The 144,179-nt window shown below is 38.6% G+C and overlaps 3 protein-coding genes across 3 annotated transcripts; 2 read left to right on the top strand and 1 right to left on the bottom strand.

Moving 5' to 3' along the window:
- Window positions 1-16,085: 16,085 nt before the first annotated feature.
- Window positions 16,086-16,463, top strand: nhlh2 (nescient helix loop helix 2). The gene has a single exon (XM_066685883.1). It carries the CDS (start codon window positions 16,086-16,088, stop codon window positions 16,461-16,463), a length of 378 nt encoding a protein of 125 aa, XP_066541980.1.
- Window positions 16,464-28,820: 12,357 nt separating this feature from the next.
- vangl1 (VANGL planar cell polarity protein 1) lies at window positions 28,821-112,289 on the top strand. Its single transcript, XM_066686700.1, has 9 exons — window positions 28,821-28,919; window positions 67,176-67,358; window positions 71,488-71,620; window positions 86,555-86,989; window positions 90,319-90,494; window positions 91,457-91,599; window positions 104,222-104,357; window positions 106,208-106,442; window positions 107,726-112,289. Exons 2-9 carry the CDS (start codon window positions 67,297-67,299, stop codon window positions 107,984-107,986), a joined length of 1,581 nt encoding a protein of 526 aa, XP_066542797.1. The 5' UTR covers window positions 28,821-28,919; window positions 67,176-67,296; the 3' UTR covers window positions 107,987-112,289.
- A 2,893-nt stretch (window positions 112,290-115,182) lies between these two features.
- Window positions 115,183-125,269, bottom strand: casq2 (calsequestrin 2). The gene is made up of 11 exons (XM_066641028.1): window positions 125,033-125,269; window positions 123,730-123,814; window positions 123,069-123,169; window positions 122,867-122,978; window positions 122,519-122,592; window positions 121,168-121,298; window positions 118,212-118,257; window positions 117,514-117,568; window positions 117,338-117,438; window positions 117,162-117,236; window positions 115,183-115,424 (listed from the first exon to the last, which is right to left on the bottom strand). The coding sequence occupies exons 1-11, from the start codon at window positions 125,267-125,269 to the stop codon at window positions 115,221-115,223; spliced, it is 1,221 nt and encodes a 406-aa protein (XP_066497125.1). The 3' UTR covers window positions 115,183-115,220.
- Between the last annotated feature and the right edge of the window lie 18,910 nt (window positions 125,270-144,179).

The following is a 144,179-nucleotide window of genomic DNA, read 5'->3' as shown; positions in this document are numbered from 1 at the left end:
GATGCAACAATTTTTAGTAACAGATTTACCGTTAACTTAATTCTTACGGTCGTTTTATTCCTGTATGTGTTTACACTGGATATAAAGACATACAGAGACAATAAAGAAAGGACTGGGGGAGAAAGAGAGGAAGAGAAAAACTCATTTAAAAGAAGAATCATTCATTATGGTCCTGTCACTTTTCATTAGGAAGGGACTGTGGGGGTCTGCAAGAGACCTGGGGGAGGGTTTTTTTCCTAGAAAAGAGAGAAAGAGCGAGGTAACAGCAGTAAGAGTTAGAAACACCTAGGTTAAGAATGAAATAGTGAGAATTGCAGACAGAGAAGATGGAGACACATCAAAAGAGATAGAGGGCGAGAGATACAGAGAATGATAAGGAGAGGACACAAGACAGTAGGCAGAAAGAGAGAGGGACAATAAGAATAAAAAAGGGGAGGAGTGAGAAATAATATATAGGAATTAAAAGAAAAATAAAGAGAAAACTGGAGAAAAGACAGATAAGAGCAAGGGGGATCATGAAAGAGACATAGGGGAAGAGAGTAAAAGACAGAGAAAGAAGGTAATGGAGAGAGAGAGAGAGAGAGAGAGAGAGAGAGAGAGAGAGAGAGAGAGATTGGTGTTATTGTCAGGTGTAACCGTCAGTCCTCTTCAGGCCAAACACCAGACCCACATACTCGTGTCTACTTTACTCATGTCAAACACATGCACATGGACACACACACACGGGGGTGACAGACACGATGAAAATGATATATGATGTGAATTATAGTTAGGGAGTAGCACTGATAGAGTGGGTACTATGGTTACACTCACAGCACCACAGCCACCAGTAGCGAGTGATAACTGTACAATCACTGGTTTTAAATCATTTTCACTTGGTTCTGTTTCTTCTCTCTGCTTGTTTTGAAAGTTTGCAGATTTAGTTCATGGTTAATGATGGTTATTGATTGATTTATCAGGACTCCTGCAGCCACCAGATTCAGTACAATCTCTTTATTCCCCAAACTCCATCTGAGAGGAGAACTTTGGCCAAAGAGCTCATTCCAGATACACACACACACACACACACATTAAGCATTAGAAATTGAGAGGACCACCAAAATGTCATCACAATACCAAATGTGAGAGTTATATCCTTCTTATTCGCTCAAATGTATAACACACTGACAGAGAGAGATATACAGCACTCTAGAAATCCCAGATTTTATATTGTTAGGGTTTCAGAATTAGTCTGTAATATAATGACTTATATAATGTAACTTACATCTGAGTACATTAGAACTGCACTTTATGATTATACTTATTACTCTGATTGATTTCGATGTCAATTAAAATGACTGATTTTCCACGTTATGGTGTCGTGTTGTATGTGTTAAATTTTATTGGGATGTGCGCAATGTGGCACCAACAGTCCTACTGAGGATATTTTTCACGTGTGCAAGATTACTCTTTAAAATGGTTCTGGAGGCACCAGTGGCAGAAGCTGAAAGAATATAAATGGTCACCAGCCAAACCGTAGGGATGAATGTGACTGTATAAAATGGATTGGGTGGAGGTACTAAGGCAAGTACTAAGACAAAGTGGAGTGACACCATTGCTGGCTCTGAGGAAGCAGAGCATTATTGTATGTCATTCTGCAGCTTCAAAAATCAAGTGTGTAAAATGTACATCTTTACAATCTGCCTCAGTTATAACTCAAATAATGAAACAGAACTAAGCATACATTTAATTGCCCATATATTTCTTTCAACGTCATTCCTGGCAGAGCTTAACTGTATCATGGTGTAGTATTTGAAAATCTCAGCCCAATGCATTTTAACCAATCACATTAATACTCACCTTTTGGCTGGTAGCCAGGTGCATTCTTTCTGCCTCTAAGGCAGTGCTGCCTCCAGAAACATTGTGAGGAGTGATTTTGCATATGTGTATATTTTTCACCAGCTGTCACTGTAAATGCATGCCAAACCCTGTTATTGGAGAGACTCAGGCGAGGGGTTGGGATATTCCAAATTGCCTGCACTTCATGTATTTGTAAGAAGCAGCACAAAATCAAAACATTTTATTTTGTCCCATGTTTTCTGAAATTGGTAGTCAACGATAACTGACTGAATTGTCTTATTTCATAGATAAGGGTTTGGTAAGAACTCGAGCAAACACGTGCAAGTCAATTGAAATGTATTCTAAACATTATCACTCACACAAAACTACAACTTTTTATCATACAAAACTAAATAAAGTGAAAAATCGCATGCATTATGTATGTGTTCATGCTTCTAGGGGAGCACCGGCCAGCATTCAGACCAGCAGCCAGATTTCTGTATGCAAACACGGATCAGCGCTTTCCTGCTGTTCCTCTGAATAATGTGATAGCAATTTTTATCATCACAATTATGAACATTTTAAGTCATATGCCAAAGCTAGACCATCTAGAACCCCTCCTCAAAAAATGAGACAGCAGATTTAGAATGGCAGAGGAGAGAAAAACAAAGGAGCAAAGCATGTTAGAGCAAAACAGATGGTCTTTAAACTCAATGGAGACCCCAAGGGAAAGAAAGAGACCATATAGAGCCACCTCTGATGTGTGTGTGTGTGTGAGAGAGAGAGAGCGAGAGAGAGAGAGAGAGAGAGAGAGAGAGAGAGAGAGGGAGAATGAGTGCTTGGTCCATATATATCTTTTTTGCCACATACTATTACTTACAGTATTTTAAGAGAGAGGGGGTGTTATTTACACCTCAGGTGTTGTTTAAGAGAAATCACTGACCAGTAGGTCCCCGTTCTGTCCAGGGTGTGTTCATGCCTTTCTATCAATGATTGTCCCTCTAAAATTACAATATAACACTCCACAACAATAACACCTTCACACACATGATCACTGTCTGAGAGAAAACTTTACTCCATCATTTCAACATAGCTTCACATTGTGTAAAAATTCATGATGAATGAGCCAATAGAAAATGCTCTAAAATCAGTTTACATTGACTTTAGGGCTGTCCCAAATTAGATTTGTAGGGCTTCTGTGCTTTGGCTGCAACATTCTGCGACTATATGAATAAGTGTGGGTTTGCCCTTTATCCTTGCTCGCTAAGTCGTTAATACATGGGTGAACCAGAGCTTTGCAGTGGTGGTCTATTTACAAAACTTTGGCATTGCATGTATATTTTTTCCTTTGTAAAAATAGACAGCCTGCATTTGAATGGACAAGAAATTCATCAATAGCCTACATTTATTTAAAAAAAAAAAACAAACAAAAAAAAACAACAACAAACAGAATCTCAAAATTTAAAAGCAAAAAATTCTCAACCAACAAATGTATGAGTGCAGCTCTAATTGACATCTACTTTTTCTTATAAATTTACTATATTATATTTCATGTTAAACATGAGAGTTGCTATCATGTTTTTCTTTAGATAGCGACAATCCGCAAGACACCCTTTCGTAGACACTGATGCCCCTCTTACTATGACATACATTGGCTTTTGCAGCTGAAAACTGTTTGGATGTCTCTTTTGATTTTGGCAGAGAGCTTTTTTTCTTAGAGGGGCAGCACGGTGGCACAGCAGTTTAGTGTCGCAGTCACACACCTCCAGGATCCTTGGGTTGGATTCAAGTCCTACTCTACGTGAATGTCTGTGAGGAGTTTGGTGTGTTCTCCCTGCGTCTGCATGGATTTTCTCCAGGTGCTCTGGTGTTTTTCCAGGGTCCAAAAACACACATTGATAGGTGGATTGGCGAATCAGTTGTAAGTGTTCCACTGTGAAGGATTGGTGACCCATTCCAGGGTGTGTTCCTGCCTTGCGCCCAGTGATTCCTGGACAAGGGTTTACAGACCATGAATGAGTTATTTTATATCATCATTATATTCTGTTTTTGTTGACATTTTGCACAGGATTTTTTTCTTCAAGAAATGGAGTTCGTACCTTGTTCTTATAAATACACACACACACAGAGAGAGAGAGAGAGAGAGAGAGAGAGAGAGAGAGAGAGAGAGAGAAAGAGAAAGAGAGAGAAAGAGATATCGTATCCTCAAAATTGAAGTGAAAATTGCTGTTCTTCCTGTTTTCTATGTACAATATTTAGTACATTTCATATAGAATTCCTTTCATATATATTTCATCACAGTTGAAATTGCAAGTAGTTTAATGAGTCTCTCTCTCTCTCTCTCTCTCTCTCTCTCTCTCTCTCACACACACACACACACACACACACACCACACACACACACACACACACATCTTTCTCTAGGGGTCTCTCACAGGTGCAACATCGGTTCATGGCATGGAACCTTATACTGACTCTCATCATCAGTATGACACACACACACACACACACACACACACACAATGTGCTGGGCTCAGGTGGAGACAAGCTGAGCCGAAGGGTTGTGTGTGTGTGTGTGTGTGTGTGTCTGAAACTATCTGCTCTCTCTCACTCCCTCTCTCTCATTTTCTCCATTTATCTATCTATCCTTTCTCTCATTGTCTCTGCTTCTCCCAATATCACTCTCTGTTATTATTTGTCCATTATACTGTCTGTCCCTCTTGTAGTATTTCTTTTAATATTCATGCATATGGTGTTTTGCCAGATGTGGTTGTACACTGCAGATTATTTAAGAACATTATTAAAAATAAAATCTAGTCTATCCACAAAACGTTCTCTGCTCTTTTTTCCTCTGCAGATTTCAAACTGCTTTCCTTGGGAGCTCATTCCTATCCATTTATATAAGTTCCTGTAAAAAGTTACCATGCTAGAAATCTCTGCTATTTGTACAGAAGTGAAAGGAGAAAATGTTCTAAATTTCACAACATGCAGGATTTCAACTGAAAAATGTATCAGTTAAAGTGACCATGAAATTGATTAGGTTTAAACTCCACCACATCTCACTGTCTGTAAGGAATTTAGTGTGTTCTTCCTGTGTCTATATGGTTGCCTCTGTTTACGAGGCACCAGTGTCAGTAAATGACTAGAAAAAAACAAAATATCTCAGTCTGATATGCTAGGCTTTTTCTCTCTCTCTCCCTGCTCACAGTTGTTTAGATGGTTAAGAACTCCAAATGTTGAAAAGCACGAATCAAGATGAGGATATTGCTCTATTACTGCTCCATAGGTGGGTATCCTTGACTGATTTTTGCGGGCCAATTTTCCAAATGTGCACATTTCAGTCTTAGAAATTCCTTGCACTTTCCATCTCACATACAAAGTAGTTCAAAACACATTCACATATTTTGAAATGAGGTCTCATGTGGTCAGTTAATTATGCAGAGAAACCCAGTACTTTGTTTGATTTGCATATTTTAAAATTTATTCTCTTTCCCCAGGAATGGCTCCTTGAAAGCTACACATACTTTCAGATTGAGCAGGGACTTTTTTGGACAGTTCAGCTGGTCTACCACATCTTTCGTGGTTGTTTTAAGCTCATGGTTGTTTTAAGTTTTTCACAATAAATGTTTGAATCTTGAAATTTTTACTTTTTTGGAAATATATTAAGGGTGGTCTCCTACTATTGTAAAATATTGTATACATTCCCTCTATGTGTGTGCGCGCATCTGCCAGTGTGTGTGTCCAGCAGGACTGAGCTCAGGTGTGTTTAGCTGATGAGCTGCAGCTGGCTTTCTCCGGGGCAGGGGATGGTGCTCCTGTCCAGTGCAGGGGTCACAGTGATCCAGCTGCGGCCAAAGTATCTGGCTTCACCACCACACCAGGCAGAGAGAGCAAAACACTTTCAAACTGGACGCAAAAGGCTAATGCGTTTGTGCCACATGCGTGTTTTCTGTGGTCATAGTTGTAAACTGTCTGATTTATGACTGGATACAAATCACATAACACTCAAAGGTAAGAGAACATCATTTCCTAAAATATATTTTATATACAATGAATATTTAGCATGTATAATGAAATACTCTAAATAAATGAAGTGAACTAGCTTTTGCAACAGGTAGTGTCACTGTCACACAGCTTTTGGGCCCTGGGGTTGTGACTTTGAGCCCTGTGTCAGGCGCTCTGGTTTTCTCCAACAGTCCAAAAACACATATTGGTAGATGGATCGGTTACTCAAAAGTGTCCGTAAGTATGCATGTGTGTCGCCCTGAAAAGGACAGGTGCTCCCTTGCACCCAGTGATTCCGGGTAGGCTCTGAACCCACAGCGATCCTGAACTGGATAAGCGTTTAGAGACTATTAATGTATGAATGATTGAACAAATGAATAAATGAACTTTACTCCCTCACTCATATTTAACAAAAATTAGCTTAACTCTGACCAGCACACAATATATACACATACCGTTATCAAAATATATCTACTTATGTATACACTTGCCTTTCTTTACCTGATTTGTTCTTAAATATGATGTTTCTACAAAGGTTCTTTAATACTGGAAGTAGATCTATATAGAACCCTGAACACTTTTGCATGATTAATGCTTTCTTTGTGTCATGAAGGGGTTCTTCAAATTGATGGAGTAAGTTCTATAGATGGTTCTATATACCTTTCAGAGAAGGGCACCAAACAGTGTTCACCTATTGTTACAATGTCAAGCACCCTTTTCTGAAAGGAAAAAAAACTGTGCAAAAACATGCACATCTATTTGTTCTGTTCTTAGGGATAATATGGTATCGAAAAGTAGATTTGGTTTAGACAATTTTGTGATGGTACTTTCCCCTTACTTGTCACTTCTTCTGATGAAGAAGCAAACTTTTGAGTCATGAATATATTGTGGTTGTGGTGAGTCAGATGCCAGAATTTCCAAGTAGTTCCACAGTTCCAATTAGGATATTTCAACTGGGACACCCCCACAAGTTGGATTTCCTACTCAGAAAGTTGGCTGGCTGCCCACATATCATTCATTCATTCATTATCTGTAACCGCTTATCCAGTGCAGGATTTCGGTGCGTCCGGAGCCTACTCAGAATCACTGTGCGCAAGGTGGGAACACATCCTGGACAGGGCGCCAGTCCTTCACAGGGCGACCCATTAACTCACATCTATGGACACTTTAGAGTCACCAGTCCACCTACCAATGTATGTTTTTTGGACTGTGAGAGGCAACCGGAGCACCCGGGGAAACCCACACGGACACAGGGAGAACACACCAACTCCTCACAGACAGTTACCAGGAGCAGGACTCCCAAGAGCAGGACTTGCTATATGTGAATGTTTGGATGTGTAAAATATCCCATAATATCCCATAAGTATCCTAAGCAATGTTAACCAGGGACAAGCTAACAATGATAATCTATGCTGTATTCCATTTGAATACAGATGTCGGATTTTCCACATTCCAAGTAGGAACGTAGGAACAACTCATGAGTCAGATTCCCTACTGAGACTTTCGAGAGGCCTCACCAACCTGAGTTCAGAGAGAGATGCCTGAATATCAACAGTGTTTAAAAGCAATAATACAGTTTATTAGAACTTATATCAAACTTATATCAAGTACAGTCCAACCGCTATATGTGGACGTGTTTCCTTGTTTTTAGATCCGTAAAATATTGCATAATGTGCTGTTATTAGCTGCAATGCTAACCAGGGATAGGCTAAAAATGATAATTTGGGTCATATAGGTTTCTGAATGTTTAAATGGAATGTGGACAGCTCGGGTGTGGTGTATTTCCCTGCTTCAGACTTTTGACTTTAGAGGTAAATGGAACACTGCATAAATCTGGCTCTTCAGCCTAGGGCAAAAATGTCTGTCCTTCAGTTGTTTGGAATAGAACAACCCTGGAGGTGGGGGAAGTTATTCTTCCAACTATAAACAATTAAAAAGTGTGCCTCTAATAAGTACAGCTGGAAGAGCCAAACTATTAAATATTCATGTTAAATCTGGACTCTGAGAAGGCCACATACACACCATGTTGTTTGTGCCATATGTTAAACATCTGTGCATGTGTGTGTGTGTGTAGAGGGGAGGGGGAGTTGCACGTGTGCATTTGTATTTGTTAAAAGGCCATGTGTCATGCTCTACTGTGGCAGGAGAAATTTCCATTGATTTGGTACTTAAGGTGAATTAAGCCGCGAAAGGGTCGTCCATCAATCAATCTGACACTGATCAATAAACATGATCCAAACAGCATTTTAAAGCACAGTTGAAGATAACCCACATGGACCAGCAAACACTCACAGTAGAAAAAAACACACACATGGTTTTATGTACCACCCATACTGTATTAAGACAATATATATTCTCTCACAATATGTTGCCTTATATATGCAGTCATAGATTAGGGAACCATTTTTACAATCAATTTGAACATTGGGACAATGTTGTGGGCCACACACACAGAAACAGGGAGGTTTTCATAGGGAACAGTGAGTAAGGCTCAAATGCAGTTTCATCTCTCTCTCTCTCTCTCTCTCTCTCTCTCTCTGTGTATGTGCATTGGTTTTTGTGGGGTGGGGTGGGGGGTGCTGGACACCATCTGCCCCTTTCTCACGTCTGGCTTCCACATGTGTGTGTTCTACATATTAGGCTGCAGGAGGGGGGAGTGTGTGTGGGTGTAGGTGTATGACTGGGACTTTGGGGGGTGGTGGTGTGAGACAGAATGTTAAAGTGAAGAAAATTTTGCTGGATCATTTCTATAAAACATCCATTCAATTTTCCTCTCATTCTCTTATTATATATATTTTAATACTTATATTTTAATACCAAATAATATTTGAATGCTTTGTTTCTGGTTTAAAAAGGCCATTAAGGAATAAATATCTTATAATCCATAAATCCAAGAGAGAACAACAATATGAAACCATGATCAGAACAGCTTTGGTCTTTAGAATCGGTACTGACACTCCATGTAAGCTTTTTAAAATTGCCTTTTTAAAAGGCATTAAAAATTCCTACAAATAATTTATTTTATTATACAATAATTTCACTTCAATTTTGAGGATATGATTTCTCTCTCTCTCTCTCTCTCTCTCTCTCTCTCACTCTCTCCATGGTTGTGTTGTGTTGTGCTTGTTAAACTGAAGGTAACAGCAGATCTTCCTCTTTGTGGCTTTTTTACGAGAGACTCTGAAACAGAGGGACATGCTCTCTCTCTTCTTTATGACCCCTCTTTCATTCTCATCCCTCGCTCTTTACAAGGACGAGCTCTATTAAAGTTCAACTTCTAATCAGGAACGTCCAGGGCCACTATAGCTTTACTATACACACAATGCTAATGAGAAATTTAAAAAGACTGTAAGTTTTAATGTATATGATCTAAAAGTAATATAGGACAGCATGTGAAATACAGATGAAACTCTAACAGAAAAAAAAGTAATTTGTAAATCCAGTTGTCGCTGTATGAACACAAAACAAATACAATATATTTAATAATGACTTGGTTGATCTGTTTTGTTTGTTTTGTTAATGCATTCACTCATGCTCACATTCAAACTTATGGCCACTTTTGAGTAGCCAATTCAAACAGGTGTTTTTGGACCGTGGAATGAAACCAGAGGCCTTGAAAGAAAACCAACAGGACCCATGGGAAACACACTTAACTCAGTCACAGACAGTCACCCAGAGCGGGGCTCAAACCTAAAATCTCTGGACCCTGGAGCTGTGTGAAAGCAACATTACCTGTTGCACCATTCACACTAATTCTAAAATGGATGGCTGCACAAGCAAGGACTGTTGGTTTTCTAGTGTAGGAACATTGTGTAATGCTCCAACAATGCCTTCAACAAGCGCTGTGCAGGGAATCAGGCTTGAATGAAACATCAGGGGCTGAATTCACAAAGAAAATCTTTAAAGTGAATGTATACAATTTGGGGGAAAGACTTTTCTTGTTTGTTTATGTTCAGAATATCTGCGTCTTTTACAGGGTGCGCTTGGTCTGTGCTTTTCAATGTTTGGAGTTGTTTGGATGTTGACTAAAACAACCCCATATGCCTTTTCTGTGCCTCAGCAGAGAGAGAAAGCCTAAAATACCGGTTAGAGACATGCAAGACCAGTTTTAAGCATGCAATCAGACATTTTTATTTCTTATAAAAATGTTTTTTGAATAAAATTGTGAATGTCATCTTTAAGCATCGACTTAAGAATGCTCTTAAATGCAATTCTCCAAAACGTTTATGTTCTCAAATATTGTCTTATATATTGTCAATATTGTCAATATTCTTAATAAAGCAAATGGCAAAATGGATGAAAAGAGTCAACCTAAGCTTTCAGGAATTTATTGTCTGAACAGGGCTCTAGGTGGTTTGGAATAGCAGTGGTTTAGAGTGCAGTTAAAAGAAATTAATACATAATAGATATTCATTATCAGTTTTTGACTGGACTTATAAAATTAAGGGACAGTGAGATTAAGAGCAGATCTTGATCAAGGTCAAGCTTTCTCTATCTGACCTCAGATGATGATGAGGCTGATGATGATGTTGTCTGATGGAGCTCAGGTGTGTATCTATATGATAAGTGAGTAGTAGGGATACTAGAAAGTAAGGAATATGAGGTTCTGAACGCTGGCCGTGGTGCTGAAATTTAACAGCATGTTAAAATGAAAATGGCTAATCCATGTTAGTGCGGATCATAACATTGCCAAACATAACTATCATCAGGAGATTGCTATAATTCAATCCATGGTGATGTCTCAGTCATCACCTTCTGCATCCTTCAGTGCAGTTAGCATTCACCTCCAAGCGTATTGTGCTGTCCATTAGCATTTAGTTTGCAGCAGCGGGAATAGAACATGGGCTGGGGATACATGTGCTTGCCTCACCCTTTCACGTTAAAGTCATATAGATAGATAGATAGATAGATAGATAGATAGATAGATAGATAGATAGATATATAGATAGATAGATAGATAGATAGATAGATAGATAGATAGATAGATAGATAGATAGATAGTTTAATGACAAACACAGATTCATAAGTGCTCACTTATCACAGCAACAGAATGACTGCCTTTTCCTTAAATGTCAAAAGCACAGTGGTCACTGCAAGGACAAAAGAATGTTAAAACAATTCATATGTATGTGTGTTTTTATGTGTATAAAGTTTTTCCATGATTTTCTATATCATCAAGAGAAACATCCTCTTCACCTCTATTTTTTAAATGGAAATACAGTGTTTTTGTTTTTCTTTAGATTGGTGCTTGAAAGTTTGTGAACCCTTTAGAAGTTTCTACATTTCTGCATCATTTTTACATAAACCTTCATCAGGTAGAAGTCTTAAAAGTACACAAAATTAACCATAAGAGATCAAACAAAATAGACAGCAATATTAGACTTGGACATTAATGTACTGAGAAAAAATAGGTTTGTAACTCATCTTCATTTAATCATTTGATTAAAAATATAATCAACTCTAAACTCTATTTTTTATATTAATTTATATATTTATTTGTTGGTATATATTTCTTGTGTCCTCTATGTTCTCTAGAACCTAATCCGATGGGACAGGGAGAGGAGGGAGGAGGGGGTGGGAGAGAGGAGGAGACATGTTGAGAGAGAGAGAGAGAGAGAGAGAGAGAGAGAGAGAGAGAGAGAGAGAGAGAGAGAGAGAGTACGCCTAGAATGTAATCTACACTCCCGTCATTTCTTCACCCTCGTGTATGTGCATCGGTCTCGAGTCGAGAGAGAGGGGAAGATGAGGAGCATTCTTCGATGAAACATCGCTCATCTGCTCGCGGAGAGAGAGAGAAGAGAGAAAGGAATTTAGAGAGTGGAATAGATCGATGGGAAATGACACTGAATGAAAAGGTCCCGAGGAAAATGGAGAAAAAACTGAGGAGGAAACTTCAGTGAAACACACTCATATCCAACTCAGTCACAGCAGTGTGAACCGGAAAACAAGGTGAGCTCAAACACTTTACGCGTCTACAGAAAAATGGTTCTCATCATTTGAAAAAAAGTGTGTGTGTGTGTGTGTGTGTGTGTGTGTTACCGTGTGTTACGCATAAAGGTAACATGGAATCTGACATCTGACTTAGCCACTTATAGTACCTTACTCTGTCACGCTAATAACTTACAAACTTGTACGGACTTTCCTCACATATATAAGACTGAAATACCTCCCTTATACCTCATGTTTTCCAGAAAGGACATGAAGGGAACGCGTCATTTTTGACATTTTTATTTTTTATTTTTTATTAGATTACATTATGTCATATTAACGGGAAATGTTTTCATTATTAAAACTTAGCACATCCGCTATTTTAATTTCGGATAGAAGTTCCCAAACATCGTATACATTCCCGAAGCAGCCTCTTATCCTCAACTTACTCCACACTGATAAACATGATGGATTGTTATGTAGTTATATAGTGTTCATGAATTTCAAAGAAATCAGTTCAATTATTATGTATTGTTTCAGAGTGAACTGGCTCAAAAGCAGACGAGTCCCCTTCGCTTATTGAGGTAAAGGTGTAAATCTCTGGTGAGTTTGAACAACGAGGTGTGACCAGAACTCAGTGGGGATTAAGACACCTGTAATTAATATTAACAACACATTTTAGGTAACGTTCCCAATGCTCATACACAAAGCTCTAAACTGGACACGGTTTTTAATTTATTATAATTTTAAAGCCTAAAAAAGGTGTAAATGTAAGCCTAAAAATAGTTAAATTGACATAATCACAAGTCATTTTCGGTCTACTAATTATTATTATTATGAGTGCTAACTGTAAAGTGGTCAAGTTAAAACCACAATTTAATCAAAACATACCTTTTTATTCAACTTAAATTTTAATTTCAACTGCAGCAAGTATTATTGATACTAATATATAAAAACAGATCTTATTCTCGATGACCACAGTGTGCTATGTAATATAAAATAATTTAAAAATCGATTAAACTGTTAATGATGTCCATTATATTAAATGTTTAATTATAAGAGAGAGAGAGACAGCATGTAGTTAGTTGCACTCTGAATAAAGTCAGTTATTAGAATTTATACACACACACACACACACACACACACACAGAGAGAGAGAGAGAGAGAGAGAGAGAGAGAGAGAGATTTTAAAAAAGGAGCAAAACCAATTACTGTTAAGGAAAAATTAAAAGGTTAATAAAAAAAATGCGCAATTGTTAGAAAGGCTTAAATAAACAAATCATATATTAATAGCAAGACTGATTTGTTTAAGTGCTTCCTTTTGTTTACATCAATTTCGGGAGAAGATTTGACATTTTGTAAAATGCATTAAAATCTAGAATTTGTGATTTTTTAATCCTCTTGAACATTTATTTAACTTACAAAAGCACAAAATGCACTAAAATGTCCAGCGATCTACTTATTTCATAAACAAATTTAGAATTTGATTCATTCAACACACCCAATAAAAACTTCCCTGTAAAAGATTCCATTTAAATTACAGCAGATGCCTCTCTAAAATCCCAATTTTCAGCTCTTCATCAATGATAAATTCACACATATATGAGTTTGTCATGCAGTGGGCCGTGATGCACCTCAGTTTGGATGATCCAGTTTGTCTTTGGCATATTGATCTCAACATACATTTTCCTGTGAACAAGCTGAAACTTGGACTCATCTTTTCATAACACAGATGAAACCAAAGTATTTGGGACATCTGCATGAGCTTTTTCTTTTCTTAACTTTTTCTTGTTTTCTGTCTCTCTTTTTTCTTTGTTTCTTTCATTCTCTTTCATTTTCCTCCCTGTATTTCATCTTCAAAAAAGGTAATTTAAATTTTAGATTCAGTTTAAGTCAGATTATTGCAATTTAACAAATCCAGTAACTTTAGTTTTTTTATTTGCTATTATTTATCTTTTTTTTTTTTTTTTTGCAAGACCAAGCTGACCAATAAAAAAGGCCTTTTCTCTTACTGACTGAATGACTGACTGCCTCCTAATGTTGAAAGGTGCAAGTAGGAACATTATTTCACCTTCTGATGTTAGATGATGCCACTACACCATCTGTTGTTATTTCAATTATATTTCACATAGCACCAACCAGGAACCAGAATGGTTCAAGTTTTTTAACTCAATTTGGAACCATCTGCCGCATTTCCACCGACATAAAACCAGAACCATAAAATTTTGTTCCCAGCTGGAACCAAAGAAGAGTAGGTTCTTCAATGTGAACTGTGGCTTCATCCATGGGCATGTCAAGGTTGGGCAGCACGCTGGATTAGTGGTTAGCACGTTCGCCTCTCAGCGCTGGGATCTTGGATTCAAGTCCCATCTGGGTGAAGTTTCCATGTTCTCCCTGTGTCTGCATGGGTTTCCTCCGAGGTCTCCGATTTCCTCCCACAGTCCAAAAGCATGGAGAGTAGGTGAATTGGCTCCTCTAATAACTGTCCTGGTGTGTATGTGAATGAATGTCTCTATGTGCCCAGATATGGATTGGCGCTCTATCCTGGGTGAAATTCTAGTGACCGATGCAGTCCTCCAGGTGGACGGTTGTTCCTGGATGAGAGTAGGCTGTGTGCGTTTGGCTGCCCCTTCATGCCAGTGTGTGTGTAGATTTAATGTGGAGCACTGATTGTAAAGCATCCTTGGGTTTTTAGAAAGGCACTATATACGTGTAACGTTAAATAAAAACAAAAGGTTCAGTAACTCAAGAAAGAACTCAGAGCCTCACGCACAGTGTTATCGCCCAGTGGAGCTGGACGGGGTCATTTACAAAGTTTCATATTAATAAATAGGAAGTAAGACAGGAACACTCCATTTGTGTGTGTTTCTGGGGCTGTGCTTGGCCATAAGTGTTGGCCAGAGCCTCGGCTCAGCATTGGTTATGTTTCTCCAATTTTCACAAGCTCAGCAGTACGGCTTGAAACTCTGTAACATTTACTTATGTATTATATCTCACAGACAGAGGAGGATTTTTGAATTTGTCTTATTTCACGTGAGTGTGTCTTTGCTAGAAATATTGTAAAGGGAAGTGATGGGGAGACATTTTGTGGCGTTTTGTGTTTCTAAAACTCCATATAGCTGCGCACATCCTCCTTAACCTTCATGTGCTTTGCTCTAACCCAAGTGTCACCAATCTTATCCACAAAGGGCCAGTGTGGCTGCAGATTTTCATTTCAACTAGTCTCCTTCTCTAAACAGTTATACAGGGTGTGCTCCTGTTTGGTTGGAATGAAAACCAACAAACACACCAGCTCTTTGTGGACAAGATTGGTGACCCCTGCTCTAACCTGTTACATTGAATACATAAGTGATTATAATTCTTAAAATCAACAAAATATTCTTGGTCTTCATTTTCCTTTGGAGGTAAATCAGCTAGTATTTATTTTTAAATAAAACGAACAAGAAAAAAATACTGATGCTAGTGTTAAATATTATGAAAAAAACTGTGGTCCTTTTTTTCCATTTCTGCATTTATTAATCCTGCCCTCTATAGTTTCTGTACACAATCACATAATAAACATGTAAAACATGTAATAAAACATGTAAACAAAGACATTGATATGAAGCACCAAAGCTTCTCCAGACCTCCCAATGACAAGGGTATGTGTTTTGGCCTTTCCTGTTTCTGAAATGCCACAAACACCTCTGTGACTATGGCTATGGCGTGCCAGCAAAACTAGGTTTGCGTCATTTTTTTTTTCTTGCTTTCTTCCTCTCTGTGTGAAGTATTTATTGAACTTTGGTTGAAAAGTAAAGTGGTTAAATCGATTCAGTTTGTTTTATTTATTTATTTATTTATTTATTTATTTATTTTTGTATCTCTGGTTCAATGTGTGGCACAACTATTTATATGCAAATATTTAACCAAAAAATTTCAACTCAAAATACTACAGCAAATGGCTTACTTTCTTCAGAGATTTGTAGTTAGGAATACTTAAATAAAACAGTGAAATATCCTTGTTAAGGATCCATGTTAAGCTGACCTGATTTTCTTACATTTAAATTCCCCTGTAGTTTCTTTTCTTTTTCTTCCTTTCTTTCAATTTATTCATTCCTTCCCCACATGCTGTTTCTCAGTCTCTCACTCTGCTTCAGAAATTTACTTTCCCCACTATCATCTCTAATTCTGTTCCTCACCCATTCTCTCTTTCTTCCCGTTTTCTCTCTGACGCTCCACTCTTCTTTTTCTTTCTATTTGTCTTTGCTCATAGACTATTCTCTAATATTTTTCTTTCCCCAGGAACATTAATACCCCCAACTCTCTGTTTAAGCCCCCCGCCCCCACTGTTTGAAGATGATGCTGAGTCCGGATCACTCTGATTCTGACCTGCTGTGGCCTCAGTCTGATCCTGAAAACCTGCTGAATGTTATTAAGTCTGAACACCTGGTGAACGAGGCTGTGGAGTTGGAGGTGGACAGTAAGTCTCGCTCTCGCTCTGTAGCGCCTCCTCTGACCCGTGAGGAGAAGCGCAGACGGCGGCGAGCCACGGCTAAATATCGGCTCGCCCACGCCACACGAGAGCGCATCCGCGTTGAGGCCTTCAACGTGGCCTTCGCCGAGCTCCGCAAATTGCTGCCCACACTGCCACCTGACAAGAAGCTCTCCAAGATCGAGATACTACGCCTTGCCATATGCTACATCTCGTACCTGAACCATGTTCTTGACGTTTAAAAATGTTCACAGCAGCTGGAGAGCTAACTGCATTAACAAAGACCTTAAATATTGACCCAGAGCTCTGAGGTGAAGCTTTTCTTTGGACACATGAATAGTCTAATCTAAACGAAAGATACAAGAAAAGCTAGGTTCAAGTTGGGAGGAGAAGACCTGCATTAAAATAAGCTCTGAGCACATGAAATGGCAGCTGGATAAGCAAAGCTTTGCATTAATGACGGTTATATTAATCCAGTCAGGTAAAGGTTACAGCAGTCTCTTTAGAGGAAAGCCAGACATACAGTGAGCAACATTAGAACAGTTAATCTCTGGGACTCATTATGGATGACCAAAACCTGCAGTTTACAGCTGTAAAGTAAGTTTGGGAGCCTGTGATCAAATGTTTTAATAATTTTTAAAAGTAAAAATACAGAGAACACACTTCTACACATTTTATATTACTAAATAATTATTTTTATTCTTTGTTAAATTAAACGTAATCAAAAATATAATGTGGTGTGTAAAACATCAGTGCACATTCCCTTAATACGTTAAACTCGATAAATAGACTAGTTTAGTTCATAGAATAGTTCAATAAATTGAGCAGAAAACAGGACATAATATTTATAATATTCCTGTAGAGACCATCTTAACTTATTTTCACTTAGTCTATTGTACTATAACATTTGGCTTGATTACTGTAATGATTCATACTCACTGCATGTCAGTCGGCTTAACTTGGTGCTTCATGTCTGAATATAAAATAGAAAGTTTGAAATGGCTCCCTACTCATTAATCCCTACATTGTTCACTTTATAGTGCATTATTATTGGGAACTGAAATCAGGAGTGTAGTAAACAATTTTAGGATTGTTTGTGTACACTTAAATTTGGTCACCGCGTTTTTCTAACATCACTATAAAACGGCAGAACCTCAAAGACGTGCACTATATAGTGTCTGCCTGTTTACATTTTAGGCCACTGTTTGAGCTCCTATATGGACCAGGATCAGGCCCACTAGCTCTTAAATGTGGACCAGGATGCAGTGGGAGTTTCTTTGTTACTAAGCAACAAATATTGGAAGTGTTTGAAATCACTTATTTGTAGGACTATTTAGTGATCAATTGTGCCTCACTATATAGCGCAATATTAATGTGGGATTAGGGAGCCATTTCGGTGACAGCAATTGAGGCTCCCACATTCCAGGATGACAATTGTAGGTTGTTAGGATGTGGCTCGTTCCACAAACATAATTGAAGAATGAAACAGTAGGCTATATCAAACATTCTGTACAGACTGTGGTAATACTTAACTGACAGGATTAAGACTGTTATTAATTGGTATGAATGTAAAATGAAACTTAAACAACTGTTGATAAAGAAATGTAGAATTGTAAAGAATTATGTTATTTATTTATATATTTATTGGCCCAGTGATCTTCCAGCTTTGTGAAAAAAAATCACATTCAGACGCATGTACAGGGCATTTCTTTAGGAATCTTTGAGTCATAGAAAAGTAGCATACACTGAAGAAGGTGATGAATTGAATTTACTTGATTCATATTTGTACCTAATTTGCAAAAATATCTTCTAATAAATTAAGGTGGATGGTAAAAGGTGAGAACTTAATCAGACCACTGCTGAGTCTGGGGAAAAGAAAAAACAAAAAACAGTCGATAACATGGCCTGTTGTTTTTTAAACCACTGTACTATGTTTGAAAGAGGAGATGACCCCTATTTTAATTTTGGACTAATGAGGTTGGTGGTTTCTAATTTATGATGTGATTCTTAACTATACCAACAAAAGATTATTGTAACTAGTAGATATGATTTTGGTGCCACGTAGAATCGTTTTGAAAAGTTCTTCAAAAACAATTACAATAGTTTTTCCATCTTAACACTTCTTCAGATGATTTTTTTGGGGATTCATGGCTCTTTAAACAAATATTATCTATACCAAAACACTCATAAAACCTAGTTTTAAAGGTGTCAATAGCAATGATTTTAAGTTTATTCATTTTGAGTCACTGTCACACAGCTCCAGGGTCCTGGGGATGAATGGATGAATTCATTTCTTGGTGTAATATGGTTTATTACTGTACCATATCTTACATATCTGAATCAATAAATTGAGTACAGCACCTAAAGTAGCATCAGCTGTTTAAATGTATTAAGTTTTAATATGAATTATTGTATTTATTTATTTTTTTTATTTTTTACTGCTATATTTATTTAAATAATATTTATGGAACAATTTATGTCTTATTTATATGTAATACTTTACGATTTTGTATATAGTATATGGGTGTTAATTAACTGTAAATATGTACTAATACTATATACAATTGTTTATATCTTAAATCTACTTTTTAGATCGATCAAGTCTTGAACATTTCATAAGTAGATGTGTTGATGTAATCATTAATGAATACTGAAGAACTGTCTTTTGTCACTATGTAGCATATGGCTTAAACCCAACCGATTTCTGTTTGATTATAGACAATTAAATATATTTTTTATAGCTATGTATGCTGTATATAGTGTTGCTATACACTGCTAAAATACACTCTTAAATGTAAAGATGCTACATAGGGTTCTTTGAGAGATGCAAAAAAAAAACAACTTTGGTTCCATAAGATCCATGTTTATTTAAGAGATGTGAAGTATTTAGAACCTTTCAAAGATTTTAAAATATTTTTTAAATAATCTTTACAAATTTAAACCTTATTAGCAAATATGTTTTTAACGGAACCAAAATGGTTCTTCTACAGCATTACATAAAGGGTTGTCTACAATGATGGAGAAGCACTGTTCTCTCTGATTTGTTGATGTTCAGAAGCTCCATGTCTTTTGTACATGGCTGAAGTTTGTAAGTTTTTATTCACTGTTTGAATTTGTTCAAATTGTTTAGTTTTGTAGCATTTTTGGTAATGATGTTAGCCGATTCACGAATTTGGAGACATTTCCACCTCAAGTGATCGGAAACAGCAAAAATAGGTCAAAATTACCCACCTATGTAGCAGGAATAGAGCAATATCCCCATTTTACTTTGCGCTTTTCAACATTTGTAGTGAGAAAAACCTAGCATACCAGACATTGTGGGTTTATTTTACTGGCTTTTGACTTTTACTGGCTGCATAAAAACATTAGACCAGTTCCCAACATGCAAACAGACTGGGGAGCAGCAAATGATGAGAAAACATCTTCTAAATTAAAAAATAAAAAGTTTTTTTGATTAAAACGCCACCTTTAAAGGACCTTGTATAGTACCTTTATTTTTAAGAGTGTATGTGCAACATGTATGTTATAATCTTTTTGCACACAAACTATGTTCTATGGATTATTTCTTAACATCTTTATTGTGAGTCTCTAAATTGTTCAGTGATTCTGTTTGCTTACTGCTTCATATCCAAAGATGCCCTGATAAATCAGGGCTTTGTGTCTTTTCGCATTATGAAAATTTAGGATTTCATACCTTAATGGGGAAAAGATGGATTAAATATGTAGGTGTTTTGATATGTGGTTTTGTTGCATGTGATGCACATTTCTCTTAACTGAAATGATATTTGATATGTAAAACTTTAACTTTTATTTAATTTTATTTATTTAATGTTATATTATTTTTTGTAGCAATTTGCTAGCAACTACCTGGATCACCACAACAGACACACACACACACACACACAAAATTGACATACGTCCAAAGGACTAGAAGGGATAAAGCCCCCAGTATTGGAGATCCAGAAGGAATAATCCAACATTAATCATTGACTCCTCTATGTTTTCATGAATGAATGCTATCAAATCCTTACAGAAATATTTTAACCTATAAAGGCTTCCTTGAAAACCACAAGCTGTTACTACAGGCAAAGGTGAGGAAACTATGTAAAGGAACACCTTTACCTTTTAACACCTATTTTTACCTTAAAATTACAGCTTCACTTACAGTCTTCTAATAGAGAGAATAGAGCATCTGTAGTTTCTTTCCCAGCTCAGCAATACAGAAACTGCACTATGTAAGTTTTGGAGGAGGGAAGAAATCCCCAACCCACCCCCTGTTGATTTCAGCACAGTGATGTAAAATTTCATTACACAATGGGGAGCCCCAGGAGAGAAAAAATATAACCTAGTGATTTTTAATGAGAAAATTTTCATTTTGTTTCATTTGATATGAAATGAGAATGCACCAACCATCCTTTGACCATACAGTGTAGCCACAGCCTAGCAACCATATGGGAAACAGTAACCACCAAACAGCAATTTAGCAAACAATCCGAAAACCATAGCAGGGGTCTAGCAACAGCCTGGCTGGAAAAACAGAGGCCTAAGAGACAGATTCAAATCATTATTATTTATAGACCTATACAAGTTCCATTAAAAAACAAGAAAGGCACTTTGAACTCAGGAACATTTACAGAGAGTTAAGTCACAGGGCATGGTCAGCTGTTAGGCCTCACAAGTGAGCTTTTTCTGTGTGTGTGTGTGTTTACCTCTCACTCAATCCCTGAAGACTGGACAGGTGTTTCTTCAGACAAGTTGAGGCAAGTAAATCACAGTCTACTGCCTCCCGTGGGACACAAGACGAGCTGAGGGGCGGTGGATGGCCATCAAATCACAGAATGCACACTACGACATCATTTACAGCCCTGAGGGTGGATGGATATATGTGTGTGTGTGTGTGTGTGTGTGTGTAGATGTGATCATTATGTCGCAATAACTTAGATTTAAACATTGGCTGAAATGTTAGGGATGGAGCAATAAGAAAAAGAGATTGCCATAGTCTAGTTCTGTTTGTATGTCTAACTGAATACATACACACACACACACACGCACACACACACACACACACACACATGGAAAGGAGAAGGGACAGGAGTAAAGTATGTTATGATATTTTTTGTGACCTGCTCAAGGTCTTCTCAGGCTGCTCTCTTCTGTCTATTTATCATTCTGTCTGAAGATTACCCCCCTCCCACTCTCCACTAGTTCTTTTGCACCTCCACCCCATCTCCCTCTCTTTGCGTTTCTCCCTCTCTCTCTCTCTCTCTCTCTCTCTCTCTCTCTCTCTCTCTCTGCATTGTAATTCCATGGAATAGGAGACATCTATAGGCAAAAATGCAGAAAACCTTAAAGATGTATAATGAGGGCAAGAATCCTGTAAATATGGCATAGATATTTAACATGTTGTGAAGACCATAATCTGTTTACTTCCTCACATAGAGACATTTCCTTCCATTTTAAGATGTGTTAGGGCTATGTGAGGGTTAGTGAAAGGGTTAAGGTCATAGTCGTTTTGGTTATTCAGGGAAAGTTTCCATGAAATGAAAGGAAGTCCATGTAATGTCCCCTTAAACCATGGAGACAAGACCATGTGTGTGTGTATGTGTTACATAAAGAATTTCTAAGTGATCTTAAATAATTGCTTAGTGATTCTAAATATACAATCTATATGTCTTGAGTTAATTTTAGTAACTGAGATTATGTTGTATGTTCGATTAAAAAAATGACAAAAAAAGTGATAACAAACCAACTACAAAGCAAAAAAAATACAATGTTTCTATACTCGTTGTCAATTTTCTTAGCTCAACTGACCATATATGCATGTTGTAGTTCTTAAATTACAGACTTTAGTCCATACTCTGCATACCTTGGTAGACCCCTTTCATCCTGGTCTCCAATGTTCAGGAAGCCTAAAAGAACACCACCACATAAGCGGTTTGATTTGGCTTATTGTCAGTTCCACAGTGATGATGGTATGTTGGTGTGTGTTGTGCAGTTACAAGTGGATCAGACACAGCAGAGCTACTGGAGTTATAAACACCTCTGTGTCACTAATGGATTGAGAATAAAAACACCAACCAAAAATATCTAACCAGCACCGTCCTGTGGGTAGCATCAAGTGTCCACTGATTAAGGACTAGAGGACTTGCAACAACAGATGAGCAACAGATGAACAGAAACTGGGCACAGTGTTCACCATTGAAGAACAGGGTGAAAGAGGGCAAAGGAAGTGTACAGAGTAACAGCTGGACTACAGTTTGTAAAATTGTAGAATTATAAGGCACTGATAACATGGACGATGAATGTAGAAACACGAAGTTGGTTTAAATTTTAAGATTGAGTCATATATACCGCACATGCAGTGTGTAGTATTTACTATACAGATGTTCTCAGAAAAGTGGATTGGCAGCCCAGAGCCAAGACCTCAACATCATTGAATGTGCTTGGCATTACTTGGGTTAGACATCTCTTCAAAAATATGTTCATTTTTAATTTTATTTTTAAAAACAATATTTTAACCTTAATATCAAGGCTTTGTTTCAACACTGAAATAAAAAAGTGCTCTCTCTCTTATTCTCGCTCGCTCTCTAGTGTGTTTGTGTGTGTGTAGATTCCATTAGCACTTTGCTATTTTAACATAACAGTATGCCGATCTGTATTCTCAGCTTGTTACCCAATGATTATTAGATCTAAATTATAAGTGTCTATTTAAACACATATGTTCAATGACACACACAATATAAGCCCTTTATATGTGTGTGTGTGTGTGTGTGTGTGTGTGTGTGTGTGTGTGTGTGTGTGTGTGTTTTTGTTTCACCCCATTTCCCTGAGTATGGAGCCAGGTTAAAAAGACCTGGCTTAAGAAAAAATTATGCTAATTAAAATGATAAAACCAGAGTCAGTGCTTAAATCTAAAATTATTCCCTATTATCCTATAGACTGGATTAAGAGCTACCAAGGGCTAGATGACACATTAAAGGAAATAGCAGTTTTTTTTTCCACCCTCAAACAGTAGCAAACAATATATATTTAAATAATATTTATGTATTTATATAAAATGTCTATTTATTTGTTTGTGTTTGTTGTGTTTGCCCCCGAAAGAGACAAATATCAAACACACATTGCAGTCCTTAAATGAAGCTGTTTATTATGCTCCATAGAGTGGGTTTATCATGTGGGGGTAGCCATGTTTACAATAAGTGTAGTACAAAATCTCTAGTACAGAATTTCTGATCCGCGTCTCAACCTCAGACTCCAGCTTTCTCTCACTTGCAGACAAGACCCCTAGATACTTGAGGCAGGAGCTCATTTCCAAACTGGAGAGAGCACACCACCCTTGTCCGACAGAGTACCATGGTCTCATGTTTAGAAGTGCTGAACATCCCTATCGCTTCACACTCTGCAGGAAACTGGTCCAGCATGAGCTGGAGGTCCTGACATGATAAAGTCAACAGGACCACATCATCTGCAAAAAGGAGACATGGGATCCTGAGGCCTCCAAACCTTCCACCTCTTGGCTACACCAAAAAATACGACCAGGACGGAATCTGCATTGTTCCTCCTCGATCTGAAATTTAACCATCAGCAGCACTCTCTTCTCCTGTACGCCTACATAGACCTTACCAGGAAGGCTGAGGAGTGTGACCCCCGGTAGTTGGAACACACCCTCTGTTCTCCCTTCTTAAAAAGATCCTAAGAGTAATTTTATTTAGAGTCACCCCGTAGTGCACAATGAATGTAATGTTCTGTTTAGTTCAGTATATAAAGCCATTTCTTCCTCAAACAGTATGTTGTGTTATACTCTTGTACATACAGTGTACATGTACTTTACATGGAGTTTCTTTTAATTAATGCTTTTAATTTAATTTAATTTAATTTAATTTAATTTAATTTAATTTAATTTAATTTAATTTAATTTAATTTAATTAATGTTTTTTTGGGTGGTAAACTTTTAAAAGAAGAAGATTCAACAATTTATGGTTGTTCTATTAAGTTTGAGGTCAAGCACTGAGTGTATTTCACCCCACTAGCCAGAGGATAAATAGCATTTTGATGATTGTAGCTTTCTATTAAGGGGGGCACGCCCCTCGCTGCCGTTGTATGCTTAGCTGAACCTATGTGTGCTTTTAAACCTTTATTTGCTACACATGGGAAAACATGGGAATTTCTTTTTTAATTCATCCAAGAGCTTACATTTATGTTTCGGCATAGCTGCCGAAGATGGGGGTGGGTACATGAGCTTTGCCTGATGTAAACAAGGACTACTGACGTGCAGACTGACCAATTAAATGTTTACAGAGAAGGTTATCGACCAATAACGGTAGCTCTAGAAAAACAAAATCCCGTACGTTTGTGAAATTCCACCTTTTTTAAGTCTAAAGAAGAGGACATGTCCGGGAAAAAGAGGACGTCTGGTCACCCTATATATATTGCTTTTTTGTTGAGCCAAAATGCTAAGCTGCATTGAAGCTACAAGGCTAATGTAGTTAATAATGAACACACGGCAACTTCACGTATCAGCTCATAGAAAGTTATTAAATACCTTAGGGCAATGCTATAATATTTGTCAACTTAGCCTCATAGAATGGAGTGTCTGTGGATTAAGATCACGCCTAATATTCTGGCAGGTTGAGAGAGTCCAGTAAATTATAGCATTCCACACACTTAGCACTACTGAGTAACTTGCTGGTTTTGAGAGAAATTTTTAAAGACTGTGAAACATCTATAATAATACATTATTTAATTGTATATAAAAGATTACAAAATGCCAGCTGAGTATAAGAACACGTTGACCAGTGAAACTTCAAATAGATCCAGTGCAAAACTAAGCAAAATTTATAAACCAAATGTCTGATGGTTTATATTGTGGTGGGTGATTTTTTGTCCATGTTATAAGTCGAATGGGCATTTAGCCAAGTGCTAGAAAGTTGAAGATGTTGATCTTGAGACACAATGCTGGGTTATGGCGCCCTCTGTTGGTCCTGAAGAAGAATACGAGTTTCAATACACTGCCTTCTTGTGGTGTTTCTTGGCCATTTCTCTTGATAATATCGTTATCATCATCTTTTCCGCTTAATCCATTTCAGCATCGCAGTGTCTCTTGATAATACCCCTAAAAATGTGTAAGTTCATCTAATTTAACGTGTTATTTACCAGAGCATGTAGGTCTACAGCAGAAATTCCACTGTTCATGTAATGTTTTCATTCTGCTGATCTATCATTAACAGCGTAGATGTGGTTATTAAAATGTCTTAGTGAGCACCACTAAAAGTACAGTGGCCAGTATATGTCCCGCAGAACACAAGGAATAAACCTTGAGGATAACAAAGGCTTAAAGGGGAACCCATCCTCGTCTGTCTGAAATTGGTGAATTATAACAACACAACATAAGCAGTCTGAATAAAGACAGATGAGTGAGTGTACAGTAGTGAGACCCTGACTGGACAATTAATCCAATGCCAAATCAGTGACCATTCTTAGAAATGTATTATAATATATCAAATGTTTGTTAAGAATCATGAGAAAATATTGTACGACACAGGTGAACAAAATATGCAGAGCTACAGCTGGACTACACAGTGCTCCTGTATGGTAAGGGGAGCTGCGAGAATGAACAGAGAGTGTTAAAATAAGGAGGTGGTCATAATTTAATGGTGATTGGTGTATATTAAATATTCAAATTATTTAACAGGGACTTTGATAAGTCTGGTGTGTTATCCCTTAGTGAATACAATTCTGGCTCTTTTTAGAAAACTGGTCCTTTTGGCTCGGCTCACTAAATACAGTCAGCTTTTTCAGTTCCCAAGTTGCCCCTCAGATGTTTTGTTGCTTGAATTAATTTAATTACTAATTTGAAAACATACACTATATGTAATGTTTATTATTTATTCAACTTTATTTATATACTCAACATTCTACAAAAATTAAAGTATAAAATAATAAAACAAAGACCTTTCTCATTCATTCATTGTCTGTAACTGCTTATGCAAATCATGGTCACGGTGGGTCCGGAATCACTGGGTGAAATGCAGGATTACACCCTGGAGGGGGCGCCAGTCTTTCATGGGCAATACACACTCACACATTCACACCTATGGATACTTTTGAGTCGCCAATACACCGACCAACGTGTGTTTTTGGACCATGGAAGGAAACCGGAGCACCCGGTGGAAACCCACGCAGACACGGGGAGAACACACCACACTCCTCACAGACAGTCACCTGGAGCGAGACTTGAGCCCACAACCTCCAGGTAACCCGCAGGTAGTGTCTCAGTCACACAGTTCCAGGGAAATGGAGGTTGTGGGTTCGATTCCCGCTCCGGGTGACTATCTGTGAGGAGTTGGTGTGTTCTCCCCGTGTCCGCGTGGGTTTGCTCTGGGTGCTCGGGTTTCCTCCCACAGTCCAAAACCACACGTTGGTAGGTGGATTGGCGACTCAAAAGTGTCCGTAGGTGTGAGTGTGTGAGTGAATGTGTGTGTGTCTGTGTTGCCCTGTGAAGGACTGGTGCCCCCTCCAGGGTGTATTCCCACCTTGCGCCCAATGATTCCAGGTAGGCTCTGGACCCACCGCGACCCTGAATTGGATAAGCAGTTACAGATAATGAATGAATGAATGAATGAATAATTACTAATAACAATTGTTATTATTTATTAATTCACTCATTAATGTATTTCAGAAGTGAAAGTACTTTAAGAAAACCAAGAGTAGAGCTGCCATATTCTAGGATTTGAGAGGATTGGAGCAAGATTGTGAATAACAAAGTCTTTTTTCATGTGGTTAAACCACTGCTAAGAGTTGGTCAGATGCAGGAATGGGTGTGTATTCAAGGTCAACACAGATCATCAGAGAAGAACAGGAGCACCTGCCCAATGAGTCATTCACTGATTATTATAATTACACTGTGTGATTGGGATTGTGTGCCTTCTTACAGTCTGAATATACATGAATGCATATGCATGTTAATATTCATGTACATCCTTTTGGGAAACTGTTCATTGGAGTGATTCAGTTGTGGCTGAATGGGGTTTGTGGAGTATAAGCCTTTGTTGTATGCAGCAGTAGGTAGTGCTTCCAAACAATTCAGCCTCGATTCAGCCACTGCTCCGGCTGATTGTCTGTAAGGAATTTGAGGAGCGTTCTCCCCGTGTCCACATGGGTTTCCTCCAGGTGCTCTGGTTTCCTCCCACTGTCCAAAAACACACATTGGTAGGTGGATTGGCGACTCAAATGTTTCCATATGTGTGAGTGAACGTGTGTGTTGCCCTGTGAAGGGCTGGTGCCCCCTCCAGGGTGTATTCCTACCATCGTGTGGTTTTTGGACTGTTGGAGGAAACCAGAGCCGATTGCTCTAAGACTGCAAGGGAAGCTCAGCTTCCCCTAAAATGTCAAAAAATAAGTGATCAAATATATACTGTTGTGTACATGTCATTGAATAAATATGCACTACAATGCGCTCAACCTTTGTTCAGAATCAGCTTCTTATCACTGGTAAAGACGAAGCTTTCCTCTCAATCATTTCCGCAGATTCACAGTGATTTAAACAGCGCGAAACAGAGTTCAATAGCGAAGCAGCGAAGTGCAGCGAAACGAGACGAGTCATTGGATAAATGCTGGGCTTTGTCCCGCCCGTCGGACGCTCAGTGTCTCTGGGGGTCTATCGGGCAGTGGGCTGGCCTCGGCTGGCCCGGACGCTCATCTTCTGCATGATGATTGGATGATCTGTCTGAGGTTGAATTCCTTTTTGATTGACAGCGAAATGAGCGAATCAGCGATCCTATGCTGTAAAGATCCATGGGAGCGTTCAATTTTCAATCTGTTCTGAGTTAAACCGGAGACTTTCTTAAACCACTTAGCGGCATTTTCTTTGTTAAAAACGACTAGCGACAAATTGAGCTTCTATTTCTGGTGGGTTTTTGTAGCTGCTTGTGTTTGGAGACTGACTTCTATCGCAGTTTCTGTCCAGCGGGTGTTGCTGAGCCCCTCCACCGTCACAAAGCACTCACAGGCGGACACACTTCACATGGGCCAAGACCGTTTAAGCAGCCTAGCTCTGCTGGCCATTGAGAGGACACTATTGAAGTCCTTGGAAAAGACGCCTTGTTGGTCCGACAGGGTCACAGATCATTTTCTTAAAAATGAACAGAGGGTAGTATTTACGTATAAATAAACCGACACGTTTTATGATGTAGGCCGAAATTGAGCTTCCCCTCCTTGAAAGACCAGCATCCGCCACTGGAGGAAACCCATGCAGCCACAGATAGAACACACCAACTCCTCATAGACAGTGAACTAAACTGAGGATGCCAAGACCCTGCAGCAATTTGTCAGTACTGCAGTACCTGCCACTCCATCTCTAATGTATGCTTTTATTTGGATTTCTTGTTATTTTTTGGTCTAATCGTTTTCTGATGTGATGTTTTAATCGATTTGACGTTTACGTACGTTTGCGGTTTACTCGAGGGAGAAAATCCCATTTCATGTATGAGCAGTCATTAGCTGTGGTTAGTTATTTTCGCCCCCTATTGGCGGAGAGGCTCAATACACCGCCCATTGATGAGGCATGAGTCCCGCCGCCGCTGGAGGAGGTGAAAGGAGAAGGGTGTTATCCCTGAATGTGGATGAGTAGAACAGAGGAGGATTTCTGAGCTCGGAACACATTCCTGAAGCACTGTGGGGATGTTTACGAGGTGAAAAAGGTACGTTTATTATTATTATTATTTAACTAAAAGCGTTGCTATTCTGTTGTGCTCTGTATGCTGCCTTGGGGGCTGGTTGAAGAAAAGGCTGTAACGTTACGTTAACGTAAATCACCTCTGGCACTCAGACGCAATAGGTTAGCTGTGTGTACCGTATCCCTGTTGTGTACATGTTTATATATGTATTCTTTTATCGGCTAATACAGCTAATGAAGTTCGTATCAGTCTTACTATACGGTGAAATACAAGCCACTGGCGTCTTAGAGCTTTTTGGGGCTTTAATTTATATGTAATTTGGTGTGAATGGCAAGTTCAATCTCACGAACAGGAGCTGGAATTTATTTTGTACACAATGTATTAGCTCGGCTAACAGTAGGCTTTCTTTCTCCCCTTCGTTCAGTTCCGTTCGGTTTCTGTCATCACCAGCAGACGGCAGGGCGCAGTAAGAGCTCTCTCCCGCTGTTGTATCGGGTTTTGTGGCTTATACGTGAGAAATTGATATGTCTGAGGCGGCAGAATGCCCCAGCGAGCCGCGTGTTTATCATTCCTGCCTCCTGTCCCTCAGTAAAGCAATGCGGATCCTCGGAAGACATATTCATACACAGCTTTATGTATATTTCATCCATCTCCAGAGAGAAAGGAAGTTTTTTCATGCCCAACTTGACACCAGAGCTTCGTTCACCAGTGGTTAAACAAGTTGGATAGATATATAGAAAAATAACAATGTGGACATACACTGTCAGACAAAACAATGTACAATTACAAACACTGAAACCCTGATAGAATCAACCGTAGTCTTAAAGTCCATAGGGAAGTTTTGTGGTTTCAGGTGGGCTGCTAATATTGACCCAAGGTTTAACTCATCCATAAGCATCCTAGCATTTTACCCTTCAACATGACATGCTGGACCCCAACTGGAATGCCCATTTCGATATGTTGGGTGGGACAAATACTTGAGGACAAGTCATATGGTTAATTTCCACTGTGGTACTCTGAAAGGGACAACATATATTATTATTATTGCAAGAAGACCTGCTATAAAGTGAATTTTATTATGTGTTCTGAAATGCAATTAACACTGAAATCAATGTTTCTTCCAAATCAAAAACAAATCTAGGAAGGGTAATTTTAAGTAGTTTATTATCCTCTGCTGCAGTAACAGCTTCTCCACTGAAAAGGCTTTATATCATATACTGGAACATTGCTCTGATTATTTCTGGATCACAGTCACCACTCTAAATCATACAAAAGGTATTGGATGGAGCATCATTTCTCCACAGAAGGCAGTTTCACTGCTCCTCAGCCTAGTGCTTTATACCTCTCTAGCCCACACTTAGCCACACTTGGTGACCTTATGCGTTTGTGCAGCTGTTCCAGAGCATTCAATTTCATTTCATTTCATTTCATTTCATTTCATTTCATACACTTTACACATATTACACATGTTTGAGGATGTAAACAAAATAATATCATGATGATTATTTTCTTTGTGGTAATCTAAAAGGGAAACCATCTCCTTACTATAAATGGGAAACTTCTTTTTCATCGTCATTATCATCATCATTATATTGTTCATGACTTCATTCATTCATTATCTATAAGCGCTTATCCAGTTCAGGGTCACGAAGGGTCCGTGATTCCTACCCGGAATCATTGGGCACAAGGCAGGAACATACGCTGGAGTGGGTGCCAGTCCTTCCTAGGGCAACACACACACACTCACACATTCACTCACACACATGGACACCTTTTGAGCAGGCAATCCACCTACCAATGTGTGGGAGGAAACCCACACGGACACGGGGAGAACACAACAAACTCCTCACAGTCACCTGGAGCGGGACTCCAGGTCCCTGGAGCTGTGTGACTGCGACACTACCTGCTGCACCACTGTGTTGCCCATTGTTCCTGACATTTATTCATGAATATAATTATATTAATATTATTATAAGTAATATTATTATTACGTATTGCTGAGTTCCATTTTAAAAGCATAGTGATTATTAGGATTCAGCTTCTTTAAGGTGCACCCATTCCTGCTGAACCTATAGTGGGATTGTTGTATTTATATTCATAGATTTGTAACTAATTTCTAGATATTTAGATTTCTATTAAATACATTTATCTACAGACATTCTGTTTGAAGGGGATATTTACTATTTACTTTTACTGCAGTTCACATTTGCATTGCAATGCTATAATTAAAAATACAGTTTACTAATAGCTTTTTGAATTTGTTTTACAAGATTGATTTTACAGTACAAAGCTCTATACAAATTCATTCTTTAATTTCCTGTGACAGCTTATCCAGTCCAGGACCCAAAGCCTACCCGGAATCACTGGGGGCAAGGCAGGAACACACCCTAGACAGGGCGCCAGTCCATTACAGCCTGTATACACAGTGCACTAAAATTGAATGATGTGTTGGAAATCTGGCATTTCAACATATTGAGCATAGAACTCGATCTTCCAACATTCTGCTTAGAAATATGCTGTATTTGTTGGATAAATAGAATATATTAAATATAGATTACAACTGGATTTTCGCTGTAATTTATACAGCAGTTCATTACAGTGTATTTTTTCACAGTGAGAAACTCTAGTGTGTGTGTATATATATATATATATATATATATATATATGTGTGTGTGTGTGTGTGTGTGTGTGTGTGTGTGTGTGTGTGTGTGTGTGAAGTGCCTACTCAATATTGTAAATAGACATTACATATGATTTAGAACAATAGATTGCTTGTATCCATTTAGCTCGGTAGCTGTAACAATGGAACACGCGTGAATGATTTTTTAAATTTGTCTGAACTAAATGAGCCTTGCACTTGAAAGATTGCCAAGCCATCATTTTCCATTAATGCAGCTGTGTTAATAATTCAGCGTAGATCCGAGAGAGAGATAGAGAGAGAGACTGATTGATTGCTGTAAGCTGCTTCCCTGTGCTTGATGCCAGCCAGTGAGTTCTGCAGTCACACCTAGACTCAGCACAAGTTCACTTTCAAATCAAGTGGCGTGTAATCTGATTGCTTCCACAGTCCGCCTACAGATGAAAAATATCCTGTGCTTATACTCTCCCCTCTGCTGTCACACCTGAACACTTCTATGGTTTGTTGGAAGCAAATAACCCTTCTGCTTGAAATGGGCTCCCACTTGAGAGGGATGAGTCTGGCAATAGTCTGGCTCTAGAGTCTGTGGAGGGCATTTGGAGGACAACTGACCTTATGTCACTGCATTGCTGGACTAATCACTTTTCCCCACACGCACACACAAACATACACACACACACACAGCTGTGCATAACCATATGCCATATGCGGAATGAAGTGTGAGGATGAGTTTAAACCTTAATCTCTACTGATTGGTGATGGGTTTTTTGTTTTGTGGGGTCCACTTATTTTATCAGAAACTGTGTAGGCCTCTCTGCCCATTGACAGTTAACTGAGCAACTGTTGAGTAAAACCATGTTGGATGGATCAGTACTATTATCACAGTTGAGGGAGGATGCGGAGGCAGACGTACATGTAAGGAATATTTATTTAAACTAAATCAAGGCAAACACAACAAACAGAAAACAAACACAAGCAGGGAGGCAAGAAAACAAACTAGAACTCAGTGGAACATAACTAGGACAAGAACATAACAACTGTGAACTTGTGGTAATGTGTAAGACACCAGACTAAGAAACATCTACACCCACCAGACCAGGGAGCACTGAAACAAAGGGACTATATATACAACGAGCATAGACAAGGATCACCTGAGACTGATAACGACAGGGCAGGACTACAAAGGAGATATTAACAAGAGGGTGGAACCAAGGCAAGACTAGGGAGGAGACATGAACACTAACAAACAGAGCCTTGTGCTACATGAGCACATGGTGGGAATAACAGGACCAGGGCTGACAACTATCAATACTCTGTGAGAGGAGATGTATTTTGTATTTTGCACACACACACACACACACACACACACACACACACATATACATATATTTGCCATTGTTAAAATGCAAGTAGTTTTGTCCATGTGGCATCAACGTGTTCTTAATTTGGGTTGATACAACATCATTCCAGTATTGATATGAACAATATAAAAGCCACAGTAAAATTGCCGAGAATAAACAAGAAACATAAAATTCTTGGCTTTGTCAATGTTAATATGTTTATACTAACTTCAAAACTAAAAGCAATGAAATCATAGCAATTCCCTTTAAAATAATACTACATAATATTATTTCCTTAATATTACAGCTTTAAAAATCATTGTGACGTTTCGCAAACCTGTAATAGGAAGAATAGAGCCTCTGTCACTGCTACTCTGGGTACAGCACTGCAGAAACTGTCCCTTATAACTTTTGGAAGAGGGCAGGACACTACCTCCAGGTTCATCTTCCTCCCCAGTGATTTCCCCTCCCCAAATCTCATGTAGTGTTCTTTTAATGAATGTCATACAATGACACATGCTGTAAATAATGTATGGTGAAATCTTGAAAATGAATATTATATTATTGTTTTGGAAACATTTTATATTGTTTTATATATGTATTGATATTTGATGATTGTCCAGACCTATCTTTAAGTTTACACAGTTCAAATGTGTTACATTAACATTTTTATGTGTCTGCTGCAGTAAACTAAAAGACTAATAAGAGTCAAACATCTGTTTAATGATAAATGTGGCTTTTATTCTGCTGATATGTATCAGTTTAGATTTTCTGATTATTGTGCATTTGGTTTGAGATATTTAAATAATGTAAATTCCAAATACCACTACAATCACTAGATGATATTCTGTGCTTCCCTTTAACAAAGGCTTTACATTTTCCTTCAGCTGCAGTTGTTTATGTTTTGCATCAGTGATGTATGCATAGAGTGCTTGGAGATGATGAGATTTTCATCCTTCACTGTGTATGGTCTCCATCCTGAAAATGATGGTGAAGCAAACTAATTGGCAGTAATACCTCATGCTCAGGCATCCTGAGACTAGAGAAAAGAACAGAACGCCACACAGCTGACCTAAATACCCATCCCCAGGGAAAAGGCATTCACTCCAGCATCTCAGGAGCTATGAATAAGGTTTCTGGACTGTCCCCACTGACTGACTGTGATCTAATATGGGCCACAGGATTCCCTCAGCTATCTGATAGCTGCTGTTAGAACTTCTGAGTCAATGTGAAGCGTGGAGGTATGTAGAGCAGAGATAATCCAGGAGTTTTCATACAGACACACGTCTTATCCTTAGCCTGTAGTCATTATTGTTTTGTGCTGAGTTGCCCTGAATCAGACTGTGCCTCATACTAGAGCTGCATTCTTTAAAAGAAGGATGACAAGGTTTCAGGGGTCTTTGGCGTGATGTCATTAACAAAACACTTTTGGTTCTGAAATCTTTCAGTGGGTGGCAGTGCTAAGAACTTATATAATGTAACCTACATATAAATACAAATGTCCAAGATCTAATACAATAATACAATTATTAATATTAATATAATATTAATATAATTCTAATATATTCATATAAATTTAGTTTCAAAACCCTGTATGCATTTGAAGCCTTTCTGGAAGTTTCTAATTTTGGAAAGAACATGTTACCTATTCTATCTCTCTTATTGTTGTGATGCAAATCACACTACAGCATTGCTATATTGGTGTAAAGCCCATTGCCAGTTATTTATTTAGTGTAAACATAATAAGTTGGTTTTGTATAATGTATATTTGTAATACAAAATTCAACCATTCTCTCGCTCATTCTATTGTCATTCTATTCAACAAAAATAACTTAAATATTAAGCTGTGTGAAAATGACAAGGAAGAAAAATGAGTTATGAGTTCCAGCACGGGAAAAAGGGCTGAAAAAGTAATATATGTGTAATATATAGTTATTACAAATATATGTTACACAAAAATGCTTTAAAAATCTTGAGTGTGGTCTACAATGTGTTTTGAAATTAATGCTTTGATATAGGTGTACTCATGTTTGGTCACCTGAATCATGGGGAGGAGGTTCATAGGAATGACCAAACACTTATCAGCATTGGAACAATTCTTCAGTTTAGCCTGGTTTAAAAAAAAATCATACCTTTGAACCACTGCCATATAGGGGCAAACAGATAAACAGTCTAAAAGTACAGGTGCCAAAGTTACAGTTTTACTTAAGAATACCAGTCAAAAAAAAGGGCATGGATAAAATTAAACCTTTAAAGAATATCTTGATATATATTTTGATGTTGCTCTCACTGAGGTTTGTTAATAAAACAAAACAAAACCCTCAAATCGTACTTATAGGCACAAACAGATAGCCTAAGAGTACAGGCACTGATGAGAGTAATAAAACATTATCCTCCAAGAATCTCTTGCACTCTCAGAGTGCAGGGACAGCAGGATCAAATTATTTACCATGTAAACAGGGGGAAAAGAATGAGACAAAAGAATATGTGGCCTTTTTCTGTAGTCTCCTACTCTGTATAACAACCCACAACTGAAATAAGAAGTTTACAGAATATGATTTGTATATAAATAAGTCACTCCGATTCAGAAGAGCAGAGAAATGCATTGATGACTAATTATTTTCCATTAGATCCTATGATGACAATGCTAATGTGGCTAACCTTTTTCTCCTCATGCTACACAATGCAATATATTACCTGCCCTGACTCAAAGAGGTGTTGGGCTTTTGTGTTTCTGGGGTTTGTAAGACTTTTCATTTAAACTTTACTTATCTATCTTTACCATTCATTCACAATTGGTCCGCAATATGGCGCCCAGGCGCAAAAAAAATAAAATAAAATAAAATAAATAAATAAATAAATAAATAAATAAAAAATGTCACCCATGGATTTGCACAAGCAGATAGGCAGTCTAAGAGTACATGTACTTGTAATTGAAGTTACAACAAGTTGACTTAAGACACTGCCAGCTAATGGGAGGGGGATGTCTCAGGTTAGGGTTAGGGTTATTGTTAGGTCCTGCAGGAGAATAAGTGTTAATATATGTGCATGTTATTTTGGTATAACGTTTATGTTTTATTAAGGCCTTGTGTTGTGTTTTGTTTTGTTCACTTGTTTTCTAGCATTGTGGTAACCCATTCTTGCAGGATGGCCACACCCCCAAAGCGTAAAATATTCGGGGCGGGAGCTATCCTATAAGATTGGAAGAGACTTTAATGCTGGGGAAACTGTCTGGGAGTACTCGCCTTAGGCTGAGAGAGCTGAGGATTTAGAGTGGTGTTAGTTTGAAAGTTTATACGGACCTGCCCTGATTTAAGTCAGGCTTTTTGATTTTTAGTGTTTGTTTTGGTTTATAGATTGTTTGTATATTTTTGCATAATTGTTTCTAATAAATTTTCATCACTGTTTGTATTGAATCCTCTGGAGTCCTCCTTTTTTCCACCTGCATCCCCCCTCTTTTTCTTTAGCTATAACTTACCCAGTGACTTTATGTATGGTCGGCAAAGCATCGTCACAATGAATGAAAATCAAACTGGCTTAGTCCGGTATGCCAGTTTTTCTTCTCTCTCTGGAGTTGTCTTATACAACAGAGAAAACTCTAAATGTTGAAAAGCTCAAATTATAGGTGAGTAATATTTATATTATAGACTTTGTGGAGGTGGAAATGTTGGAAATTTTAAGGTGGAAAGATCTCTGAACTCTGCAGATGGCTTCATTCCTGTATGTGCTACAAATCTAAATAACTGAAGTTATAAATTAGTTTCAGTGATAATTCAAACAATGAGTTAACTATAAATTTCATTTTAGCCACGTACAAACTACAGTCATTATTATCCCTCATACCTACTGTTCCACATTAAAAGATGCAGACCTTAGAGCTTTAAGTGCAATATGGGCCATATCCTCTCCACTCTTCTTCTAAACTACACTAAAAAAGGACATTTTTATTTACAAATCTTTTATACATCTAATGGTTGCATGAAATTAAATAAGTAGGTCTAAATCTAGGTATGTTATCTGAGGATGAATGTTACTGAAATATATCTGTATGTAGACACTTTGATGTAAAAAAATTAAATACATTCAAAATGTCTTTGTTTGTGTACTCATGGCTGGATGTCTCACCGTTTAAATGCCATATTGGCTGTATATTAGAATTTTTGTGTGTCCCATTCATGATTATTTCTGTTACTGGCCTGATTTTCACATGTATTTGCTCATTTTCACTTTTCTTTATGTCATAATACTTCAGTGGTATCTTGTAATGTTTCGTTATGACAACTTTAGATTTTATCCAAAGTATGTCTTATTCATTTATTAAAATAGGTCAGTTTTCTCTGCAGTAATGGATTTTTAAAAGTTTTTATACATTATGAACATATCTTTATGGTTTTTTATGTTTAGACCATTTACATGATTGTATAAAGCAGATTGCTTGGTTACATGAGAGAGACATACCTGTCAGATAGTGAGTTAGTGGGCTGTGTGACTACTGGACTAATAATGTGATTTGCTTTGTACTTCAGTAATGAGCTGCAACTGCTCCGCAGAACACATCCGCAATGGAGTGTGAAGCTGTCAGATACACAGACTACGGAGCTCCTGTCTGTCAGAGAGCATGAATAATTTACTCCTATTTTCTTCCTGCTCTCTAACACAGTGCTGACATAACACTTGTCATTCTTTAAAAATAAAAGTAAATAAATAATGCCAAAGAGTGGTTGGATAACAGTTCTCTAAAAAAGAGAAGCACTACAATTCTTCTACTCCACATACAGTTGTGACCTGCACTGCCTTGGAAAAAAGAATTAATGATTGTAGCTTTCACAGCTGTCCATTTTTTGTGTTATGTGTTAAAACACAGTGATACACACTACCCACATCAAGGGCTGTGGTGTTCTTCACCCAGACACACCCTTGCAGAAAACCGCATTCACATCTGCTTTGTTCCTCTAAAATTTGGCCAACAGCTGAGATGCTTGGCCTAACTACATGTGTGTGTGTACTGGCTATATTTAATGTAACAGCAAAATGTATTTATAATATTTATCTGTATATTTTATGTATATTAATAATACTATATATAATAATAAATAGCTATTTAAGGTATTTTAAATTAATTGTTACCATATGTGTGAAGAGGTAAATCCAAGTTTCAACTGTTTAAAACACCATTAAAGACAATGAAGAAAATTCTGTTTGAGAACAGTAGTTCTCTAGCATCTTTAAAGGTGGAATGGTATGTTTGAGTAAAAAGCTGACTGTAGCTTGTTCAGAACCTCACTTGTAACTTGAGCTGTTTAGATTTGTAGCACTTTTGGTATGCATTTATTTCATGCAGTTAGTGGTCTCCTGGAGTCAGTTCCACCTTAAAAAATGAATCTGAAACTGCAAAAATAAGTTAATATTACCCACGTGTGACGCAAAAGTAGCACAGCATCCTCATCTCTTTTCATGATTTTCAATGTTCGGAGGTCTCTCAACCATCCAAATGCCTCCAATCACCTGAAATATTTTGGACTGAGGTACTTAGAAACATCCTCTGAATTGTATGAAAGTGTATTGGACTAAAATAATGAACACAATTTACAATACTAAGATCATCTTTATCCATACAGAATTTTAAGTAACAATTGACCATGTAAATGAATCTAAACGATGAATGTGGTCATACTTTGCAGCTCAAACTATAGCACTTAGACCTGGGAGGCATCATATGTGACTGTAGCATGCTGGAATTGAGGGTTTTTACCTGTGCTGGGGGAAGTGGGGCAATCCTAAACCACCCAGAGAGAACAGGGCTAGTTGAATGGCTAAGGCATCACCGGTAATGTTCTGTAATGTGCAGCTCTAAATGAACATGTAATAAAGCCTCTTTAACTTGTATAAAAATGATTTTAGTTTTTTGCTTTATTATTGCTATATTAATATAGACATGCTTTTCCATGCAATGCTTGGAAATGCAAATATTTTTTTCTCCACAACTGAATCTTTCGGTTAGCAGTGACTGCCTCGTAAAACAGCTAAGGGATGTCTACAAAGACATGTAGTGTACCTTTAAGGTTGTTTGTTGTGTTTATAGCATTTGACAGTACAAAGTAGTGTGCTAAAAGAGAGAGACAGAGAAAGAGAGGGACTGTATACCTGTCAGCTAATGGGATAGTGTGGTTGCCTTTGTAATTCAATAATAAACAGCAACTGCTCCCCAGAACAGACACAAAGGATTCTAAATCTGTCATACACCCTGTGTCTCCATTTTGTACATGTGACATTTTTGCATCTCAGTTTGTTTCACGTCAAAGTTACACTAAGCTGTCATTTTCTAACTCCCTGAAGAGCCTGCATATTTAAACAAGGCAGAGATTTATAGTCATCTGCCTCCTTATATCTTTTCACATTAACACTACTGTCTATGAGGAGTTGGTGTGTTCTCCCCGTGTCCGCGTGGGTTTCCTCCGGGTGACTGTCTTTGAGGAGTGTGGTGTGTTCTGTCTGTGTCTGCGTGGGTTTCCTCCGGGTGACTGACTGTGAGGAGTTTGATGTGTTCTCCTTGTGTCTGCGTGGGTTTCCTCCGGGTGCTCCGGTTTCCTCCCACAGTCCAAAAACACACGTTGGTAGGTGGATTGGCGACTCAAAAGTGTCTGTAGGTGTGAGCGTGTGAGTGAATGTGTGTGTGTGTGTCTGCGTTGACCTGTGAAGGACTGGCGCCCCCTCCATAGTGTATTCCCGCCTTGCGCCCAATGATTCCAAGTAGGCTCTGGACCCACTGTAACCCTGAACTGGATAAGTGCTTACAGATAATGAATGAATGAAAGACTGTCTTTTCCTTTCTTGTGTTAAATCAGTATTGTGGCCAAAAACCTAACTTTCACAAGTTAATTACAACTTGTGCACCTAAAATATGGCCTAGTTTATCAAAAGTGTCATGTTTTATACATTTTCCATTTGAGTTAGGATATAACCTTATGAATAGGCTTATCCATTAGCAACTCATTGCAAACATTTGTCTCAAAACATATATCTTTGATCAGTTCTAATCATTTATTAGTCTCTAACAAACTAATAAAGAACAAATGAATGTCATAATTCATCATGGCTATTTCTGTTTTCATTTATACACATGCAGTTCTTTTAACTCAGAATATATTATTGTGTCAAAAACCACATTAATAACACTTTTACAGATTATTTATCAAATCAAATGTGAAAACTCAAATTCAAATGTGACATTTAGGCAAACTTGTTCAGTGCTAATTGCTAAGTGCTAAGTACACATTTGAATTACTTAGCCTCATAGCTCCAAAAGAAAATCAAAGAAGCCAAACTCTGACACTTGTCGGGTGTGTGTATAACTACTTATCCAACGTTTCCGTTCCTTTTGCTGCAGTGACAGCTTCTGTGACAGACGTTTGGGTATTTTTGTGAGGATCTAATTGCAGTTAGCCACAAAAACATTAGTGAAGTACAGATGTTGGATTATTAATTTTTGATCTCAAAAGCAAATACAGGTCACCCCAACGGTATCCGATGTTGCTTTATTTCTCCAGAGAAATGAATTCCATGGTGCCACAGACTTATGTTGAGTTGGTGGGGGGCTGGGGGGTTATACCCCAATGGTAGGTTATTGGCATTGCGCACTGTGATTGTCAGGTCAGCTGAACCAGATAATCTCATATTATTTCATGTCTATTTGTGCGGATTATTCACACTGTGTTCACAGCTGGATGCAACTTAAAGTAGGTGAGTTAATTATAAGGAGTATCCTTTTGGACAATGATGCAGTATTGGCCCTAATATAAGACAAGCTCTCTCATCTTAAATCCTGAATTCTCCAAACATAATAGACGAAACTCCAAACAGGAGACATTAACACAGACCAGCAGTGGTTTGAGGCTTTGGCAGAGTCTAGGAATTAGTGTAGAACAGTTTTTTTGTTCTTAAAAACAGCATTATAACCTCAAAAATGATTGGAGAAAAGCAAGAAACTAACTCTTAAAATTGTCATACCATGTTGTTCCCAAATGGTTGATCATCTTTGGTGAAATTGCATGTTTTGAATTTCATCTTTGAAGTTCTAGAACAATAAAAAAAAAAAAATAGTATACTTGTTTTGTTTTGTTTTTTCAGCTGAGGATATGTAGTTCTAAGTATGTATCATTTGCTTTCCAGATATTTTTAATATATTTATAAGAGACAATGAGATATGGCTCATAAGTAATAACATCACCAAATGAGTTGTTCAGCTGGAGCTTTTTAATTGTAAACATTATTTAGGGCTTTTAAATGGCTCAGAAGTCTAAGCAAAACTATCACTAAAAAATCACTTGTTTGATCCCTGGTGATGCTGAAATTACTGAGGTAATTTGAAGTCAATGATGTAACTATTGTGACAGGCCTAGGTATATAGTAATTTGGTGCTTGCCACTGGTAGCCTGATAAAAGGTATTATTGAATATCACAATAATTTTAACCAATGATGATATCAGATAAATGATTGTGTACCATTGCAGCATGATTATTATTATTATTATTATTATTATTATTATTATTATTATTATTATCACTATTAGTAATGTTGCTACCTTAATTTTACATGGTGCCACTGACTGTACCAAAACCTGTTCATTCATTCATTCATTCATTCATTCATTCATTCATTATCTGTAACCGCTTATCCAGTTCAGGGCCGCGGTGGGTCCAGAGCCTACCTGGAATCATTGGGCACAAGGCAGGAATACACCCTGGAGGGGGTGCCAGTCCTTCACAGGGTACCAAAACCTATATAACAGAAAATATGTAATTTAGCAGTCTTCATCTAGTCCATTGCACCCTGCATGCTGGTTGTTCCCAGCTGATTTTAATAATGTGAATCAGCTTTTTCCCCTGGGAAAATATCGCTCCATTTTCACTGATGATTACTTAGAAGCTCGCTTGAGAATTGGTCAAGAAAACAGCTTTCTCTGTAGCGAAACAAAAAAGGCTGTCATTGAAATAAAATGAAAAGGCTGTCGTGCCCCTTGTTGACAGCCTCCAGGGTGTGTTTCCCTGGAAACCACCATGATGCTGAACTGGATAAGCGTTTGGTGTGTTCTCCTTGTGTCTCTGTAGGTTTCCTCCCACAGAGTCGCTTTTTTGGCGACTCAAAAGTGTCCCTAGGCGTGAATGTGTGAGTGTGTGTCGCCCTGCGAAGGACTGATGCCCCTCCAGGGTGTGTTCCCGCCTTGCGCCCAGTGATTCCGGGTAGGCTCTGGACCCATCACAACCCTGAACTGGATTATCGGTTACAGATAATTAATTAATTAATTAAATAGTTAAACCTATAATTTTATCATGCAAGTTATAAAATAAAAGTTGAGCCAAAACGTTTGGGCACCCCAGATCTAAAAAACCTTAAATGTGCTTTTTGTAAATTAATGTTTAACATGATTATAATTCATCAAGATAATTTTAGATATGGTTTGTCTAAATTTACAGTCTCACCCAAGCCTAGCAAGTGGTGTATCAGGCTCCAGTGTGGAATGCTTTCATCTCCTCTTTGGTAGCCATGTGGAAGGGGTGTGTCCAGGAAAGCTGATATTACTTAAGTGTGGCATGTGGTTTTGAAAGATAAAGATATCTTATCTTAGCTATTTTATGTATCTCATACATTTTCACTGTCAAGATCTGAAAGAGCAGCATAACCTGATAGCAGATCTACAAACCCTCCATCCATCTCTGTTGTTATGAAATGGTAGCATGCTCAAAAATATTTTTCTGAGATTTTTTTTCTTTTTACCAGGAATTGTCTCTCATTTCTTTGTGAATTTAAGACATTTTAGAAGTTTGTCTTCTAAGAAATTTTTCCACCAGATGCTGGAACATTTACTGTGAGGATTTGATGACATGCAGCCAGAAGAACAACAGTGATGCCAGGTGCTGATGTTAGAAATTCAGATCACAAACATGTTTCACTTGCCTGGACATCAGTGCTGCTGGTGTAAGTTCACAGTAGAAAGTACAGATCACTTCACTAGAACAAAATCTTGAGGAGGATTTACACACTCTGATTCTGAATTCCTCTGCAAGGCTCGAGGCTGTACCCTTCAGCATCTGTTCCTGATGGTGAGATGAGCTTATTTAAAGCAGAAGTGTGTTTGTGTGTGTGTGTGTGTGTGTGTGTGTGATTTATATTCAATATAAATGAATGTCACTGTTTGTTACAATTACCTCTTCTCCCAGACTTTAATGGACACATTCCCCAGTCCTCACTTCTCTTTCTCTCTCTTACTCTCACCCTCTTTGTCTTGTCTTCTTATGTGTGTGCGATCTCTCTCTCTCTCTCTCTCTCTCTCTCTCTCTCTCTCTCTCTCTCTCTCTCTCTCTCTCTCTCTCTCTCTCTCTCTCTCTCTCTCTCTGAATCACTGATGCTGTTAACACCTCTGGAGATGGGCCAGTGTCCAGGCAAGACAAAATCCTTTTATCGGAGTTTAGATCAGTGTGCTGTAACATATGGAACATAATCTCTCCAGCACTAAAACTGATCTAACACACACACACTCACACACAGAGGCTCAAAGACATTCAGTGGACTTTTGTGTGTTTAGTCCATTGCTCTGTGTTGCATTTTTTTTCCTTTTCTCTGTAAATGTTTCTCTACTGAGCATCACATTCTTTCTGACCCATAGCACAGACAGAAAAGCTGAGGATATTTTCATATCTGAAAAAATCTGTTTTTATGTCCATAAGCCTGTCTTTACATATTTTATGTACTCCTTCATTGTACATTAAACAAATTAAGGTTTCTCTCTGACCTTTTTTTAATATGAGATTAAATTGGTCTGTTAGTTGTGTCTACTCATATTTGCCTAGCTAAAAATCTTTGTTCCTTTTCTTCTGTCTTGTTATATTCTGTTCTGCTTTTTGCTAGTGGGAGAAGAGATGCCATTGTTTTTTGTGTTTTTTATTTTTCTTTGATCATTTTCTTTAGCCTCTGGGTAAATATGCCAAGCTCAAGAGGGTAGGGGTTCATGTGCGCAGGAGATTTAATACAATACACAATTCTTTGAAGCTGCATCTAGAATTCTCATGCTCAAGAGCACTTTTTAGCCTGATTCTGTGTGTGTGTGTGTGTGTGAGAGAGAGAGAGAGAGAGAGTGAGAGAGAAAGAGAGAGACTCTGTAGGTGTAATGGCTGTGTAAAGCTGAGTTTTGAAATCTAAATGTAAATGCCTGCAGGCTCTCTTCTCTTGCTCCAGTTCCCACTATACTACACCACAGTAATGTAGTCATTACTCCAATACCATAAACCACTCACCATGACCTCCTTAGGTTATCGTCTTATTGGCTTTATCCACAGCTCCACGCTCTAGCTTTCCTATATTTACTTTATCTGGTATCTCACAGGAAATGCTGTGTATATCAATGGCATGCAGGTAGATCTGATATTAGTGTATGTTTGTTATTTTTCTAGGTAAAGAAATAAGAACACAATAAACCATCAAGCTGTCAATCACACATAGCTGTTGTTTAAAGTGGATTTGAGTTGTGTTAAAAGGACCTCCAGAAATATTGACATTGTTGGCCAAAGGCAAATCATGTACATCATTGGGAAGAAGTACAAGTTCTTTTTTAGTCAAGCACACGTAAGGTCTTATAAGAATTACAAATTTAAACATTTTAAAGGCCCTGTGAAGGACTGGCACCCCCTCCAGGGTGTGTTCTTGCCTTGTGCCCAATGATTCCGGGTAGGCTCCGGACCCACTGTGACCCTGAACTGGATAAGTGGTTATAGACAATGAATGAATGAATGAATGAATGAATTAACATTTTAAAGAGGTATGGCATTGTATTTTACTGTTGCCTTAGAGTCTTGACCCAGGACTCTTATAGCCCTTTTCCATCAAAATGGAACAATTTGGTTCCCGTTTATGAGCCTCATTTGAAACCTTTTTGCAAGAACATTAGGTCTTTCAGTATGAAGTGAACCGTGATGATGTCTGGGGTTGTGTTGAGCTCAAAAACTCAAATATAAGCATTATTGCATAGTCAAATAGTGGGCTAAAACAAAAATATATATATGAAATAAAACAGGAAAATGCTCTATTTTTGTGTGTTTCTAGAGCTCTGCATTCCCATCAAAACTAGTGTGAATGTGGGCTGGTTTGCTGGATAGCAACAAGGTTCCAAGAATCTTGAACAGGATTGGTTCAAGAATCAGGGTTTTTATTTATTTATTTTTGTGGAAAAGTGGCTAATATTGGTGTAGCAATGTTTTCTGCTCAAGCTGAGAGTAGTATTAACCAGTATTAACACACACTCCTTAAATAAAAGGTGCTTCAAATGTGATGAATCATTTTTGGTTCCCTAAAGAATCATTCAATGAGGTGTCCTTCATCCTATACACTGTAATTTATCAATCTATATACATATGTCCAGCAGAGAGCGTTACCACAGATATTGCTTTCTACATGTTTCCCTTCATTTAGAAAAATTACATAAACGTTGCACATTTGAAACATGTGATTTAGGCTAAGTTCACATTACAAGCTTCATTTAATTATTCTGATTATTTGTCTCTATGGTTCACTTTCATAAATGTGAGTGACTTTTAGCTGCCTGTAGTGTGAAGGAATATGTCCTTGAAATGGCACGCATGCACATTGATGCATTTATGCATGCGATTTCCATCATCAACAAAATAACATTATGTTTGTGATACAACTCACTGTATTAAAACTAGAAAAATGGATGCATTACAATTTGTGCATCACATTTGACTAGGACGACAGCAACCAGCTTGCCAACTGTATATGACCAGGATCAGAAAAAAAACAAACAAACAAAAAAAAGCCTCTATATACTATGTAGTGCACAGGATACTTCGCGGTTCATCTTTCGCGGATTTGCTACTTCACCGGTTTTTTCAAGGGAGCTTATGGCCGCTATATCGCGTATATTTAGGGAAAATCTAGGAAAAACGTGAAAGATGAATAGCCAAAATATTTTTTTTTTTATTTACATGTATTAGACTAGGCCTGTAGGTGACAAGATATATCATTTACAAGTATTTCTTACATACAGTACATGTATTGTTCATGTCCATGTCCGAGTGAAATTTACTTGCGCTAAATCACAGCTTAGGAATTACTCTATTAAAGAAACTGGTAGGATATCACAAGTAGTTCCAGCCGAAAACGATTATAGAATGACTGTTTAATGCACACAGCTCCATGGACCTGGAGATTGTGGGTTCAATTCCTGCTCCGGGTGACTGTCTGTGAGGAGTTTGATGTGTTCTCCCCATGTCCCCTGTGGGTTTCCTCTGGGTGCTCTGGTTTCCTCCCACAGTCCAAAAAACACACGTTGGTAGGTGGATTGGTGACTCCAAAGTGTCCGTAGGTGTGAATGTGTGTGTGTGTGTGTGTGTGTGTGTGTGTGTGTGTGTGTTGCCCTGTGAAGGACTGGCGCCCTCTCCAGGGTGTATTCCCACCTTGCGCCCAATGATTCCAGGTAGGCTCTGGACTCACCGCGACCCTGAGCTGGATAAGCGGTTACAGACAATGAATGAATGAATGAATGTTTAACGCAAAGGGTGGGTTGTTAACAGTACATGGAGGGTTTTAAAAGTCCAAATACTCGTTAAATACATAAAAAAATGTCTTTCCTCTACTTTGCGGAAATTGCGGAAGATCACTGTAATATATAACCATAAATAACAATGTTTTCTGCACTCACAGATTGCATTTTATGTAGAAATATACACCAAATATATACTCAAAAATAAACCTCACATTTTCCTGTCAAACTAGTGCCCTGTCTGGGTGCAGTAGTTTTAGTTTTATAAACTGTGAAGTGCACTAAGTAGGGAGTGTGGCGCTATTTGGGATGCATCTTGAATGTCTCCTGGAATTTGTAATCCTGTTACTTAGAAATGCTACATCTGAGTTAAAAATCTATCATGGTGTTCCTTCTAGAGATGGGAACTGAATGCTGCTCAGACAGTTGAAGTGGAGTGGTGTGGTGTAATCCACTACACCAGTTACCCACTGTGGCTCTGCTCTAAAGAAACATTTTGATAAGAACAATTTAGGTAGGTAAATACATGTTTTTTCTTAGCTGATTTGATTTAGGGTTCCAATTACTCTGCAAGTACAAGGTATTTTTATAGGAGAGTTAAAGCAGTGGGAGCTGATCTTCCCCTGTTTATTTTGGCTTACACTAGGGTCTTGGAGAGCTTTCACAAAGAAAAATATCCATAATTACTTGATAACCTAAGTAAAAACTGAAAGCTCAAATAGTAATACACATATTTTCCTCCTATTAGGCTGGTGTGATACTGGCATGAAATCATTGGCTAATGGCCAATCTCACTCTCTGAACTTTCACCCAATGCCCATTTCTGCCCCTCTTGCCCCTAGTTTGAGAGCAAAACTCATGTGCTCATCTGTGCTCATCATAGCCTAGTATAACTTTTATCTTTCCTCTAGCTTTTCATAACTTCATCTTCAAGTGTTCTCAGGTTTCAGATTTTGACTCACCCTTCTGAAGTTCACACAATCTTATGTGGCCTTTGGCAAAGAACACAACATTAATAGGCTTATTTTTACCCTTGAAGCACTTAGCAACCACTTTCTCATAAAAATCAATGGGAAGACACATTACTGAGCACATGTATGAAAGTGAGGAGAGGGGAAATTAGTTTGGTAGCTGTAACAAACTGCATACTATTTTTGTGAGTTTAAGTAATTGTTGAGTATAATATGTATCTGTGTGTTTGTGTTTCATTGTAGCATGTGTAACCCCAATGGAATGCTGTGTGTGTATAAGGGAGCAGCTCACATTTCTCATGTTGATGACTGTGGGCACTAGAGTGTGTGTGTGTGTGTGTGTGTGTGTGCGCGCATGTGTGTGTGCGCATGTGTGTATGAAAGAAGGAAATATAATCATAGGGTTTTAAGATTTTTGGATTTATATATTAGAAAAAAATACCTCAGTGGTTGTACTGTGGCGCAATAGGTAATGTCGCTGTCACAAAGCTCCAGGGACCTGGGGTTGTGGGTTTGAGCCCTGTTCCAGGTTTCAGGAGTTTGGCGTGTTATCCCCATGTCTGCACGGGTTTCCTCCGGATGCTCCAGTTTCCTCCCACAGTCCAAAAACAAACATTGGTAGGTGGATTGGCGACTTAAATGTGTCCGTAGGTGTGAATGTGTCATGTTTCTGGTAAATCTAAAAAAGTAGTGCATTTCAAATCATAGCTTTATCAAGAATGCAAGACATCAGAGTATTTCATTTATTTATTTATTTTAAACTCTGAAGTATATGTTGAGGTATCTGCCTCATTTACAATACAGCCGGGCTATAATTTAATGACACCTATTCTATGTAATTCACTTTAAATTATCTATTCTTTAGGATAACTTACCTGAATAAATATAGTTTTTTTTTTTACCAATGTGAGATTATCTCAGTGATACACATATTACTCCTAGCTAAACTCATGCAGCTATTTGTTGAAGTATGTGTTTATTTTGCTACTTCTTTCATAATCATATACAGGGGTTGGACAATGAAACTGAAACACCTGGTTTTAGACCACAATAATTTATTAGTATGGTGTAGGGCCTTCTTTTGCGGTCAATACAGTGTCAATTCGCCTTGGAAATGACATATACAAGTCCTGCACGGTAGTCAGAGGGATTTTAAGCCATTCTTCTTGCAGGATAGTGGCCAGGTCACTACGTGATGCTGGTGGAGGAAAACGTTTCCTGACTCGCTCCACCAAAACACCCCAAAGTGGCGCAATAATATTTAGATCTGGTGACTGTGCAGGCCATGGGAGATGTTCAACTTCACTTTCATGTTCATCAAACCAATCTTTCACTAGTCTTGCTGTGTGTATTAGTGCATTGTCAGGATTCAGGATACAATGTTTGAACCATTGGATGCACATGATCCTCTAGAATGGTTCGGTAGCCCTTGGCAGTGACGCGCCCATCTAGCACAAGTATTGGGCCAAGGGAATGCCATGATATGGCAGCCCAAGCCATCACTGATCCACCCCCATGCTTCACTCTGGGCATGCAACAGTCTGAATGGTACGCTTCTTTGGGGCTTCTCCACATGGTAACTCTCCCGGATGTGGGGGAAACAGTAAAGGTGGACTCATCAGAGAACAATACATGTTTCACATTGTCCACAGCCCAAAATTTGCGCTCCTTGCACCATTGAAACCGACGTTTGGCATTGCCATGAGTGACCAAAGGTTTGGCTATAGCAGCCCAGCCGTGTATATTGACGGGGAACTCCCGACGGACAGTTCTGGTGGAAACAGGAGAGTTGAGGTGCACATTCTGCCGTGATTTGGGCAGCCGTGGTTTTATGTTTTTTTGGATACAGTCCGGGTTAGCACCCGAACATCCCTTTCAGACAGCTTCCTCTTGCGTCCACATTTAATCCTGTTGGATGTGTTTCGTCCTTCTTGGTGGTACGCTGACATTACCCTGAGTACTGTGGCTCTTGATACATCACAAAGACTTGCTGTCTTGGTCAAAGATGCGCCAGCAAGACATGCCTCTCTGTAAATTCATCAATAAAATTAGCACTGTACTTCTGTACAGGCCTGTAGACAGTTACTAGTAATATCTGTGGTGTCCCTTTCAGAACTACACAGAGGTACTCAAATGTTGTGAAGTCACCAAATGATAACTGCTTGCATTGAAAAGAAACATGGAACAGAGCAGCTAGACCGCCACCTTTTCTGCTGGCACGAGATACATTTAAAAATTGAAAATCCGGAGGAGCCGACTCCAATAAAACAGATGTAGCACTACATTCATTTATCCACGTCTCAGTTAAAAGTATAAAATCAAGCCCATGTGCTGTAATACAATCATTAATTAAGTGTGATTTGTTTGTGAGAGATCTGATGTTTAAGAGAGCTAATTTAGTAACTCTTACACTTTACTACAGAATCTCTGTCACACATTTTATATGCTGTAGATTGGCTACATTTACAGAATCTGACCTGAACCCCCCGTTCTTTCTCTCTCTGATGAGTACTGGAATGGGAGAGATTACAGGCACCAAAGGTCCAAGCTTGTTTTGAAAACATGTACTGCTGACATCATCACTGCAGCAGCCAGGATGTGAAAAACATCACTTTTCCTCGCCCTTATCAGCTGACGGAGAGTTGTGGAGCTCCTGCTGCCGATTGGGCTGTGAGTGAAGCTGCCTTTCCGGGAGTTTAGGAGCTTGTCTCTTCCTTTGAGGTGCTCTAGGTGGTGATGGAGCGTGATTTTTCTTAGGGGACAGTCTGGGGAACTGCAGTGGGGAAGTTGCAGTAGATGAGGGTGGAGTAGAAGCTGGGGTGGTTCTACTCTGCACCTGAGGGCTGGCGGACAGGGAAAGTTACAGCCTTGTCCCAGCTGATACCAGCTTCTCCATGGCTGCTGGGAGGTTCAGGTGGGGTGATGTGGAGGGCGAGAGGAATAGAGGACATGTAGGATTCCTCTTGGGGTTTTGGTGTCTCTGGCAGCTGATAGAATTGATTGTTACCACTCATGTCCAGTGTCTGCTGCTCTCTCAGGTCGTCCTCAGTGTGGGGAGGATGTTCAGGCTCTGAAATGGTGTCATCAGCTTGTACAGGAGAGTTCCTGGATGTTGGTGATAATGTGCCACCACCAAGTGAAGTGGATAAATTGCACACTGAGAAAATGAGGTTGTCTTGTGTGCAGTCCGTCTCTCCTAAAACATTCTCTGTTCCCGAAGAACAATTTAAAGTTGTCAAAGAAATTCAGTCCATTTGACCAGCAGCTGTTCTGTAACCAGGTGTTTAATCCCAGTAACCTTCAGAACATATTGGTGCCTCCTGCAGGTAGAGGTCCACTGATGAAAGATTGTATGTTGAACTTACTGAGTGTGTTAAAGAGGTCTTTAAAGTCTCTTTTTAAAACTTCAGACTCCTGCATGACAGTGTCATTTTTTCCAACATGTACAAAGGCACAGGAAAACAGGAATGTCTTTAATCTAGATTTGAAGACTATAATGTCTGGGGCAAATCTGATACCTTCCGGGTGTCTGTTCCAGGTGGAGGCAGCAAAGTGACTGAAAGCTGCCTCCCTCTGTATGGTTCTGACCCTGGGCACTACGAACTGACCAGTCCTGAGTCATCTTAGTGGCCTACTGTGTTCATACCCTTCTAGCAGATCTGAAATATTTTTTGGTCCAAGGCAGTTTATTGATTTATAAACAATTTATAGCACTTTAAAGTCAACCCCGTGTTTAATTGGCAGCCTTGTTTCTGGTAAGAATTCTAGCTGCTGCATTTTGAATAAGCTGTAGGTGCCTAACTGTGGACTTGGGAAGTCCAGTAAAGAGACCAATGCTGTAGTCCAGCCTGCTGGATGTGAATGTATGAATTAGTTTATCTAAATGTGGTTGTGACACACCCTTTGAACTTTGATAGGTTCTTGAGGTGATAAAAGGCAGATTTTATTATTGCCTTTATTTGGCCTTTAAAGTTCAGGTCTGAGTCTAGGATTATTGCAAGACTTCTGACGTGGCTTTAGTCTTTAAAGCTCTGCTGTTAAGATGAGCAATGACCTCATGTCTTTGTCCTTACTGCCAAACACTGCTCCATGGGTGGGTTATATTGACTTATTTTGCTGTAGATGGAACTGAATCTACATTCGTCAGAGCGCTAAATACTACAAAACGCAACAACTAAAGTAGCAAATGAGATTCTGTGGTAAATTGAATAAAAACTTTTAGACAAGCTAAACATACACCATATACAAACAACAGTGGTTTATACTCTCAAACATTTTGTTCCAACTTAAAAGACGCAAAGCTTCTGAATGTAAACAAACAATATTAAAGTTACACTGTAAAAATATTAAACATGATGTTCATGATTTTAATCCATTAGACATTTTAATGCAATACACAATCCAATTAAATTTTTCCTCACTATTCACTAACTGTACAAACTATTTGAACGCTGGAAAAAACATAAAAAGCATGAAAGGAAATGAGGATGTTGCTTTATTCCTGCTCAATAGGTGGGTAATACTGACCTATTGCTGAAGTTTCATATTCATACTTAAAGTGGATCTGACTGGAAAGCAAACACAGACAGAAAGTGCTACAAAACTAAACATCTTGAGTTACAAACGAATTTCAAATTCAAACAGTTAGTAAAACCTTACAGAGAATTTAAAATTAAAAATGAACAGGTAAGCTACAGCTAGCTTATAATATAAACATAACTTTCCACATTAAGGTTTTTGAGTGCACCTCACATTGAGTTTTTGAATGAACACAAACTCTATGTAAGCGGCACGGTGGCGCAGCAGGTAGTGTCGCAGTCACACAACTCCAGGGACCTGGAGGTTGTGGGTTCGATTCCCACTCCAGGTGACTGTCTGTGAGGAGTTGGTGTGTTGTCCGCGTGGGTTTCCTCTGGGTGCTCTGGTTTCCTCCCACAGTCCAAAAACACACATTGGTAGGTGGATTGGTGACTCGTGAGTGTCTGTGTTGCCCTGTGAAGGACTGGCGCCCCCTCCAGGGTGTATTCCCGCCTTGCGCCCAATGATTCCAGGTAGGCTCTGGACCCACCACGACCCTGAATTGGATAAGCAGTTACAGGTAATGAATGAACAAACACTATGTTTGTCTATGCTGCCTTTAAGTCAGAACAACTGACTTATTACATCAACTATAATCTGCATAGCATTTTTAATTCTTGTATTGATTTGGATATTCATTTAATTTTTTTAACAACTAGTTCTCACTGCGTGTTAGGGTAGATCAATAAACATTGTTTTTGAGTTGGGTACAATAACAAAATTCATTTTAAAAAGCCTTATACCTTGAATTCCCACCCACATACTTTGACTCCTCAAAGCCTGTGTTTGAAGTCATGTTGTCTGTTGCATTTTTGAAATGTACTGTACTGTACTCTTTTATTTTCATTTGTAAAAGGACTTTTACAAGGAAGAGGGTTTCCTGGAGCAGAGCAGAGAGCTCTTTTTGGCTGTTAGCACTGCAGTGGCTATAGTTTCTTCTCGCCATGCTTGCCGGACCTCCTGCTGGGCAGGCCTAGAAGAGGCATATGCGCTTACTGATTGACTGACTGATGCCTAATGTTGGAATGCACATATGCGAGTATGAACTGTTAATTCAGCTGTATTTCACAGAGAGAATTTATGGTTGCGTCACTACACCACTATACTGTCTGTTTTTAGTTCAGCCATATTTTACAATCCAGTTCGTGAACTAAATTTGAAACTGTTCGACGGTGATCAGAGGTCATATTTTCCCTGGACAAGTACTCTTTTTGGTACCTAAATTGTGTTCAAGGGGTTAGAGTGTTAAGAGCTGAATTGGGACACAGTCGAGCCGCTTCAGCGCTGTAGGTACACCATCCAACGAGGTGCAGCTCAGTGTTTTACAGGAGCCTCGAACAGAAATGTGTAGAAAGTTACACTGAAACATTTCATCGTTACTAACTTTCTGATGAGTAAATTACATCTGCACAGCTTTTTGTTTAACTTTACATGAAAACGGACAAAATCTCTGGATGATTAAAGCCAGAACACCAGAGCAAGGTGTTACTCAAAATAAACGAGGCTGTGATTATGTTATAGCACAGTTTTATCAGTCGGACCCTTATAGAAATGTAAGTCACTATATAAATATCTAGTTCCCAGCCATGGCTTGTTCCTTTATCAAGTATACTTTACTTGGTTGATAAAATGCTAAGGTGCTTGGTTTTAGAAATGTTCAAAAACTTAAATATTTTCTTGTTGCTTTCTGGAAAACTAGTTGCTTTAATGTCATCTCAACACTGTGCTTCAGTTTAGTAGATTTGTATGAACAGAAAATAACTGGCTTTTCATGATCATATATACAATGTCAGCAACTGACAAGATACATTATTTTTATGGTCTAATCATTGTTATTATTGTAAGCAAAGACATTGATATGAAGCACCAAAGCTTCTCTAGGTCTTCCAATGACAAGGGTATGTATTTTGAGCTTTCCTGTTTTTGAAATGCCAGAAACACCTCTGTGACAATGGCTATATGGCTAATGGCGGTCAGGATAAACTATGCTTGCGTAGTTTCTCTTTGCTTTTGTTGGCTCTGTTTTCAGCAAATCAAAATAAAACTGTATTATGGACCTTGAATCGTCATGGTTTATTGCAGTTTTACATTGTAGCTACATTTATCTAAATCCAGTACTATCTACTATGTTATCTACTATGTTAATCAGAGGCAATGCTAACAAAGGCACAGTATGTCTGGCATTTTTCTCAATGTTTATTGAAAAGAAGTTCAGAGCGAGGGTGAAATGAATGCTTTTGTTGTGCTTGAACTGTTCCTTTCAGCTTGACCTTTTACTCCCACTGCCTACTGTTGGTGTAAATGTCACAGTAAAATGTGCAGAATCCTCTTAACTGTGCAGAACTGGGATTAGAGTAGGTGTTTTGGAATGTAGTAGGTAGGCCAGGAAATTGTATGTAGACTGTATTTACTGTGTGTGTGTGTGTGTGTGTGTGTGTGTGTTTCTGGTCAGATAACTGCACTGATCTCTTGTCAAAGAGCTGTTTTAAACACATTGGTTGAGGATGCAGAACATCTGGGTTTATGGAACAGCGCTTTAGAACGATGGCCCTGAAAACTGGACCTTAGGCCTGAAGATGTGTGTATGTGTGTGTGTAATTGGGTTATGTTTGGGAAATCACTGCTGATATATGGGTCAGTGCACAATTTAGCCAGAGTCAGATCTTATGATTCTGTAAAGAGAAGAGTACAGATGAATTTGAGCATATGTGAATGATATTAACAAAATCTGTGAGAGATAATATCCAGATTTTTTTTTTTTTTTTTTTTGCCCTTCTATGAAGTAAACTAATTCTAAGCTCTTGACTCTACTGTGAAATTCAGTCTTCCTTGTGAATGTCAAAAGTGTGCTTTTCTGTGTGTGTGTGTGTGTGTGTGTGTGTGTGTGTGTGAGAGAGAGAGAGAGAGAGAGAGAGAGAGAGGAGAAAAAGGAGAGGCTTTAGTCTGAATTATTATTCATTTAAATATTGATTTAAGATGAAAATTAGGTTTGATCTTTTGAAATATTCAATTTTAATCTCCAGATATAGATGGATTTGTGGCAGATTTTTTTTCCAATCAAACACAAGCCTCATTTGGAGGTGGTTTCAAATCTGATTCAGAACTTATCTCCCAAAATGAGATTGTGTTTGACCAGTGAGATCAGATTTCTTGTGCCTTTTTTTGTCATTCAGGGAGCATTGCTTCATGCCTTCCAACCCATAGCTCACGCCTGCAGTGTTACTATGACAACCAAATGTGGATACACCAGAAAATGACCATACAAATCAGATTTGGCCACTTGTACTTGCATGTTTAAGAGATGATTTTAATGTCAGCTACAGTCACATCAGTGTAGCAGAAGAAGTGTGACATTGTGTATGCCAAAACAATTAAAATTACCTCCCTGTTTCTACAGTCATTGTGCATTATATGAGCTCCACTGGATGTATAGATACACGTTTAATTACAGGCTGTAGTCCATCTGTTTTGTCTGACCATAATGTTAGCCCCCTTTCACACTCTTTAATTGTCAGGATTTTTGGCTGAATATTTTGGTTGGTGGACTATTCTCAGTCCAGCAATAACACCAAGGTGTTTAATAGTAGCACTGCTGTCTCTGGCTCACTACAACAACTTCTCCTTGAAATGTAGCCAGTGACACTGAAAAACCCTGTATCCAATGAGTCTTTTTGTTTTTTGGGACAGAACAGCTTAGCTCAGCGTCAGTTCAGGGAGATCTCTAGAGATATTTTGTTCCTTGTTGCACAGTCCAGCTTTTGCTGGCACTTTTCATCAGGCACCTATTCAGGGAACATATGAACCTTTTCAAAAGACCAAGGCAGCTGTTTTGAGTCCGATTAAAAAAAACAATGTAATTGCTACTGTAACTTGGGGATTTTACAAATGCTCTTTGTCTGCATTTTGTCGTGATTGACAAGTCAATGAAACCAAGAGCAAGCAGGTATTAAAAAGGTACCCAGTTCCAGGTACCTGTTAGGGTCGAGGGGTGCGGACGCACACGCTAATAACTAGAGATGGAACGATCAAAGTTTCTGAGGCCGATTCCGATCTCTGATCATATTTCAGCACTATCGGCCGATAGCCGATACAGATCGAGGGCGGGGCTATATGCCACGGCAGGGCAACATGCAATTTTTAGCACGCAAGACACGAAACTTGGTCTAAAATGGTTTATTACCATTTTTAACGAACTCATGTGATACAGCATAATACAGAAAATTAGCAATAAATACGAAAATAAGTTCAAACAATGATTACTTTTAGACCATTCATTAATTAAAAAACAAAATGTAATTAAATGCAGTCAAAACTGCAGTCATTAGACTCTGGGTTATTTTAAATGAAAAACTGCAACCGTTAGTTTTGATTTATATTTCTTTTTACAATTGTTTTAAAAAGAACTTGAATTGTTTTAAAAGAGTACACCAAAAAATAAGATACTGCAATCATTAAATTTAGACCACTAATTATTTTAACACGAAAAAACAGTATATTACATAAATACAGTCAAAATTGCAGGTATTAAACTCAGAACCTGGGTTATTATAAAAACGAAAAATTGCAACCATTAAATGTTTTACAATACATTTACAAACATTTACAAAATGTTTTACCATTATTGTTATACAATAAATTTTAAAAAAATGTCTGCATAGCGTCACTGAAATTGTGCAGTTAGGTCTTGGATGAATTATAGATTTAATAAAACAGCAGGTATAAAATATGGAAAGTTTGAAATTAAACAACCGGGCCTGTTTTAATGGGAAAAAGGCCCATCTGCCGAACTACTGGTTCTTAATGTTGAGTTTTAAAGGCATATTTCTTTTCACAAAGAGTAAAATTTCAGCTTTCTGGGATGACAGTCTGTTCCTCTTTTCAGTCAGTAGTGACGCTAAACAATCTTTCACTATCCACGCTTGTGCAAGTTGCAGTGAGATTTCGCGATTTCGGCAAGAGCGGGGCCTTATTGCTTTTCCAATACGCTAGTGCTTGCGCGCTCCGTGAGATGGTGGGCTCCGAAAAATATCAGCGCACTTGGGATGCGATCGGACTGTTGCTCTCCTGGACCTCCAGTATTTCACTGTACATGGCAGACAAGGAATCTATTCGTGATTTTTCTGTTGGCTTGGCTGTGTTCATCTGACTTGGTCCTGGCATTTCTTCACCGGAACACGGCTCCCGTTTTGTTTTTGGCGCAAAACCCTTAAGTGGGATATTAAGCGGCAGAATCCCTCGTCTTCTACAACCGAAAAGGGCTGATTATCTAGCGCTATAAATTCCATCAATTTGGCTGTGATTCCTTTAGCCTTTTGGCTGTTGCTGCTGTACTTTTCGTACCGGTCAAATGTGGTCTGCACGGTTTTCTGCGTTATTTGTTTTGTGCTAGCTCTGCTGTTTTCTGATACTCGCTGTATGCAGCCGCGTGGTGTACTCTTAAGTGCCGTATCAGATTAGTAGTGTTAAATGACTATGTTTTGGTTCCCCCACAAGACACGTTGGTTTTACAAATTTTACAAAACGCCCTGGATGAGTCTGTGTCACATAAGGTGAAAAAACTGCCAGACTGACGACATGTTTTCTAACAGTTCAGATAGGAATTGCAGGGACTTTACCGGGGAGGTTTTAAGGAGGCTCCTCCTGGATGAAACGCTAGCTCGGGATTGGCTAAATTTGAGAAATATCGGCCAATCGCGATCTCATATTTTGATTAAAAATCGGCCGATACCGATACATAGCCGATCGATCCTTCCATCTCTACTAATAACACAGACTTTATTCACAGGGAATTAACAAAACAAACAGAAACAAACTCGAGGGCAAACAGGAATCGAAGAAATAACATGACTAGAAACAGAGCAAGCAAAACAAGACGAAACGACACTACATGAATGGGGCATGAAACGAGCAGGAGAAATGAAACAAACAATACGAAGAAGAATACGGAGAACAAGGCGAACATTACAAAGCACACGAAGAACATAGCAAACAAAACAAAGAACAATGAACGTGAACGACAACAAAACAAAGCCATGTGCTGAGATAGGAAAACAGACTAAACGAGACGAGGGTGTGACAGATGCCCCTCCTGAACGCGCAACTCCCGGGGTGCGTAACCTAGACCCCCCAGAAGCTGGCGCAGGAGGGAGCACGGAAAACAAGACTGTAACAAACACATGAAATAAGGCTGGAGACAAGAGACTAGACTCTGGACAGAACAGAAGACTGACAAGGGGGAGAAACCAGTGAACAATCTAGAAACGGAGACACGAAAGAACTATAGATGGGTGGCAAAGCACTGAAACGAAGAGAACGGACTGGGGACAGAACTTGAGCGGGGACAGAAGACTGAATTAACAGGGGATGGGACCTGGGTCTGGAAAGGACTAGACTGAACGAGAGTGTTTACATGAGACTGGACAGGAGATGGGACTTGAGACACGACAGGTAACTGGACTGGGGTTGGGTGTTGGGAACGAACAGGAGCAAAGACTGGTGATGAAACAGGGGCCATAACTGGGGACAGGACAGAACCACAAAAACGTTAAACTGGACAGAGGCTGGGTGCTGGGACTGGACAAAAGACCGGACAGAGGGTTGAAAAGGGGCCTGGACAGGACTAACCGGGGACTGGACAGGACTAGGCAGGGGAACAGGTACCAAGACGTTTACAGGAATGGACACGAACACCGTGACAGCGACAGGAATCGAAACCAAAGCAGACAAGGGTACAGGGACAAGGAGAGAGACAGGAACTAGGACAGGGGGACCAAAACAACATGGGGGTGCCCAGGACTGGCAAATGTCTGAGGGGAAGTCCGAGGAACCAGCCTGGGCACAGTTCTGGGGATCAGCCCCGAAGTCCTTGGGGCCGTCCCATAGACACGACCAAGAGCGGCCGGGGCCACCGTCACGGGAGCAGAAACGGCCGTAGCCACAGTCACGGGGGCAGAAACGGCCGTAGTCACAGTCACGGGGGCAGAAACGGCCGTAGCCACAGTCACGGGGGCAGAAACGGCATTAGCCACAGTCACAGGGGCAGAAACGGTCGTAGAAACTGCCTTCTCTGGGGCATGTGCGGCTGAGGAAGCCGCTCTCTCTGGGGCATGTGCGGCTGAGGAAGCCGCTCTCTCTGGGGCATGTGCGGCTGAGGAAGCCGCTCTCTCTGGGGCATGTGCGGCTGAGGAAGCCGCCTTCTCAGGGACTGGAGCGGCTGGGGGAGCCGCCTTCACAGGGACTGGAGCAGCTGGGGGAGCCTCCTTCTCTGGGGCATGTGCGGCTGAGGAAGCCGCTCTCTCTGGGGCATGTGCGGCTGAGGAAGCCATCTTCTCTGGGGCATGTGCGGCTGAGGAAGCCGCCTTCTCAGGGACTGGAGCGGCTGGGGGAGCCTCCTTCACAGGGACTGGAGCAGCTGGGGGAGCCTCCTTCACAGGGACTGGAGCGGCTGGGGGAGCCACCTTCACAGGGACTGGAGCGGCTGGGTGAGCTGCGTTCACGAGGACAGGAGCGGCTGTGGAAGCCGCGTTCACGAGGACAGGAGCGGCTGGCTGCGCCACGTTCACAAGGACAGGAGCGGCTGGTTTCGCCGCGTCCACGGAGACAGGTGCGACGGGCGCCGCGCTCACGGAGACAGGGGGCCCTGTGACGATGTCCACGGAGGCTGGGAACTGTGCTGGAGCGGAAGAGGGTTTAGGGGGCTTGACGGGCGCACTCATGAGATCCCCTAGAGGTGCGCCCCTGTTAGCCTCACCTCCGTCGTCCTGAGGCTGAAGGCTAACAGCCCCTACCCTTAACCCCCCCCCCAAAAATTTCCCCGGACCTGAGGGGGTAGTCCTCGGGAGCAGAGGGTCCTGCGGAGATGTCCTCGGGAGTCTATCGGGAGAATCTGGCTCTCAATAGTTCGCTAAATGTCTCCACTGTGATATGCAGGGCTCTCTCTCCCAGCACTCGATCAGCCCACTCCACTGCTCTCCCTTTGAGACGGGATCTCATAAACATCACTTGGATAAATTCGTGTGGCACCGGAACAGTCAGGTAGTTAAGGTACAGTTGGCACTGAAGCAGGAAACCTTCAACGTTTGAAGTCCCCTCAAACTCGGGAGGAACTCCCATATAGGATTGCAGGGCAGCAGGTTGATCACCCACCTTTGCCGCTAGAGACTCCTGTACTTTCCTGAACGCCTCTTTGAAAAGATAGTCCGTGCTAGCTGCGTCCTCTGTTTGGTCGTTCATTCTGTTAGGGTCGAGGGGTGCGGACTGACGGGGGCGGACGCACACGCTAATAACACAGACTTTATTCACAGGGAATTAACAAAACAAACAGAAACAAACTCGAGGGCAAACAGGAATCGAAGAAATAACATGACTAGAAACAGAGCAAGCAAAACAAGACGAAACGACACTACATGAATGAGGCATGAAACGAGCAGGAGGAACGAGCAGGAGAAACGAAACAAACAATACGAAGAAGAATACGGAGAACAAGGCAAACATTACAAAGCACACGAAGAACATAGCAAACGAAACAAAGAACAATGAACGACACCAGGAAGTGAGGGAAGGGGACTTAAATACACCAACAAACGAGAAACACCTGAAACGGATAACGAGGTTAACGAACAAGAAGGCGTAACAAAGGCGGGGCGTGAACGACAACAAAACAAAGCCATGTGCTGAGATAGGAAAACAGACGAAACAAGATGAGGGCGTGACAGTACCAGATATGCCTAATGGAATAGCAAAAAAGCAGAGTAGATTTACGTCAAGTAGTCTAGGTACCAAGCAGAGATCCTCAAACTTTTTAATCAAAGAGTTAGCTCACAGCTTTTCAGTCTGTTGCAGGGCCTGACTGCAGCCAGAGAAGAAAACATCTAGAAGAACACAAATAAGCATATATTAATACGTCATGAATTATCTCTTCATAGTATATAAATACATACATTAATGCTTAATATATCAGGAACTAACAAAGGATATACATTAATGACCACATTACTCATACATATATCGCCATTAGCAAGGGTAAATATTAAGTATCAACATCTTGTTAATTCAATCTCTTAATTAACACTATGACTTGCCTTATTAATTAACACCCTTTACATATTGGATCTATTTGGATACTGTGTGTTACATATCTTTGTGCATTGATGTAGGCAAAATTATAGGCAGGGACATAAGCAGTGATTAAGTGATTATTATGAGTTTATTACGAGTTTTGTAATTACTCATATAAAGTCACTTGACTTTAGGGTTGTTATTGGCCACAATAATTAATTAAATAATTAAATTAACCCACAAAGATGTTAATTAATAAGGCAAGTCATAGTGTTAATTAAGAGATTGAATTAACAAGATGTTGATACTTAATGTTTACCCTTGCTAATGGCGATTTATGTATGAGTAATGTGGTCATTAATGTATATCCTTTGTTAGTTCCTGATATATTAAGCATTAATATATGTATTAATATACTATGAGGAGATCATTCATGACATATTTATATATGCTTATTTGTGCACCCGTATTGTAAAGTGTTACCAGAATGTATATACCATGTCATAAAGTCATACATATTTTGAAGTTAAAGTCATTTTTATTTTGAGACTAAAGGCATAATACAGTAATCCCTCGCTACTTTGAGGTTCATCTTTCGCGGATTTGCTACTTCGCGGGTTTTTTTCAAGGGGGCTTTTTTATTATAAATTTATAATTAGTTCATGCAAAACAACAAATGTAGGTATTTTATTATCTACTGGCTTTAAAATTGTAAAATAGCCACATGGGCTTGGGAGTACTTCCAAAAGATATCCACAGCTGCATCAAGAAATGCAACCTTATACAATAAAAGACATCAAGTCTTTGCAGAACCACTAAAATATTTGCTGGGCTCAAGCTCATCCTATATGATTCAAAACACAGTAGAAACATGTGCTGTGGTCAGAGTCCATATTTCAGATTAAAAAAGTAACATCATGTTTTCTGTGCTAATGACGAGAGGGACCATCCACAATGTTATAAGTGATTGTTTTAAATGCCAGCATCTCTCATGGTTCAGGGGTGCATCCCACGGTATGAGTGACTTGCATATGTGAGAATTTTTCATTGATATGGCGGTAAACACTGGGATTTTAGAAAGACATATGCTGCCATCAAAAGCACATATTTTACTGGGAAGCCAATGGTTATTTCAATAAGACAATGCCAGGCCTCATTCTATACGTGCTACAACATCATGGCTTCATAGAGGGCGTGTGCTTGACTGACCTGCCTGAAATCTGTCTCCTGTGGGGCATGATGAAGAGGATGAGCACTGAATGGTGACCAGCTGATGTCTTGTATGAAGCAGAAATGGGCTTGAATTAGCATCTGCTTTAACAAATTTATTAAATTGTTGAATTAAAAGGTAAACTTTTGTTTAAAAGCTTTGATTAAAAGGAAAAGGATTGGAAAACATGCCTTTGTCAGAACTTTTCTTGGGGCATATTGAATGCATACAATTTTATATGTTTATATTTACAAAATAGCATCAATCTGTGAAAATATTTTCAATGTGCTTCTGTCAGTTAAATAAATTAACAAATAAATAAATTTAACAATAAAAAATGCACAAATAAAACAGTTACTTAACAAATCAGAGGTTCTTGTTTTTTCAACTTGGCACATTACAGAGAAAGAAGAATGACGTTATATTGCAGATGAAATAAGGACCCCAATTTTAGACCATGTCATTAATCATGACCATACAATGGCTGAGGCTGGTCAAATGGTCTAGCCAAATGTTGGGAGATCAACTATGCCCTCAGTCATTCATACGTTTCGTAGAGAGAACAGGTGTGTAATCCAACAATGTAATCTGTACTGTAGTAATGTACACCTCTTGTAACACTTACAGTGCATGACTACCTCACAGGGGAGGAGGAGGAGGACGCGTCTTCACACCTCAACAGCAGGAGGCTGTTCCATAGTCATAGCTAATAATGCTATTAGAATAAGGGAAATAAAGAGTGTCATTATTGAAGGCAACATTGTCTTTGAAAATATCCACTGAGTCAGCCTCCCAACTATTCACAGGTTACTGAAAAGACACCAGATGAGCATGAAAAAACTTTACTGAATACCATTTGAAAGGAATGGAGACCGAGTAAAGGAGCTACAGTATCAGTATGCACATGTAAACCTTTTTGTGGATACAGAAACAGTACTTTACAGTAAACAGTATGCCACTGTATAATGATATATAGTACAGTAAGTCAGATCTGTGTACATTTGCTATTGCTTTGCAAAAAATATACAGTATGTTTACATCTGATTTACTATAACTGTATTTTGTCCAGAAAGAAAGTACATGTAACCCATAAAACTGATTTTGTATGTTCTGAGATACAGCGCCACATGGAACTGGAATCCAGCGACTCATCTGGCAAATTTATATACCTGGATGAGGCTGGGTTCAACCACAAGACAGATGGCTTGGTCGAAATATTATCAGCCATAGAGCTTCTGTTGATGTTCCAGGCCAACAAGGAGGCAACATCACTATGTGTGCAGCCATTTCAGAGCATGGTGGGCTGACTCATATTCCCATTAAATAGCCATACAGTAAATAGCATCTCCTCACCTTCTTAGAGACTCTCTACAGGAATCTCATTCCTGATGATGAGAGGGGAATGAATCAATATGACTTACCAATTTGGAATAATGCAAGTTTCCATCACTCTAGACTCATCAGGGAATGGTTTCTGACCCAGTACCAGATGCTTATGGAATTTCTCCCACTCTATTACCCCATTCCTCAACCCAATCAAGGAGATCTACTCTTCATGTTGGTAGAAGGTTTACGATCAGCAGATCGTAAACAGCTCTGCCAGCTGCGATGGACGCAGAATGTAAGGACATCATACCTGATGCCTATAGATTCTGAATGAGACAACCAATATGATGTTGATGTGAATCTTTGGCCCAACTGAGAGGAGTATCAGGAGGTCTAGAAAGGCTCAAGTGTAATTCCCCATGCAGCCCTATATGTACATCTCTGCCTAAATTGTCTTGATTTGTCTGATTCCCTTTGTGCTAAACAGTCTAGTCTATTTTCTGTATCATAAAGACACGCCTGTCATTGATGTACCATACAAAAAGTGAACAGTATGAATAAGAATCGTGATTAGTCACTTTTAATTAGTCTCACATGTACAGTAATGTTTAACTTTGTACTGTTTATTTGCACCTCGTAGTAAAAGTGCAGCCTAGTGTATTTTCACTCTGGTGACACATACTTGTTCATTGACATATATCCTTTATTCTGGGTCATGAACTAAGGATTTTGAGCAAGTTACAGGCCTTTGCCTGTAATCCAATGAATGGTGCAGTTTGTACGATATGTTTGGAGAAATGCACGTAATGTTGTGCAAATATAGATGATGATTCGAGAAATGCTCCAAAGCCAATGAGTAAAAGTGTAAAGCCAGAAAGTTCCATAATTTTCTCCCTTACCCACACCTGTTGGGATATTGCCCTTTTATCTAAATACACCAGCAAGTAATGGATGAGGGTATGTCTGGAACATGGCCGCCATCTTGAAAACCACAATACTGGATCAAGGGCAGGTTTTTCCAATGGGAATCAAATCAAATCAAATCAAATTTATTTGTATAGCGCCTTTTACAACTGACATTGTCACAAAGCAGCTTCACAGTTTCAAAACAGAACATTTAAATCAAAGCCCAATGCAAGCAAGCCGAAGGCGACAGTGGCAAGGAAAAACTCCCTCGAGGCTGAAGGAAGAAACCTTGGGAGGAACCAAGACTCACAAAGAGGACCCATCCTCCTCTGATCAAACTATAGATTGAATTTTATTTGATCACCAATGAAGTGTCATTATGCTACATAATAATAATAATAATAATAATAATAATAATAATAATAATAAGGTGAGCAGCTGGTCTGGTCTGGTCTGCAGGAGAATCCAGCAAACAATCTTCCATCAGTGGGCCACCATTCTCTCAGAAAACAGTAAAACAGTAAAGGGAAGCAGTTAGTTTAGTTGAGTGTAGCAGAGAATAAGAGCATGTGAATATTTTCTTTAGTGTAGTGACGGATCTGACTGTAACAGACTGGGAGTAGGGAAACCAGAAGGAGCTCAGGCAAAGACATCCTTTCGTTCCAAGCAAGAGTAATTGTGAGCACATCATCCACGTTAACCCAGATTCTCCATGTCCATGAGTTCCTGAAACCACAACCTTAAACTAGACAGAGGTTAGTTGCCAAAGGCTAAACTGAACAAGTGTGTTTTGAGCCTAGACTTAAACATAGTGACTGTGTCTGCGTCCCGAACACTAGCTGGAAGATTGTTCCAGAGCTAGAGTTAGAGTAGTCGTGTAGCATATCAAAGGAAAAAAGGGTGTCCTTTTGACTCACCCATATATCAGGGGTCTTCAAACTATGGCCTTATATACCAGCCCCATTAACTACAGCAGCAAACTACATGTTGTCTGACCAAGGGCTAGGGTTGGGTAGAGATTGTATGGACATGTCTCTATACCAATCCAGTGACTATAGAATTGTCCCTACCAATCATTTTGGATGAAATACAATACAGTGGTTCATCAGCATCTAGTCAGTGTTTTGGTAACAGTTAAGGTCTCATCCTCGAGTCCCACCTCCCAAACCCATGCCGTTTCTCCATAAAGTGTGAGAGGCTGTGGCTGTAAGGAGACAAAGCGCTGTATACATGCGGCTGCATGAGAGATGCTATTCACATCACGTCTCAAATTGGGACAGTGCCACCAGCTACAATGGTGTTTTAGGGTCACTTAATTTCAGTTCTTTAAATTCAATATCTGCACTTTTCAATGAGTTTTCCCAGTACGCTCACACACAGATTCGCAAGTGGAACTAACTGCCATCCAACAATACACAGTGACTTTACATTTTTGAAATACAGTAATCCCTCGTTTTTCGCAGGGGATGCGTTCCAAGACCACCTGCGAAAAACAAATTTGCACGAAGTAGAGGAAAGATATTTTTTTATGTATTTAACGAGTATTTGGACTTTTAAAACCCTCCCTGTACTGTTAACAACCCACCCTTTGCATTAAACAGTCATTCTGTAATTTTTTTCAACTGGAACTACATGTGATATCCTACCAGTTTCTTTAATAGAGTAATTCCTAAGCTGTTATTTAGCGTAAGTAAATTTCACTCGGATGTGTACATGAACAATACATGTACTGTACATAAGAAATACTTGTAAATGATATATTTTGTCACCTACAGACCTAGTCTAATACATGTAAATATATTAACGGATGTTTTTATTGTATTTTGTGCAATGTCCGTCTTTCTATGAACATTGAGTTTATAGTTCAGTTAAAACTCAAAATCCTACAGTGAAACCAAACCCTTGGTTTTGGTCAGAGTTGATAAAGCGAAGAGTGAACGTGTGGATTATATATATATATGTGTGTGTGTGTGTGTGTGTGTGTGTGTGTGTGTGTGTGTGTGTGTGTGTGTATTTGTTCGTATTAACAAACTAATTGCTATTAGCTCATAGATTCATGTGAGCTTTCTCTGGCTTTGTGGAAAGCCCAACTCTCCTGTGGTGTAGTCTTGTTTTTTAGGCATTTTGAATCATTTTAAATGGCATATGTGTGTATAGTTTCTGCATGAGTGGGTGTGTTCGTGTGTATATTCATGCATATTTGTTTCCTTTGTGATGTCAGGTGGGATTAGAGCCTCTTCATAAATCTTTGTGGCCTAAATTCTCTCCCTTTTCCACTCAGCTGTCATATGATTCTTCATCAACGTTATTTATCTGGAATATGTCAACACATTTTTTCCCATTGCTGTACACACTGTTTTGTAATATATTATTCCAACTTTTCAAGACCTATTTTTCTATCTTTAGAGACACAGTCCAGTAACTATGACCAGTGCAAGCCTTCTTGCATCCATCAAGATTCATGGAAGCTTGCTTTAGATCAGTGCTTGAATAGATAGAGGCCATTTTTAAGTTGTTTCCCACTGTTTGTTATCTCTTATCATACATTCAGATTATCATTTATTTAAAATGCAAATTTCTGTTGCTTACTCTGTTAATCTCTCTCTCTCTCTCTCTCTCTCTCTCTCTCTCTCTCTCTCTTCTCTCTCTCTCTCTCTCTCTCTCTCTCTCTCTCTCTCTCTCTCTCTCTCTCTCGTTCCAGGTTGATGTTATGTAATTAATAGACATCACCCATTAATTCCTGTTCGACTGTCTGTAGCCTTCACACTACTCTCGGCGCACCCAGTATTTTTCACCAATCATAGGGCTTACACAGCATCATCATGGACACAGACTCTGTCCATTCTGGCCACTCCCACCACTCACGCGGATCAAACAGACACAGGTAAGATATATCAAAATAGTTTTACGCACACACACACACACACACACACACACACACACACAGCTTGAACTCCCTGATATTTTACAGAAATGGCAGCATGTTAATTCCATTTAACATTTACATTGAAATCTCCCATTCACACATTACTTCACAAATGTACTCATCCGAGGGGAAAATAAGCTTACTGAGTAAAATTTTAATTCCCATTATTTATTACAGTTAAATCTATTTAGGAGTCTTAGCGGGTGAATTTTATCAGCAAAATTAATGAGCTACACTGTGAATGGAGAGTCGTTATGGAGAATGAGGTTTAAAGGGGTTTACACTGTTAATATATGAAAGGTTTTATTTGTAATATGCTGGCTGTGTCAGGGCCAGAATTAATCAGGACTGAAAAATATGGAGTAGAAGCTGGTTTTAGGATCCTAATGTATCCTAATCCTAAAATAGATACATTTATTTTGAGTGTTTTTAAAAGGGAGAACTTTCTGAAAACTGTGAAGAATTCAGCATTTAACACAATCCATGGTGTGTTCATATATATATATGTATATATGTATGTGTGTGTACATATGTTTGTCTGTGTTTGTCGTATGATATGAACCAATTTAATCCTGTGGGTCTATATTCCTTGCTTTTTGTAACCCAAGATGGGATCTGTAACCATGGTGATGTGAAACGTTGACACACACTCTCTGTCCCCTCTGATGTTGACTCAGTCTAGTTGAACCCTGCTGGCTCAGAGCTAATTTTTTTTTCATCTCTATTGTTGCTGGCTTTCCTGTCACCACTCCACCAAAACCGTCCCAGTAGGACCCTGGAATTTAGGCCCAGCTGAGTTTAACCCTTCCACACCCAAAATTCCATTTTAAAATGCTGCAGTTCACATTTTGTTTGGTTAGTTTTCACTGTTTTAGCTTCTTGAAAGAAGAGGAATTCTGCTGAAAGTGCTGCTTCTGAATCTTCATGGTGTTTCCTTAAGTAGAGGAGGAGATGTTTTATAGTCTGAATTGTCAGGAAATTTCCCTACATAACTTTATCCTTCACATCACATATGATGTCCCTAAATGACATTTGCGGAGCATCTTGGATGTAGTCACATGACAGTTACTGTGAGTGTGTGCACATGTGACTGTATTTACAATATGACAGCATGCTTCATGAGGACATAGAGATCATAGAAATGTTTATTTTAAAAGTTTTGTTTCTAAAAGGTGTGTTGCAATATATTTAACAACTCAAAAGCTTTATTCACTTGTCCTGTGTTATAAAGGACACACTCTGATGTCTCAGGAACAAAATGTTGAAATGCAAGTTAAAAAATGGTTGTTGCAATGTTTGTTTCACTGGGTTTTTACTCCAAAATAATTACAGAACACAGCAAGAAATGTTTAAATATGTGTTCCATGTTGCTTCTTTGGTTCTTTCTTTGCTTCTTTCTGTTTTGTATTTCTCATAATTTGGATTTATGATGAAAAAGTCTGGGCTTTCATAGGTTAATGAAAAGTTATTTTTATTTCTTTAACATGTAGGAATGTAAATGCATTTTGTAACTACTTTGATCAGACACTACAGACTGTAGTCCATATCTATGGAGTGAAAAAAGGGTCAAAAAGATTTTGAGCTTGTAAAACAATACTCACAGATGTAACGGAATTTGGAACTGCATTTGAGCAATTTGTAACTGCGTTTGTAACTGCTTGTGTGAATCTCTTTTTTTTACCCAGTTCTGACGGCCAATTGATGGACCAATAGGAAAGCTTTTGCTGGACCAATTAGATTGCGAGGCTTGTTTAACCAATCAGAACACTGATTTGTTGCAAAAAGAAACATGAACTAGCACTGTTACTTACCTGACTCTCCATTGTATCTATGGCTGGAAGCACCATGAGGGAGAATTGAAGGCATTTACCAACAGCGCGGCAAAGCTGAGTGACAGCAACAAATCAGCATTCTGATTGGCTAAACAAACCTTGCATACTCTTTCATGCTCAGACCAGTGGTAAATGTCTGTCTGAGGCAGCGTGAAATGAGGGCACTTAAAATGCAACTGGCACGGTGATTAAGAGGAAATTGAAGATCTTTCAGCAGATGTAGATATTTATTAACTCTCTGGCTCTTGCATATAAACCAAAATGAAGATAGCTTAGACCCCCCAAGAGTACAGCTACAGTTAGTGTGAATGGGAACAATTCACTTCACTTGAAAAGAACCTATTAACTTGATCAGGTTTATTATATATATATATAATTAAAATGCATATTTATACCACCAGCGGCAAGGTGGCGCAGCAGGTAGTGTCGCAGTCACATAGCTCCTGGAGGTTGTGGGTTCGATTCCTGCTCTGGGTGACTGTCTGTGAGGAGTTGGTGTGTTCTCCCTGTGGGTTTCCTCCCACAGTCCAAAAACACACATTGGTAGGTGGATTGGTGACTCAAAAGTGTTCTTTATGTGAGTGAGTGAGTGTTGCCCTGTGAAGGACTGGCACCCCCTCCAGGGTGTATTCCCTTGTGCCCAATGATTCCAGGTAGGCTCTGGATCCACCGTGACCCTGAACTGGATAAGTGGTTACCGATAATGAATGAATGAATGTTTATAACACGGCATAATTGTTCAAATATTTTCAGATGTGAAAATGACAGAGACTCATTTCCTGTACCTGGTGATGCTGATACATGTAAATGTAGCTTTTCAATTTTGACAATATTTATGGCATTATATTTTACAATATATTTAATAATAAATAGCATGCATTTAATCCATCACACACTCTGTTGTGGACACTTGCTCATCCTAAATTTCCATTGAAATTACTGGAATTAATATGCCTTTTTTATGTTTGCGCTGAATGTTTGTGTCCACAGTGGATGTAGCTTACATAATGGTGAAATCACTGATTACATCGCCATCTACAATGTTAAACACACATGGGAGGACCTGTAGTCAGGAAGCATGAGTTCAAAATGTTTAAAAGTGTTTGGAATTTTGTTTCTTAATTCCTGAATATTGTTTAACCCATCCAGCAAAACTTTGTGTGTGTATGTGATTCTTATTGTACTGTGTTGTACTGCTTAACCGCACAGAGCTGTTTAAAGCACAGAAAATATGTTACATTTTTTTCTTCACCAAAATCATTGCCACAGGAAACACACTGCTCCATTTACGGAGAACTGAGAAGAAGTGGGTTACAGAACTTAGTTCGAAATCCCTCATCATGAAAACTATGTTATTTTTTTTTTTATTATTTTTTTTTTTTGGTTTTGCCACACCTTCTATATCCGTAGATCATATTTTTAGAAACTGCCTTTGTGCAGGCCTGCTCCTAATGGATTACTGCACTAGAGAAAATGACTGCGGTTAAACGAGTGTAATCTGTCTGTTTTGCAGTAAGGAAGGCAATGACCCAAAGAATTCCCCTCTGCCAGATAACACACTCCTTATACACGCTGCCGTTTGATGCCACATAAACGTGTGTGCGTGTGTATCTGTTTGTATTTTCCTTTGTTTTATTTGCTGCATTTTATTCCAAACCCTAGCAGATGTAAAGTGTTCGGAAATAATTCAACACAGGAGTGCAACACCACAGATACATGGACAGAGAGGAGAGAGAATGAAAGGTAAAAAGAGGGAAATAAGAGAACAAGAAAGATGCAAAAAAGAAACAAAGTTTAAGAGATTTATGAACAAAGAGAGAAAGCAGAGCGAGAAACAGAAAATGAAAACATAAAAATACAGATGCAGAAAAAATGCAGAACAAAAGAAAAGAAAGGAGAAAGGGAGTGAGGGAAAGAGAGACTGAATTTGATGACACTGAAAATGTGTGTGAGAGAGAGAAGGGTGTGAATAAACCCTGTAAGGATTAGGACTGTCACAGCTGACTGCATCTAACCCAGTTTACACCAGCTGCTCCAGAGGAGTGTGGATGGGAGACAGCAAGAGTGACAGAGAGCATCCAAGAGGACAGGATGGAAAAAGAGGAGTAGGATAAATTAAAGGAAAGGCACCTCGGAGTGAAGGTTAATTCTAGGTTTGTGTGTGTATGAAACAGTTTATGTGATTGTGATAATTACAGTGCTTCCTTTATTTCTGTGTGTGTGTGTGTGTGTGTTTGTGCGTCTCTGTGCCACAGTGATCGAAGCAGGGAGCGGCATAAACCGCGCAGCCGTGATGGCAGCAACCGCTCAGACAAGAACGTGACCATCAACACCAGCTCTGCCCACTCAGCAGCAGCAGATCTCACCCCACCCACCACAGAGCCACAGGTCAGACCCCTACTCTATTGGTCACCAAGGCTTCTCCTGGAAATCCATCTTCCTGCAGACTCCAGCCCTAATCCACTTTAGCCCCGGGGCAGTGGGAAAAGGGGAAATATATCTGCACTCCCTGGTCTTGGCAACAGCAAACAGATGGAGCATTTTCATGTTTTTTATTTCAATGCGATTTGCTGTTTTCCAATCAGAAATAACAGGTCATTCATCTGTAATTTTATTATGGTTTAGTTTTTAATTCATTGAATAAAATTGCAAAAAACATTTCAGCATAGATTATTTTTGTCATATGTTGATGGAATTAACACTATCTGGTCACTGCTAACTTGGAGTGTGGACCCAGTTTAACCGTCTGATCTAAAAGCAAATCCAACTTCATCTGAAGTGTGAACAAAGCATTAGATTTGGGCTGTAGCTAAATTACACAGGAATGCAGATGTTCAGGAGGAGGTTTGGAGACCACTTCTTTTTAAACAGGTCAATATTAAGACAGCGCTGCTGTGTTTGTTACAATCGTACCAGTGCAGCACACACTAACACAGTACCACTCACCACTCATTCATATGTTTGTTTATTTTGTGTGTTACTACTGTATTGCTTTACGACAGGTCTTGAACTATACTTCATTGCCAGTGTCAATTTAACCATGTGGGTAAAACCTATATGAAGTCAGGGTGTGTTTTGGAGGGTTGGGATAAAGTTTTTGTGTTAATTATGTGCACAGAATGGCAAAGAATTAAACATCTTCACTAAATCAACACTTCTCCTGTTTTTTAAGTAGTTTTGATTTCAGTTCCGAGTTCAATAGATCAGATAAAGTGCAGGAAAAAAAACAGAAAGAGAGATATAAACAGATGAATGGACAAAAGCTAACAAAAACAATTGATGTACAGATAATTAATTATTTTGGCCAGTTCTAATTGCAGTTTCTTCATTCAAATTTCTCATGTTTTTTTATGGTCTGTTTTTCCAAAATTTATATCTAAAATATGCAACAATATAAACAAAATTAAGAGTATGTTCCATTCTTGAACTGTGCTTTATGTTGGAATCTTGTTTACATTATTCAGAGAGTTTTTCTTTAGTGTTATATCAGAGATATACAGTACTCAGGAAGCAAGGATTTAAACTTATTTTTGTTATGGTGATTTACTTGGACGATGTTTTGATAGTGAATTTTAATGATACCACATGATACCAAATTGATCAAACACTCATTAATTAATGATTTCAGTTTGAACCAAATGTTATGATATATAGGAATTATAGCTCATTTTAAAACAACTGAAATCAAATATAAGGTATTCATATATAAGGTCTGCAAGCTTTACGAAAGTCAAGAAAGTGTATTAGAACAAAAGAGACTGGGTGAGCAAAGGGAGACAGATACATTACAGCAGTACTGAAATTGGCATGAAAAATTGGCATGAAAATGACATGAGAGAGAGAGAGAGAGAGAGAGAGAGAGAGAGATGCTGCCCCAGGTCTCGTACCAAAACCTCATTCTGACCTAGTTGGAGATGACACACAGTTTTTACACTTCCTCATGTCTGTCTGAATTCATTAGTGTTTGTGTAAGTGTGTGTGTGTGTGTGTGTTACTTTTTAATGGTCAATACAAAGTTATGCCAATAATACATAAGGTAGTAAAGCCCTTATGTTGTACTTTGAAGGCTATAATGCAGTAAAGCTGCAGCATGATCCCATCTAATTCCTGGCTGCTTTAGCATCTTTAGAGCATCTTTAGCAGAGTCCATTTCTAAGGGCCTCATTCTACTATGTCGCCTTGTTTACAGAAAAGATTATAAAACCCATTGACTTACATATAGAAGTAAATGGACTGTTGTTTCTTTTAATTACACATATGGTTAATATGTAGCAGACAGGGATTAACTTAGATAAGCGAAAATAATCCTTATGTCTGCTCTATAGTAAGTGATATAGGATCTAATATTCATGGTAATTCTTGAAATATATTTGGCAGATGCTCTCGTCCAGAGCAACTTCTGATTGTAGTCATGGTACAGACACACGCTAATGTAATATTAAGAATTATTACCTGAAATGTACCTTCCTCTACTCCCTCTGTAACAAATAGTTTTATACATTTATTTATTTTTAGTTTGCAACAGATGCAGAGAAACAGCTGTGCTGTACTGTTATATTGAATAAGGAGATTAACTGATTAGCTAGATTCCTACCTCTGTTTGACTCTGTTATTTTGTGCAGCGAGTAGGTGCTCAGCTTTTTTGCCTGAATATTATTCAGTAGATCAAACTTAGAAACACCTACCTTGCATCTACACTCATTGTCCATTTTATCAGTCAATCTGTAGTACACTTGTTTCTCTGTATACTTCCTTATCACCATTTTACCCTGTTCTTCAATAGTCAGGATCCATCACAGAACCATCAAAAAGCAGGTATGATTCGGGTGGTCTATCATTCTCAGCACTGCAGTGACACTGATTTGTGGTAATGTGTTGATCCACCTTGTATATGTTAAGTCAGACATTAGCTCATTTGTTGCTGCACAGTTTGTGTTTGTCATTCTCTAGTCTGTGAACACAGGAACCTGCTGGCTGAATATTTTTATTCGTCTCTCAAGGAAAGTGATGGCACTGGGTTATCATCAGGAGTGTGATGTGTCCTTTAGCTAATGTCACCTGTGTACGATATATTTTTGTATTGAATAAGTGGTGGGATTGGAATTGGAAATGGAAGGGTTTTATTTCAGCTTTGGGAGCAAACTTGGAGTGAAGTATCATAGTTAAATTGAAGGAAATATATTTTATTTTCTCCTTTGGTTTCTTTTCATTTCTTTAGGTGTATCCCATTCCCTTTCCCTCACCATATCCTGGTCTGTAAAAATTCTTGAAATTCCTTTGTTGTTTGAATCCCCTTCCCACAAGAATCTCTTTATTCCTATTTCAGTAAAAGTGTCTCTGGAGCCCAGATTGGATATCAGTTAGATTGGATTGGATATTGTCTGCTAGACTGAATTGATGCTATTTTAAAATTCAGACATTCTTTGGCTTTTTTTTAGTTTCATTGCTGTCAAAATAGTGCTAATTGTTCAGTGCTAATAATACAAAAGTATTATTAGGCAAATAATAATGAAAAATAATAACCAATATGCATTTTTTATTTCTGGTATTTAAAAAAATAAAACATGAAAAACTTTATACTACATGTTCCTACTTGTCACATGCAAAGCAAAAAATTAACTCATATTTCTTAGCAATGAACATATTTATTCATTTACCACTACTACTCCAATACTGGAAATCAAAATCAAGGGCATAGAACTAGCATGGACAGAGGTAACGTGTCCCCAAAAATATCCAGCGATTATTGAATTGTCCCCACCAAAAAAACCTTATCTGTCAACATCTCATTAACCTAGAGGTGCAGAAAGGGTTAAATCACATTCCCTACTCGAGTCCTACCTCCCCATAACACACATGACCAGTGTGATTGGCTGTGCCTTTCCCTGCTGTCACATGAGTCTCTGTAATTTGGTTGTGAGCATCGCCAAAACTGGAAGGAAAACTTTCCAGTCATATGCAAGACTAAGGAGCTATATATTAAAGGAATGTGTATGTCACTTAAAGTCAAGTTTGCTAATGAAATGAGTACATCATAATAACAGCAGGCTAAAATGTAGTAAATGTGTAAACGTGTAAATGTAGTTGTGAATAACGTGGTTTGGAAATTAACTGAACAACAAACTGCCAGTTGTCAGTTTACAATGTATTGTTACATGGTCATTTTATCACAGAGCAAAGGAGAAAAAAATTTTCATAGGTCCTGACCAATGTCAAGAGCAAATTTATGCCATTGATCAATATATATATATGAGATTATTTCATTTAAATGCATATATAAACAAATAATCTCCTGTACTTCAGTCAATTTCATTTTTTTTTTCACCTGCATGAAATTATTTATAATCCAAATATAAGTTACAGCAGCCTTCATTTATTTATTTTTATCAGACTCACAATGGCAGCTGTTTATGTTTTGAAGAGGTTTAAATGCTCCTCTGGCCGATGGCCAACGATAATTTCCAGCGGAAGCCGAACATTTGTCAAGGAAAACTGATCTGTGAGAACTGGGTTGCAGAGCCGTGTTCAGTCTAAAAGACAAAAACAACATATAAATACACGATGACTAAACAGCAACTAAATTTACCGCCGTCGTTGTTGTGGTTTTCAAAGCCAGCAATTCCCATTAGAGACTGGGTTTTTATACGTCACCATCTCCATTTCGCAGGGGAGCAGTGCTACTGGATAAGCGACAAGCTTAAAGCGAGCTGAGCTGTGCTGAGTCGAGTCAAGTCGAGTAGAGTCTGACTTGTGGTGGAAAAGTGCCATTTGCTACTCTGCACTCAGCACTACAGAAACTGCACTATGTAACTTTAGGGGAAGGTAGGAAACCACTCCCACTTCCTCCTCATCCAGACCGGTGATAGTACAGTAGTACAGGAGCAGCAGAAGAACATTTAAATAAATAGCCTCTTACACTAGGAACATGATAACTACATAGTTCAAGATTAGACTAAATTAGATTATATTTTTGTTGTTATAGAGTGTAGTAAATGGAAGTTACGTTTTTAAAAAATTCTTTTATTTACAGGAAATTAGGGGCCTCTGTTGTCGCAGTCACACAACTCCAGGATTCTGGGGTTGTGGGTTCAAGTCTTGCTCCAGGTGACTGTCTGTGAGGAGTATGTTCTCTCCGTGTCCGCGTGGGTTTCCTCTGGGTGCTCCAGTTTTGTCCCATGGTCTCAAATGTGTCCGTAGGTGTGAGTGTGTGAGTGAATCTGTGAGTGTGTGTTGCCCTGTGAAGGACTGGCACAATATCCAGGTGTGTTCCTGTCTTGCGCCCAGTGACTCTGGGTAGGCTTTGGCCCCACCAGGATCCTGAACTGGATAAGTGGTTACAGACAATGAATGAATGAATGAATGAATGTTGTTTGTGTGGCAGAATTGCCTATGAACTTCAAGATAAGTATATAGCAAGTTACAGTGGGGTCAGAATACTCAAACGGTAGTAAGTTCAAATACTACATTATCAGTGGTATGACTCTTTACACTGTATCGCCAATATTTTTTCCTGTACATTTTATCTTCTTCTTTTGTTACTCTTCTTTTAATGTGTACAATTTAAGTTAGACTAAAATGTGAAAGTGCCTAATACCAGCCTAATAAAGCCTTTGGGCTTTTTTGTACTTTCCCTGCACTATTTGTTTTGTTATTTTATGTTTACATTTTTTCTGTACTCCAATATTCAAATCTATTGTGCAAAAAACAAACAAACAAACAAACAAAAAACAAAAAACAACATTTGTTATGAAAGGTTTCTGGAAGTGCTTATAATTTTAAGAATTGTCTTAAGTACAAGGTTACAAAGTACTTCAGAATACTTGCCAGTGAAACAAAAACAAATGTAACGCAATAATACTTGATTATTCAGAGTATTGGCCCACTTTAGACTATGACCTTCAGTGTGTATAAACACACACACACATACACACAGATACACAATGTTAGGTCTCTCATATTAGGCACAAGAACATAGGAAAACTCCTGGTAGTGCTAGCAGGCTAATTCTAATCCCTGACTGGTTGTCATGTTTGTTTGGAGATCTATTCTTCAGTGTAATGCAGCTATGTTAGCAGACATGGCCTCTGTTATATCTGACATGCCCTGTGTGTGTGATGTAATCTAGACAAGAGAGACTGAAGACATAGACAAGAATGCTTCCAAACAGCACATACATTGTTCAGCAGCTGGGATATTTACACACTACCAAATTATTTTATGTGTATGTATTGGAATGCTCATGTGTATTTAAATGCATAAGGCAAAACAGCATAATCAATGAAGAATAAATTACTTCTATATCTCTGACATATTCATGTGATTGTACAGTAGTTATTGGATATAATTAATATACATAAAGTTATGTTTGATTGGTTTATGACTCACACAATGGACTGTCAAATCATGCACAAACATACAGCACTTTGCAAGATAGATAGATAGATAGATAGATAGATAGATAGATAGATAAAATGCAGCCATATATTTATTGTTTTTTTCTTTACCTATATAAACCTAAACATTAAATTGTGCCAATCCTTTTTAATACATACAAAATATCATAGAGATAGAGATTTTTAGTATCTGCTTTTACATGCGTGAGGATGTGTGGGTCAGTTTTGTTCTCTATGTTCTTTGTCTATGCCCCAAATAAGAAGATTATAGGTCCATGGGTGCAGCTAAGCCTTTTCTCGATGTTGCTTTTGTACTCTGTGCCAATATAAGGATTCAGACAGAAAGTAATCTTTCTGTGGCATTGTCAAGCCCTGATGCCTTTTTCCAGCCCATGTTCTTGTAGGGTTGACCTTCATTTAGTCTTACACTTAATGTAGGTCAGTTGACCTTCACTTTTAATTGTGCCACTACACAAATCATTTTCCCTACATTTTAACGAAGCCTTTATAACCACTTTTCACTCATTTTCATTCTTTTCTTGTAACCATGATTTGTTTGTTTTATGAAGAATGTGCTCTGAAGTGGCACAGAGAGAATGATGTAGACCTCTGACTTTTTTATTTTATTTATGTGCCTGTTAAAATTACTTATCCCGTTATTATTATTTTCCTCAGCAACCCTTGGATGGGAAACATTTTTTGGCTCTTGGATAACTCTTGGATGGGTTGTGACCAGTGTTCAAAAACTCCTGAGCTATTACAGTAGATTGTTTACATATTAGAAATATAACTTACAAATTTGCTAAGATATTTTAGGTGTTTTGTGTCCTTCTTTTCTTACTGTATTTACTGGGGGTAGTGTTTTATTTACTTCTCGCACCTCAGAGCCCCAAGACTCTAGCTGGATTTTTATGGACCCCTGGTAGGCATTTTTGCTTATTTGCTGCTTTTAATGTTAATGGGGCATTGTGATATTTTCACAGTGAGTGCGCAAGCTATTTTTGAACAAAATGTTGGATCAGTAAGCACTTCTTATTGGTTTATTCAGTCTACTTGGGAAAAGCAACCAAAGCATGTATACATTTATATTCAGTTGGTTGTTTGTAACACAAAATATTAGTGTTTTTTTCATGTACAATAAACAGGGCTACAGCTCTGAGACATATTTTTAGCACAGACAAATAACCATAAGCAAGAAGATTTTTTTTTTCATTGACCAAATTGGGATTAAAGGCACAGTGATGAGAGTCCTATGAAGTGTGTTAAGTGGATTTTTTATTTGCTGTTAAGGAAGCTCCTGTGTGCATGTGTAAATATTTACACACTACTGTCTCATGAATCATAAATCATACTGAATTATTCAAGACTCAGGCCATGTGGTTATGCTGTTAAACTGAGCCGTGTATATGTGTGTGTGTCTATGAAAATTATATTTTAAACACAGCCTCCCTGGAGAATTTGTAAGAAAAATGCTGTTTTCAGGTTTATAACTACAAGTCCCAGAAGACCTCTCAGCACATCTGCTCAGTGCTTCCAGCCAGACATTTCCTTTATGCAAAGTTAGTGTTCAATAGATTGAGAGAGAGAGAGAGAGACCCAAACCATGTACTTGAGTTAAAAATATTAACAAAAAATATTTAAAATAGGTAAAATATTACTCCTGTGAAAGTAGAAGTACTCGTTGTAGATCTCCACTTGAGTAAAAGTACAAAAGTATTTACCTTCAAATGTACTTAAGTATCAAAATTAAAATTACGATGACATATTATGGCTCTAGCGTCTTATTATACTTTTGTAACAAGTCTCATGCTTAACACACTGTAGGTGAAAAGACTCTAGTGTTACTCTTGGTTCCCCAGTCTTTTAATAGAATGTTATTAATTAGTCTGACATGGATGAACACAGCAGAAATTGCCAAAGATTAAGTACAAGGTGCTGCCCCTCCGAACCAATAGAAGTAGCTGTCTCCTGAGTATTAAGCCTGATGCGCACCTGTCCAGAAATGTAACTCGTCACGTTCACAACGACTGATTGGTCTGCAGTCGGATGAACATGGTTTGCATTGCTCAAGTAAAGAAGTCCAGAAATATTAACTCATCTACACTTCACTCACTAAATAGTGCACTGTAAAGATTCATAAAATTAATACCACTACATAGGGTTAAGGAAGATGTTCGCTCTAGTGGTTTGCTGGTGTAATTGCAGAGCGACAACGACACAGGCTCTATTCTCCTTATTACAGGTCAGTGAAGCATCACAATGATTTTGAAATTGTAATTTTAAGGTAAAAATATTACATAGTGTTCCTTTAAGCCTTGATTGAAGAAGCAGGACAGTACTAAATTTGCACTCTGTAAAAAGCAACACAAAATTAGTTCAGACCACATAAAGCTGATTGGATGGTCTTATTTCATAGTTTGTGGGTTGGTAGACTCTAGATCCCCATTTTAATGTGCAAATGCACTGCAAAAAGTATTTAAGTTTTTTATAATTTATCCCCATTTTAATAATTTATCCCCATTAAGACACTTTTGGGAAATTGGGCCCTGTGCATTTGGTGTTCTCCTCCAAGTATGTTGAGCTGCCCAAAAACAACTTATTGTTTACAGCAGTTTCTTTTAAAAAGCAGTGCTAACTGGAAGCATGTGCCAGACTTACTTCTCCCAGCATTGTAGCATTGTGGGAACGGAGGTGTAGAAGTCCCAGACACAGTTTTAGCAAGTTTGCAGTGTTACAAAATACCAAATAAACATTAATTTGTAACTGCAGAGAAAAGTTTAAATAGCCAACTTCAGACATCAAACATCTGTACTTTAAAACCATCAGATACTCTTTAGCTTATTAAAGGCTGGTGTTTGTGAGCTCATGCTCCATTGAAAATATAATCTATGTGTATTTTGAAACAGAAAATGCTCTATTTGTGGGAGATTTTTTGGTATTGTTACAGTCTAAGTGTCAGATTGTGGGGTTGTCCTGGTGATGCCATATATTATTCTCAGCCTTTCCCTCTCTCTGGGGATGAGAAGGATGGCTTTCCCTTTCCCCACATCACTCAGCACAATGCTAGACAACATGAATGTCGGTAGGTTGACATAATAGGAGTAGCCTACTGTTCTTATTGTAAGTGTACTGTAAGTGCTGTAAATACTGTAAGTGTATTGGGCTGTCTACTGTTGTTCCTTTAATGGCAGTTTGAAAAGAGGCAGTGACAGGCTCACTCAATGAAAATGCTGTTTTATTTGAAAACAAAACTAAATTACACACATATGTAAGTACCTTTATTTTTCCTAAAACTGTATATTTATTTGGGCGGTGGTGCAGCAGGTAGGTCCCTGGGGCTATGTGTTCAACTCCCGCTTCGGGTGACTGTCTGTGAGGAGTTTGGTGTGTTCTCCCTGTGTCTGCGTGTGTTTTCTCCAAGTGCTCTACTGTCCTCCCACAGTCCAAAAACACACATTGGAAGGGGGATTGGCGACTCTAGTGCTGTCACTGACATTTTGAAACAAATTGACTTTTTAACAGATATGGCCATTTGAAGCACTCATGTTCTTAATGGAAATTAATAATTTTACCAGATTTGGCCAAAAATTCATCCAATAATTCACTCTTTTCACAGAGTTTTGTAATTTATTAGCAGTTTTATTTAGCAATGTAAAGTTTACATTGTATATTGTATTTTATCTATGCTGAAATATGTATGGACAAGGAAAACATATCTCACATAGAATATTTTTGTCTCTCGCTGAAATTAAAAATAGCTCCCCACTCCATTTTGAGTGAATTACTTAAGTCATAAAAATACAATGTGTTTTCACATATGAATAAATACACATGATGTTGTATTAGAAATATATAATGCACTATTTAAATCTAGATTCAGTAATTTGAAGACCTGCATAGTGCAATACATAGAGAGTATGGAGTGATTTGGGATTAAACTTCTACATTTCTCTCTTTTTTGTGGTGTTTGATACCTTTACTATAGCCCCCTACAGGACTGGCATGATAAAGCAGACATTTTCAGGTTCCTCTGGATGGAAATATTTTTAAAAACGGAGGAAGGAAAATGTTTACAAATATTCGTATATGTGTGGACAGGGCCTTAATATTCTCCATGAAAACATCTGTGTCCAGTGCTAAAGTTCTCCCTGAAATTTCAAAAGTTATCAAAACTACACTGAAATATTATTATAAAATATAATAAAATAAAACAACTCTCCAAAAATGCAAGGGGGTATTGTTGTACAATACTTGTTGTATTTATATTATTTAATCGGAAAACACCACTAATTTCGCATTGGGCTCATCTTACATTGGTTTGTTTATTTTGCATGATTAAATATTCATTTTTCAAAGCTTAGGTCTTAAGTGACAATGCGATTACTCGCTAATTGTTACTTTCTTACTTTTTTGTAATCTACCAACAGCCCTAATATATATACTTTTGTTTGTATCTTTTTTCCCTGCATGCAAACACACACACACACACACACACAAACACAGGAGAGTTTAACTTTAATTTAATTATCAATTTTTTTATATATATTTTAAAGCCAAATATTGAGATGAAATATCTGTATCAAACAGCCAGTGCGATCTAGATTTAGTAAAATGTGCACACCCTGTCACTCTGTAATACACAGTATATTATTATGGAAAGAATGAGAGGAAATGCAATGGAGGGTGGAGAGAGGAGAGCTGTGCACTCTCCCTTGCTCTCTCTCTTCCTGCTGTTCCCTCTCTGCAGGAGCCCACTGTTCACCTCAGCTAATGAGGGGGAAACAGGACACACACACACACACACACGGATAGTTCTATAATCTAAATGACATAATTTCTTTCTTCCCCCTCTGTGTGTGTGTGTGTGTGTGTGTGTGAAAAACCTGACCTAGTTACAGTCAAAGCAGCAGTGGTCACTTTAGCCTGTAGAGAACTTTAGGTCAGTCAACTGTCCGGATGATGAGTGAAATGGTCAGTGCCATTTACAAGATATACAAAGATTAGCCATAACATTATGATCACGTTTTTGTTTCCACACTCACAGTCTTTCTCTCAGCTACACTGCCACCTGCCCCCCACCCCCATTTCACCCTTTTCTTCAATGGTCAGGACACCCAGAAGACCACAAAAAAGCAAGTATTAATTAGATGGTGGACTATTCTCAGTACTGCAGTGACAATAATCCACCATTCAAGTCATACCTGCTCACTGGTGGTCATGTGGGAGTCCTGACTAGTGAAGAATGGGGTGAAAGGGGGCAAACAATGTATGAAGAGCAACAGATGGACTACAGTCTGTTATTGTACAACAACAAAGTACTACTGTATGGACATCCACATGGACCCAGGTTCTCTTAGCAAATGGATAGAATATCATGCTGCTTCCAACAGCTTGCCTTTTTATTCCCCATATTGCTTTCTGGTACAGCCTCTTCCATACTGTTCGTGTGATAGAAAAGAAACATTAGAATTAATCAGACCGGTCCACCTTCTTCTGTTTCTCCCATGGTCTAGTTCTAACGTTTTAGTGCTTGTAAACACTGAGTGGCAGACAGGGATAGGCAAATATGTGTTTTATGAACCTCATCATATGGCACTTTTACACTACCTTGAGAACACTTGGAACCAGGTGCTTTTTTTTAGTGACGGCTCGCTCTTGGTTCCAAGCAATCTGATTAGGGCGTAAGCTACAACCTCCAAGCTGACTCACAATAGCAGCTCATAAAACAACACTGTGTTAACAGCAGTTTCTTTAAAACTTTTGTAAGTTTTTTGAAGAAACCCAACACTTGGATTTGTGGTAGACGAATGAATCCAGACAAATGGTGCAACAAAGAACAAAAAACCACTACATTGATCTGTATGAATTAAGGTATAGTGCTGTGTTCAGTCATTGCCCCAACACCACCACTGCCCCACACCAATTAAAAAAAAAGCAAAAAAAGCAAATACATTATGAGTAAAAGGTGCAATATTCCTTCCACCATTGTAAATTCCAAATCCTGTGGCCTCTAGGGGAAAACCAGCTAGGTACCAAGCAATTAGAGATTAGTAGATTAGGTAACATACAGTAGAAATGTGCCAAAAAAAGCAGTTTGTGTTACAATAGCACTTCTGAGAGATCAGAACAGACAGGCTAGCCTTTGCAACCTATACACAGCTGTGAGCCTTAGGCACTCATGACCCTGACACTGCTTAACTGATTTTCCTTCTTTTGGACCACTTTTAGTAGGTACTAAACACTGCAAACTGGGAACACCCCACAGGGGCTTCTGTTTCGGAAAACGATCTTATCAAACATTATGACCATCACAATTTAGCCTTTTCTCTCAGCAGAAATCCACATTCACATTCCACATTCCATGCATGCCCCACATGTATATCCTGCAAGTCAGTTCTTTGACTTCCATGGCATGTATGGGAGAAGACTCACCATGCCTCCGTTAACATCATGACACCAAACATAGCATCTCTCCTGGGCTTGTGAGGTTGTGAACTGAACTTCAGTTGGACATGGATGTGATTTCTGCTGAGAGGAAGGGCCAAACTGAAACTTACCATCAGCCTGAAACAGTGGTACTTTGACTCATTTAACCATGCCATATGTTTCCAGTGTATGGTCCAGTTCACAACCTCAAAAGCCTAGGAGATATGCTGTTTTGCCATATCAGGGTCCAAATTTGTCAGATTTGCTCAGGACCTTATGCTTGCTCATTGTCCTTGCTTCCAACAAGAAAACAAGTTTAAATTTATGTTCAAATGAAAAACTCTAGGTACCATCAACTACTTTTTTTCAATCTCTCTCTACCTCTCTCTCTCTCTCCTCCAGCATATAAATAACTAGTTTATCTGTTCTTTTCCACTAGTATTAGCAATGCATAGAGAACTGAATAAATTTACACTTTCCTTTTTCTCCACTCTAGTAGACAGCAATGTAGGGCCCTGGGCAGAGAGAGAGAGAAGGATTAAACTCCTCATATTTCCACATGTTCACTTTCATCTTTGCCCCTATTATTCCTTCCCCATCACCTACTTTTCCACTTTTACTCCATTACTCCTCTCTCTCACTCTCACTCTCTCTCTCTCTCTCTCTCTCTCTCTCTCTCTCTCATGTCTGGAAGCCTACTTATTCTGACATGTTATTGTTGTGATTGTATTATGTCTACCATTTGTGAGAAATGAAAGACGCCTTTCTCCCTCGAGATGAAAGAAAGACTAAACTGTGGCCTTGAGCCGCATCATGAGAAAAAATACACAAATAAATAAGTAAATACCCTAGGATAAAAAGTGGGAAAATCCATTTCCTTGGTTCTGTGTAATCCTAGAGCTGTGTCTTTCTCGATTTCTGCGAGTGTACTGCTCTGGTATTAACATGCCTCTGCTGTGATTGGCTGAGAGGAAGATTCAAAGCCACATTTGGATGCAGATTTATGCAGGTGTAAGAGCTATCATTAGTATATGCTGATGAGGGTGTCATTTGCATCCTGTGCACATTGAAGCTGGAGACAAATGCAGAGAAAAAGACTTTTTAGAGTTTTTGTAGAGATTTTTTTTTCTTTTTTTTTTTTAATATATAGCTCCCAAAATGTTGGGACTGTTGGTGAAATATGAGTAAAAACAGCAAGTACTGATTAATAAATTCTGTTAGAAAAATGACACATGATTTTTTTTTCATAAATATTTTTTCTTTGTAAATTTACTCTCTCCAAATATGTAGCATGTTCTAAAATAATTGTAACAGGAACCAATGTCTTCCATTGCCATTCCACGTGAAATTTTCCAGTTATTAAAGCTGAGTTATTAGGCGTAAAAATATGTTTCAAAGCATGTTTGTGTAATGTTTTACTGTAATTCCAAATGTAAACATTCTCCTGCTATTTTGTCAATATATAGTAACTGAGGTTTAGTTATAAAAATGACAATTGCTATTTTCATTCATTCATTATCTGTAACCGCTTATCCAATTCAGGGTCGCAGTGGGTCCAGAGCCTACCTGGAATCATTGGGCACAAGGCAGGAATACACCCTGGAGGGGGCACCAGTCCTTCACAGGGCAACACAGACACACACACATTCACCTACGGACACTTTTGAGTCGCCAATCCACCTACCAACATGTGTTTTTGGACTGTGGGAGGAAACCGGAGCACCCGGAGGAAACCCACGCGGACACGGGGAGAACACACCAACTCCTCACAGACAGTCACCCGGAGCGGGAATCAAACCCACAACCTCCAGGTCCCTGGAGCTGTGTGACTGCGACACTACCTGCTGCGCCACCGTGCCGGCTAATTGCTATTATTAATATATTTATATATATAATTAGTAGTATTATTAATACTGTATTAAAATGCTGTGTTACCTGTTGCTAACATGGAAATCACCACTTTTAAATCATCTAAACCAGAACTCACCATACTTTTGCAGACTGTATTATCCCCAAGAACAGAACAAATTGATGCACATGCTTTTGCAGGACTTTTTCCTTGATGAATGATGAATGCAATGATGAATAAATTCATCTCGCTTGCCATTTTAAATCTACTGTCATTTTTAATTCTACAGAACCGTTATTATAAAATGATAAACAGCAGAAGAATGTTTGAATTTTAAATTACAATCACGTTACACAACAAAGGCTTTAAAATGTATTTACGTCTTATATTTGCCTTTTTTGTCTTTAACGAGTTTTCAAACGTTCAGCTATAGTGGGTCTTTGTTGGCATTTTTGCTAACTAACCATTACATGCAGAATTTTTTTCTCAGCACTGTCTAAATATAATGCGTTTTTTCACTCTATTAAAAATCATGAAATTTTAGTAATTAATTTTTTAATAAAAATGTTACTTCTGTTTTAAATTTCGTTGTCCATCTCTCTCTCTCTCTCTCTCTCTCTCTCTCTCTCTCTCTCTCTCTCTCTCTCTCTGCAGGATGATAACTGGGCTGAAACCACCACAGCTGTCACAGGGACGTCAGACCACAGTCTGTCTCAGGAGGACTTGGCGGGTTTTGGTAAAGATTCTGAAGCTGTGGAGCTGAAGCGGAGTTGGCTGTCCTTTGTTCCCCTGGCCCTGACTCTGTTGCTGGGTATTTTGGTGCTGGTCACTCCACTGTCCTTTCTGCTGCTGCCGCAGCTGATGTGGGCAGAGCATCTACAAGCTTGTGGGGCGGCCTGCGAAGGGCTCTACCTGTCCCTGGCCTTTAAGATGCTCATCCTGCTGCTGGCTGGATGGGCCGTGTTCCTACGGCGCCCTCGGGCCACTCTACCCAGGCTGGCCGTCTTTAAAGCCCTACTGGCCCTCCTCACACTGTTGTTGCTGCTCTCATACTGGCTCTTCTTTGGAGTGCGCATACTCGACTCACAGGTAAGCCCCCTTTTTTTCCTGTATGCTTCCATCAAATTGTAAACATATTTTCACTCGTTTCATTCATTGTCTGCGACCGCTTATCCAGTTCAGGGTTGCGGTATGCCCAGAGCCTACACAGAATTGCTGGGCGTGAGGCAGGAACACTCCCTGGTGGGGGTGCCAGTCCTTTGCAAGGCAACACACATTCACACACTCACACATATGAGTAGCCAATCCATCTACCAATGTGTGTTTGGACCATGAGAGGAAACCTGAGCACCTGGAGGAATCCCACAAGGACACAGGGAGACCACACCTAACTCCTCACAGACCAAGCAGGGCTTAAACCGACAACCCCAGGTCCCTTGAGCTGTGTGACAATTCAGTTCAATTAAATTCAATGCAATTCAATTTTATCGTCCCTATATCAATACAGGGTTGTACTGTAAAATGAAATAATGTCAGGCAACATCTCCAGTGCAGTGAAATAAACAGAAACACCAAGACAAAGGCTAAGTTACATAAACACTATAAGCAGAATATGTGCAAAGTCAGCAGGTGGATGTAAGAATAAAGTTAAAATGCAAACTGTAGTTTAAAAATATAGATATGTACTCAGTGATAGTAGCTTAGGCGTTAGTGTGCATTATTTGGAAGTGTATAGAATAGCAGTTACCAGGTCATGTTGTACAGATATAGTACCGTTACACTATGGAAACAGTGTAAACACAGTATCCCAGAGTTATTTTTATAGCAAAGCATAGCAGCTAAAAGACCAGTTGTTCACATATATGGTTTAAGTTTGCAAATATTCATGAAGTATACAATAAATATAGGAAATATATTCCTGAAATATATACAGAATATACAAAGTTTTAGATAAATGCTGTGATTCGGTGGAGCTCAGTGCATAAATATGCTAACTAACTTGAGGGAGTAATAGTCGGTATGGTGCATTCATGTTCTTGCTGGTGCTGCTGGTGCAACCTGTTTAACAGCCCGTGGATAAAAACGGTTCTAAAGCATGGTTCAGACTCTGTTATTCGGGTATTTCTTTCCAGATGGGAGAATCTGAAACAGAAAATGGTTGGGGTGTGTGGGATTGGAGGTTTTTGGCTTTCCTTAAGCATGTGTTGTATTAGATGGCCTGTGGGAGGGCTGAGGAGCTGTTGAGGCAGGTTGACTCTTCTCACCCACTGTCCCAATTCTTGCTCTAAGCCCTAAGGCCTTTCTGGAAGAGTGTGCTCTGATGACATTGTCAAAGGGTGAGCCAAAGGGGTTTCAAGTGTTCAATGGGTTGGCACATTAAGAGTAGAATGGGACACTCACACCCTTCAGGTGTTTACATCACTACGACTTAAATGCAAAACACAGCAGCTTAAAGCCAAAATTTATTTTAGTGTTTTATTACAGGCCCAAGCATAATTGAATATTTTAAATTTATTAGAATACTTTATGAAAGTTTGGAGGCTGTGACATTTACCTTTCTGCTCTTTTACAAAACAGAAATTCATCTCTTTACTCCCTGTAATCCTCACTAGCACACTGGCCACATGAGTTCACCACACCTATATGTTACAGCCAGAATACCAGAGAGCAGAATGATCTGTATGTTTATTAAATGAGTTTGTGGCCTCCATTACATAGAGCACCATTTATCAGACTTTTACATAGAAATGTAAATATTTCTACATAAATGACTGGTTTCCAGCCATGTCCTATTTCATTATCAAGTATAAAATAATATGGTAGGTAAAATGTAGGAACTTGCATATTGTAACATTAAAATAACACGGTTAAAATGTAGTCAGTTCCTGTCATTATAACTATGCTCTGTAAAAACAGCTTTCAATGATCATACATTGTCCTGGACTGCCTGATGTTTATATATGTTTATCCATAAAATTAAACAAGGCTTTTCCCTCAACTTTAGCATTTTTAAAACATGACTCAAACCTCACAGGTCTTAATGAAGAAAAATAAAATGTAGTAATACTTAAAGGGTAAAGGATCTCTGTTTTCCGACTTGTCTTGTTATTGGTTTCTGCAAGGCATGTCACAGACTCACAGTGGAACATGGGGAATGCTCTTCAAGAATGTGTCGTCTGTTCTGGATATACAAGGAGTGTATCAAGTGCAGGTAGGGGGCACTTGTGAGGACCCTTGTTGAGGAAATAAAAAAGAAATGGGACACCCTACACTCTTGCACACTTAAGTGTATATGTGCAAATGCGGAGCAAGGGCAAATATTGGGAAAGGGTAATGTCTTCAGAGGAAGCTGATGCATTGTTGGGCCTTTTTTATGACATGTGATGTATTGTGTGACCAGGTGAGATTCTCAGCTCTCTGAAGCAAACAGCTTTACAAAATGTGGGTTCCTAGCCCCAAACCGGTTAAAGATAATGTGTCCTGCCAAAATTGTTCAAAATTGGTTAGAAGAACAAAAAATGTAAGTGTTTATTTGGCTCACAAATTCCAAAACCTCAGTGGGATAGAGTATATGTGGGTTGTTCTGGAAAAACAAGTCTGTTCCATGTAGGCCCCACCTAATAAAAAACACAAGAATTAAAGGGTTTGCTAGTAATGTTTTGGTGGCAGATAAAACAGGACACCTTCCTAGGTCTTGTGCAGGCCATAGCTTGAAGTGTCCATTGTTTTTTGGAGGCACATTTGAACTTTTAAATATTAGACAGGTTTTAATGTTATGATTTATTGGTGAATTAAATATAAATATATCAATAGATATATAATGGAACATAAGCTCATGTAAGAGTTAAAATGAAGATTTTAATTGTAGTTACAGTATTTCAATAAATCTACACTGGATTCATTCATTATCTGTAACCGCTTATCCAGTTCAGGGTCAAGGTGGGTCCAGAGCCTACCTGGAATAATTGGGCGCAAGGCCCATACACCCTGGAGGGGGCACCAGTCCTTCACAGACACATTCACTCACACGGGCATTTTGAGTTGCCAATCCACCTACCAACGTATGTTTTTGGACTGTGGGAGGAAACCGGAGCACCCGGAGGAAACCCACATGGACACGGGGAGAACACACCAACTCCTCACAGACAGTCACCCGGAGCGGGAATCGAACAGACAACCTCCAGGTCCCTGGAGCTGTGTGACTGCGACACTACCTGCTGCGCCACCGTGCCGCCCTCTCCACTGGATATTAACTCCAAATTATTCAAACCTTGTTTTTGATTTGTTTTCTGACTCTTTATGATTATAATATAATGCTGTCTATGAACTGAAGTCTGTCCCTATCTTGCTTTCATATATAACAGAAGAATGATCTGTGTATGTGTGTGTGTGTGTGTGTGTGTGTGTGTCTTTGATAGGATAAGAATTATCAGGGGATAGTTCAGTTTGCCGTGTCGTTGGTTGATGCTCTGCTGTTTACGCACTACTTGGCTGTTGTTCTGCTGGAGGTTCGTCAGCTGCAGCCATGTTTCTCTCTGTGTGTGATTCGTTCTACGGACGGAGAAACACGACACTACAACCTCGGACAGCTCAGGTGCCCACACTTTAATCTGATTTATTTATTTGTATGTTTTTTATTGTTTTTTTATACTATTTTGATGAAGCATTAAGCAACTTTTTCTTTGTGTTTTGTGTGTAAAACAAAGCAATATATTTTTTTAGTTATGTATTAACAACTGTTTTCCTAAGCTTTTCAAAGGTAATGGCATTTGTTAATTATTTATTACTCTGTGGCTTTATTCTATTGGCTGTTTTTATATTGTTTAATTTTTAAGTTATATTGTGTTTTTATCTCATCCAACCCATTGTTTTGTCATAATGACATATAGAGCTGCAGGAGTGCTATCTGTAGGTGTGTGTGTATGTCTCATGCATAAATCAAATTGTGATTCCAAGCCCAGGGGGAAATGGAACATTAATCACCTTCTCTCTCTCTCTCTCTCTCTCTCTCTCTCTCTCTCTCTCTCTCTCTCTCTCTCTCTCTCTCTTTCTCTCTCTCTTTCTCTCTGTTCTCTGTCTCTCATCTCTCTATATAGCAGTCTATCTCATTCACTGTTCTATACATCACACTCTCTTTTTATGTCTCTATATCTTTCTCTTTCTTTCTCTGTCATCTTGGTTTTCATTCATTCTCTTTCGTCTCAGTTAGGTGCTCACAGCATCAGTCATGCAAACACACACACAGAGAGAGAGAGAGAGAGAGAGAGAGAGAGAGAGAAAGAGAGATGGGAAAATAATTTTTTCATTTTGAGTTTTAATCCTTTTACCACATCACATGTTTTAGTTTGATAATTAATTGAATACTTTTTTCTTATAGCAACAATCACATTTTGTTGTTGTCTTTTTCACAAGGTGCTACAATCACTGTGATGCAATGGGAATTATTACAGTTTAACACAATATGTTTATGACTGAGGTTTTTATCATGGTATATTTTAAACATTCAAATGATCCCATTTCTGTTTCAGCAACATTATTCATTCTTTCTGTCTACAGTATTCAGCGTGCTGCTCTGGTGCTCCTTGAACATTATTATAAGGATTTCTCTGTCCATAATGCTGCTCTACTCACTGCTGCTAAGTCCAGGACCGCCAAGCATCTGGCTGCTCTCAAAGTTTACAATGTGGACAGTGAGTTGGGTGAGTTTTCTTTGTTCAAGGCTTTTTCCTATTTTGCCTATTCACAAGAAAACCTGTTTTCTTATTATACAACACACAGGCCAAGATCTGATCCACTGTGAGGATTTTATTGCATTCTGCCAAAATAGTATTAGTGAGGTGAAGTTTTAATGTAGGACAAAAACATAAAAAATGCCACTTCAATTCACATTACCAACCTCATTTAACAATTGTTTTTCTTTTTTTTTTCAAATACTGATTGTATTTGGCTATCTTGACAGTTCACATTCATAAAATTATGTGTCCTTTATCTGTCTGTAATCTGAACGAATCTGTCCCTAAAATGGCACATGTGCAAATTGATGCATTGATGCATGTCGCCTGCATAACCATTAATAAAAACATGATATTTGTGAGAAGACACACTGTATTATGCTTAGGAGGACAGCAAACAGCTTGCTATTACTGCTGCACCAATAACTTAGTTAAATCTCAAATGTCTCCCCCCACTGTAAGTAGTGCACAAGCCTAAAATTACTGTTTATGCACGCACATAGTTTGTTATAAGTCAAGTTATAAAACCATTTATATTTTGACATTTTCCTGTCGAACTACTTCCTTGGACTTGGGTTACAGAGACAGCACAGAGCACAGAACTGAATCTGGAATTTCACCCTGGATTCTGACCCAATGTTCAGGACCTCCACAAAGGAGATATCATGTGGGTGGTGGATAAATCTCAGCACTGCAGTGACACTGACATTGTGGTGATATGGCAGTGTGTGTAGTGCTCTTATGAGTGGATAAGACACAGCAGTGCTGCTAGAGATTTTAACATCTGTGTCAACTCACTGTCCACACTGAGATACATATATTTTATTGGTCAAACTTATAGACATAAATTCAGAGACAGTTGCTCATACATTCTCAGCACTGTAGTGACACTGACATTGTGGTGATATGTCAGTGCGTATTGTGCTCTTATGAGTGGATCAGAAAGAGCAGTGCTGCTAATCTGTTGCATCAGATGTTCTGACCATTAAAGAACAGGGTGAAAGGGAGCAATGAAAGTATGCAGAGCAAGAGGGGCTGGAAATTTTAAAACCTGTGTCAATACACTGTCCACACTCTCACACACACATATCTTGTTGGTCCACCTGATAGATAACAGCAGCTAATCTGTTGCATCAGATGTTCTGACCATTGAAGAACAGGGTGAAAGGAAGCAATGAAAGTATGCAAAGCAAGAGGTGCACCCCTCTCTGTAATTTTAGATCTACAAAGTGCTCCTGTGGACAGTGGAGCTGAAAACATGGACACTGAAACTAAAATAAGGAGGCGGTCATGATGTTATTGTTGATTTGTTTAGATCTGCTTTCAATTGTCTGTGTCCTCTGGCCCTCTCTGACTGGCAGGGGGGAGAGAAGGGGGAGAGGTGACAGTCTGTGTGTGAGAGGGAGTGGCTGAGGGGGTATTCTGCAAAAAACAGAGAAAACTGCAGATGAGTGGGAGGGGACATATATTTGATCATAAACTATTCCTTGGATCAAAACCCAATATGGACATATGTGGTATCATGAGAATCTTAAGAACCTGAACTTTAACAATTATCAAAAAAATTTGGAACTTTCATTACTGTGTGATTGCAGCATCTGCTTAAATAGAGATGTGCAGGTTGCCTTCGAATCATTGCATAACAAACAGCTGTAACTCAAAAATGCTTTAGCCCAAAGTTTTGAAAATACTCAAGCTCCTTTCCCATGTTCCCAAGTTCTGTCTGATTTGTGTGAAGTTTGTTGTAGTTATAGCTCAAAGAGTGCTTTGAGCCCTGCCCATGCATATTTGTTGAATAACTGCTGCAAGAGCGTGTCAAAAGTTCCAACTTTTTAAAATAATTATTGACCTACAGTCTATACAGATTGCAAAAATACCAGTTGTTTATTGATAAGACAAATTTCCAGGGAGGAGTTCGAAAAGCTCCATTTTCACATACCTGATTATTCTGGATAAACTATGCATTTTTTGACAATAGTTGCAATTGCAAAGTTGTAAGACACTATGCAGAGTATGCAATAAAGCAAACTGCTTGTCAATATGTTTATATTTCGCTGAGATATTCCATATTTGCATGTTGAAAATTCGAATTGCGCCCCCTATTGGCTATCGCAATGAAACTTTTTATGTGCTCAGGAAGTGGTGCCATGGACATACCATGCAAGTCTCATGATGATAGGACCTTGTCAAGGTCATGCTGCTGAAATTTGATTGGCCGTTGGCGGCCATGTTTTTTCGAATATGTCATCATCGTCATAGAATCTGAGTCAGCTCATCACCCACTACATGCATACCAATCGGCATGTCAATCAGACAATCCTGTGAAGCGTAACAAATTTTTTGTTGTTATAGTGCCCCCTAGGCTTGCAGTTGCACAACCAAGTACTTATGTCTTCCAACCCTTATAGGGATCAAGCTTGTGAAGTATCGTAGCATTCGGAGAAAGCATTTGTGAGTTATAGCTGTATTTGTGTGATATTTGGAACGCGAGCTCCAGCCCTGTTTTTGATCCAGCCCAGTGATGAAATTCCAACTTTTTTTAAATTATTAAATTTAACTTTAAAATTATTAAAGTTCAGGTTCTTAGGACTCTGTCCTACCACATATGTCCATATTGGGTATATTTCCAGAGACTAGTTCTCGCTCAAAAATGTGTGCGATTTTGCATATTATGCAAATTAGCTCAAAATCTAAGTAGGCGGAGCTTATGGGTTCTTGAGGCTTTATTGTAGGTTCTCACCTGAGGAATCAGGGAAAAAAAGAATTTTGTCTCTACGCCACACGGGGTAGGAGATATAGGGAGCGCCACCATCAGGCTGATTGGGCTGAATCTTTGCGCCTGAGTAGCTGGAGGGTTTACTACCAGTTGACCAAACGACAAGTCTGTAGGACCTACGATTTGGGCTGCCCATCGTGTTTCATTGGAGAAAAAGAAGAAAAAAAAAAAGAAGAAGAAGAAGAAAAATCGGAACAAAAACAATAGGGCTCCAGCACTTGCAGTGCTTGGACCCCTAAAAAGAAGAAGAGGAACCGGAATAAAAACAATTGGGCTCCAGCACTTGCAGTGCTTGGATATATCAGATTTTTGTCGCTTGGGCCTGGTAATATAAACATAGCACTCATGCAACACTAGGAAATAATTGGGTTTGGTCATGGTTACATTAATCTCATATGCAGATGCTCCAAAACTTCCCATTCTATTAGCAATTGAATTCTCTTCAGCTGCAAGTAGTTTTCATGTTTGGGTCATATCATGTTTGGATATGTGGATATTTAGATATGCTATCTGGCCAAATGTTTATAGAGACCTGCTTATTCAAAGTATCTTTTGAATTCAAGAATATTAGGTATTTGCAGCCCTTTTCTGCTATATGAGCTTCATTTTTTTTCGGAGATTTTACACTTGCACGTTGCTTTTAGGATTTAATTTCACTCAGCCACAAAGCATTCTTGAGGCTGCCTACTGGTGCTGGATGAGTAGTTCTGGATCACAAACAGGGGTCCAACTCATCTCAAAGGTATTTTTGCCCCGTCATTGCAGTTCCACTGGTCCAAAGTCCAGTAATGAGGGGCTTTACATATTAGGTGTACAAATCTATTTTAAAGCATTTTATGTGTGTGTAAGATATAATTGTAATTTTTTTTTGTAATAAATTTTTTTATTGTTTTATCTGCTTCATGAACAATATCCATACAAATCACATACATTTTGTACATCCACACACAGCACAGACACATACAACATACAAAAGCACAATCACACAACACAGCCAGAGTGTAAGGAGCACTGTATGAATAGGACTAATGAGGTTTCTAAAAGAAGGCAAAGGGGTTCCATCTGTCTTTGAAGAACACTACATACATACAAACAAAAAGCTGAATTCAACCCTAGTTTTATTGTATGTTGTCAAACAGTTAGAGAGTTACAAGGACAGGCAAGGTCTTCAGTATGGGATTTTTGTTTGGATGGCCATAGTCTCTATATTTGATTTATATCGTGGTTCACTTTTTTGACAGTGTAATAATATAAATCCAGTAATCTCTTATAATGTAAGAATTGAACCAAATGCACTCACCATTCCTGTGGTTTGAGGATTACTGGATACTAGGACTATTGTCAAGGCAAATGATATCTTGTGGATATATTTTTCTCTCTTCGGTTATCTCTTTTTCTTTCTCTTCCTCTCTCTTTCCCTCTCTGTTGTTTAAAGCCAAACTGAAATCATATCTGTCGGACTGTAAGTTAAAACCATGGAATGCACTATGTACCCACTGACCCCTGCACTGCCCTCGGGCAGTTTGGCAACTTGAAGCAAGCAAGAGCCTTCAGTTAATGATATAACTCAAGCCACAATAACAAATCAGAAAACTCTCAACTATGAAGCACCCTTATTGTACTGTGAAACTAGCCTGCAATCATCCTGACATTTTTCTAGCCAAACATAGAGGTATTCTTCTAAAATAACTCATATGTATATAATTACATCCTAACTTTCACAAATCACAAATCTTAATAAATACACATTTTTGCTTCGAGCACATTTTTTAAAACATTCACGGTCCATCTTCTCAGCTCCACTGACAAGACAGGAGCACTTTGTAGTTCTACGATTACAAACTGTAGTCCATCTTTTGCTCTGCATACTTTGTTTACTCCCTATCACCATGTTTCTCAGTTGTCAGGATCTCCACAGAGCAGGTATGATTTGGGTGGTGGATCATTCTCAGTGCTGCAGTGACACTGAACTACAAAGTGCTCCTGTCTGGTCAGTGGAGCTAAGAGAATGTACTGTGAGTGTAGAAACAAGGAGGTGGCCCTAATGTTTTGGTTGATCAGTGTATATGTACAGTTGTGCAAATATTTTTGGCACCTGACAAAATGAGATTGGAAAAGCTATTTATTTAAGTTTTTGGCCCAAAAGAATATAATTAAAAACAAATAATACTATTACGGGCGGCACAGTGGCGTAGCAGGTAGTGTCGCAGTCAAACGGCTCCAGGATCCTGGGGTTGAGGGACTGTGTGTGAGGAGTGTGTGATGTGTTCTCCGGTTTCCTCCCACAGTCAAAAACACACGTTGGTAGGTGGATTGACGACTCAAAGTGTCCGTAGGTGTGAGTGAATGTGTGTCGCCCTGAAAAGGACGGGCGCCCCCTCCAGTGTGTTTCTGCCTTGTGCCCAGTTATTCCTGGTAGGATCCGGACCCACTGCAACCCTGAACTGGATAAACGGCTACAGACAATGAATGAATGAATAATATTATTACAGTAAGTAGTCTTTTTCTGTGTGAATGTGTAGTTTTAAACATTTCAAAAACATGTAACACTTAATAAACACTTAATTATTTTAATTCAAGTGTGCTGTTTATTTAATAAATCCTTATGATCAATGAGAAGGTCTGGAAACAAACTGTTCTTCACACTAGCTGAAAACATGTCTATTAATTATAAGAAAAAAACTCTTTTTAATGAGAACGTTGTTAAATGTTTAAATAATAATAACATTATATTATATAGTATTATATACCACATTACTGTAAACGTAACATTTTATTAGGAGTGGATTTCATGAGCACACAAGGCACTGATGCTGGGTAACTTTTCATTCATTGACTGATTCATTCATTAATTTTCTGTAACTGCTTATCCAGTTTGGGGGTCACGGTGGTTGAGGAGCCTACCCAGAATCACTTGGCGCAAGGCAGGAAATTGGATTATTAGTTAAAGATAAATTATTTTCCATTTAAAATTGTTTGACTAAGCTTGAAAATGTTTTTTTGAAATACTTTCACACACAAAGTTTGGGAAATTCCTGCCCACTCACAATGTAACTGCTGTATCAGTGTACTCCCTGTTCCAGCACTGACCATGTTTGTTCTTTCCTTTTCACACTGCTCAGTGTGCTGTGTCAACGCTTTGACAAACTCTTGGCCTGCAGCTTTGAATAATGACCCAAGGGTACGCTCAAGAGACAATACTGTACCAGAACAGTACTGCAGCCCACCACACCTCACCACACCAGTATGTGTGTGTGTATGTGTGTGTGTGTGTGTGTGTGTGTGTGCAGTGGTTATTTATATTTATCATGTACACACATACATACATAGACACACACATAAAAACAATATTCATTTGCTTATTGGGTTTGATACTGTAATATAATGGGTTCCTCCAATAAAATAAAATAAGGATAATTGTATGTATAATTTAGCTCCAGGGGCCTGGAGGTTGTGGGTTCGATTCCTGCTCTGGGTGACTGTCTGTGAGGAGTTGGTGTGTTCTCCCCGTGTCCGCGTGGGTTTCCTCCGGGTGCTCCGGTTTCCTCCCACAGTCCAAAAACATACGTTGGTAGGTGGATTGGCGACTCAAAAGTGTCCGTAGGTGTGAATGTGTTTGTGTGTCTGTGTTGCCCTGTGAAGGACTGGCGCCCCCTCCAGGGTGTATTCCCGCCTTGCGCCCAATGATTCCAGGTAGGCTCTGGACCCGCCGCGACCCTGAACTGGATAAGTGGTTACAGATAATGAATGAATGAATGAATGAATGTATGTATAATTGTTCATTGTTGTGCTAATTATCCTCTGTATTATAAATTTTCATCTATATTTGCACCAGTTGTGGATACAGATGTTCAAAACAGCACATATAATCTCCACAGAAAATAATGTAATGAATTGGCATGGTCTGGAGCAGTTCATGTAATTAAGGTCACCATACATCATCAACTAGACGAACTTTCTGGATTAGCATGCACCAGCACACGTTTGGCCATATAGTACCTTTGGTAAAATAATTTCCAGCTTTACGCAAATTAATTTTGTAGCCTAAATATTGCAATAACCTAAACACACATATACACACACACCTCAGACTTTGACCATTTTAATTTTAAATGTTACATGTGGCTGCAATTAGATAATGTAGACACTCAGAGAATAAGACACTTTGCTTTTATAGTGCAGAGGCCTGTGGCGTCCTCATGTGTTTGCCTAGCTGAACAGCATGCTAACCTTTGAGAACGGTTCTCAAACCAGCTAACAAAATTACACAAAGAAGGAAAAAGCTTTGTTTTATTTGTTTTTCTGTTTGGTAATGGTTGCAATATTTTAATCAATTACAGTTGGGTTTGTTTATGACTGGGTGTTTTTTTTAGATATTAAGGTGTAAACCAACATTTAAACCATTACTGGAAGATGCTACCATTAGAAAATGTAGAATGTGTAATTTTTTCAATAATGTAAGCAAAAATGCAGTTGTCTTCTGTATAAGGAAGACAACTTATTAATCTCAATATTAAGGCAATTAAGACAATGTTTAACATCTATTCAATTATGACCAGGCAAAATGTCAGTTTTACTGTATTGCCAAAACTATCAGGACACCCAAACATGAATTCATTATTAAACCATGTGCATTCATTACACTATACACTCCAGCCATCTGTCTCTTAGTATCATGGTATCTTAGATCATGGAAAATCAATGTCATGAAAAACATTTTGTATTGGTGGTGCATCCAGAGCTACTTTAGAATTGGTTAATGAATGCTAAAACTGAAGACAGAGCATTTTTACACTTTCGTTGATCCTTTCCTGTCCAAAAATACAAGTCACAACTAATGGGAGGGAAACAGATTAAAGGGCAAAAGTGGCCGGGCAAAAGTGTGGCATTGTAATATCTATAAAATTGTTAATATGTATTGATGTTGCTTTATAATTATATACAGGTCATTTTACATTTAAATGCATTATAATGAACTATTATAATGACACTTGTATAACTTCACATTTATAAGTTACAAAATAATATATTATAGCTCATTATAAGAGTCTTATGAGACATTTCTAGAGTTTAAATGTATACTCACAAAGCTTTATTACCAAGTTACAATGATTTATAACTGCACTCATAGTGGCTTATAAATATGGGCTTCATAGAAAGTGTTACAGACAGTTTTCTTCAGTTTTGCTTGAATTTATGCTGCTTTTATCTCTGGGTGTGACTGAATAAGCCAAACTCACCAATTAAATGATGTGTTCACATACATTAGCTTATAAGGTATATCGCCTGTCACTAGTCAGGTGAAAATATCTGGTCCTATTCTAGCCCCACCCCCTACCCACCCTTTCCCCTCTCTGATAATGTAGGTTACTGTTGATTTAAAGAAATGCCACTTTTCAACACTAAGGGCAGTGTTATGACTCTGGTCCAACTACAGCAGACCAGCTGTCCTCACTAACCCAGCTTTCAGTCATAACAGCATGAGAGGATCTTGCCTAGCATTGCTATACAGAACCCCCCTCCACTGTAAACATGCATTATTAATTATGTCTATCACCTGCACATGGATAAATATGCATAGCACGTTCCACTCCATCAAGCTCCAGAGCCTAAACTGTGTATGGAGCTAATATGCATCTTATTACTTATGAATATACTGACCCGTGGGTGCGTAATAATGAGCTCAGTTCATTTGAACTCAGTGAAGTACTTATTACTGGAGACATGATCTGCCTCTGTCTGCAGGGTTTCACCCTGGGGGGCTGATGTAGAGCTGAATTAAAAGAACATTGCTGAGTTTGGTTAATGCTGTACAGTGCTGTGCAAAACTCACCTTTTGTCCAGGTTTATTGTTAGATAAGACAGAAGGAACAACTCTGTTTATGATGGTTCACTCAGTGTAAACCCCTTTTTAACCCTTAGCCCTACCTCTTTGTATTGCCTATAGGTAGGGGTGTCTTAGTGTAATGTAGTTTCAGTGCATTTTAACATGTTTCATTTCAACCATTATCACTTGTGATAATTCCACTGTAAATGTGATTTGTGACTTTATTTTAATAACTAGTTGCAGTTTTGGATGAATATAAATATTTTTAAAAAATTCTGTGGAGTCTAAGAACAAAATACATGTATGAGTAGAGTGGGAGGACTTGGAAATCTTCTGAATATCTGAACTGAAGGAAAAGTTCGGGAACCACTGCTTTAGGCATAAAATTCTCCTCATTGCAGTCATACAAGGACTTTCCGAGGGTTCAGTCATAGGTCCTCTTCTTTTCATTATTTACATGCTCCCCCATGGTCAAATTAATCACTGCCATGTTCTTAATGTCCATTGTTATAGTGATGACACACAGATCTACGTGAGCACCAAAACTGCCTCCACTCTACCGCCCTCTGCCCTTATATTCCAGTGCACCTAAGCTATGGTCAATCTCATGATCCCTCTTCTCAGAAATTTCACCATTGACATAGAAGGAGCATGCCATCCTATTCTGGGAGATGATCATTGCCTCATTCTTGGGGGTGGGTTTGGTTGAGTCCTCCTGTTCGGTATATATTCACTGTTCCCATTTAAGTGTTGTGTAGAAGCAATGTGTTTAATATGTGCAAGTCTCCTAATGGCTGGCCTCCCAATTGCTCTGTTTGGGTTGATTGGTGATGTTAGTTTTTGGGTGTAGCAGTTAATTTGTTTTTTGGTTAGTTGAGTAGGCTAGAACACAAAGTATATACAAACTACACTGTTTCTTACTAACAGGACATAGTGAACTATTGCTATGACTGTTGCTATGATATGTCATACCAAGCTACAATTGCAAAATTGTCTGCTTTTATTTTTTCCAAAGGCTGAATCTCAAATATCTCCCTCCTCACTGCATAGTGCACAGTGTCACAAAGTCAAAAAGACCAGTTTCTGCAGTAAAATAGTGCATTGTACGTTTGATAAAATAATACATTTACACTCAATATAAGCTGTCTGTGTGTAATAATAATAGTTTTATTATCTGTGAAGTGCACTATGTAGAGAATTTGGCACTAATTTCCAGATGTAAGAAGCTCCTCCTTTTGTTTCCCTGCTAGGTTATGAAACAATAGTGGTTATATTGTGAACTTCTCAGTATACTCAGCTTTGACACTTAAGTATACTACATAATACATTCTTCAAAATGTCATTCTTCTCTGTCTTTTACCAGGCACCTTTTTAGCTGCTGGTGTTGCCAGACTCATGGACAGACTGCCACAAAATCACTACAATGATTATGCCAGGGAATTGGACCATTGGAAGCAGAAAATGCAACCAGCTTTTAAGACTGAATGTTGTAGAATTTGCGATTCTTTGAACAATAATGATAATACACGGCTTATTATTCTTGTTGTTGTTGTTGTTGTTGTTGTTGTTAACAATTTTTTGAATAATAATATTAAAAATGTATTATACATTTGGTTACCATTCCCCGCTAGAATGTGGGTTTAGTGTCCAGGATTTTCATACTCCCTTTTAATAACAGTCTCATAAACACACAACATCACTTCAAGTTATAAAGGACACTTTATTAAAACACTAATCACTTAATTGACATAGCACAATTTTTATAGCCTCAAAAACTGGCATCAATGCAGATGAAACCCCTCTTATGTGTCTTATTAATTGCTAGGTTATATAGATTGTGTGACTAAATATGATCTAACTCTAATGTAAGTTAACGGAGGTTTAAAGGAGGTTTAATCATTGGATGGGTGGATGCGGCTGAGGATGGTGTTGTTATGGAGAGGTTTCATCCAGGATGAGCAGGCCGCTTCCGGCATTCTTCTGAGTGGAGTGACGTAGTTGGTATTCCTTGTCCAGGTGGACTGATGATGTCACTGTTTTGGCTGGGGGTTCCCTGAAGCGGGCATATCTTGAGATGCCTCATTGATCAGTTTCAGAATTGGTGTCTGAAGTCCATGAATTTCTATCTTATCTATTTACTAATTTCAGGGGTGATTTCTTATTTTGGCCAAAAATAAGTTTCACCTGCTTTGATCAGCCATTAGTAAAATGCATTAATGGGCAATAAAAGAAAACAAAACAAACAAACAATAATAAGCTGTGACTGACACTGACAGATTTATTTCTAAAAAGGCTTAAATATCTGTGGGCTCAAATCTAGAACTGGTCTCAGGCTCAGTAATGTGTGTGGTCTCCATGTGCCGTATGACCTCCCTACAACGCTGGGATGTTCTCCTGAGGGATATCCTCCCAGACCTGGATTAAAGCATCACTGAACTCCTGGACAGTCTGTGGTGCAAGGTGGCGCTGGTGGATGGAACGAGACATGATGTCCCAGATGTGCTCGTTTGGATTCAGGTCTGGGGAAGGGGCAGGCCAGTCCATAGCATCAATGCCTTCATCATGCAGGAACTGCTGCCACACTGCCACATGAGGCCTAGCATTGTCATGCATCAGAAGGAACCCAGGGCCCACTGCACGAGCAGTACCTAACCCTAGTCAGGGTACCTCTGGCTAGCACATGGAGGGCTGTGCAGCCCTCCAAATAAATGCCTCCCTACACCATTACTGACCCACTGCCAAACCGGTCATGCTGGAGGATATTGCAGGCAGCAGAACGTTCTACACAGCGTCTCCAGACTCTGTCATGTCTGCCACATGTTCTCAGTGTGAACCTGCTCTCATCTGTGAAGAGCACAGGGCACCAATGGCGAATCTGCCAATGTTGGTGTTCTCTGGCAAATGTCAATCACCCTGCCCAATGTTGGGCGGTAAGCACAAGCCCCACTTGTGGACGTCAGGCCCTCATGCCACCCTCATGGAGTCTGTTTCTGACAGTTTGTGCAGAAACATGGATATAAGTGGCCTGCTGGAAGTCATTTTGGTGGGCTCTGGCACTGCTCCTCTTGTTCCTCCTTGCACAAAGGAGGAGGTAGCCGTCCTGCTGCTGGGTTGTTGCCCTTCTACGGCCCCCTCCACATCTCCTGGTGTACTGGCCTGTCTCCTGGTATCTCCTCCATGCTCTGGACACTGCTGACAGACACAGCAAACCTTCTTGCCACAGCTCGCATTCATGTGCCATCTTGGAGGAGCTGCACTACCTGAGCAACTTCTGTAGGTTGTAGGCTTATGGCACTGTCTAAGGGTGAGAGCACTGACAAAATGCAAAAGTGACCAAAACATCAGCCAGAAACAATGAGAACAGAGAAATGGTCTGTAGTTACCATTTGCAGAAACACTCCTTTATTGGGGTTGACTTGCTAATTGCCTCTCACTTCTACCTGTTGTCTGTTCCATTTGCACAACAGCAGGTGAAATTGATTCACAAGCAGTGTTGCTTCATAACTGGACAGGTTGATTGTGGACAAGTGTGATTGACTTGGAGCTACATTGTGTTGTTTAAGTGTTCCTTTTATTTTTTTTGAGCAGTATATATTTCTTGCTTTGATAGCTAATGCCACTGTGTAATTTGCTTATGCTTTCTGGGCTTTTTTTCTGGCATTCAAAAATGAATAATTTGCTTTTAAAGGCTATTACGAGTGGAATGTAAATGAAGTGTGAGCTGACATTTATGCAGTACCAAATGCTTCTGACAAAATATTGTTTATGATTATACTCAAATTCAGTAACACAGTAAATTTGGTAACGTATTTGACTCTATTAATCAGCACTTTCATAAGTCTTTCTTAAGATGAATTGGGTGTGGCTAAACAGGATATAGTTCAAATAGAAATGTGCAGATTTATTTGTGTGTCTATGCATTGCTTATAATTTCTGTAGCTGGCAAACAGCATTCTGTCTCCTGGTGTCTTGTTTCTTGTATTCAGGTCCCAGCAGTGATGGTGCGGCAAGTCAGTCTCGAGCCAAATTAGCTGCAGCTGCCCGTCATAAAGACACCAGCCACAGCGAGCTGTACTACGAGGAAGCTGACCACGAGAGGAGGGTCCGCAAACGGAGAGCACGGTACAACTATCATTGAGAAAGAGTGAAGGAGACAGAGAACATGATTTATTTTGGTGTATTGTATAACACCACTGCTTTTGTCACACAGAATACTATGGTTTTATTCTTAGCTATAGCAGGAGTACAGAAATATATCAATCAGAGTAAGCACTTGACACATGTCTGTTGCAGGACAAAAAATTAATTGCAAAAAGATGCTGTATTAGAGTGGGTTTGCATCGTAATGTAAGTGAAACTCAGTGTAAATGTAAACGATACTCAATGGAAAAGTAATATTTTGCTCAAACGTATTCTGATTTCCTTCTTCTGTTAAAAGAAATTGATCAGTCAACACATGTCTAATGTTTGAAATTAGTTTTTGTAATTTTGCACTAATGTACTGATAATATAGCTAACAAATATTTATTTGAAGCTTATGCTCCACCAATTAGCATCATGCAAAGTGTTTGGAATGGATAATGCTACTATGCTACTCCAAGCTATGTGACTTCTGTCCATTTTGTTCATAAAACAGTGACACAACCCCATTAGAAATTAATCTATTTGAGATGCAGCCTGAAATTGACCTTGTTAGCTCATGCAAATATTATGATGTAATATGTGGTCATTGTGGATAGCATATAAAAATTGGGACACATCCACAATGTACTTGAAAACTATAGAAATTATGATAACTTGATAGACATTTTTACTTCTGCTCCTGCTGTGAAAGTGTAAGAAATTCTAAGATAAGTAGGTCTAGCGGAAGCAGCAGTTACTTGCATTTCCTCATCTTAATCCTAGCATGATTGAAATGTCTTGATCCTGAGGACAGGGTCCCTCCTTCTTGCCAGCAATTAGGGGGCCATTTTCAAATTTCTATTTATAGCGTTTGCAAATTTTAAAAATGCACATAAAAACTAGAATGGAAAATATTATATACATATATATGGTCACTGTCTAATTAAAAACATATATCTCCCAAAATAGCAACTTTACAGAAGAAGGAAATCCTTCTTACATTTCAGTTGAAGGCAATGGAAAAAGATATTATTCCAGATAATTTTGTAGAATTTCTATTGGTGCATTCATCATGGAATTTTCATAGTGTGAAATGAAAATTTCACACTATGTGTGAAATTCATCTGTATGCAAATGATGTAGTAAACTAAATATTCAACAGAGATACATGTTTTGTAATTAGACAGTGATGATATACATATGGTGTCATTAGATAAAAAAAAATATTCTGTGATTAAACATAATTAATCACAAGTTAAAATACTATCTCCTTAAAATGCTGTCTACCTTTTTTTTGGTTGGAATAAATGTTTATTGTGGTTTGCATAAAAGAACAGTTAGAGGAAATCCTTAGTTTTACTTTGTTATAACATTTCAGAGTAGTTTTATTATATTTGTATTAGAATCTCTTAATTTGTTTCGCAAATATTGTCAGGAATAGTGTTAACATCAAACAGAACAAATCTTGGGCACGAGCTTTAACTGAGATATTTGCAGTGCGCAGCTCAAAGCTCAGACAAAAAAATAAAATGTGCCTAGCTTCTTGCAGCAGCTGTTTGTGTGGGAAATTGGTCAGGATATATGCTAATGCAACATGCATCCTGATAATGTTATAATGGTGAAATGCTAAAAGCTGAAAGCTGCTTAATTTGAGGGTGTGGTAATTTATGCATGCAGATTAACAGTGTTAAATGGTTGTCAGCAGCTTCCATTACATGCTCAGCTGCATTAGCCTTGTAGCTTCATTGCACAACTGAAGAAGCAAGTTTTAAAAACAAAATCTATCCTATCTGATAGATTATTTTGAGGCAAGAGGAAAGTTTTATTTATTTTGTTGTTCCTGCTCCCAGGCTTGTGGTGGCAGTAGAGGAGGCTTTCACACACATCCGGCGGCTGCAGGAGGAGGAGAAAAAGAAGTCCCCGGGTGATGTGATGGACCCTCGTGAGGCAGCTCAGGCCATTTTCCCGTCAATGGCAAGAGCTCTGCAGAAATACCTGCGAACCACCCGCCAACAGCACTGCCACAGCATGGACAGTATCCAGACTCACCTGGCCTTCTGTATTACCAACAACATGACCCCCAAGGTCTACACAATGCATGGACACAGACATACACACACACACACACACACACACACATTATAGTAAGAAACATGCATTAATTATATCATGACATGCTGAATCATGGACCTCTGGTGAAAAAAAGTTTTTAATATTACAATATATATAATCACAGAAAAACAAAATACCACAATATAATTTTTACCAAATATCGTGCAGCCCTAGTAAGTGCCTTAATGTGCAAACTGAAACGTCAATGCCTGTTGCCACCTAAGCTTGCCACAGGTCTTTTACAGTCATTTGAGGTTTCCGACCACCTGCTTCTCAGGAATTTGGTGGCAGCTGCTGATGTCCTTCTGATGTAGCCAGTGTTCCTTTAAATATGAACTTGCAAACTATGCTCACAAATGTATCTTCAGCAACATTCAATGCTTTTGCAATATTTATGTGTCCTTTTTCTTGTTTGTGCAAGAATTTGTAGCCTTTTGGACAATTCACTTTCTAACATGCAGTCAAATTACAATAAAACAACCTAGCCAACCCAGGTATTTGATGTGTTATCTAACTTAATGAACCTCTTCATTAATTGCATCAGATGTGCTTGAGGCAACACCCAAATAACAAATATGAGCTCTTCTGAGGTACTCTATTCAGGGGTTTGAATAATTCTGAGACTGCAGTAATCATTAAAAGTGGCATTTTGTGCTGTATTTGCAGAAACTACTTGTTCTATTATTCTATTAGTTGTGTGTATTAGCTGAGACCTGAAATGGATCAAGCGACAAAGAAAGTGATGATGATGATTTTAGTTTCATACCAGTCACTGAGATATGCCTAATATTAATAGGATAATAATTTACAAAAATGGAAAACTGAACAATAAGCTTGTAGCTTAAGGTGTTTATATTTTGTGGGACTCTGTACCAACTGAAATTACCTTCAGCCTTAGAGAGAAGACGCTACATGATATATTAACTACCAACATAGTTGTGTACAAGAGGCAGATAATCAGGATCTCATGTTAGAGATGGAAAACATTTTTACAGAGTTACAAACTTCAAAAGAATCAAAATGTCTTTGTAAAATTTGAAAATCCAGGTTTAATGGATAATGTTCAAAATCTGAAATGATAAACTGTAATAACTTACAGTGCTGAGTGCTAGTGCTAACATAATACCAGGAACCAATAGGAGTACTACCTGAAATAAGACTTATTGTAAGCATATATATGTATAATTAAGGGCTAGCTTAGGGCTAGCAGGGTTTGTCACTTTCAGAAAACTCAGCTGAACTCTTCCCTGTCTCAGGCATTTCTGGAGAGTTATTTGACCTCTGGGCCAACTCTACAGTACGGGAGGGACAGTTGGCAGGCCCTGCAGTGGACTCTGGTCAGCGAGGCTGCAGTCACCAGCCCCCTGCGGGACGGCACTGAGTTCCAGCTGAAAAACCCGGACTTCAGCCTGGTGGTCAGCAGCAAGGCCATACCCCACATCAAAATCAGCGAAGAGTATGTTCACCCAAAATCACACAAATTTGTTCTACTGCTGCAGTCAGAGACATCCGTCTGACATAAGATGACTGACCGCTCCATCTGTTTACATTTCTACCCAATACATTTTGGAATAGTAATTCTTATGGGTTTTTTACAATTAATCCCCTTCCCTCTCTTTTAATTTTTTTTACATATCGGACATATTTTGATACGCAGCTGTGTCTTTTCTGTGGATTTGGACTAGATAAACAGGTTAATGTATAAGAAGGATATGTCTCGTATTTGCAAGTATGAAAGTGGACACAATGTGTGGGAGTGTACGTGTGTGGATGTAAGTGTCAGTTTGTGAGTTGTGCAGTGTTGAAGAAAAAATATGAACATGCTTACTGTATATTAAGAGTGAGGTAAAGTTGTAGTGTAAAGATGGGGATATGATATATAACAACCTCTGTGTTACATGTCATTTAAAATGCCTGCCTGGTGACTGAATAAAAAAAGACAGATATTACAGGAAATACTGCAGACATTTTCAGCCTAATCAGACTAAAGAGAAAGTTACTAAAGAGAATAAAATGTTATGCATTTTCTGTTCACTGAAAACTATCGCTTCACTTGAAATTCCCTTTTTTAAGCTTTTGGGCAGTTAACTGAACACTAGGGATTTTGGTGTCTGTTCATGGGTTGCAAATGACGTCACAGTACAGAGTAGCCGCCATATTGGGAACCATCTCATTACTCAAATAAAATCTGTGATATTTAATAGTTTTATTGTCAACACTTTTAGTCCTCAGTTAGATTTTAAAATGAACGAAATATATGTATGGATCCCAGAGACATATATCTGTACCACATTTGTAAACAGAACTCTGTTCTTCTTTGTCAGTAGTGGAGCTTGAGCCGCATCCCAAAGTAGCGCCATGCTCCCTTCATAGTGCACATCACTGACTAAAAACAGTACAGCCTACAGATAACAATACAAACTGTAATTAGATGCAGGGAAACACATTTTATAGATCACTAAAAATGTTTTTCAGCATACAAAGCACTATGTCAGTACACAAACCTTTATTTTATGACTGACTCTGTCCTACAGAGTGTGTAGGGAGACATTTGGCATTGGATTTGCTGTGGCATGGAATCATCTTTCACTTATCAGACATAGGCAGAACTACTTTATTAAACTTTAAGCCAAACCAGAGAAATAATTTAGGCAGGTAGTCATGATAAAACATTCTCCAAGAATCTGTAGTCTCATGCATACTACAGCAAAACACAAGTGAAATAATGACTGAATTATTAAGTATTACTGAAGCTTATTTATGACCTATGTGTGAATAACGCACACAGATTCAAACAGAAGAGCAAATTTACGCTTTAGGGTCTGATGTGCTTATGTTTTCCATTAGACCCTCTAACAAAAATGCTAATGTGGCTAAAGAGTTTTAATGGTTTTCTCCTTATTATACTACACAGTGCAATCCCTCACCCCAACATTTTTTCATTTTTTGTAGAGCTTATCCACTTGTTAAGTCGTGATGTATCAACCATGTGAAATGTCACATCCGGGTCCAAACCGCTGCTCAGTATGGCTAACTTAGTGATTTTGCCACTAGATTTAGTGACTTTCCAGGCCTTATAGCGAGTTATTAAGATAAAAAAACGACAAGCACCAAAGCTAGCTACTTTTTAGATAATTGATAGCACAACTCATTAGAATACTGGGACTCACAGTGACCCATCTCTCTCTACGCAGTACTTCTGTTCCCAGAGACAGAGCTGTGGGAGGCACGGCTCTCTCTACAAAGTTTCTTTGCTCCCAGAGACGGAGCAGCACAGTAAGTCCACATGGCAGGTCTCGCAGATCAGAATGAGTTACAAATATACAAACGGTGCTGCCAAAGACACTTTGCTTTTTTTTACATTTAATATATTCCTTTTAATGAATGCCTATAGCAAGACAACAGAATAGATTAAGATATTCTGCTTTATTCAAACCGTAAAAACATGTCTTATGGATTTATGACTTGGGACCACAGGCGTGAATGGACTCGGACATTTACATTTACAGCATTTAGCAGATGCTCTCATTTAAAGCAACTTACAAATGTGCTAGTCCAACTGCTAACTGATTAGAGTCTATAATACGCTTGAGTTCAGACACTGCCAGGGCAAGGCTAGAGCTGACATATATCTATGAAATATAGAGAATTAACACAGCATAAGTGCAATAAAACATTACCTATGTGTTCTCACCTAGAAAGACGATAAAGGGTTAAGTATAGAATCAGTGCAAATGCAATGCATTTCACCAAACATTCATTCATTCATTCATTCATTGTCTGTAACCACTCATCCAGTTCAGGGTCACAGTGGGTCCAGAACCTACCTGAAATCAGTGGGCGCAAGGTGGGAACACACCCTGGAGGGAGTGCCAGTCCTTCACAGGGCAACACAGACACACACATGCCTATGGAGACTTTTGAGTCGTACCGAATCCTCCTACCAACGTCTGTTTTTAGATTGTGGGAGGAAACCGGAAACCCATGATGACATCATTTCAACAAACACTTTTTTAAAACAATTTTGTGACATAATCCCTGTAGCAAATCTACAAACCATGTGTGAAAATACAGACCCGGAGACGCTGCTTTAACCTTTCCAATGAATGGTGATCTTCAGCACTTCTTGCTTTTTACAGGGCTTAAAAATATAGTTTATGTGTTTTGTCTCACCTAGTGCACCTGATTTTGCTCATTAATTAATAAAGACCTACTCATGTACTGAGTAAGAAGTGTTCAGTGGGTAAAACACAAAACTGTGCAAAGTATGTGGCCCTGTTATACTGGGATTTGGAATCACTAGCTTAAATCTTTCTTGACTTACCATATGCTTTTACGAATATGTTTGTATTATCATGCCAGTCCAGTAGGGGGCCTCTTAAAGAGAGACATCAAAACACCACGGAGCATGAGAGAGGTTTAATCTTAAATCACTCCATACTCCCTATGTAGCACACTATGTAAGTCAAGATGTTACTGAATCTAGATCCTAACATTACATTATATATTTCTAATACAATGATATGTATATTTACTCATATATGGGAATCTGAACTCTAGTGCTATCTGACCGTATACACAGTAGTTTTATGGTTTATGTATGTCACTATATAGGGAGTGAGGATTAGAATTTCAGCCTGTGTGATGTCAGCGTTTCGGAAAAGCAAAATTTTCCTCGTTCACCTGAGAATGCTGACAATGGTGTTTTCAAAAAATCTCTACCTTCGAAAGTGTTTTGGAAAACGTCTGTTTTTAGTGACCTAAAGCACAACTTTCGTGTGGACAGGAGGTCAAAACGCAGACAACTTTAGTTTTTAAAAGTATCTTTGTGGACGGTGTCTGAGGCTTTTCATTTTCGGCTGCAGGGCTATTCAGATTTGTTTTTAAAGGAGCACTAGGTAAGATTTTGAATTTATGTCCCTACAACTGCAGTGTAATTGATTTTACAGCACAGTCATAAATTAAGGAGGAGGGAATGGTTTCCTACCCTCTTACAAAATGTACATAATACAGTTTCTTCAGTCCAGAGTAGAAAAACTGAGGCTCTATTCTCCCTATTACAGATCATCACAATGATTTTTAAACTGTATTTTTAATGTAAAAATAATGTTCCTCAAGTTACGAGTGTCCAAATCTGATTTATCAGGTCAAACTATAACTTTTGTTTAAGTAATCACCACTATTTGTAATAGACATTATGAAGAAGTAAATAAATTGTAGGCAAAAACTCTTGGTCCTTGGCCCTTGGTCAATTCATGTTCAGAAATCAGTTTAATCAGATTTGGAAACAATCTACATTTGTGGCTTGAATCTGTTTGAAACGTTTTCCCCATTCAAATTGCAGAAAAACTTTCGTTTTATACTTTTGCTTTATCCTTCTGATAAATTCTGGCAAGTATTTTTGGCATGTGACATTTATTTTATACTTCATTTGCTACTTTGGCCCTTGCTTTGTCCTCTGCTGCTCCCCTATATTCTCTTCATTTGTTATTTAGCTGAACTGCTGATATTGTGAAACTACAGGCCATAATTTCTTCCTGAAGTGTTTTTTTTTTTCAGATAACAATAGAATAGATGTAAATTAGGGGGTTGTCAAGTCACTAAATGGTGATACCATCTTTTGTACTTTTTTACATTCATATTTGGATGTGTACATATTTATGTGAATATATATAATTTATGAGTTTATGTACAAACATTTTGTATACCTTTGTCTGTAAATATTTCTATAAAAGCATTAGTTAGTTTTTCTATGTTAATGTGGGTCTATTTCTTTGAAGTCATTAACATGTCCTCACATTTTCCTGTTCTACTTTGCAATGACACCTCCTGATCTAATGCATTTATGGAAAAGTGATGGAAAAGAATTCCGCTTTAATAAAATGTACATGAGACAAGAATTGGTTTAAGACTTTAATATCTTTCCTCGTGTATGAATTTACTGGTTAAGGGAAGTGTGGTGTTATGAATAGAATTTCAGTGTAAAGATTAAGTGCATGAGTGAGTGAGTAAATGAATGTGAGTGGATGACTGAGTAGGGGAGCTACAAGCTCCATGAGGTGCTTCCCCTTTAAAAGGGCCTAGATGCTTTAACTCTGTGCTCATTTTGTTCTTATACTTACAACTACAGCTTGGTTCCTTCATCTAAATGCAGTTAACATGATGTGGCTGATGATTAACATCGTTGTGCAGAGGATGTTTTCAGCACATTTTAGAGCAGTTTGTATTACTCCCCTTTAACACTAACGCTTTTACAAATACAAGAATGATCATTCAAGGCTTAAATTAACCCAGACACTTGGCCCAAGTATTCATTCAACTCCAGGCTTGTGTTTTCTTCACTGAAGTTCCAATTCAGAACCTTAAAATCTAAAGGAAACACAAAATCACCTATAATTTTAGGGGTAAACAATGTATAATTGGGTGCTAAGGATAACATACTATTTCTTTACAAAGTTCTGAATTTATATAACTTTAGGCAGATCCAATCAAATGCTATGAAGGCAGCATATTCTGAAATTTTTAAATAATGCCCAAAAGTTTAAAATAGTTTGTCACAAAACATAAAAATTGTATGTGGTTGTTCTGCGACAAAACAAGTATATTCAAATTTTGCTCTAAAGTAGTTTGGCCCTTACTTCTCCCAGGCCGTCCAACAGGTGAGTGTTCTCAGCACGACCCCCTCTCTTTGTCTTCATCTGGGTTCCTGCTGTTGATTTTCAGAGGTGTCAATAACTCCTGACCCGCCTGCTTTTAAAGACTTCTTTAAAATAATTTTGTGACATAATCCCTGTAGTAAATCTACAAACCATGTGTGAAAATACAGACCTGGAGACGCTGCTTTAACCTGTCTGATAAATGGTGTTCTTCAGCACTTCTTGCTTTTTACAGGGCTTAAAAATGTAGTTTATGATTCCTGTGTTTTGTCTCACCTAGTGCACCTGATTTTGCTCATTAACTAATAAAGGACCTACTCATGTCCTGAGTAAAGAGTGTTCAGTGGGTAAAACACAAAACTGTGCAAAGTATGTGGGTCTGTTATACTGGGATTTTAAATCTTTCTGGAAAAGAATTCATGAAACCATTCATCTACTTCATTCAATCATTCATTCATTATCTGTAACCGCTTATCCAATTCCGGGTTGCAGTGGGTCCAGAGCCTACCTGGAATCATTGGGCGCAAAGCGGAAATACACCCTGGAGGGGGTGCCAGTCCTTCACGGGGCAACACAGACACACACACATTCACTCACACACTCACACCTACGGACACTTTTGAGTTGCCAATCCACCTACCAACGTGTGTTTTTGGACTGTGGGAGGAAACCGGAGCACCCGGAGGAAACCCACGCGGACACGGGGAGAACACACCAACTCCTCACAGACAGTCACCCGGAGCGGGAATCGAACCCACAACCTCCAGGTCCCTGGAGCTGTGTGACTGTGACGCTCAGGTTAAGCCAAGTGGACCAATCATATTGGTTATAGTAGAAGATGGCCTGGTCTGGTTACAGGCACCACAATATGGTTGACCCTCCTGCACTCGTTGTATAACCAGGAAGCTGATTGGCTCTTTCTCTGAAGTGCGAGACTTTATCAACACACAGAATCCATGTTGAGTGTTATGAGAACTCTTGTTGACCAGTGTATTTATTTATAACATCTCTGGGTTTACTGCACACAAGTTGTCCTGAATGTGTCCCAAAAGAGTTTATTCTGGCTATGCCCTGTGTGTGTCATTCAAATCTGTTGCATTTCTCATCATAATGCACAGCTCATCATAATGCAGCATTGTTTGTTACTTTGTTATTGGAATAATGAAATAAAAGGATGTTACACCAACTAAAATATACACTCAGTTTAAGGTTAAATAGTTCACAATAGTTTATCATTTATATATATCCAGGGGCCTCCTTTATGAAATTATGCAGGGATTCTGCAGTGCAAGTATACATGAGCACAAAAGCCAAGAAATTTCATGCATCCAAAAAAATGTCAGATTTATAAAACCCTGCGTAAACCAGAGTGAGGTTTCCCCTAAGAAGATCACAATCTTCTTCAAAATGTGCGCAGGTGAACCAGCCTTGTTTTCCGCATCCATAATGCCTACAAGTATCCATAAATAACCAATTCAAATCATTTCATGAATATTTAAATATGGTCTTCCTCATTCATTTTCGAGTGGGATAGTGGAGAAAGAGGGAATTTTTCATTCATTCATTTTCTGTAACCACTTATCCAGTTCGCGTTCATGTGTTCTGTAGACTGGGGGGATTCAGTATGTGTCGTTTAGTTGCAGTGTTTAAAGTACTCCTTCCTACTCAATGAATCAAATTCTTCTTCCTCTTCTAGCATCTTCTAGTGTTGAGACTTCATGCGAAGGTTCCAACATGTTAAAAACCTCATCTGTTTTTATTGTGCAAAAAATTGGCCTTTACTTGCCTGTTTCTCTACACAAATGTAAAAAACCTTGAATCTTAAATGTAGAAAATGAAGATTGGAGCACTGAAAGAATTCTGAATCATACTGTTTAATCTGATATAATTTCGACATTGTTTATACAGCTTAATGGGGTGAGAAAGGAAACAGGGGTGTCTGTAGTTTTATGAGCCATTCGGAAGCATTTAGTTTAGTGAAAGTTCATCGTTTGTCAGAGGTGATGTACAAAAACGTACAAAATGCTTTTTGAGTGAAGGAGCTCAGCCTCTGAGCCATTAAGTCGCCTTTTAATGAAAACAGGTATATAAATTACTAATCATCATCATCGTCGTCATCGTCGTCGTCATCATCGTCGTCGTCATCATCGTCGTCGTCATTGTCATCGTCATCGTCGTCATCATCGTCATCATCCTCAGTGTTGACTTTACCGGAGAGCACATCCTCTATCCAGTCCTCAAGCTCCTCAGCAGTGGGTAAGTCTTCATCATCATCCATCTCTAGCCACACACTGTCTGCCTATAAAAATCAGATTATATATAGTTTTGACCACTACACTATAATAATTATAATTTAATAATACTTATTTAATTAATAATAATTTTCAGTCTATATCACTATATCAATAAGCAAGTAACAGCCTAAAACCCCTTAAATTCTATTGTAATTCATTAGAACATTATCTTCGCTCAGATTTGATGCTTACGGGCTTTAAATAAACATTTAAAAAATGCTACTGGCAAAAAGCAATGTTTTGTGTGAGGTATTATATAATTCTCTAACCCACTTCTATAACCATGTCTATATTTTAGTGATTACTGTATGTCTTTTCTTTTGCATTATCACTAAAGTGTTATATTATCTTTGAAATAAAATGTGCATTCCTACCACAAAAAAGCTATATTTATAACTTGATTACATTTCTTCTTACATTCATTTAGTATTAAAAAAACAACTTAAATATGAATTTGCAAGTTTCACATTTACTAACATCAAACTGCCATCTTTTAATCACCTAAACCAAAACTCAACATACATCCATCCATTATCTGTAACCGCTTATCCAATTTAGGGTCGCGGGGGGTCCAGAGCCTACCTGGAATCATCGGGCACAAGGCGGGAATAGACCCTGGAGGGGATGCCAGTCCTTCACAGGGCAACACAGACACACACACATTCACACCTACGGCCACTTTCAAGTCGCCAATCCACCTGCAACGTGTGTTTTTGGACCGTGGGAGGAAACCGGAGCACCCGGAGGAAACCCACGCGGACACAGGGAGAACACACCAACTCCTCACAGACAGTCACCCGGAGCGGGAATCGAACCCACAACCTCCAGGCCCCTGGAGCTGTGTGACTGCGACACTACCTGCTGCGCCACCGTGCCGCCCACTCAACATACATGTGGATACAATATTTTTCCCACGAACAGAACAAATTGATGCTTTACATGCTATACGGCACTTTTTCCTTGAAGGAACTTAACAAATGCAGTGACAAATTCTTCTTCAAACAACTTAAATGACAGTTGTCAATTACAATAAAATGACAAGAACTGGAGCAATGTGATTTCAATCATTCATTCATTGTCTGTAACCACTCATCCAGTTCAGGGTCACCGTGGGTCCAGAGCCTACCCAGAATCATTGGGCGTAAGGCAGGAACACACCCAGGAGTGGGCGCTAGTCCTTCACAGAGCAATACTCACACCTATGGACACTTTTGAGTCTCCAGTCCACCTACCAACATGTGTTTTTGGAGCGTGGGAGGAAACTGGAGCACCTGGGGGAAACCTACACAGACACAGGGAGAACACACCAAAATTCTCACAGACAGTCACCTGGAGCAGGACTAGAACCCACAACCTCCAGGACCCTGGAGCTGTGTGACTGTGACACTACCTACTGCACCACCATGCCATCAGTAAAAGAGCCCCAAAACATGGTGCTACCACCCTCTAGTCTCATTGATGGGATTCTTTTTTTCCCACTGAAAATATGATCATTATGTACAGATGAATAATTTGGAAGTTCATCAATCAGTACTTTCATTACAGCATTTTGTATTATCCCTGTTTAAATAGTCATCTTGTGTGTAAATTTGACCCACTGAAAAGCTGATACTTTGAAGTAGAGCAGATACTATTCTGTCTCTAATGTGAATTTAGTAGATGCCCTCACTCTCTCTCCCCTCAATCTATGTAGATGTCTGTAGGCATACATTCATTCATTCATATATTGTTTCTTCACTTACATCTGTCACATTAACTATTCCAATCTGAGGCCTGAAGAGATCCACCTTAAATGTTTTCTCCCAGTAAGGTATTAGCTGTAAGAAGAAAAAGGAAGAAGAAAAAACTCATTTTCTGTTAGAAGTCCCACTGAAATCGTTGCATGAATGTGCATTCATGTTTCTACTCAGGTTCTCACCAAAGGGAAGTTATCTGGGTCAATCCAGACAATACTCAGCTCAGGGTTCTCAGTGTTATCCCTGGCAACTTCTTTCAGAATCTCTAAAAACTCAAAGCCATCTGAAAACAACATAGATTATTTTTGACACAAAAATCACCATGAACGTTGAAGAGAAATTCAAGCTTTAAATGTACCAGGATCTTCCTCTTCAGCAAAAGCAACAATGTGAATGCCGTTCAGGTCATCCTCCTGGAGACCAGAACATTAAAGTTAATTTACTGATCATTAACATGAATGGGAATGTTCTACAATGTTCATTGGAAGATTTACCCAAAGCAAAAGTTAGGATTAACAACACTGAGTCAAGTCTAGAGTTCCATAATAGCAGGAGTCCTACTATCAATAGAATCTGAAATCTGAATTTTTAAATATTTATGTTTGTCATTACGGGTCCCAAGATGTTAAACCATTAAAATTTCATGGCCAAACATCTTCAGCAAAACTTTTCCTTCTTTCCGAATGCTGTCATTGGATTAGGTCATATCACATTTTATTCCATTGGCTGATGCAGTATATAAGTGATGTTCTGTAAAATTATTTCCAGGTTGATGAAAAGCTTTAGAAATTTGGAGTAACAAGGATCCATTGCTCGTCTCTTCAAGATGATATGAATTCAGACATTACAGCATCCCCTGTATCCAAAATATTATTCTTCATTCATCAGAGAAGAATGTCTTATAATTTTAACTTGGTTCTTTACACATAACAGTGCATGTTTTTTATTGGTTATGATAACTATAAATTTTTAATTCCATAAATAAAAATTGTTCTTCAGAGGTCATCATGTTGTTGAGAAAGTATAAGACGCATTGTAGGAACAGCTCAATCTCACCCAAGTTTCAAACATGTCTTCAGGCTTCAGTTTCCTCAGTGTGGGTCTATGGTGTGAAAAACAATTTTAAAAGTATCACAATATTATCATCATCCCATCATCATTAATGCCTGTGTGTGTGCTTATTTATTTATTATTTATTTATTTTGCCGGCCTGCGTACCGGGCTGTCCTAGAAGAGGCATTTGTGCTGACTGACTGACACCTAATGTTGAAATGCACATGCGTGAGTAGGAACTGTAAATTCAGCAGTATTTCACAGACAGAACTTAAGGTGGCGCTACTACACCACTACAACGTCTGTTGTTAGTTCACATTCCAGTTCGTGAACTAAATTTGGAACCATTCGGTGGTGACCAGAGGTCCACTTTTTTCCTCTTTTTTCTATTCTTTTTGGGACCTAAAAGATGTGTTCAAGGGTTCAGAGAATTGAGACCTGAATTGGGACACACTTGCGCCGCTTCAGTGCTGTAGGTCCACCATCCACCATGATGAGCAGCTCAGTGTTTTATTGGAGCCTCGAACAGAAATGTGTTGAAGGTTGTTGAGGTACTATTTATCATAGTCTCTTCTTTATGTTTGGAGAATGTTTCTGTGACCCAGCCTCTTGTGTTCTGCTATATATTTAACAAACAGAAAATCATCTTGTCTGTCCCTATAACGACACAAATACACAGACTGTCACTAACTTTCTGACGAGTAAATTCCATCTGCATAGCTTTTTGTTTAACTTTACATGAAAACGGACAAAATCTCTGAATGATTAAAGCCAGAACACAAGAGCGAGGTGTTACTCAAAATAAACGAGGCTGTGATTACGTTATAGCACAGTTTTATCAGTCGGAGTCTTATAGAAATGTAAGTCAGTAATAAATATCTACAAACCGGTTTCCAAAAAAGTTGGGACACTAAACAAATTGTGAATAAAAATTGAATGCAATGATGTGGCGATGGCAAATGCCAGTATTTTATTCGTAATTGAACATAGATGACAGATCAAAAGTTTAATCTGAGTAAATGTAACATTTTAAAGGAAAAATATGCTCATTCAAAATTTCACAGTGTCAACAAATCCCAAAAAAGTTGGGACAAGTAGCAATAAGTGGCTGGAAAAAGGAAATTGAGCTTAAAACGAACAGCTGGAAGACCAATTAACACTAATTAAGTCAATTGACAACATGATTGGGTATAAAAAGAGCTTCTCAGAGTGTCAGTGTCTCTCTGAAGCCAAGATGGTAAGAGGATCACCAATTCCACCATTGTTGCGCAGAAAGATACCAGAATGGTGTTACCCAGCGTAAAATAGCAAAGACTTTTAAGTTATCATCATCAACCATGCATAACATCATCAAAAGATTCAGAGAATTTGGAACAATTGCTGTGTGTAAGGGTCAAGGCCGTAAAACTCTACTGGATGCTCGTGATCCCCGGGCCCTTAAACGTCACTGCACCTCAAACAGGAATGCCACTGTCAAGGACATAACAGAATGGGCTCAGGAATACTTCCAGAAAGCATTGTCAATGAACACAATCCATCGTGCCATCCGCCGTTGCCAGCTGAAACTCTACAGTGCAAATAGGAAGCCATTTCTAAGCAAGCTCCACAAGCTCAGACGTTTGCACTCGGCCAGGGGTCTTTTAAAATTGAGTGTGGCAAAATGGAAGACTCTTCTGTCGTCAGATGAGTCACAATTTGAAGTTCTTTATGGAACTTTGGGACACCATGTCATCCGGACCAGAGAGGACAAGGATAACCCAAGTTGTTATCAACGCTCCGTTCAGAAGCCTGCATCACTGATGGTATGGGGTTGCATGAGTGCTTGTGGCATGGGCAGCTTGCATGTCTGGAAAGGCACCATTAATGCAGAGAACTATGTTCAGGTTCTAGAACAAAATATGCTCCCAACTAGACGTCATCTCTTTCAGGGAAGCCCCTGCATTTTTCAACAAGATAATGCCAGACCACATTCTGCAGCAATCACAATATCATGGCTACGTAGGAGAAGGATCCGGGTACTGAAATGGCCAGTCTGCAGTCCAGATCTTTCACCTATAGAGAACATTTGGCGCATCATAAAGAGGAAGGTGCGACAAAGAAGGCCCAAGGCGATTGAACAGTTAGAAGCCTGTATTAGACATGAATGGGAGAGCATTCTTATTTCTAAACTTGAGAAACTGGTCTCCTCTGTCCCCAGACGTCTGAGTGATGTAAGAAGAAGGGGGGATGCCACACAGTGGTAAAAAATGGCCACATCCCAACTTTTTTGGGATTTGTTGACGCCATGAAATTTTGAAACAAAATATTTTTCCCTTAAAATGATACATTCTCTCAGTTTAAACTTTTGATCTGTGATTTCTGTGATCTGTGTTCTATTCTGAATATAATATTAGATGTTGGCACCTTCACATCACTGCATTCAGTTTTTATTCACAATTTGGTTAGTGTCCCAACTTTTTTGGAATCCAGTTTGTTGTTCCGAGCGATGCCCTGTTCGTTTATCAAGTACACTTTACTTGGTTGATAAAATGTTAAGGTGCTTGGTTTTAGAAATGTTGAAAAACTTAAATGTTGTTTCTGGAAAATGAGTTGCTTTAATGTCATCTCAACACAGTGCTTCAGTTTTTTTTTCAGTGCTTTTCAGCTTTGTATGAACAGAAAATTACAGGCTTTCCATGATCAGCACCTAAGCTTCTCCAGATCTTCCAATGACAAGGGTATGTATTTTGAGCTTTCCTGTTTTTGAAATGCCAGAAAAACCTCTGTGACAATGGCAATACGGCTAATGGTGGTCTGACTAAACTAGGCTTGCCTAGTTTCTCTTTGGTCTTGTTTTTCTGGTATTACAAACCAGAAATTATTTGCCAGAATGTTTGATTAGTGAATGATTAAAACACATAGATAAACATTGTATCCATCCAGCCTTCTATCTGTTCCCACAAAACTATATCCTTCTTACCGTTTGTGTTCAGTGATAAAAGACACAATCTCCTCCTCAGTATGGGGTTTGTCTGGAATGGTGACTGGTTCCTCCATGAAAGGCTCATAGAAATCTACTTCATTCATCTTCAGAGTTAGCTCCTTTGCAACCTGAAGAGATGCAAAATTATTTTCACATCAGAACACTACCCCAATAACTGGTCCATTGGGCAAGAGACCCAGCATTACATTGGCTTACATATCATTACTTTCCAAAGAAATAAATGTATCTCCACCTCTGTGAATTCTTTGTTTAAAACTGTAATATATATTAATTGGTTAGAAGGAGAGTCAGAAGGAAAAACAACACTGAAATATTGTGTGTGTGTGTGTGTGAGAGAGAGAGAGAGAGAGAGAGAGAGAGATAGAGAGAGAGAGAGAGAAATCACCCTGCAAAGGCTAAAATAGTAATTGAAAAATCAGGATTTGGGGTTGGATTGGTGGAGATGTTCTGATCATGTAATGGGTCTTTACACATTAAGTCTACGTATACTGATACCACTTTAGAATGTCTATATTTTTTTTCATAAAGGTTTATAAATGGTTCACAATCACAAACATCAAAATTGAATAATTTATAACCCCTGAGTTGAAAGAGTAACAATGACCTTTTTTTTGCCAAATAGTGAACACACACTGTTCCATCTACACTGTTAGACGTCAGATCTTGCCCGATACTGAGCTTCTTTGTCTTCTCCATCAGTCAACATTAAGCCTGTTAGCTTCAGCACATATTTGTTAATAAATCTAACTATTTAACTGAATCAATCACGAATCAATCACAAATCAATCACAAATAGATTGTCTTTTTTAGACATTTATGATAATGTGGTGTACCTTAAGATATGAAATGCATAAAATTCGCATGCTCAGGACATAGCTTATTCTTTACCTTGTCATTTTCAGTAAGATCTCTTGACATGTTCAGTATTTTTGAACACCCCAGGTTTAGACTGTTTCCTCACAGATAACAGTTGTTTGTATAAACACAGAAAACTGTTTAAGCATGGGTCTGACTGCTCTAATTTATTCCACCATTACATTCTTTCTAGATACAGATATTCAAGTTGCTTTTCCAGTCATCAAAAAATCTTGAGTCCTGTGTGATCAGACATCTGAGAGGTGGAAGCTCTCAATGCACATATAAGAGGCAAATACATTTTGTTAAACAACAAACAGGATTAATGTTTAACAATGATCCACTAAACTTCTTTGTGACTGAAATTAGCCAGAATACTAAAAATATTTATAATGCAGAAATCTAACTTAAAATCTGACCTGATTTAAATTAAATTTACATTTAAGTAATGACAACATGACATGTCACTCACAGATTTATCAAAGGTGGCGAAAAATTTGATGAATGGTTGGAACTGTTCTGCTGCTTCCTGGAAAGCCAGAAAATCTAAGAAGAGGAGAGGAGAGGAGAGTCCTATGCAGTTAAGATTTAATACATTTAAGATTTACTGAACTACTGAGAATATTATAATTGAAAATTACTTGTGCTGTATACAATGTTATTTGGAATTGTATGTTTAAAAACACCAATCAATTTGTCTATTTTAACACTGGTCTGTAAATGACATCTGATTGACCAGGGAAACTTTTTTACTTGTAATCATGTCTGCAAGAAACTGTAATTATCTTATAAACTTAACACATTTTGTCCACACACTCACATTCTGACTCTGGGCTCTTGAAGTAGCCAACGAGTCTGATGTCCTCTTCCATGCGGTCAAAAGCTTGAAGCTCCAGAGCATTGTCAAGCACCTCAACTGGATCCTCCAACAGCTACAAAGAAGATAGAGTACTATTGTATATTACAGTCACTCCACGTGGAGCACAAACGTCAAGCATCAAATATGACAAGTAAAACCTTACATCAAGCAGGAATTCCACAATTATGTCTGCAGAAAGCAGTCCGTCAAACTCAATCACACGGTCATCCTTAAAAATATACACACTGCCCTCTTCCTGCAGACCTAAAAAACATGTACACATTAAAATATAACATGAAGGAATTTTACATGAAGACTATGATGACAAGAAGCACGTAAAGCAATGTCATTGGTGTAATTAAAGTACTTTTAAACTCTCCACCAAGGCAGTTATTTCCACTCATACCTAACCAGGCTCCCTTTTCTTTGAATGAGGACAAACTCAATGAATAAAAATTCATTAAGTAAAATGGATAAAAAACATTAAATATAAGCATAGAAAATCTGAGAAATATAACAAAATATTACAAATATTAATTAATATTAATATTAAACTCCATGTTTTTCAGCTTGTTCGGGTTAATGTGCTTGGCTGACAGGGTCACTAAAATGGAAACTTTTCAAAAACAAATTAATTTGAATTGGGAAATTTACAAGCTTTTCTATATATTTTTCATTCAGCCACTGAAATCTCTTTTCCTTATAAAACCATTTCTATATACACAATCTCTGGACCATATTCTGTCTTCAATATGCACCATTATCATGTACATATTTTTCTTTTTTGAGAACACAATGTGTCTGAAAAATACTCTGTATGTTACCTAGTTTTTTGGCAACTTTGACATCACTCTCAGAGTCCACCATCCCAAACCCAATGCCTTTCTCCTCCAGAACTTGAGCAGCCAGCTGCAAGCAAATTTAGAAATGCAAACTTCATTCTCAGGTTTCCTCTTTATCCGTGCTACGATGTACTAATCACACTGTGTTACTGTCATAGATTAAAATAGATGATGAAAATGACATTGTCAGTGTATTGCTTTAATCTCTGGACGTAAGAAAGTATAAACAAATTATATCCACAGATTATAATCAGAATAATTTTACACACAGGTAAAAATGTAGAGACTATATCCTATTGGAGTGAGTGCAATGAACGTTAACAAAAGATGAGGAACATATGCACAGACCATTTTGTAGCCATACTGGAAAAAACTGATGTGCAAAACGAGCAACAGTATTATCTTCAGTTTCAGGAGAACTGGACCTCACTGTAATAAATTTCTACATGTAGTACATGGACAATAAATTTGAAAAGCTTTTGCTGTTAATTATGTGAACATAAATGTAAAAGTGTGACATGATACCAAAAAAAGAATGAAAAACTATTTTTAACAACAAAGATATGGTACAAAATCTCAACTCGTGGAAGAGAACAAATCATAGGTCAATTTTGTTCTGTTGGATTGCTGGCACTCCAGGAGATCGAACAGGAGATCATCCAATGATAGCAGCACAATGAGATTTCCAAAAATGTCAAGTACAAAGGGGGTATAGAGTATAAGTCAACTTACATAGATATACCGTGGAGTCCCCTGAGCTTAAAATACCCTCATAACATTTTAGGCGGAAAAAAATACCCCTAGCAACTGAAGAGACACAGTTGATTTCCTAAAGAACCAGATCTGAAAAGTAAGTGTGAAGACACGTTTAAAATGTTTTTAAAAAACCCAATGGATTGACCACCAAAAATTACTTAAATGATAACTTATATTCAAACAAAATCAGAGTTTTAAATATATTTATGACAGCAACAATATTTCTGATAATTTCTGACAATTTCTTACTCATGTCACTATATTTACAGAACATTATTTAAAAAGCAATTCTTTCCTGCAGTCATTCTCCATGAAGCCATAGCACTGACAAAGAACCTGGATGTGGAAAAAAAAATTTGGCCCACCTAAATAATCCAAATGCTCACTCAAACACGACATCCTAGTAAAGCATCTGACAAGAGTTGCACTTTATCTTAAAAGTGAAAATAAATTACATTAATACTCTCATAAATAATATTTACTACTTTTTGTTGGCAAACTTTATGGATTGCTGCTTTAATACTCTCACCTCCAGCACCAGCTCTGTCATTTGGAACTGTTTTTCCAGTTCTTTACTGGACGGTGCCGGTGCGTGGTAGAGAAGGCACAACATGCGGTTGTTCTTCAGTGCTTTGCGATAGTTCTTGTCATTGATGTCCAGCACTCTGTCCTTGCCATCATAGCGAGGGAATTCCAGACCTTTCTCTGCCCAGGCCACAGCCACCAAACCCAGACAAAGCAGTGCCAAGAAAAAGAGTGTCCTCATGGCTTCCAACACTCACACAAAAACACTGTTAAAACTCACACCCACTAGAGCCTAAATACAGCAACTCTTTTGTGGAGCTCCACACAGGTCGGAGAACCCAGCCCTGGTACAGAACACCTAGAAATCCTCTAAAACTGGAGCCAAAATAGTGAAAGACAAAACCTGAGGAGGATAACTGAGTCCCCCTGTTGCACTTTTCCGGTGGAAAGATATATCTATCTCTGTTCCTGTCTCTCACACTTTTTCTCTTACAGCTCATTGGAGACAAAGCCCAGGGTAGGGTAGTGGTGAATTAGGATGAGGGAGAGAGAGGGGGGATACCTTACATAGCAGTGGCCTTCTGTCTGTCTCCGAGGGCCTTTTTTAGGAGCCCAGTTGTTTCAGGGCTAAAAATACTCTAGTTGAACAGCAAGGGGGCAGGAACACTGCAGAGGACTTAACAAATGCCTGTAGAAATCATATTTTATCACTGAGGTGAATGATAAGTTAATATTTAAGGTGGTTTCAGGTCTTGTGTGCAAATCCCATTTCTGGAAAAGTTTGGACATTGTGTAAACACAATAAAAAATCAGATTTTTTAAAACCCTCTTTAACTTTCATTTAAAGGAAAAGTATACTATTGTGGGGAAGCATAGTTGTAAGCTCTGCGTCTTTTAAGATGGAATGTTGTGTTTGAAGGGAAAAAAACAACTGTTGTTTTTACAAGGCTGAAGATTTTCTTGGCTGTAAGTTTTTATTCACTGTTACAATTACCACAGAAACTCATTTGTAACTCAAGTTGTTTAGTTTAGTAGCACTTTTGGTAATGCCATCTCCCAAGTTTGGATACATTTCCACCTTAAGTGATCCAAAACAGCAAAAATAAGTCAATATTACCCACCTATGGAGCAGTAATGGAACAATTGTAATGTTGGTTCATGCTTTTCAACATCCATTGTCTAAAATAATTCCAGATGCCTCTGCCATGAACAGAGAGAACAGCAAACGGTGATAATTTTATATTAAAAAGTTTTTGTTTTTTTGTTTTTTTTTTTTTTAATAAAATTATTTCAATAATGAACTTTGCCTGTAGGGTGGCACGATGGAACAGTAGGTAGTGTCGCGGTCAAACAGCTCCAGGGACCTGGAGGTTGTGGGTTTGAGTCCCACTCTGGGTGACTGTCTGTGAGGAGTGTGGTGTGTTCTCCCCGTGTCTGTGTGGGTTTCCTCCGGGTGACTGTCTGTGAGGAGTGTGGTTTGTTCTCCCCGTGTCTGTGTGGGTTTACTCTGGGTGACTGTCTGTGAGGAGTTTAGTGTGTTCTCCCAGTGTCTGTGTGGGTTTCCTCTGGGTGACTGTCTGTGAGGAGTTTAGTGTGTTCTCCCTGTGTCTGTGTGAGTTTCCTCCGGGTGACTGTCTGTGAGGAGTGTGGTGTGTTCTCCCTGTGTCTGCGTGGGTTTCCTCCGGGTGGCTGTCTGTGAGGATTTTGGTGTGTTCTGTCTGTGTCTGCGTGGGTTTCCTCCTGGTGCTCCGGTTTCCTCCCACAACAAAAAAATAAATAAAAAAAACACATGTTGGTAAGTGGATTGATGACCCAAAAGTGAGTCACTCTGTGAAGGACTGGCGCACCCTCCAGGGTGTGTTCCTGCCTTGTGCCCAATGATTCCAGGTAGGTTCTGGACCCACTGCAAACCAAGAACTGGATAAACGGTTACAGACAATGAATGAATGAATGAACTTTGCCTTTAACTGAAAAGTTTCCAACTTTCCACAGAAAAAAACACTTTACATAATTTTGTAAATTTAAAAAGATTTTAATTGGTAATTTAAAAAAATGCTGAAACAGAAGCATGTTTACCAGTTTGTTACACCATATTTCTTTTTAATTACATCATTTGGCAACTGTGAATATTAATTCTTCCTGTTTTTGCCCATTCTTGCTTGATACAATACTTCTAGCTACTTAAAGGTCTATGTTTTTTTTATCCTATTCAAGATGAGCCACATATTTTAAGCAGACGACAGATCTGGACTGCAGGCAAGCCAGTAAAGCAAATGCACTCTTTACAGCTGTCCTGATGTAGCTCATGCAGACTGAGCCCCTGACAATTCCCTGCTGAAATAATCATTGACTTCCAGGAAAAATACATTGCCTTGACAGAAGAACATGTCTCTCTAAAATTTCAGTATATGCCTCCATATCAATAGTACTGTCACACAGACACTGATCAACAATAACACTATGACAACCTTCTTTTATCTACACCCACTCTCAGCTCCAGTGACCATACAGGAGCACACCATAGTTCTACAATTACAGAAAGTAGTTCATCTGCTCTGCATACACTGATTGCCCCCTTTACACTGTTCATCAATGGTCAAGGCCCCAGATGACCACCACAGAGCAGGATTTGAGTGGTGGATCATTCACAGCACTGCAATGACACTGACATGATGATGATGTATTAGTGTGTGTTGTGCTTTTACGAGTGGATAAGACACAGAAATGCTGCTGGAGTTTTTTAACCCTTCTGTGTCACTACTGGACTGACAGCAGTCTCTCAACCAAAAATATACGGCCAGCAGCATCCTGTTTCCATTAATGAAGCACTAGAGGAAGACAATCACAGACAGCAGCAACAGATGAGCTATTTTCTCTGACTTTACATCTACAACATGGACCAATGTGCTAGATGTGTCTAACAGAGTGGATATATTTTTTTAAAAAATCATGCAGCACTGCTATGTCTGATCCACTCTTACCAGCACAACCCACATTAACACATCACCACCACGTCAGTGTTACTGCAGCGCTGAGAATGATCCACTACCCAAATCATACCTGATCTGTGGTGGCCTGTGAGGGTCCTGACCATTGAAGAACAGGTTGAAAGGGGAAATAAAATATACAGAGAAACAAATTGACTCCAGCCTGTAATTACAAAAATACACAGTGCTCTTGTCTGGTCAGTGGAACTCAGAGAATGGACAGTGAGTGTAGAAAGTCATAATGTTATGATTGATTGGTGTGCAATTCACAGTGAGTAATACTGCCCCCTAAACTGCAAGTCCATCCAGCATTATTAAAGACCTGGTTAAGCGTGTTAAATTTATTGGCATGTGTTTACAGGAAAACAAAATTGTTGATTTCTTGTTCTTTTGGTACCTTGGTACATTTCAAATATATTTCATTCATACAGAGTGTGTGCAATGTATACACATTTTAAATAGTAGTAGGTGGTTTCAAGTTAATTTTAAAATAATGGAGAAATAAAATTTAGCTTTAATAGTGAAGATATGTATGGCCCCAGGTCCTGACACTGTACTAAAACAACCTTGCGCATGTGTGAAAGGAGAAAGCTTTTTGTGTTCAGGCATACTGTACAGTAACCAGACACCTGTGTACTGGAAAAGGGCACAGAGTGGACACTGTGGCTTTTGGCAGGAAATCATTTTAGAGACCAGAGCAGAGACTTCATCCAATAAAATGGTCCATATTTAACATACTTAAACATCCATATGAAATTAGTTTGGTTCTTCTCTGCATGTGTCTATGTCCATTAGTGACAAACCAATGCTCTGAGTGCTTATAAATAGCCATTCCCAAAGCAGAGTTGGCCAATTAGTTTAATTGGGAGGCGTAAATGGAAGAGGCACAGATACAGTAATTCCCGCAGCCGCATGCCATCCTGACCCCTGCTTATGACCCTCTGTGCCCCGAGAAACTTAGAGCCTTTCTGAATGAAGACTGCTCGTGGACAGCTGCAGCTTCAAACAAGATGACTGTGTTGCCACATAGACACGGATATGGGGTATAATATTTATTGTTATGGACAAGTAAATTGTTGTCAGTGCCTGGACCTTTTGATTATATGAAACATATGAATTAAAGTATATGACTTACATGAATAATATAAATTATATTACTTTCCTGTTGAGGTTAATTAATGCAGTAAGCTTGAAAAAATAACAGTGGGGCTATTTGTGGCTTAAAACTCTGTGGAAATGTGATACCAAGTGCTTTTATTGTCACCTGGCTACTAGTTACACATTGGTCTGTTTTTAAATGCATGGTTTAGTTTAAGAATTAAATCTAAATAGATATATATTTATACTAAATTGCAAACATGTAATACAGTTTATACTACATATATACGGTATATTGTCACTTTCCAATCAGAAACATGTATCTCCAAAATAGTAACTTTACAGGAGAAGGAAAAAACATATTTAGATTTCAATGGAATTCAAAGTAAAAAGATTTTATTCCAAGTCATTTTGGAACATTTCTATTGGTCAATTCATCATGAAATTTTCGTACAGCGTGATGGACTGCTGTGGTCAAATGTGGTAGTAAACTGAAAATTGACAAGAAATTGGTGATAAATGTTTTTAATTGCACAGTGACTATATACTTGTACACATAGGCACATACTACAGTTATATGTTAGTTAAATATAGTCACTGGCCAATTAATCAGCCCCAGTAAATTACATTGTAAAATAATAACAATGGCCGATATCTGTGCTCATCAGGATGATAGATAAAAAATATCTACAGACAGGGTGTGACAGTAGCGCAACAGGTTGTGTTATTGTCACACAGCTCCAGGGTTGAGGACTTATGAATTCACTTTCTGTCAGGAATTATGTGTGTTCTCCCTGTATCTGAAAAGATTTTTATTCTAATGCTACATTTCCAAAATTGGCTTACTGTATGTTACATTGACTTGAGACTTGGCTTGGAGTCTAGCCTAAAAACTTGTGACATGACTCTGAATTTTATTTGTGACTTGTGAAAATCTCTGCTGTGGGCATATCAGCCTTTTCAGCATGGCTACTGTGGAACCATGTTAGCCCTCCTGTTCCTGTCAATTTCGCCATCCTACCACAAAGGTATTAGGGGTGCTTGAATACAGATGGGTGGGCTGAAATTCCAAATGTGAGGGCATGCTGCAAAGTGCCTCATTATTGGTTGTTAAGAAATCTGGGGGGTTTCTCTGTGCTATATTCGGTGCTCCTGACATATTTTAGCACAACAGAATAATCCGGATGTTTAAAAAAAAGGTTTGATCTGTTATTTTTGTACACTGCACATCATAAATGACATTTGTAAAGAAGCAATAACCTAAAATATTACTATTTAATTGGGTTAGTCTACATTATAGTGTAATGTCTTTCATTCATCTTTCATGTCATGAAATTTACTCTTATTTTACCTGCATTTGTGTGACTGAATTTAGTCTGAAAATAGTGTTTGCTGATATCAGGTGTATTTGTCACTGCAACACATTAGTTTGATTAGAAACAGTAGTGATTATGTAAGAAGTAAAAATTAAGTTATTATTAGTGATTATCAAGGAATTAAGAGACCGATATGCAAATCTGTAGCCTCTTACTGTTGGCACAGCATTTTGTGATGTGTACAGCAATGAGAGAGACTATTTAATCATTCATTCATTCATTCATTATCTGTAACTGCTAATCCAGTTCAGGGCGGCAATGGGTCTGGAGCCTACCTGGAATCATTGGGCGCAAGGCAGGAACACACCCTGGAGGGGGCGCCAGTCCTTCACAGTACCACACACACACACACGGACACTTTTGAGTCATCAATCCACCTACCAACGTGTGTTTTTGGACTGTGGGAGGAATCTGGAACACCTGGAGGAAACCCACGCAGACAGAGGGAGAACACACCTCCTCACAGACAGTCACCCTGGAACTGTGTGACTGCAACACTACCTGCTGCGCCACAGTATTATTTAATCCAATACTTTAAAACAAACTAGATATATACATACAGTGTTAACTATCCTTTAACATTTTATTGTCTTTACAAGACTATAGTATCAGTTTAATGCACTATAAAAAAATGTGTGGCTCCGGTGTCACACCTCTTCAAGGTGACACATGGACTATTCATAGCATAGTCTTCATTTGGCCTCTTCCTACCACCAAGAGTGGGAACTGTATTTGTCTTGTAAATGACTGACCTTTAAGCTTTTTTTTCCAATTGGATAATTGCACAGCCACTGAGGACTAAGACTACAGCACAAATGGAAACAGCAGTAGTGAATGAATTAATTGATTTTGGACTAGATAAAAGAATCATTACTGACCAAAAATTGTAAACCAAATTATTATTTAATTATAACTGAGGCAACGCCACAGGCCAACAGAAGGGGGTCTCTCTCAAAACTGTAATTCCCGGACTCCCCAGCACTAATTATTGCAGTGCTGACAGGGTGCACCTGCTTGACCCATGTATACATGACCATCCAAACAACGGTTCAGTGTCATGTCTTTTTGGGGGTTGAGTGGTATATTTAAAATATATAAAATAACAATAATATGCAGTTTTGATGTACCCTTTGTTTCATCATTCCTGCTTTTTATCCTTGAATTTTAAAAAGCGTAAGGAGGTTGCTGGTTCAAATCCGACTTAAAACACTTCACAAAAATTCATTATCTGTAACCGTTTATCCAGTCTAGGGTCGCAGTGAGTCCAGAGCCTACCTGGAATCATTGGGCGCAAGGCAGGAATACACCCTGGAGGGGGCGCCAGTCCTTCACAGGGCAACACACACACTCACACATTCACTCACACCTACGGATACTTTAGAGTTTCCAATCCACCTACCAACGTGTGTTTTTGTAGCGTGGGAGTGGGACTTTTTCCTCACAGAAAGTCACCAGGAGGAAACCCACACAAACACAGGGAGAACACACCACACTCCTCACAGACAGTCACCCGGAGCAGGACTTGAACCCACAACCTCCAGGTCCCTGGAGCTGTGTGACTGCAACACTATCTGCTGCACCACCGTGCCACCCACAAATATTTGTTACATCCTATATTGCATTCACGTTTGTATGCCATTAGAACATATAAATAAATTAGTAATTAAACCTCTTTTAGCAAACCATTGGCTTAATCTATACTTGGTCCAGTCACGTTTTTTTTTTGTTTGTTTGTTTGTTTGTTTTTCTTTTTTTGTCTGTGATAAAACGACAATGCAAGGGAACTCACAATTGGCAAGTTTTTCTTTCAGTTAATTTCCAAACTCTTGTGTTAAGAATGAGAAAAGGTTTACATGCAATACTTAAATTGAACACCAGATGGAAACATGACTTCACTTTTTAAGTAAAGCTCTGATTTGTCTCAGTTGTTCATGCTATTTGTATCACGTGCCTGATCTCAAGGTCTAATGCTAATACACCAAAGGACAAAAATACTCTGAAAAAACTTTTACAAATTAAAGTCTGACACCCTACACACAACTAAAGATAATATGTTTTAATTCAACTTTGATTTTGCAAAAAATGAAACTGAAAATATACAGTGATATTAAACAGTTGATTTAATCAGAATGTGAAGACTAAGCTAAGACAGCTATTCTGAACATCTTACGCTTACATCATGTCTTATATCACATGGTTGTTTTGGTACAAATCATTGTAAGTCTACATTTATTGAAAATGATTCCTAAAACAAATTTTGTGTTGGGATTTATCTTTTCAGATATCCAGATGTTTTCAATTGGTTGTAGTTTATGTGTAGTTTAAGCTGCTAATGCTTATCAATCAAAAGATCTGCTTACAGTGCATAGATAGATATAGCTTAAGATTAGCCTCAACCTTGGTTAACCTGTTTAAAAATGTTGCTGATTCCTGCAGGCACCCAGTGTTTTCACAAAGTTTGCCTATAAGAGCCCAGGGTGAAATATGTCACAAACACTTTATAAGGTCTGGAAAGTCCCCTAGACAGCACTTTAAATCTTGAGGTCCCTAAGTGACATTTCTTGAACTTCCTAGATGCAGTCACATGACAATTTGTCAATTTGTGTATGTGTGACCTGAATAACATAATTTAAATTTACAGAATTTACAGTGTGTTTAGTGAGTACATTGAGACCAGAAATGCATAGAAAAGCATATTTTTGTTTCCAATTTAGATGCTTTAATAAACTCTAAGACCCATTCTGATCCCATTTCAAGAACAAAATGTTGAAATACAAGTTACAAATGGTTGTTAAGATATTCATTACATTGGGTTATTAATTCAAAAATAAATACAGAATATTGAAAGAAATGTGGAAAAAAAGTGTTCCATGTTGTTTATTTGGTCTGTTTATATTCTCAATTCACAATTCACAATTTTATTTTAAAAGTTTTTCCTTTCAGAAATTTCATTTTAAAAGCTGTCCTTCAGTGTTCGAATATCAGCAACATTTAAAAATTCATGTGGGACATTAATCTTCATTTTTGCTGCAACAACAATTCGAAGTTCCAGTGATTTTATGAGGATGTCAGCTAAACAATTTCTGAATGTTGATATGATGCACAGTTTTGCATTTGTGTTCAGTGTTCCTATTTGAATATTGTGTGAAAATAAATGCTTTTGAGTGTAGATGGTACATAATATCAACACAACATCACACATACTATACTGATGTAAGATATAATCGTATGAAAAATGTTTGGGCACTCCTGCTGAAATTACATTTTTAAAAATTGATTTAGTGTTAAAATCCTATACATAGAACACTTCGGAAACACTTTAAAGCATATTGTAAATCATTATTACATATTTTTGTTTGCTGAATTTAGCATGTTGGGAGAAAAAATGTCTTATTAAGTGTGGTCTGTACAAAAGATTTTGCAATATTTAGCCCCCAAAATATAACAAGTTCATGTTTGTTTTCTGTGGATGTTTTAATTTACTTTCAGAAAACATGTACTTTGACCAGGGGTGTCCAACATTTTGCAAATTCCAGTGTATACAGTAATTATTCTTATAAAATGTAATAACAGCTTACAGCGCATTTCCCTGTTCATCTACTGAGAACTGAACTATGGCTGAATCTCAAAAAACTACCTGCTCCCTGGGCCTTTCTCATTGTCATATCTAAATTCTTGCTATTACACAGAGGTTATACAATAATTTTCAAACATCTTTGTCAACTAGATTTGGAGATTAAAGTATCTGAATTCACTAATTATAAGAGGTGTCTACTTTTAAACAAACCTTTAAACATATATTGTATATAGAGGCACCGTGACCCTGATATGGACAAGCTGAAAAGAAGATGAAATGAATGTATATAGAGGAACACTAAGTAGTTTTTTTACTTTAAAATTACAGCTGCAATATCACTGTGATAATTCACCGCAGAACAAGCACTATGTAACTTTGGGAGGATTTATATTCAGTTTAAGACCTTGCACTTGTTTTCCATTTGTTTAACATGAAATTAAATGTTTTAATTAGTTCTTTATGTGGATGTCAGTTCTTGTTAGGGTGAACCAGGGCCAGTGAAGGTCCTGATGGCAGGGTTGGCAATGATGTAGCTCTGGTTGTATTCTTGGATCTGAGGTTGGGTGCTCCAGTCGCCTTCTATGTATTTATGGTACGGGTCATCAGAATGCTCCCTCCGCTTGGACTTCACTGTGCTCACTAAAATGGCCACCACAATGAAGGCGAACATGCCAATCATTACCACCAGGTACCAGATGACATTCTGGAAGTTTTCCTCAGCCAGTCGACCATTCAAAACACGTTCTGCCTCAGTTATGTTCCATTGCCACTGCTCCAAGAAGTCACCCACAGCACTTGTTAAGGAATTTTGCAGGTGCAAGGTCAGGTTGTACCAATCAGAGGTCATCTGATAGTGGACAGAAACATCATAAGGAAATAAAAAATGTAGGTCTGTGGCCATGATTGGTGAAAATATATTTTGGAAATTATATATATATATATATATATATATATATATATATATATATATAAGATTTTTAACGTGGTATGTTAAGGCTGATTTATATCAATAATAATGCACATAATCATATATTTGCTTTGCGAATATGGGGGAGACTGAGAGCTAACTGGCTCTTCAACGGGGGTGGGGGACAAAACCTGGTCAACGAATTATCAAAATTGCAGCTAGAAGTGAAACAGAAGAATGGCATTTATCTGGCAAAAGAAGCACAGTGTTTCACATATTAATATGACCAAAAAATAAATAAATAAATTGAGTAATCATTTTAAGAAATAAAACAAGCCAGAATTTGTGTGTAAATCAGCATTACTCAAATAAGGTTTGATATAATGTTGAACAATTAAAGAATGCATTCTACACACGGCTATTGATTTGGATTAAGCTTCCATTCACTTCCACTTAATTTCAGAAACCTCATAGGTCTAGCGTCAAACTTAAGACACTTAACCTATCTTGTCCAATTAACTACATTTGCACATATAGTAGCAAAACATTGCAGTGATGCTTGAAAGTGGGCTAGCGCTTTATAATTCTGCATTTCTGCTGTTAGGACCTGTATGACTTAAATGACTATAATGTATATAATATAATATATATATAATATAACATACATAATAAATGACAGCATAGCTGTACCTACTCATAACTGTCTATTTAAGCAGAAAATTCAAAACTAATAGATATTAAATTAATAGGATTAAATAGATAATGTGTTTTCAGCAACTCAATTGTAAGAGTATATGGTATAATACGTTTCTCCGTCTAGACGTGGAAAGGTACTGTTTAGTGATTTAACACTGGTGAGCTTGCTGTGATTAACATTACTCTTAGTTTGGACATTCTCCATTATTACATTCTCGTTTCAGTAATACTACAGATGTTAAAAGCTCTAATCATAGTAATCAGTAAACTAGTGATAAACACTTACATTTGTTTCAGTTCCAGTGCTGTTCTTATGAAGAAAATTAATAACAAAATCACTGACAAAATTAAGTACCAGGAATGAATTGTCTCCTGAAAGAGAGAAGTTATCTAAGATCTCTCTTTCTCTCTCTCTCTCTCTCTCTCTCTCTCTCTCTGTGTGTGTGTGTGTGTATGTGTGTGTGTGAGTGTGACACCCACTATTCATATCAAATCTGTTTTTTGCTCCAGTGTAACTAATCTCTTTCTTCAAGGGCATCAGTATTTTCTCCCAGAGCACGTTCAACCCCAACTAACTTTAGTTAATCTGAAGGGAAACAACATTCCCTCATCTATAGGAAGGCTTTGACCATAACGTACACAAAATCAATTTGGAGGGTTCTGACATTTATGACATCGACAAAGAGTAAAAATTAATGCAATATTAATGAAAATTATTTTTCAAGTATTTTTATATTTATTCAAGTGACCTGCGATCTAGAATCAAACTGCTTTGTATTTCCTTCTTGAAGCAGTCCATGCTCCTTACAGCAGGTGCCCACAACGGATGGTTATTTTAAATAGTTTTGGTGTAAAACTTCTGATACAGTCATGGTAATTGTTGTCAGTATAAGCAATAAAATGAATAACATGAAGAAAAATTATTAAACTGTTTAATAATTATTTAACTTAATTATATAACTGTTTGCTCCTTTAATACTGTATCATTGTATGGATACAGGAAACTGTTTCAGGTCATAAACCAGAGCATATGATAAAAGAAATTCATTGTACAGAAAGAGGGAATATATTTGATTCCATGTGATTTCTCCTTCTTCACTCAGCATTCCAGATCCTGCCATAAGAGGCATTAACATTCATAAGGCCTAGAAAAATTGATACTAAAACATTTACACCATTAGCTGTGACAGTTCTTATGTTTTTTAAAATAATTCTTCAGGGAATCATTTGTCTGATTTTTGATGTTTTCTTGTGTAATTGTTTTTTCTTTTACTTTGTTTTGTGCTTTTTGTCCCTCCTATGAACAGTATATTTGATCCAACATGGGCAGACCCTGCAACAGCTTCTACCCACAAGCCACATCAAACTCGAGTCTGAATTAACAGCCTGATACACACACACGCACACACGCACGCACGCACACACACACACACACACACACACACACACACACACTTACCAACCACTTAACACGATAAGCAATATTTGCACTTACCTTACTACCTCACACTGTGACTCTGGACTCTTTTTGCACATATATCCGTGCATTGCACATTGCATATTTTGCACATTACCTTCTATACTGTATACTCTTCTGTAGCTGCTACCATGAAGACTGTTGTACTGTCTTTCTGTGTGCACTTGTACTGTGTTGCAGTTGTGTTTCTCTCTGCACTCGTGTTTTGTGTTGTACCATGTTCCTGGAGGAATGTTGTTTCGTCTCACTGTGTACTCTGTACACAGTTGAAATGACAATGACAATAAAGCCTCTTGAATAGAATCTTGAATATGGCCAAAAGTCTGAAGACACCTGCTCATTCAAGGTTTCTTCTAAAATTGTATTCATATTTTTTTGTCTTTGTTCTGTAACAGTTTCAAAGTTTCTGGGAAAACTGTACAGTAGCTGTTGGAATTTTATGATATTGAATGAAGATTTAGCACTCCAGAGAATGCGGTTCCAGTTCCCCACATCATAACGCTGAGCAATACTGTGTCCAGTGCTTAGCACTGAGCATGGTGAACTTAAGCTCAAGTGCAGCACCTCTGGAATAACTCATTTCATTCACTGCTTTTCTCTGGAGATTATACGAGCTGTGTGTGTCCACACATTATTGGACACAGTATAGTATAAAATGAGCCATCAAAGCATTCTTGCTGCTTTTTTACATATTAATATTTAATATTACATATTAAACACTAATATCGTGTCTTGCATGCAGTGTGATGTTGTATAATTCTGTGTCAAAGCAAAAAAGTACCTTTATGTAAATTAAGGCACAATGAAAGTATTTTGATTTGATTAATATGATTTAAATGTAAAGAAGCATTTTCCAAATATAAAGACTGGGCTTTAATATTTTATGTTCATGTGCTTGGATTATTTAAAGTGCTTCCACATTGCTAATGTTTAATTCTAAGTAATGTTTGTCGAGGACATGTGATCCAGAAAAATATTACAAAGCATTTTGACCAGAAGATGGCGTTCTTCTGTGCTCAGTGTCATACACGGACGAATACTGCATTATGGACACCTATCTTGTATTATGGGACACCTATCAGCACCACTGACCATACAGGAGCACTCTGTATATCTACAATAAGAGACCACCTAGTCCACCTGTTTCTCTGCATACATCTTATCCCAATGTCATGCTTCTCTTCAATGGTCAAGGCCCCCACAAGATCACCAAAGAACAGGTATGATGTGGGTGGTAGATAATTCTCAGTGACACTCCTGTGTGTGTTTTTGATCAGACACTGCAATGCTGCTCGAGTCTTTGATGCCCTTAGCGTCACTGCTGGACCGAGAATAGTCCACCAACCAAAAATGTCCAGCCAACTGCATCTTTTGGGGCAGTGTCCTATGTCCACAGATAGAAGACTAGAGGAAAACCAACACAAACTACGCAGCATCAGATGAGCTACTGTCTGACTTTACATCTTCAAATTAGACAAAAAATGTAAATTTAAAATGAGGACAGGGCAGAAGCATATGAGTGTTTTACAAGAACATTTCTAGATAATTTTGGCAGACTGTTTTAATGTTTTGGGAGTATTAATCTTAATATAACAATGCTTTTTTACTGGAGAAATTACTGGAAAACAAGTATAAAAATAAGCTATAAAATTGACATTGACATAACTATTTAACATTTTATTCCTCAATTCTTAACAATCAGTAAAGTGCTAGTTCTCTCTTTTTTATTCAGTTGCCAAGCCATGGACCTGGAGACTTATGTGTGAAATATCATACAGGAATAAACCTGTCACTAGATCAAACACAGAAAACACAGAAAAATCTGTGTTTCATTTTAGAGGCCTATCATAGTGTGAATGGGAATTAATCCATGAAAATTATAACTTCTAATAGACTACCATGTTGGTTCATTTGCATGAGAAGAGAATCACAGTGTGGGACATGTCAAAAATGCATAGCATTTAATAGTTCCAACTTAAAGTCTTTACAAAGCTGGTCTCATTGGTACTGATCCCACCACATTCTCTCTATACAGCTACAACGTGCACCAAAAACCTAGATATGTCTAACAGTGTGGACACTGAGTGGACACTGTGTTTAAAATCTCTGCCTGTTTCACTCACATTATTTAAACACACTAAAAAAAAAACCTAAACCTCATCATTGTCACTGCATTGCTGAGAATGATCCAAATCCAATGGACCCAAATCATACCTGTTTTGTAAGGGTCCTGTGGGTGCCCTGACCATTGAAGAACAGGGTGAAAGAAAGCAAACAAGGTGTGCAGAGCAACAGATTGACTATAGTCTGTAATTACAGAACTAAAAATGCTACTGTATGTTCAGTGGAGCTGAGAGAATGTTTTGGCTAGACAGTGTATATACAAACCCCAATTCCTGAAAAGTTAGGACAATTTGTAAAATGCAGTAAAGACCAGAATCTGTGATGAGTTAATCCTCTTGAAAATTTTTCAAATAAACAGCAGAAAGTAAAGATTTCAGGTGGCATGGTTCAGTTTTTACTGAACAACTGTATTTCATTTTTGTTGCAAATATACCAACAAAAGCTTACTCTTTGCAAGCAAAGATGGATTGTGGCTTACAATTTTGTGCCAAACTTTGTGAGTATTGTCAAACAGGTTGAAACATGAAAACATGATTTGAACTACTGAGTGCAAGAGTGCATTATATTTCACTCTCTACTGTACATAATGTTGTTAAATCGATTGAGGTAATGCTGTCTCTCTGTGTATAGCAACGTGGTTGAAGTGCATGACCTTTGAGTCCTCAGATGTAATGGCATTAGAAAATGTCATGCCAAATGTGCTTGGAAAAAAAAAACATATAATGGAACTGAAATCTCTTCTACACATGGAGCTATGGTGGCCCTGAAGGGCAAACGCAAAAAAAAAAAAAAAAAAAAAAAAAAAAACATACAAAAAAGGAGATGCACACACAAAAAAAACCCTGATGCACACAAAACATAAATGCACAAAAAACAGATGCACACAAAAAAAAGGGATGCACACACAAAAAAATGCACGATACACACAAAAAATACTGATACGAATGAAAACCGGTGCACACAAAAAATAAATGCACACAAAAAGATGTACACAAAAAATTATAAAAATATATAAAGTGCATATTTAAATAATAGAGATGCACACAAAAAATAGGTGCACATGCAAAAGAAAGAAACATAATTATTATGTTATTCTGCAGAGATGAGCTGTTGCTTTTTCCCAGAAAGTTGCTTTTGGAAACAAAAAACACCAAAGTTAATTGCTAATTGCTAAAGCTAGCACACAATGCATCATGGTAGTTATGGAATTTTTAAAGCCATAACAAAAATGGATGCCATGACAATGCAGCAGATTGAAAATACTTTAATCAGTGCCTTAGAAGGCAGCAACACGTCACAACATTGCTAGGATACCGACAGCTGACTGCCATGAAGTGTAGCAAATAAATGCATACGTTATTGTTTTTAGCTATGATAAGAAGGAAAATAACACAAATGTTTATATAATATAATAAAACATGAATGAAGAGGAGTCAGCAATGCAAAGGTCAGCTGAGATTTGCAGCTATTTGCTCATCCCAAAGTTTGTATCCAGGGCATTTGATATTCCCAGAACAACGGTACACCAACTTGTTCATCAAATAGCAATAGCCCTGAAAGTTGTAAGGGCAGGGCATCCAGCTTTCCAGAGGGGGATGTGTGCTACTGATGTCTGTCACGTCCGCATTAAAACCCCCGGAACACCACATACCCAGTGCTACAGAAACAGCAAACTGTTCCCCTCAATCCATCTGAAGGCAATGTGTGACAACAAAGCTATGGTTTGTTGACTATTTGCCAGATTCTCAGGCAAAGTCCACTCTAACTGAGTGGTACGTATCCTCCGCCAGGTACCTTCCTTCTCGGTGATGGAGCATACCCATGCCTGGGAAGTACCATCTCCTTGGTGATACCCTACAAGCATCCAGTGAGGGAAGTGGCACAACACAGGCTTGTACTTGTCATTTATCTTGTTGTTAGGTTGATGAATGGATTCCTATTTGCAGTTTATTTAAAATAAATACTTACTTTGCTTGACAGGTTGAATGCACATCATGCCAGAGCATTCCTTTTTAGTGTGCATCAGGGTTTTTTTTTTGTTTGTTTGTTTGTTTTTTGTGCATCAGTTTTTAATTTTTGTTCACGTCTTTTTTTGTGTGTGTGTGAGCAACAGGGTTTTTTTTTTTTGCTCATCAGTTTCTTTTCTACAGTTGTGAATGTTGGGTAGACACCACTCTGTCTTGATTCTCTTGCAGCAGCACAAATGGATAAATATAAAACACAGTTAAATATAAAACACAGCACTGTCCAGCTGATATGTTTATGGAAGTCCTATTTATTCAGGACAGACTTATTACAGAATCTGTGTGGAATATATGTGGTTTTCTGTAATAAACAGAGACATAGGGGAGAGGTCACTGGCAACATAAAAAGTGCCACAGACCACAAAACCCAGAGGGAAATCAGACTGCTCCAAAATGTTTTATACTCAGGCAGGAATGCAGACATCCCAGAGTCCATGGGGTCTGTCCAAATAACTATTCCAAACACAGAAGCCTAAATCCAAAGTTTGTAACAGACATGCATTTATGACTGAGGCACAAGGAATGAAAATGGTTATCAGCCAACAGGCAGGAGTGAATATGATTAGTTAAAATGCATTGAGATTTTCAAATGTAGCAACATAAACCCTAAAGCTCCCTATAGACCCTTGTTTGCCTACACCAAATGCTAAATATTTCTGATGACATAAAAGGGAAAGTGACAAAAATAAAGATATTTGGTTTGTTTGACCTGGCATTGTATGATATTTTTATATATGCAACTATTAAATGCAAATATACCACATTATTTTTGTCATTTATGTCATCTAATGTGCCAGAAAATGAATTAATGAATGTATGGATAAATTAATATATGGCTGCAAATGATTCATTTTTACATGACTACTCACAAATGGTAATTAAAGGATCTAAAATCCCTAATGATTCTTAAAATAAAAGCTTTTAACATTAACTTATTCACATTTAAGAATAAAGGAAAGATACATGTGGTTTTCTGTGATTAACAGTGAGATAGGGGAGATATATACATATACACTATATATTTATATATATATTATATTGCCAAAAGTGTACATTCACCAATATTCCATCCATCTATCCATTATCCACCGCTTATCTGAGTCCCGGTCGCGGGGGAAGCAGTCGGAGCAAAGAAACCCAGACCTCCCTCTCCCCAGCCACCACCTCCAGCTCCTCCGGGGGTATACTGAGGCGTTCCCAGGCCAGTCTCTCCAGCGTGTCCTTGGTCTGCCCCGGGGCCTCCTACCTGTGGGACATGCCCAGAACACCACACCAGGAAGGCGTCCAGGAGGCATCCGAACCAGATGCCCGAACCACCTCAACTGGGTCCTCTCGACATGGAGGAGCAGTGGCTCCACTCCAAGTCTCTCCTGGATGTCTGAGCTCCTAACCCTGTCTCTAAGGGAGAGTCCAGACACCCTGCGGAGAAAACTCATTTCAGCCGCTTGTAACCGCTTTCAGTCACTACCCAAAGCTTGTGACCATAGGTGAGGGTTGGAATGTAGATTGAACGGTAAATCAAGAGCTTTGCTTTTCTGCACAGCTCTCTCTTCACCACAATGCTTCAAACTGGTCCAGCAAGAGCTGGCGGTCCCGGCTCGATGAAGCCAACAAGACCACATCATCCGCAAAAAGCAAACATGGAATCCTGAGACCACCAAACTGGACACCTTCCGCCACTTGGCTATGCCGAGAAATTCTGTCCATAAAAATTATGAACCAGTCTGACTTACTGCCAGCCATATGAACCACACTCCTGCTCTGTTTATACAGGGACTGGATGGCTCGTAGCAAAGAGCCCAGTACCCCATACTCCCTGAGCATCCCCCACAGAATACCCAGAGGGACACGGTCGAATGCCTTCTCCAGATCCACAAAACATGTGTAGACTGGTTAAGCAAACTCCCATGCACCCTCCAGGATTCTAGAGAGGGTAAAGAGCTGGTCCTGTGTTCCACGACCGGGACGGAATCCGCATTGTTCCTCCTGGATCCGAAGTTCAACTATCAGTCGGACTCTCTTCTCCAGTACCCCTGCATAGACCTTACCGGGGAGGCTGAGGAGTGTGATCCCCCTATAGTTGGAACACACCCTCCGATCCCCCTTTTTAAAAAGGGGAACCACCACCCCAGTCTGCCAGTCCAGAGGCACTGCCCCCAATGTCCACGCAATGTTGCAAAGACATGTCAGCCAGGACAGCCCCACAACATCCAGAGCCTTGAGGAACCCGAGGTGAACTTCATCCACCCCTGGGGCCCTACCGCCAAGGAGTTTCCCTACCACCTCGGCCACCTCCGCCCCAGTGATAGACGACCCCCCGGGCTCCCCAAACTCTGCTTCCTCTGTGGAAGACGTGCTAGGGGGATTGAGAAGATCCTCGAAGTATTCCGTCCCCAGTTGAGGTCAACAGTTCCCCACCCCCACCATATACAGTGTTGGTGGAAAACTGCTTTCCCCTCCTGAGTCACCTGATGGTTTGCCAGAAACTTCTCAGAGCAGACCGAAAGTTGTTTCCCATGTTCTCATCAAACTCCTCCTACACCCGAGTTTTTGCCTCAGTGACAGCCGAAGCCACGAGCTGCTTGGCTCCTTGGTACCTTTCGGCTGCCTCCGGCATCCCAACCAGGCTCGATAGGACTTTTTCTTTAGCTTGACAGCCCCCCTCACCCGGGGTGTCCACCACCGAATGCGGGGATTGCCATCCCGTCAGGCACTGACAACCTTGCAGCCACAGTTCCATTCAGCCGCCTCAACAATGGAGGTCCGGAACAGGGCCCACTCGGACTCCGTCACCAGCCTCCCCCAGGGTGCAGTCGAAGCTGGGAGTTGAAGATGTTTCTGACAGGTTCCTCTGCCAAATGTTCCCAACAAACCCTCAGCATACA

The sequence above is a fragment of the Hoplias malabaricus genome, chromosome 12, assembly GCF_029633855.1.
Source record: "Hoplias malabaricus isolate fHopMal1 chromosome 12, fHopMal1.hap1, whole genome shotgun sequence".
NCBI classification, from domain to species: domain Eukaryota; kingdom Metazoa; phylum Chordata; class Actinopteri; order Characiformes; family Erythrinidae; genus Hoplias; species Hoplias malabaricus.
This window is presented reverse-complemented; position numbering and strand designations above follow the sequence as displayed.

Excerpts from the sequence above, each read along its gene's own strand:
- casq2 (XM_066641028.1), bottom strand. The coding sequence starts at position 125,269 with ATGAGGACACTCTTTTTCTTGGCACTGCTTTGTCTGGGTTTGGTGGCT. Across the intron at positions 121,299-122,518 it reads TCGCCACCTTTGATAAATCT|GTTGCAAAGGAGCTAACTCT; the intron begins GTGAGTGACATG and ends GCATCTCTTCAG. Across the intron at positions 118,258-121,167 it reads TTTATCACTGAACACAAACG|ACCCACACTGAGGAAACTGA; the intron begins GTAAGAAGGATA and ends TTCACACCATAG.
- vangl1 (XM_066686700.1), top strand. The coding sequence starts at position 67,297 with ATGGACACAGACTCTGTCCATTCTGGCCACTCCCACCACTCACGCGGA. Across the intron at positions 67,359-71,487 it reads CGCGGATCAAACAGACACAG|TGATCGAAGCAGGGAGCGGC; the intron begins GTAAGATATATC and ends TCTGTGCCACAG. Across the intron at positions 91,600-104,221 it reads CAATGTGGACAGTGAGTTGG|GTCCCAGCAGTGATGGTGCG; the intron begins GTGAGTTTTCTT and ends TCTTGTATTCAG.
- nhlh2 (XM_066685883.1), top strand. The coding sequence starts at position 16,086 with ATGATGCTGAGTCCGGATCACTCTGATTCTGACCTGCTGTGGCCTCAG.